At 39.1% G+C, this 102,700-nt stretch overlaps 5 protein-coding genes and 2 non-coding genes across 7 annotated transcripts; 4 read left to right on the top strand and 3 right to left on the bottom strand.

The window, feature by feature from the left end:
- The first annotated feature begins 13,089 nt into the window (after positions 1-13,089).
- LOC141610239 (small nucleolar RNA R71) lies at positions 13,090-13,196 on the top strand. Its single transcript, XR_012528138.1, has one exon. It is a non-coding gene; the product is annotated as a small nucleolar RNA R71 (small nucleolar RNA).
- A 29,119-nt stretch (positions 13,197-42,315) lies between these two features.
- Positions 42,316-48,606, top strand: LOC141606964 (serine carboxypeptidase 1-like). The gene is made up of 8 exons (XM_074426343.1): positions 42,316-42,668; positions 45,707-45,814; positions 45,925-46,199; positions 46,297-46,539; positions 47,112-47,233; positions 47,596-47,691; positions 47,819-47,924; positions 48,463-48,606. Exons 1-8 carry the CDS (start codon positions 42,335-42,337, stop codon positions 48,604-48,606), a joined length of 1,428 nt encoding a protein of 475 aa, XP_074282444.1. The 5' UTR covers positions 42,316-42,334.
- Positions 47,624-55,119, bottom strand: LOC141604726 (uroporphyrinogen-III synthase, chloroplastic). Its single transcript, XM_074423193.1, has 11 exons — positions 54,856-55,119; positions 53,894-53,981; positions 53,135-53,201; positions 52,427-52,542; positions 51,500-51,595; positions 50,602-50,657; positions 50,424-50,509; positions 50,077-50,211; positions 49,400-49,451; positions 49,209-49,311; positions 47,624-47,958 (listed from the first exon to the last, which is right to left on the bottom strand). The coding sequence occupies exons 1-10, from the start codon at positions 55,051-55,053 to the stop codon at positions 49,297-49,299; spliced, it is 909 nt and encodes a 302-aa protein (XP_074279294.1). The 5' UTR covers positions 55,054-55,119; the 3' UTR covers positions 47,624-47,958; positions 49,209-49,296.
- A 690-nt stretch (positions 55,120-55,809) lies between these two features.
- LOC141604727 (putative sugar phosphate/phosphate translocator At1g48230) lies at positions 55,810-61,226 on the bottom strand. Its single transcript, XM_074423194.1, has 10 exons — positions 60,929-61,226; positions 60,233-60,424; positions 59,226-59,333; positions 58,257-58,288; positions 58,113-58,163; positions 57,940-58,001; positions 57,601-57,862; positions 56,545-56,810; positions 56,275-56,366; positions 55,810-56,178 (listed from the first exon to the last, which is right to left on the bottom strand). The coding sequence occupies exons 2-10, from the start codon at positions 60,314-60,316 to the stop codon at positions 56,020-56,022; spliced, it is 1,116 nt and encodes a 371-aa protein (XP_074279295.1). The 5' UTR covers positions 60,317-60,424; positions 60,929-61,226; the 3' UTR covers positions 55,810-56,019.
- Positions 61,227-76,312: 15,086 nt separating this feature from the next.
- Positions 76,313-76,419, top strand: LOC141610306 (small nucleolar RNA R71). The gene has a single exon (XR_012528208.1). It is a non-coding gene; the product is annotated as a small nucleolar RNA R71 (small nucleolar RNA).
- Positions 76,420-82,444: 6,025 nt separating this feature from the next.
- Positions 82,445-87,417, top strand: LOC141604728 (polyadenylate-binding protein RBP47-like). Its single transcript, XM_074423195.1, has 6 exons — positions 82,445-83,197; positions 84,592-85,057; positions 85,881-85,948; positions 86,039-86,169; positions 86,460-86,556; positions 86,966-87,417. Exons 1-6 carry the CDS (start codon positions 82,730-82,732, stop codon positions 87,122-87,124), a joined length of 1,389 nt encoding a protein of 462 aa, XP_074279296.1. The 5' UTR covers positions 82,445-82,729; the 3' UTR covers positions 87,125-87,417.
- Positions 87,418-93,507: 6,090 nt separating this feature from the next.
- On the bottom strand, positions 93,508-93,774 carry LOC141607032 (dolichyl-diphosphooligosaccharide--protein glycosyltransferase subunit 4A). Its single transcript, XM_074426407.1, has one exon. The coding sequence runs from the start codon at positions 93,772-93,774 to the stop codon at positions 93,661-93,663; it is 114 nt and encodes a 37-aa protein (XP_074282508.1). The 3' UTR covers positions 93,508-93,660.
- Positions 93,775-102,700: the final 8,926 nt, after the last annotated feature.

The following is a 102,700-nucleotide window of genomic DNA, read 5'->3' on the forward strand; positions in this document are numbered from 1 at the left end:
CTTTCACATGTAAATGAGCATTAAATCCAACTTCGACCCAATTGTGTGCTAATTACGTGTCAACCGACTTAGTATTAATTCTCACATGTTAGGATTAATCTATGGATGTTGCATTGCATGCATTATAGCCGACGATATATCGAGTACGAATAACTTCCCTAATCATTAGTAGAGGCCGCTATCGAGGCGGGCGGGATTAGGTGTTCGATCAAAAGAGCTTCCTAATACGTACCCTCACCCCTTACTCCAGATCTCCGTGAGCACCCGTGTTCATTGGCATCCACGAGAGTCATTCTAGACATAGAATGCTAAGGGTAACGATTGCTTAGTGTTCATGTCACTACTTTGTGTCTTGACATGACACGAGGTACTCGAACGGTTCCAATTTCCCATAAAAATTGGAGGCGACTCCATACAAAATGCAAACGCTTGTCTCGTTTCTCACCAAGCACCCCCGTGGGCGGCCCGCTGTCCACACGGTACGACCTCCCGAACGTCTCAAATTGAAGTGTATAATACACGGGTTTTCGGGATTCCAGGGACTCGAAACAAAATTCTCCGGATATCACATAGAAAGTTCCTCGGGTCAGATAATGCGGCCATGCAAAATTTGAGTACCAACGGAAGACATTTGGGGGGTGCCGGTATGCCATAAACCAGTATTCGTCGAACCTCGGATAATCGTGAGAAATCTATTAATGCTCGTCATTTGAGGCAGAAATCGAATAGGTTAACTTCTGAAATGAGCTCGGACGCGTGATTGAAAATCAGGGAGAAAAAGAAACAGGTCCGATACGAACTCCCGAACGGCTCAAATTGAAGTGTATAATACACAGTTTTTCCTGATTCAAGGGTCCCGGAACAAAATTCTCCGGAAATCAAATAGAAAGTTCCTTAGGTCAGATAAAGCGGCCACTCAAAATTTGAGTACCAGCGGAAGACATTTGGGGGTGCCATTATGCCATAAACCAGCATTCGTCGAACCTCGGTTAATCGTGAAAAATCTATTAATGCTCGTTATTTGAGGCTGAAAGCCAACAAAGTTGATTCTGAAATGAGCTCGGACGCGTGATTAAAAAACGGGGAGAAAAAGAAACAGGTCCTAATTTACCTCTCGAACGGCTGAAATTGAAGTGTATAATACACGGTTTTTCGGGATTCCGGGGTCCCAGAACAAAATTCTCCGGAAATCACATAGAAAGTTCCTCGAGTAAGATAAAGCGGCCACGCTAAGTTTGAGCACCAACGGAAGACATTTGGGGGTGCCGATGTGCCACAAACCAGCATTCGCCGAAACTCGGATTATCGTGAAAAATGTGTTAAAGCTCGTTATTTGAGGCTGAAATCGAACAGGTTGCTTCCTGAAATGATATCGGACGCGTGATTGAAAAATAGGGAGAAAAAGAAACAGGGTCCGGTACGACCTTCCGAACGGCTGAAATTGAAATGTATAATACACGGTTTTTCGGGATTCCGGGGTCCCGGATCAAAATTCACCGGAAATCACATAGAAAGTTCCTCGGGTCAGATAAAGCGGCCACGCAAAGTTTGAGCACCAACGGAAGACATTTGGGGGTGCCGGTGTGCCACAAACCATCATTCGCCGAAACTCGGATTATCGTGAAAAATGTGTTAAAGCTCGTTATTTGAGGCTGAAATCGAACAGGTTGATTCCTCAAAAGAGCTCGGACGCGTGATTGGAGAACCGGGAGAAAAAGAAACAGGGTCCGGTACGACCTTCCGAACGGCTGAAATTGAAGTGTATAATACACGGTTTTTCGGGATTCCGATGTCCCGGAACAAAATTCTCCGGAAATCACATAGAAAGTTCCTCGGGTCAGATAAAGCGGCCACGCAAAGTTTGAGCACCAACGAAAGACATTTGGGGGTGCCGGTGTGCCACAAACCAGCATTCGCCGAAACTCGGATTATCGTAAATAATGTGTTAAAGCTCGTTATTTGAGGCTGAAATCGAACAGGTTGATTCCTGAAATAAGCTCGGACGCGTGATTGAAAAACAGGGAGAAAAAGATACAGGGTCCGGTACGACCTCCCGAACGGCTGAAATTAAAGTGTATAATACACGGTTTTTCGGGATTCCGGGGTCCCGGAACAAAATTCTCCGGAAATCACATAGAAAGTTCATCGGGTAAGATAAAGCGGCCACGCTAAGTTTGAGCACCAACGTATGATATTTTGGGGTGCCGATGTGCCACAAACCAGCATTCGCCGAAACTCGGATTATCGTGAAAAATGTGTTATAACTCGTTATTTGAGGCTGAAATCGAACATGTTGATTCCTGAAATGAGATCGGACGCGTGATTGAAAAACAGGGAGAGAAAGAAACAGGGTCCGGTACGTCCTTCCGAACGGCTGAAATTGAAATGTATAATACACGGTTTTTCGGGATTCCGGGGTCCCGGAACAAAATTCACCGGAAATCACATAGAAAGATCTTCGGGTCAGATAAAGCGGCCACGCAAAGTTTGAGCACCAACGGAAGACATTTGGGGGTGCCGGTGTGCCACAAACCAGCATTCGCCGTAACTCGGATTATCGTGAAAAATGTGTTAAAGCTCGTTATTTGAGGCTGAAATCGAACAGGTTGATTCCTGAAATGAGCTCGGACGCGTGATTGGAGAACCGGGAGAAAAAGAAACAGGGTCCGGTACGACCTTCCGAACGGCTGAAATTGAAGTGTATAATACACGGTTTTTCGGGATTCCGATGTACCGGAACAAAATTCTCCGGAAATCACATAGAAAGTCCTCGGGTCAGATAAAGCGGCCACGCAAAGTTTGAGCACCAACGGAAGACATTTGGGGGTGCCGGTGTGCCACAAAACCAAAGATTCGCCAAACTCGGATTATCGTGAATAATGTGTTAAAGCTCGTTATTTGAGGCTGAAATCGAACAGGTTGATTCCTGAAATGAGCTCGGACGCGTGATTGAAAAACAGGGAGAAAAAGATACAGGGTCCGGTACGACCTCCCGAACGGCTCAAATTAAGGTGTATAATACACGGTTTTTCGGGATTTCGGGGTCCCGGAACAAAATTCTCCGGAAATCACATAGAAAGTTCCTCGGGTAAGATAAAGCGGCCACGCTAAGTTTGAGCACCAACGGAAGACATTTGGGGGTGCCGATGTGCCACAAACCAGCATTCGCCGAAACTCGGATTATCGTGAAAAATGTGTTAAAGCTCGTTATTTGAGGCTGAAATCGAACAGGCTGATTCCTGAAATGAGATCGGACGCGTGATTGAAAAACAGGGAGAAAAATAAACAGGGTCCGGTACGTCCTTCTGAACGGCTGAAATTGAAGTGTATAATACACGGTTTTTCGGGATTCCGGGGTCCCGGAACAAAATTCACCGGAAATCACATAGAAAGTTCTTCGAGTAAGATAAAGCGGCCACGCAAAGTTTGAGCACCAACGGAAGACATTTGGGGGTGCCGGTGTGCCACAAACCAGCATTCGCCGAAACTCGGATTATCGTGAATAATGTGTTAAAGCACGTTATTTGAGGCTGAAATCGAATATAGGTTGATTCTAGAAATGAGCTTAGACGCGTGATTGAAAAACAGGGAGAAAAAGAAACAGGGTCCGGTACGACCTCCCGAACGGCTGAAATTGAAGTGTATAATACATGGTTTTTCGGGATTCCGAGGTCCTGGAACAAAATTCTCCGGAAATCACATAGAAAGTTCCTCGGGTAAGATAAAGCGGCCACGCTAAGTTTGAGCACCAACGGAAGACATTTGGGGGTGCCGATGTGCCACAAACCAGCATTCGCCGAAACTCGGATTATCGTGAAAAATGTGTTAAAGCTCGTTATTTGAGGCTAAAATCGAACAGGTTGATTCCTGAAATGAGCTCGGACGCGTGATTGGAAAACAGGGAGAAAAAGAAATAGGGTCCGGTACGACCTCCCGAACGGCTCAAATTGAAGTGTATAATACACGGTTTTTCGAGGTTCCAGGGTCCCGGAAAAAAATTCTCCGGAAATCAAATAGAAAGTTCCACAGGTCAGATAAAGCGACCACGCAAAATTTGAGTACAAACGGAAGACATTTGCGGGTGCCGGTATGCCATAAACCAGCATTCGTTGAATCTCGGATAATCGTGAAAAATCTATTAATGCTTGTTATTTGAGGCTGAAATCGAATAAGTTAACTCCTAAAAAGAGCTCGAACGCGTGATTGAAAAATAGGGAGAAAAAGAAATAGGGTCCGATACGACCTCCCGAACGGTTCAAATTGAACTATATAATACACGGTTTTACAGGATTTTAGGGTTCCAGAACAAAATTCTCCGGAAATCACATAGAAAGTTCATAGGGTCAGATAAAGCGGCCACGCAAAATTTGAGTACCAACGGAAAACATTTGGGGGTGCCGGTATGCCATAAACCAGCATTCGTCGAACCTCGGATAATCGTGAAAAATCTATTAATGCTCGTTATTTGAGGATGAAATCGAATAGGTTAACTCCATAAATGAGCTCGGACGCGTGATTGAAAGCAGGGAGAAAAAGAAACAGGGTCCGGTACGACCTTCCGAACGGCTGAAATTGAATTGTATAATACACGGTTTTTCGGGATTCTGGGGTCCCGGAATAAAATTTTTCGGAAATCACATAGAAAGTTCCTCGGGTCAGATAAAGTGGCCACGCAAAGTTTGAGCACCAATGGAAGACATTTGGGGGTGCCGGTGTGCCATAAACGAGCATTCGCCGAAACTCGGATTAACGTGAAAAATGTGTTAAAGCTCGTTATTTGAGGCTGAAATCGAACAGGTTGATTCCTGAAATGAGCTCGGACGCGTGATTGGAAAACAGGGAGAAAAAGAAACAGGGTCCGGTACGACCTTCCAAACGGTTGAAATTGAAGTGTATAATACACGGTTTTTCGGGATTCCGGGGTCCCGGAACAAAATTCTCCGGAAATCAAATAGAAAGTGCCTCGAGTAAGATAAAGCGGCCACGCAAAGTTTGAGCACCAACGGAAGATATTTGGGGGTGCCGGTGTGCCACAAACCAGCATTCGCCGAAACTCGGATTATCATGAAAAATGTGTTAAAGCTCGTTATTTGAGGCTGAAATCGAACTGGTTGATTCCTGAAATGAGCTCGGACGCGTGATTGGAAAACCATGAGAAAAAGAAACAGGGTCCGGTACGACCTTACGAACGGCTGAAATTGAAGTGTATAATACACGGTTTTTCGGGATTCTGATGTCCCGGAACAAAATTCTCCGGAAATCACATAAAAAGTTCCTCGGGTCAGATCAAGCAGCCACTCAAAGTTTGAGCACCAACGGAAGACATTTGGGGGTGCCGGTGTGCCACAAACCAGCATTCGCCGAAACTCGGATTATCGTGAAAAATGTGTTAAAGCTCGTTATTTGAGGCTGAAATCGAACAGGTTGATTTCTGAAATGAGCTCGGACGCGTGATTGGAAAACAGGGTGAAAAAGAAACAGGGTCCGGTACGACCTTCCGAACGGCTGAAATTGAAGTGTATAAATACACGGTTTTTCGAGATTCCGGGGTCCCGGAACAAAATTCTCCGGAAATCACATAGAAAGTTCCTCGGGGAAGATAAAGCGGCCACGAAAAGTTTAAGCACCAAGGGAAGATATTTGGGGGTGCCGGTGTGCCACTAACCAGCATTCGCCGAAACTCGGATTATCGTGAAAAATGTGTTAAAGCTCGTTATTTGAGGCTGAAATCGAACAGGTTGATTCCTGAAATGAGATCGGACGCATGATTGGAGAACCGGGAGAAAAAGAAACAGGGTCCGGTACGACCTTCCGAACGGCTGAAATTGAAGTGTATAATACACGGTTTTTCGGGATTCCGATGTCCCGGAACAAAATTCTCTGGAAATCACATAGAAAGTTCCTCGGGTCAGATAAAGTGGCCACGCAATGTTTGAGCACCAACGAAAGACATTTGGGGGTGCCGGTGTGCCACAAACCAGCATTCGCCGAAACTCGGATTATCGTGAAAAATGTGTTGAAGCTCGTTATTTGAGGCTAAAATCGAATAGGTTGATTCCTGAAATGAGCTCGGACGCGTGATTGGAAAACAGGGAGGAAAAGATACAGGGTCCGGTACGACCTCCAGAACGGCTCAAATTGAAGTCTATAATACACGGTTTTTCGAGGTTCAAGGGTCCTGGAACAAAATTCTCCGGAAATTACATAGAAAGTTCCTCGGGTCAGATAAAGCGACCACGCAAAATTTGAGTACAAACGGAAGATATTTGCGGGTGCCGGTATGCCATAAACCAGCATTCGTTGACTCTCGGATAATCGTGAAAAATCTATTAATGCTTCTTATTTGAGGCTGAAATCGAATAGGTTAACTCGTGAAATGAGCTCGAACGCGTGATTGAAAAATAGGGAGAAAAAGAAATAGGGTCCGAAACGACCTCCCGAACGATTCAACTTGAACTATATAATACACGGTTATTCGGGATTTAAGGGTTCCGGAACAAAATTCTCCGGAAATCACATAGAAAGTTCCTAGGGTCAGATAAACCGGCCACGCAAAATTTGAGTACCAACGGAAGACATTTGGGGGTGCCAGTATGCCATAAACCAGCATTAGTCGAACCTCGGATAATCGTGAAAAATCTATTAATGCTCGTTATTTGAGGCTGAAATCGAATAGTTTAACTCCTGAAATGAGCTCGGACACGTGATTGAAAAACAGGGAGAAAAAGAAACAGGGTCCGGTACGACCTCCCGAACGTCTCAAATTGAAGTGTATAATACACGGGTTTTCGGGATTCCAGGGACTCGAAACAAAATTCTCCGGAAATCACATAGAAAGTTTCTCGGGTCAGATAATGCGGCCATGCAAAATTTGAGTACCAACGGAAGACATTTGGGGGGTGCCGGTATGCCATAAACCAGTATTCGTCGAACTTCGGATAATCGTGAGAAATCTATTAATGCTCGTCATTTGAGGCAGAAATCGAAAAGGTTAACTCCTGAAATGAGCTCGGACGCGTGATTGAAAATCAGGGAGAAAAAGAAACAGGTCCGGTACGAACTCCCGAACGGCTCAAATTGAAGTGTATAATACACAGTTTTTCCTGATTCAAGGGTCCCAGAACAAAATTCTCCGGAAATCAAATAGAAAGTTCCTTAGGTCAGATAAAGCGGCCACTCAAAATTTGAGTACCAGCGGAAGACATTTGGGGGTGCCATTATGCCATAAACCAGCATTCGTCGAACCTCGGTTAATCGTGAAAAATCTATTAATGCTCGTTATTTGAGGCTGAAAGCCAACAGGTTGATTCCTGAAATGAGCTCGGACGCGTGATTAAAAAACAGGGAGAAAAAGAAACAGGGTCCGGTACGACCTCTCGAACGGCTGAAATTGAAGTGTATAATACACGGTTTTTCGGGATTCCGGGGTCCCAGAACAAAATTCTCCGGAAATCACATAGAAAGTTGATAGGCTTATCGCGTACCTATGCAAAGATAAATTCCCTAAACAACAAGTTAATGTAGCAATAGGGGTCGAACACAAGGAAACGGGAATTACTTCGTGAATTGCTATGGGTAGATTTTTATCAAGGTCGATTACGATTTGGTTTGATTTGGTTGTTTGATGTTTAATAAGAATTATGATGTAAATTATATAATAAAAGGGAGTCTAAGGGGTTCGGGTCACGCATGCAAAGGTAAACATATAATCATGATAAACTTGGTACTAATAACATTGTCAATTGCTTAGGCTTAAAGATACCCATCTTACGATATTAGCATCAACCATAGACCGGGTCCTAGAGAAACTCTCGTCCATGACTAGGTCGTCCTACTATACATGCTTAGTCTAATTCAATTCCGTGCCTCTCGACTTATAGAACGAATAAACAAACTTAATCAAATGAATAGGGCCCTAAACAAAGATTAAACATTGTGGCACAAGCATGTGATAGAAGCAATATGAACAATATTATTATTAATCTATTTTGTCATGTTACATATTTGATTATTGCATGGCTCCCCTAACCCTTAGACTAAGGAAATTAGCTACTCATGTTAAGGTGTAAATTGCAAACTAAATAAAGAGAAATGACAAACATGGTTGAGTGATTTATATGAACTAAATGTTTTAACATATAAAAGAAATTAAACTAAAGTAATCTAAATGGAGTGCTTGATTATAAACTAAATAGAAACATAAACTATAAAATGAAATACCTTAAAGAATTGAACTTGTATGGAAGAACAAATAATAACCAAAATGCTTGAATAAGAAATGCTTGAACAATAACTTGAATACAAAGTGTTGAATGATTAAACTAAGGAAAGCTTAACAACTTGTAAACTAAAATGAGTAAACTAATGAGAGAAATATGAAGCTTAATGCTATTGTAAAGTGGAAATGGGACGTAAAGATTGGATGCCTAAGACCTCGGAACACCTCTCCTATTTATAGGAGAGGAGAGCATAACGTAAAAGCCAAGATGACTATGGCCCCGATCGGGGTTGCATGGCCCCGATCGGGGTCGTGTGTCTCCGTGTTATTTCTCTTAATTCCTCTCTTAATTGCAAATGGTATCCAATGTTGGTGATTAATTGTGCGATTAATCACCCGGTTAATGCTAGCATTTGGCATCTTAGGAACTTTTAGAATCCCATGCTTTTCCCATTGACTTGGACTTTGAAGTTGGGCTTGATTTTGGTTGTTGACAACATTTGAATTACACAATTTGATCCACCAATTTCTTCATGCTAACCCATGCCAATACTCCATGCTAGTTCAAAACTTGGTTTCATTTAGCCATAATACTCTAGTAGCTCATCTTGTAGTATTTTAGCTCCAAAAAGCTTAAGTATCCTACAAAATATGTTACGACAAGCAAACACACTAGAATAACAAATATTAGCTCACAACACTATGATAAGTGCTAAATAACAAATAAAATGGAGCTAATATAGGGGATGAAAGTATATAAAATATGCACTTATCAAACTCCCCCAAGCTAAACCCTTGCTTGTCCCCAAGCAAGAAACCAAATCCCATCAAATGCAATATCCCAAACAAGCTAAGCATAATGATTTTGAAACCCGAAACAACATGGGCAAGGAATAAAGCAAAGCATGGTTGAGATTTACATGACGGCGTAGCATAGAAAACTTTGAATGAACCTTTAAGCTCTTGCATGATCCTTTGACTTATGGACTCTCACGGGGCACTCAAACTCTTTTTATGTGAAAGGGCAATTTTTGTGAATAAACACTCAACTATCCTCGACTTATAATAATGTGCCCGCAATCTAATATGGTAAACATGTCAAAAATAGCAAGCCAAAACAATCAAATGCAAGCATGATAAAGAAGCCAAATGGGTAGGAAGAAGGCAATATGTAATGGGTAAGAAGGGGAAACAAATGAATTATGGATTGTGGAGCTAATGTCAAGCTAGTAACAACCAAATTGTTAAGGATGCTCAATCCCAATTCTAACCCAATTTTGCAATTCAAATCATAAGAAAACTCTCCAAAATGTATGAATAATGCTTGAGAATTTCTCACATCTTTTCTTCTTCTCTTTTTTTTCTTTCTTTTCAATTCCTACTTCTCTTCTTTCATGCTTTTTCTCATTCATTCATTTTTTCATCTTTTTTCATCTCATTTTTTCATCATTTTTTTTCTTTTTCACTTTCTTTTTCTTTCATTTTTTTTCCTCGATTCTCATTTCTTTTTCAAGAGCATTAAGACCAAGCTCACATGATATTCAAACTTTTAAACAAATCCCAATTGAGCACCCAAACAAGACCAAACAAGCTACTAGCTCAACAAGGTAGGCAAGTTATAATGTAGCTAGGGAAAATTGTTTGTGAAGGGGTAAAAAAGGCAATTATATTCATGTGAATGGCTCCACAATGCTATAACAAATGAATGCATGCTTACCAAGAGATGACATGAGAACCATACTTGTGCGTTTTGATGTAACACACATCATAAGGAGACCTACACTCACCTAAGAGAGACCAGATATGGATGCGTCGGTCAAAGAGAGGCTCTACCTTATCAATTTTGTAGCTTGCCACAAGTCAAGATCAAGCCTATTTGGTTCATTCTCCATCTCCCACCTACTATGTCAAGACATCCCCATGTAGCTAATATCCCAACATGAAAGAATAAATCATTAGCAACAAGCCATTTTTAGGATAAGCAAAGAGGAAAGTAGGCTACAAGCAAGCATAAAGCAAAAATTTCTCTCAAAAATTTTCAAATTTTCTACACTACATGCAAATGCAATATCTCCCCCCAAGCTAAACATCACATTGTCCTCAATGTGCCAACTATCAAATCACCCAACCAAACCAGAAAAATGGCTCAAAGCACAAAACAAGAAGGACTAGAGGTTATGTTTAATGGGATGCAAGATCTAAACTAAAATGCAAAGCAATTAAAACTTACTCGACTTGCTAATCTCCCCCAAGCTAGCATGAATTCGGGGGGATGTAAATGTTTCGTTGTGACTTTAGTAAAGGAATGTGAAGAAACGAGAGAGAAAGGAGGAAATGAGTACCGTCGGGTATGTGTGAATGATAGAAAGAAATCTACCCCCTTTTTTTTACCCGTATAGAACAAAGGCCAAGAAGTCACATAACCATGACCCCGATCGGGGCCACCCAACCCCGATCGGGGTTGACCTCCTCTTCGCTTTTTGACTCTTTTCCGTGATGATTTAATTTCCTTCTCTTTTTCGAAAACCACGTCCCCGAACGGGGTTCTTGCATGGGGCTGCGTGCCATAGTCTCTTTTAATTCTTCTTCCTTCATTTTCACCTAAAAATCACAAAAAGAAACATTATCAAGTCAAGTATTTTATTACTAATCTACGAAAAACAATAAAATGCAGAAAATTAAAAACAAAAATAAATAAAAGCAATAAAAAGCGTGGGTTGCCTCCCAAGAAGCGCTGGTTTAACGTCCCGCACGACGTAAGAAGCTAATTGATTCAAGTTTTGTCATTGAGCTCGCCACCAACCAAGCTCCATTTCATAGCTATCTTTGCATTTCTCAACCATTTGAAATTCTTCATATAAAATTTCCCTTTCTTCCTTTTTCCACTTTTAGCAATAGCGTCCCTAGCATCATCACCTACAAAACAAACAACACCCATATCGTCCTCCAACGGATCCGTTAGTGAGGATCCAAGCGTAGTAGAGGCATAAGAAGAGTCCACAGTGCTAAGTAAATAACAAGACTCTTGTAACATTGGGCTTCTAATGGTGTTGTTTTTGCTAAAGGAAACCCGGTCATCACTTACTTCCAACGTCAACTTCCCATTTTTCACATCAATTAGCGCACCCGTGGTGCGTAAAAATGGCCTACCCAATATAATTGGGGTTTGTGCATCCTCGGCCATGTCAAGTATGAGGAAGTCAACGGGTATGAAAAACTTGCCAACTTTGACGGGTACGTCTTCTAAGACACCTAAGGGTCACTTCAAAGAACGGTCCGCCATTTGCAATGTTGTACTTGTGCATTTTAAAGCACCCATGTTAAGTTTTTCATAAAGAGAGTAAGGCATGACACTCACACTAGCACCTAGGTCGCAAAGGGCCTTATCAATGGTATATGTGCCTATAGTGCAAGGAATAGAATAGCTAACGGGGTCCTTAAGTTTCGGGGGAGACTTGTTTTGTAAGAGTGCACTACACTCTTCGGTGAAAGCAATGGTCTCAACCTCATTGAAGGATCGCTTCTTTGAGAGAATTTCCTTCATAAACTTTGCATAAGAAGGGACTTGGGTAATCAATTCCATAATCGGGATGGTGACTTGCAAATTCTTACAAACTTCCAAAAATTTAGCAAACTTACCTTCCTCCTTGTGCTTTGCTAGACGATGGGGAAATGGTACTTGAACAACTTCTTTTGGAGGAGCATCCTCCACATCTTTCACTATCTCTTTCTCATTCTCGTTGGAAATACTCACCTTTGTTGGAACGGCATCACTCTCCTTAGCATTAGGAGAGACTTATTCAACAATTACCTCATCACTTTCTTTGGGCATAGGAGACTCAACATTCCTGGCATCAAGCTTGCTCTTCCTCTTTAGCATCAACAACCGGTGAGGAAATGGCACACGATCTTTAACAATAGGCTCTTCACTAGCCTTCCTTTTGTCATTTCCCCTAAGCTTAGCCTTTTTAACAACCACCTCTTCATCCAAAGTCATGGATGGCCCATCATAGCTTGAACCACTTCTCAAGGAAATAGAATTAACGGTTTCATATGGTTGCTCACCTTGGGGAGGTAGTTGACCATTCTTCCTTTGAGAGCTAGAAGCGGCTAATTGAGCCACTTGTTGTTCCAACATCTTGACCGCGGCACTATGAGCTTGATCATTCTTTTGGATTTGAGCAAACAATTCCCTTTGCATTTGGATGATCATGCCCTCGAGCTTACCCACTCCTTGATTGTTTTGTTGGCCATTTTGTGGTGGATTTTGTTGGTAATTGTTTTGTGGGGGCCTTTGTTGATTTTGATAACCCGGTGGAGGGATATACTTTTGTTGTTGAGGAACATAGGCATTTTGTTGTGGTGGGGGTTGAGGGTTGTGCACATTGTTGCTATTGTAAGACAAGTTCGGGTGAAATTTTGTATTTGGGTTATAAGTGTTGGAAAATGTACCCGGTGGATATAAACTTTGTCTTAAAGCTTGAAAAGCATTTACCTCTTCAATGGGGGCTCGGCAATGAGCGGCATAATGACCCGCTCCTCCACAACCATCACAAACAATGATTTGACTTGTTGAAGACACGACATTGAGTTGTTGGATGGAATCTTTAGCATCTCTTTCCGCCAATTGTTGTTGGAGCAAGGCAATTTGAGCTAGCAAAACGGAGTTGTTGGAGGATTCTTCTTTACCTTTAGATGGCACAACTCGGGAATTGACATATTGGGCATCATGGACCGCCATAGATTCGATCGTGGCATGAGCAAGGTCGGTGTCAATTTGATCAAACCGCCCATTGTTGGCGGAATCGAGAATCCTTCGGGACTCGGCACAACATCCATTGTAGAATGTTATTGCTAGAAACCAATCATCTAGCCCATGATGTGGGCATTGTCTTTGAAGCTCTTTGTACCTCTCCCAAGCTTCATATAAGCTCTCAAGAGCTTGTTGACGGAATCCGGTGATTTGGCTCCTCAAAGTTTGAGTTTTCTCCGGTGGAAAAAACTTTTGGTAAAAAGCAAGAGCCAATGTCTCCCAATTGGTGATTCCCATGGCGGTGCGGTCAAGGCTATTGATCCAAAGCTTAGCCTTGTCCTTCAAAGAGAAAGGGAAAAGTATTTCCCTTATTTGGGCTTGGGTGACACCCGTTTGGCGAATCATGGAGCAATAGTCACAAAAGTTTTGAACATGCAAATTGGGATCCTCCAAAGGACTTCCTCCAAATTGCTTCCTCTCCACAAGGCTAATGAAAGCCGGTTTGATCTCGAATTCCGGCGCGGTGATTTGAGTGGTGGTGATTCCGGCCGGAAGCATGGCCGCGGTGGGCTTTGAATGATTGGAAAGTTTCACCATCTTTTTGGTAGTAGATGGTGGAGGTGGTGGTGGTGGATATGATGAACTAGAAACCTCCTCCTCTTCAAGAACTTCTAGATCGTCTAAGTAAGACTTTCTAGCACTTTCAACTTGTATGGGAGAAGTGGCTTCTTTCACTTCCTTCCAAAAACGTCGTCTTCTCCTAAAGGTTTTCTCGGGCTCGGAATCCGGTGAAAGCAATTCTCCACTACGAGAGGACCTGGGCATAAGACAACAATTTCTAGGAAAATGATAAGTAACGGTCTCAAGGAACGAGTGTTCCCCAAGACAAAGGAAAACAAGATAAAAATCGACAATTCAAAAAGCAATAAAACCGTTTCCCCGGCAACGGCGCCAAAATTTGATAGGCTTATCGCGTACTTATGCAAAGATAAATTCCCTAAACAACAAGTTAATGTAGCAATAGGGGTTGAACACAAGGAAACGGGAATTACTTCGTGAATTGCTATGGGTAGATTTTTATCAAGGTCGATTACGATTTGGTTTGATTTGGTTGTTTGATGTTTAATAAGAATTATGATGTAAATTATATAATAAAAGGGAGTCTAAGGGGTTCGGGTCACGCAAGCAAAGGTAAACATATAATCATGATAAACTTGGTACTAATAACATTGTCAATTGCTTAGGCTTAAAGATACCCATCTTACGATATTAGCATCAACCATAGACCGGGTCCTAGAGAAACTCTCGTCCATGACTAGGTCGTCCTACTATACATGCTTAGTCTAATTCAATTCCGTGCCTCTCGACTTATAGAACGAATAAACAAACTTAATCAAATGAATAGGGCCCTAAACAAAGATTAAACATTGTGGCACAAGCATGTGATAGAAGCAATATGAACAATATTATTATTAATCTATTTTGTCATGTTACATATTTGATTATTGCATGGCTCCCCTAACCCTTAGACTAAGGAAATTAGCTACTCATGTTAAGGTGTAAATTGCAAACTAAATAAAGAGAAATGACAAACATGGTTGAGTGATTTATATGAACTAAATGTTTTAACATATAAAAGAAATTAAACTAAAGTAATCTAAATGGAGTGCTTGATTATAAACTAAATAGAAACATAAACTATAAAATGAAATACCTTAAAGAATTGAACTTGTATGGAAGAACAAATAATAACCAAAATGCTTGAATAAGAAATGCTTGAACAATAACTTGAATACAAAGTGTTGAATGATTAAACTAAGGAAAGCTTAACAACTTGTAAACTAAAATGAGTAAACTAATGAGAGAAATATGAAGCTTAATGCTATTGTAAAGTGGAAATGGGACGTAAAGATTGGATGCCTAAGACCTCGGAACACCTCTCCTATTTATAGGAGAGGAGAGCATAACGTAAAAGCCAAGATGACTATGGCCCCGATCGGGGTTGCATGGCCCCGATCGGGGTCGTGTGTCTCCGTGTTATTTCTCTTAATTCCTCTCTTAATTGCAAATGGTATCCAATGTTGGTGATTAATTGTGCGATTAATCACCCGGTTAATGCTAGCATTTGGCATCTTAGGAACTTTTAGAATCCCATGCTTTTCCCATTGACTTGGACTTTGAAGTTGGGCTTGATTTTGGTTGTTGACAACATTTGAATTACACAATTTGATCCACCAATTTCTTCATGCTAACCCATGCCAATACTCCATGCTAGTTCAAAACTTGGTTTCATTTAGCCATAATACTCTAGTAGCTCATCTTGTAGTATTTTAGCTCCAAAAAGCTTAAGTATCCTACAAAATATGTTACGACAAGCAAACACACTAGAATAACAAATATTAGCTCACAACACTATGATAAGTGCTAAATAACAAATAAAATGGAGCTAATATAGGGGATGAAAGTATATAAAATATGCACTTATCAAAAGTTCCTCGAGTAAGATAAAGCGGCCACGCTAAGTTTGAGCACCAACGGAAGACATTTGGGGGTGCCGATGTGCCACAAACCAGCATTCGCCGAAACTCGGATTATCGTGAAAAATGTGTTAAAGCTCGTTATTTGAGGCTGAAATCGAACAGGTTGAATCCTGAACTGATATCGGACGCGTGATTGAAAAATAGGGAGAAAAGGAAACAGGGTCCGGTACGACCTTCCGAACGGCTGAAATTGAAATGTATAATACACGGTTTTTCGGGATTCCGGGGTCCCGGAACAAAATTCACCGGAAATCACATAGAAAGTTCCTCGGGTCAAATAAAGCGGCCACGCAAAGTTTGAGCACCAACGGAAGACATTTGGGGGTGCCGGTGTGCCACAAACCATCATTCGCCGAAACTCGGATTATCGTGAAAAATGTGTTAAAGCTCGTTATTTGAGGCTGAAATCGAACAGGTTGATTCCTCAAAAGAGCTCGGACGCGTGATTGGAGAACCGGGAGAAAAAGAAACAGGGTCCGGTACGACCTTCCGAACGGCTGAAATTGAAGTGTATAATACACGGTTTTTCGGGATTCCGGGGTCCCGGAACAAAATTCTCCGGAAATCACATAGAAAGTTCCTCGGGTCAGATAAAGCGGCCACGCAAAGTTTGAGCACCAACAAAAGACATTTGGGGTGTGCGGTGTGCCTGAAAACCAAAGATTCGCCGAAACTCGGATTATCGTAAATAATGTGTTAAAGCTCGTTATTTGAGGCTTGAAATCGAAACAGTTGATTCTGAAATGAGCTCGGACGCGTGATTGAAAAACGAGGAGAAAAAGATACGGTCCGATTTACCTCCCGAACAGTGAAATTGAAGTGTATAATACACGGTTTTTCGGGATTCCGGGGTCCCGGAACAAAATTCTCCGGAAATCACAAAGAAAGTTCATCGGGTAAGATAAAGCGGCCACGCTAAGTTTGAGCACCAACGTATGATATTTGGGGGTGCCGATGTGCCACAAACCAGCATTCGCCGAAACTCGGATTATCGTGAAAAATGTGTTATAGCTCGTTATTTGAGGCTGAAATCGAACATGTTGATTCCTGAAATGAGATCGGACGCGTGATTGAAAAAGGGAGAGAAAGAAACAGGGTCCGGTACGTCCTTCCGAACGGCTGAAATTGAAGTGTATAATACACGGTTTTTCGGGATTCCGGGTTCCGGAACAAAATTCACCGGAAATCACATAGAAAGTTCCTCGGGTCGGATAAAGCGGCCACACAAAGTTTGAGCACCAACGGAAGACATTTGGGGGTGCTTGGTGTGCCACAAACCAAAGATTCGCCGTAACTCGGATTATCGTGAAAAATGTGTAAAGCTCGTTATTTGAGGTGAAATCGAACAGTTCATTCCTGAAATGAGCTCGGACGCGTGATTGGAGAACCGGGAGAAAAAGAAACAGGGTCCGGTACGACCTTCCGAACGGCTGAAATTGAAGTGTATAATACACGGTTTTTCGGGATTCCGATGTCCCTGAACAAAATTCTCCGGAAATCACATAGAAAGTTCCTCGGGTCGGATAAAGCGGCCACGCAAAGTTTGAGCACCAACGGAAGACATTTGGGGGTGCCGGTGTGCACAAACCAAGATTCGCCGAAACTCGGATTATCGTGAATAATGTGTTAAAGCTCGTTATTTTAGGTTTGAAATCGAACAGGTTGATTCCTGAAATGAGCTCGGACGCGTGATTGAAAAACGGGAAAAAAAAAGATACGGTCCTAAGTCGACCTCCCGAACGGCTGAAATTGAAGTGTATAATACACGGTTTTTCGGGATTCCGGGGTCCGGAACAAAATTCACCGAAATCACATAGAAAGATCTTCGGGTCGATAAAGCGGCCACGCAAAGTTTGAGCACCAACGGAAGACATTTGGGGGTGCTTAGTGTGCCTGAAAACCAAAGATTCGCCGTAACTCGGATTATCTTGAAAAATGTGTTAAAGCTCGTTATTTGAGGTGAAATCGAACGAGTTCATTCCGAAATGAGCTCGGACGCGTGATTGGAGAACCGGAGAAAAAGAAACAGGTTCCGGTCCGACCTTCCGAACGGCTGAAATTGAAGTATATAATACACGGTTTTTCGGGATTCGATGTCCCGAACAAAATTCTCCGGAAATCACATAGAAAGTTCCTCGGGTCGGATAAAGCGGCCACGCAAAGTTTGAGCACCAACGGAAGACATTTGGGGTGCCGGTGTGCCACAAACCAAGATTCGCCGAAACTCGGATTATCGTGAATAATGTGTTAAAGCTCGTTATTTGAGGCTGAAATCGAACAGTTGATTCCTGAAATGAGCTCGGACGCGTGATTGAAAAACGGGGAAAAAGATACGGTCCTAGTCGACCTCCCGAACGGCTGAAATTGAAGTGTATAATACACGGTTTTTAGGGATTCCGGGGTTCCGGAACAAAATTCTCCGGAAATCACATAGAAAGTTCCTCGGGTAAGATAAAGCGGCCACGCTAAGTTTGAGCACCAACGGAAGACATTTGGGGGTGCCGGTGTGCCTGAAACCAACATTCGCCGAAACTCGGATTATCGTGAAAAACTTGTTAAAGCTCGTTATTTGAGGTCGAAATCGAACAGTTGATTCTGAAATGAGATCGGACGCGTGATTGAAAAACGGGAGAAAAATAAACGGTCCGTCGTCCTTCCGAAATCTTTGAAATTGAAGTGTATAATACACGGTTTTTTTCGGGATTCCGGTCCGAACAAAAATTCACCGGAAATCACATAGAAAGTTCTTCGGGTAAGATAAAGCGGCCACGCAAAGTTTGAGCACCAACGGAAAACATTTGGGGGTGCCAGTGTGCCACAAACCAGCATTCGCCGAAACTCGGATTATCGTGAATAATGTGTTAAAGCTCGTTATTTGAGGCTGAAATCGAATATAGGTTGATTCCAGAAATGAGCTTAGACGCGTGATTGAAAAACAGGGAGAAAAAGAATAAGGGTCCAGTACGACCTCCCGAACGGCTGAAATTGAAGTGTATAATACACGGTTTTTCGGGATTCCGGGGTCCCGGAACAAAATTCTCCGGAAATCACATAGAAAGTTCCTCGGGTAAGATAAAGCGGCCACGCTAAGTTTGAGCACCAACGGAAGACATTTGGGGGTGCCGATGTGCCACAAACCAGCATTTGCGAAACTCGGATTATCGTGAAAAATGTGTTAAAGCTCGTTATTTGAGGCTGAAATCAAACAGGTTGATTCCTGAAATGAGATCGGACGCGTGATTGAAAAACAGGGAGAAAAAGAAACAGGGTCCGATACGTACTTCCGCACGGCTGAAATTGAAGTGTATAATACACGGTTTTTCGGGATTCCGGGGTCCCAGAACAAAATTCACCGGAAATCACATAGAAAGTTCTTCGGGTCAGATAAAGCGGCCACGCAAAGTTTAAGCACCAACGGAAGACATTTGGGGGTGCCGGTGTGCCACAAACCAGCATTCGCCGAACCTCGGATTATCGTGAAAAATGTGTTAAAGCTCGTCATTTGAGGCAAAATCGAACAGGTTGATTCCTGAAATGAGGTCGGACGCGTGATTGAAAAACAGGGAGAAAAAGAAACAGGGTCCGGTACGACCTCTCGAACGGCTGAAATTGAAGTGTATAATACACGGTTTTTCGGGATTCTGGGATCCCGGAACAAAATATTCCGGAAATCACATAGAAAGTTCCTCGGGTCAGATAAATTGGCCACGCAATGTTTGAGCACCAACGAAAGACATTTGGGGGTGCCGGTGTGCCACAAACCAGCATTCGCCGAAACTCGGATTATCGTAAATAATGTGTTAAAGCTCGTTATTTGAGGCTGAAATCGAACAGGTTGATTCCTGAGATGAGGTCGGACGCGTGATTGAAAAACAGGGAGAAAAAGATACATGGTCCAGTACGACCTCCCGAACGGCTCAAATTGAAGTGTATAATACATGGTTTTTCGGGATTCCGGGGTCCCGGAACAAAATTCTATGGAAATCACATAGAAAGTTCTTCGGGTCAGATAAAGCGGCCACGCAAAGTTTGAGCACCAACGGAAGACATTTGGGGGTGCCGGTGTGCCACAAACCAGCATTCGCCGAAACTCGGATTATCGTGAAAAATGTGTTAAAGCTCGTTATTTGAGGCTGAAATCGAATATAGGTTGATTCCTGAAATGAGCTCGGACGCGTGATTGAAAAACAGGGAGAAAAAGAAACATGGTCCGGTACGACCTCCCGAACGGCTGAAATTGAAGTGTATAATACACGGTTTTTCGAGATTCCGGGGTCCCGGAACAAAATTCTCCGGAAATCACATAGAAAGTTCATCGGGTAAGATAAAGCGGCCACGCTAAGTTTGAGCACCAACGTAAGACATTTGGGTGTGCCGATGTGCCCCAAACCAGCATTCGCCGAAACTCGGATTATCGTGAAAAATGTGTTAAAGCTCGTTATTTGAGGCTTAAATCGAATAGGTTGATTCCTGAAATGAGCTCGGACGCGTGATTGAAAAACAGGGAGAAAAAGATACAGGGTCCGGTACGAACTCCCGAACGGCTCAAATTGAAGTGTATAATACACGGTTTTTCGGGATTCCGGGGTCCCGGAACAAAATTCTCTGGAAATCACATAGAAAGTTCTTCGGGTCAGATAAAGCGGCCCGCAAAGTTTGAGCACCAACGGAAGACATTTGGGGGTGCTTGGTGTGCCTGAAAACCAAAGATTCGCCGAAACTCGGATTATCGTGAAAAATTTGTTAAAGCTCGTTATTTGAGGTGAAATCGAACAGTTGATTCTGAAATGAGATCGGACGCATGATTGGAGAACCGGGAGAAAAAGAAACACGGTCCGTTACGACCTTCCGAACGGCTGAAATTGAAGCGTATAATACACGGTTTTTCGGGATTCCGATGTCCCGGAACAAAATTCTCCGTAAATCACATAGAAAGTTCCTCGGGTCAGATAAAGCGGCCACGCAAAGTTTGAGCACCAACGGAAGACATTTGGGGGTGCCGGTGTGCCACAAACCAGCATTCTCCGAAACTCGGATTATCGTGAAAAATGTGTTAAAGCTCGTTATTTGAGGCTGAAATCGAACAGGTTGATTCCTGAAAAGAGCTCGGACGCGTGATTGGAAAATAGGGAGAAAAATAAAACAGGGTCCAGTACGACCTTCTGAACGGCTGAAATTGAAGTGTATAATACACGGTTTTTCGGGATTCCGGGGTCCCGGAAAAAAATTCTCCGGAAATCAAATAGAAAGTTCCTCGGGTAAGATAAAGCGGCCACGCAAAGTTTGAGCACCAACAGAAGAGATTTGGGGGTGTCGGTGTGCCACAAACCAGCATTCGCCGAAACTCGGATTATCGTGAATAATGTGTTAAAGCTCGTTATTTGAGGCTGAAATCGAATATAGGTTGATTCCTGAAATGAGCTCGGACGCGTGATTGAAAAACAGGGAGAAAAAGAAACAGGGTCCGGTACGACCTCCCGAACGGCTGAAATTGAAGTGTAGAATACAAGGTTTTTCGGGATTCCGGGGTCCCGGAACAAAATTCTCCGGAAATCACATAGAAAGTTCCTCGGGTCAGATAAAGCGGCCACGCAAAGTTTGAGCACCAACGGAAGACATTTGGGGGTGCCGGTGTGCCTGACAAACCAAAGATTCGCCGAAACTCGATTATCGTGAAAAATGTGTTAAAGCTCGTTATTTGAGGCTGAAATCGAACAGGTTGGTTCTTGAAATGAGCTCGGACGCGTGATTGAAAAACAGGAGAAAAAGATACGAGGTGCAGTCGACCTCCCGAACGGTTCAAATTGAAGTGTATAATACACGGTTTTTCGGGATTCCGGTGTCCCGGAAAAAAATTCTCGGGAAATCACATAGAAAGTTCATCGGGTAAGATAAAGCGGCCACGCTATATTTGAGCACCAATGGAAGACATTTGGGGGTGCCGATGTGCCACAAACCAGCAGTCACCGAAACTCGGATTATCGTGAAAAATGTGTTAAAGCTCGTTATTTGAGGCTGAAATCGAACAGGTTGATTTCTGAAATGAGATCGGACGCGTGATTGAAAAACAGGAAGAAAAAGAAACAGGGTCCGGTACGACCTTCCGAACGGCTGAAATTGAAGCGTATAATACACGGTTTTTCGGGATTCCGATGTCCCGGAACAAAATTCTCCGGAAATCACATAGAAAGTTCCTCGGGTCAGATAAAGCGGCCACGCAAAGTTTGAGCACCAACGGAAGACATTTGGGGGTGCCGGTGTGCCACAAACCAGCATTCGCCGAAACTCGGATTATCGTGAAAAATGTGTTAAAGCTCGTTATTTGAGGCTGAAATTGAACAGGTTGAATCCTGAAAAGAGCTCGGACGCGTGATTGGAAAATAGGGAGAAAAAAAAACAGGGTCCAGTACGACCTTCTGAACGGCTGAAATTGAAGTGTATAATACACGGTTTTTCGGGATTCCGAGGTCCCGGAAAAAAATTCTCCGGAAATCAAATAGAAAGTTCCTCGGGTAAGATAAAGCGGCCACGCAAAGTTTGAGCACCAACAGAAGAGATTTGGGGGTGTCGGTGTGCCAAAAACCAGCATTCGCCGAAACTCGGATTATCGTGAATAATGTGTTAAAGCTCGTTATTTGTGGCTGAAATCGAATATAGGCTGATTCCTGAAATGAGCTCGGACGTGTGATTGAAAAACAGGGAGAAAAAGAAACAGGGTCCGGTACGACCTTCCGAACGGCTGAAATTGAAGTGTACATTAGCAGCGCTTGGGATGATTTTAGGCGCGGCCTATTCCCTTTGGCTATATAATCGTGTGGTTTCTGGAAATTTAAAACCCGACTTCCTCCAAAAATTCTCCGATCCAAATGGCAGAGAAATTTTCATATTTATACCCTTTCTTGTTGGAGGGGCGACCGTCCGTTAAACTACCAAAGAAAAAAGGGTAAACCAATGTAATCATGACATTGTAGGTGCTTGCGATGGGACGGATGCGACTTCCCTCAGTTGGTTTGGGTGGCATAGCCCGTTGCGGAAGTCCCCCCCTTTTTTGATCCTTTAGTCTTTAGGGAGCCAAAGCTTGACTTTTATTTTAAAGTAAGGCTCGCCTTTAAATTAGAACAGGGCGCTCACATTTTTTGGCTGAGCCATACACGGTTTTTCGGGATTCCGGGGTCCCGGAACAAAATTCTCCGGAAATCACATAGAAAGTTCCTCGGGTCAGATAAAGCGGCCACGCAAAGTTTGAGCACCAACGAAAGACATTTGGGGGTGCCGGTGTGCCACAAACCAGCATTCGCCGAAACTCGGATTATCGTGAATAATGTGTTAAAGCTCGTTATTTGAGGCTGAAATCGAACAGGTTGATTAATGAAATGAGCTCGGACGCGTGATTGAAAAACAGGGAGAAAAAGATACAGGGTACGGTACGACCTCCCGAACGGCTCAAATTGAAGTGTATAATACACGGTTTTTCGGGATTCCGGTGTCCCGGAAAAAAATTCTCGGGAAATCACATAGAAAGTTCCTCGGGTAAGATAAAGCGGCCACGCTATATTTGAGCACCAATGGAAGACATTTGGGGGTGCCGATGTGCCACAAACCAGCAGTCACCGAAACTCGGATTATCGTGAAAAATGTGTTAAAGCTCGTTATTTGAGGCTGAAATCGAACAGGTTGATTTCTGAAATGAGATCGGACGCGTGATTGAAAAACAGGAAGAAAAAGAAACAGGGTCCGGTACGACCTTCCGAACGGCTGAAATTGAAGTGTATAATACACGGTTTTTCGGGGTTCCGTGGTCCCGGAAAAAATTTTCCGGAAATCACATAGAAAGATCCTCGGGTAAGATAAAGCGGCCACGCAAAGTTTAAGCACCAACGGAAGACATTTGGGGGTGCCGGTGTGTTACAAACCAGCATTCGCCGAAACTCGGATTAACTTGATAAATGTGTTAAAGCTCGTTATTTGAGGCTGAAATCGAACAGGTTGATTCCTGAAATGAGCTCGGACGCGTGATTGGAAAACAGGGAGAAAAAGAAACAGGGTCCGGTACAACCTTCCGAACGGCTGAAATTGAAGTGTATAATACACGGTTTTTCGGGTTCCGGGGACCCGAAACAAAATTCTCCGGAAATCACATAGAAAGTTCCTCGGGTAAGATAAAGCGGCCACGCAAAGTTTGAGCACCACCGGAAGAGATTTGGGGGTGCCGGTGTGCCACAAACTAGCATTCGCCGAAACTCGGATTATCGTGAATAAGGTGTTAAAGCTCGTTATTTGAGGCTGAAATCGAATATAGGTTGATTCCTGAAATGAGCTCGGACGCGTGATTGAAAAACAAGGAGAAAAAGAAACGGGGTCCCATCGACCTCCCGAATGGCTGAAATTGAAGTGTATAATACACGGTTTTTCGGGATTCCGGGGTCCCGGAACAAAATTCTCCGGAAATCACATAGAAAGTTCCTCGGGTAAGATAAAGCGGCCACGCTAAGTTTGAGCACCAACGGAAGACATTTGGGGGTGCCGATGTGCCACAAACCAGCATTCGCCGAAACTCGGATTATCGTGAAAAATGTGTTAAAGCTCGTTATTGGAGGCTAAAATCGAACAGGTTGATTCCTGAAATGAGATCGGACGCGTGATTGAAAAACAGGGAGAAAAATAAACAGGGTCCGGTACGTCCTTCCGAACGGCTGAAATTGAAGTGTATAATACACGGTTTTTCGGGATTCCGGGGTCCCGGAACAAAATTCACCGGAAATCACATAGAAAGTTCTTCGGGTAAGATAAAGCGGCCACGCAAAGTTTGAGCACCAACGGAAGACATTTGGGGGTGCCGGTGTGCCACAAACCAGCATTCGCCGAAACTCGGATTATCGTGAATAATGTGTTAAAGCTCGTTATTTGAGGCTGAAATCGAATATAGGTTGATTCCTGAAATGAGCTCGGATGCGTGCTTGAAAAACAGGGAGAAAAAGAAACAGGGTCCGGTACGACCTCCCGAACGGCTGAAATTGAAGTGTATAATACACGGTTTTCGGTATTCCGGGGTCCCGGAACAAAATTCTACGGAAATCACATAGAAAGTTCCTCGGGTAAGATAAAGCGGCCACGCTAAGTTTGAGCACCAACGGAAGACATTTGGGGGTGCCGATGTGCCACAAACAAGCATTTGCGAAACTAGGATTATCGTGAAAAATGTGTTAAAGCTCGTTATTTGAGGCTGAAATCGAACAGGTTGATTCCTGAAATGAGATCGGACGCGTGATTGAAAAACAGGGAGAAAAAGAAACAGGGTCCGGTACGTCCTTCCTCACGGCTGAAATTGAAGTGTATATAATACACGGTTTTTCGGGATTCCGGGGTCCCGGAATAAAATTCACCGGAAATCACATAGAAAGTTCTTCGGGTCAGATAAAGCGGCCACGCAAAGTTTGAGCACTAACGGAAGACATTTGGGGGTACCGGTGTGCCACAAACCAGCATTCGCCGAAACTCGGATTATCGTGAAAAATGTGTTAAAGCTCGTTATTTGAGGCTGAAATCGAACAGGTTGATTCCTTAAATGAGCTCGGACGCGTGAATGGAGAACCGGGAGAAAAAGAAACAGGGTCCGGTACGACCTTCCGAACGGCTGAAATTGAAGTGTATAATACACGGTTTTTCGGGATTCCGATGTCCCGGAACAAAATTCTCCGGAAATCACATAGAAAGTTCCTCGGGTCAGATAAAGCGGCCACGCAAAGTTTGAGCACCAACGAAAGACATTTGGGGGTACCGGTGTGCCACAAACCAGCATTCGCCGAAACTCGGATTATCGTGAAAAATGTGTTAAAGCTCGTTATTTGAGGCTGAAATCGAACAGGTTGATTCCTGAAATAAGCTCGGACGCGTGATTGGAAAACAGGGAGAAAAAGAAACAGGGTCCGGTACGACCTCCCGAACGGCTCAAATTGAAGTGTATATACACGGTTTTTCGAGGTTCCAGGGTCCCGGAAAAAAATTCTCCGGAAATCAAATAGAAAGTTCCACGGGTCAGATAAAGCGACCACTCAAATTTAAGTACAAACGGAAGACATTTGTGGGTGCCGGTATGCCATAAACCAGCATTCGTTGAATCTCGGATAATCGTGAAAAATCTATTAATGCTTGTTATTTAAGGCTGAAATCGAATAAGTTAACTCCTGAAAAGAGCTCGAACGCGTGATTGAAAAATAGGGAGAAAAAGAAATAGGGTCCGATACGACCTCCCGAACGGTTCAAATTGAAGTATATAATACACGGTTTTACAGGATTTTAGGGTTCCAGAACAAAATTCTCCGGAAATCACATAGAAAGTTCATAGGGTCAGATAAAGCGGCCACGCAAAATTTGAGTACCAACGGAAAACATTTGGGGGTGCCGGTATGCCATAAACCAGCATTCGTCGAACCTCGGATAATCGTGAAAAATCTATTAATGCTCGTTATTTGAGTATGAAATCGAATATGTTAACTCCATAAATGAGCTCAGACGCGTGATTGAAAGCAGGGAGAAAAAGAAACAGGGTCCGGTACGACCTTCCGAACGGCTGAAATTGAATTGTATATAATACACGGTTTTTCGGGATTCTGGGGTCCCGGAACAAAATTCTCCGGAAATCACATAGAAAGTTCCTCGGGTCAGATAAAGTGGCCACGCAAAGTTTGATCACCAATGGAAGACATTTGGGGGTGCCGGTGTGCCACAAACCAGCATTCGCCGAAACTCGGATTATCGTGAAAAATGTGTTAAAGCTCGTTATTTGAGGCTGAAATCGAACAGGTTGATTCCTGAAATGAGCTCGGACGCGTGATTGGAAAACAGGGAGAAAAAGAAACAGGGTCCGGTACGACCTTCCGAACGGCTGAAATTGAAGTGTATAATACACGGTTTTTCGGGATTCCGGGGTCCCGGAACAAAATTCTCTGGAAATCACATAGAAAGTGCCTCGGGTAAGATAAAGCGGCCACGCAAAGTTTGAGCACCAACGGAAGATATTTGGGGGTGCCGATGTGCCACAAACCAGCATTCGCCGAAACTCGGATTATCGTGAAAAATGTGTTAAAGCTCGTTATTTTAGGCTGAAATCGAACAGGTTGATTTCTGAAATGAGATCGGACGCGTGATTGAAAAACAGGGAGAAAAATAAACAGGGTCCGGTACGTCCTTCCGAACGGCTGAAATTGAAGTGTATAACACACGGTTTTTCGGGATTCCGGGGTCCCGGAACAAAATTCTCCGGAAATCAAATAGAAAGTTCCTCGGGTAAGATAAAGCGGCCACGCAAAGTTTGAGCACCAACAGAAGAGATTTGGGGGTGTCGGTGTGCCTGAAACCAAAGATTCGCCGAAACTCGGATTATCGTGAATAATGTGTTAAAGCTCGTTATTTGAGGTGAAATCGAATATAGGTTGTTTCTGAAAAATGAGCTCGGACGCGTGATAAAAAAACAGGGAGAAAAAGAAACAGGGTCCGTACGACCTCCCGAACGGCTGAAATTGAAGTGTATAATACACGGTTTTTCGGTATTCCGGAACAAAATTCTCCGGAAATCACATAGAAAGTTCCTCGGGTCGGATAAAGCGGCCACGCAAAGTTTGAGCACCAACGGAAGACATTTGGGGTGCCGGTGTGCCTGAAACCAAACCGATTCGCGAAACTCGGATTATCGTGAATAATGTGTTAAAGCTCGTTATTTGAGGTTGAAATCGAACAGGTTGATTCTTGAAATGAGCTCGGATGCGTGATTGAAAAACAGGAAGAAAAAGATACGAGTGCGTACGACCTCCCGAACGGCTCAAATTGAAGTGTATAATACACGGTTTTTCAGGGTTCCGGGGTCCCGGAAAAAAATTCTCGGGAAATCACATAGAAAGTTCCTCGGGTAAGATAAAGCGGCCACGCTATATTTGAGCACCAACGGAAGACATTTGGGGGTGCCGATGTGCCACAAACCAAGATCATCGAAACTCGGATTATCGTGAAAAATGTGTTAAAGCTCGTTATTTGAGGTTGAAATCGAACGGGTTGATTTACGAAATGAGATCGGACGCGTGATTGAAAAACGGGAGAAAAAGAAACAGGGTCCGTTACGACCTTCCGAACGGCTGAAATTGAAGTGTATAATACACGGTTTTTCGGGGTTCCGTGGTCCCGGAACAAAATTTTCCGGAAATCACATAGAAAGTTCCTCGGGTAAGATAAAGCGGCCCCGCAAAGTTTGAGCACCAACAGAAGACATTTGGGGGTGCCGGTGTGCCACAAACCAGCATTCGCCGAAACTCGGATTAACTTGATAAATGTGTTAAAGCTCGTTATTTTGAGGCTGAAATCGAACAGGTTGATTCCTGAAATGAGCTCGGACGCGTGATTGGAAAACAGGGAGAAAAACAAACAGGGTCCGGTACGACCTTCCGAACGGCTGAAATTGAAGTGTATAATACACGGTTTTTCGGGTTCCGGGGTCCCGGAACATAATTCTCCGGAAATCACATAGCAAGTTCCTCGGGTAAGATAAAGCGGCCACGCAAAGTTTGAGCACCAACGGAAGAGATTTGGGGGTGCCGGTGTGCCACAAACTAGCATTCGCCGAAACTCGGATTATCGTGAATAATGTGTTAAAGCTCGTTATTTGAGGCTGAAATCGAATATAGGTTGTTTCCTGAAATGAGCTCGGACGCGTGATTGAAAAACAGGGAGAAAAAGAAACAGGGTCCGGTACGACCTCCCGAATGGCTGAAATTGAAGTGTATAATACACGGTTTTTGGGGATTCCGGGGTCCGGGAACAAAATTCTCCGGAAATCACATAGAAAGTTCCTCGGGTAAGATAAAGCGGCCACGCTAAGTTTGAGCACCAACGGAAGACATTTGGGGGTGCCGATGTGCCACAAACCAGCATTCGCCGAAACTCGGATTATCGTGAAAAATGTGTTAAAGCTCGTTATTTGAGGCTGAAATCGAAGAGGTTGATTCCTGAAATGAGATCGGACGCGTGATTGAAAAACGGGAGAAAAATAAACGAGGTCCGTCGTCCTTCCGAACGGCTGAAATTGAAGTGTATAATACACGGTTTTTCGGGATTCCGGGGTCTCGGAACAAAATTCACCGGAAATCACATAGAAAGTTCTTCGGGTAAGATAAAGCGGCCACGCAAAGTTTGAGCACCAACGGAAGACATTTGGGGGTGCTTGGTGTGCCTGAACCAAAGATTCGCCGAAACTCGGATTATCGTGAATAATGTGTTAAAGCTCGTTATTTGAGGCTGAAATCGAATATAGGTTTATTCCTGAAATGAGCTCGGACGCGTGATTGAAAAACAGGGAGAAAAAGAAACAGGGTCCGGTACGACCTCCCGAACGGCTGAAATTGAAGTGTATAATACACGGTTTTTCGAGATTCCGGGGTCCCGGAACAAAATTCTACGGAAATCACATAGAAAGTTCCTCGGGTAAGATAAAGCGGCCACGCTAAGTTTGAGCACCAACGGAAGACATTTGGGGGTGCCGATGTGCCACAAACCAGCATTTGCGAAACTCGGATTATCGTGAAAAATGTGTTAAAGCTCGTTATTTGAGGCTGAAATCGAACAGGTTGATTCCTGAAATGAGATCGGACGCGTGATTGAAAAACAGGGAGAAAAAGAAACAGGGTCCGGTACGTCCTTCCGCACGGCTGAAATTGAAGTTATATAATACACGGTTTTTCGGGATTCCGGGGTCCCGGAACAAAATTCACCGGAAATCACATAGAAAGTTCTTCGGGTCAGATAAAGCGGCCACGCAAAGTTTGAGCACTAACGGAAGACATTTGGGGTTGCCGGTGTGCCACAAACCAGCATTCGCCGAAACTCGGATTATCGTGAAAAATGTGTTAAAGCTCGTTATTTGAGGCTGAAATCGAACAGGTTGATTCCTGAAATGAGCTCGGACGCGTGAATGGAGAACCGGGAGAAAAGGAAACAGGGTCCGGTACGACCTTCCGAACGGCTGAAATTGAAGTGTATAATACACGGTTTTTCGGGATTCCGAGGTCCCGGAACAAAATTCTCCGGAAATCACATAGAAAGTTCCTCGGGTCAGATAAAGCGGCCACGCAAAGTTTGAGCACCAACGAAAGACATTTGGGGGTGCCGGTGTGCCACAAACCAGCATTCGCCGAAACTCGGATTATCGTGAAAAATGTGTTAAAGCTCGTTATTTGAGGCTGAAATCGAACAGGTTGATTCCTGAAATGAGCTCCGACGCGTGATTGGAAAACAGGGAGAAAAAGAAACAGGATCCGGTACGACCTCCCGAACGGCTCAAATTGAAGTGTATTATACACGGTTTTTCGAGGTTCTAGGGTCCCGGAAAAAAATTCTCCGGAAATCAAATAGAAAGTTCCACGGGTCAGATAAAGCGACCACGCAAAATTTGAGTACAAACGGAAGACATTTGCGGGTGCCGGTATGCCATAAACCAGCATTCGTCGAAGCTCGGATAATCGTGAAAATTCTATTAATGCTCGTTATTTGAGGCTGAAATCGAATATGATAACTCCTGAAATGAGCTCAGACGCGTGATTGAAAAACAAGGAGAAAAAGAAACAGGGTCCGGGACGACCTCCCGACTGGCTCAAATTGAAGTGTAATACACGGTTTTTCGGGATTCCAGGGTCCCGGAACAAAATTCTCCGGAAATCACATAGAAAGTTCCTCGGGTCAGATAAAGCAGCCACTTAAAATTTGAGTACCAACAGAAGATATTTGGGGGTGCCGGTATGCCATAAAGCAGGATTCGTCGAACCTCGGATAATCGTGAAAATCTATTAATGCTCGTTATTTGAGGCTGAAATCGAATCGGTTAACTTCTGAAATGAGCTCGGACGCGTGATTGAAAAACAGGGAGAAAAAGAAACAGGGGCCGGTACGACCTCCCGAACGGCTCAAATTGAAGTCTATAATACACGGTTTTTCGGGATTTCAGGGTTCCGGAACAAAATTCTGCGGAAATTACATAGAAAGTTCCTAGGGTCAGATAAAAGCGGCCACGCAAAATTTGAGTACCAACAAAAGACATTTAGGGGTGTCGGTATGCCATAAACCAGCATTCGTGGAACCTCGGATAATCGTGAAAAATCTATTAATGCTCGTTCTTTGAGGCTTAAATCGTATAGATTAACTCCTGAAATGAGCTCGGACGCGTGATTGAAAAACAGGGAGAAAAAGAAATAGGGTCCGGTACGACCTCCCGAACGGTTCTAATTGAAGTCTATAATACACGATTTTTCGGGATTTCAGGGTTCCGGAACAAAATTCTCCGGAAATCACATAGAAAGTTCCTAGGGTCAGATAAAGCGGCCACGCAAAATTTGAGTACCAACGGAAGACATTTGGGGGTGTCGTTATGCCATAAACCAGCATTCGTTGAACCTCGGATAATCGTGAAAAATCTATTAATGCTTGTTATTTGAGGCTGAAATCGAATAAGTTAACTCCTGAAAAGAGCTCGAACGCGTGATTGAAAAATAGGGAGAAAAAGAAATAGGGTCCGATACGACCTCCCAAACGGTTCAAATTGAAGTATATAATACACGGTTTCTGATTTTAGGGTTCCAACAAAATTCTCCTAAGTCACATAGAAAGTTCATAGGGTCAGATAAAGCGGCCACGCAAAATTTGAGTACCAACGGAAAACATTTGGGGGTGCCGGTATGCCATAAACCAGCATTCGTCGAACCTCGGATAATCGTGAAAAATCTATTAATGCTCGTTATTTGAGGATGAAATCGAATAGGTTAACTCCATAAATGAGCTCGGACGCGTGATTGAAAGCAGGGAGAAAAAGAAACAGGGTCCTGTACGACCTTCCGAACGGCTGAAATTGAATTGTATAATACACGGTTTTTCGGGATTCTGGGGTCCCGGAACAAAATTCTCCGAAAATGACATAGAAAGTTTCTCGGGTCAGATAAATTGGCCACGCAAAGTTTGAGCACCAATGGAAGTCATTGGGGGTGCCGGTGTGCCATAAACGAGCATTCGCCGAAACTCGGATTAACGTGAAAAATGTGTTAAAGCTCGTTATTTGAGCCTGAAATCGAACAGGTTGATTCCTGAAATGAGCTCGGACGCGTGATTCGAAAACAGGGAGAAAAAGAAACAGGTCCGACGACCTTCCGAGCAGTGAAATTGAAGTGTATAATACACGGTTTTTCGGGATTCCGGGGTCCCGGAACAAAATTCTCTGGAAATCACATAGAAAGTGCCTCGGGTAAGATAAAGCGGCCACGCAAAGTTTGAGCACCAACGGAAGATATTTGGGGTGCTTGGTGTGCCAAACCAAAGATTCGCCGAAACGTGGATTATCCTGAAAAATGTGTTAAAGCTCGTTATTTGAGGCTGAAATCGAACTGGTTGATTCCTGAAATGAGCTCGGACGCGTGATTGGAAAACCGGGAGAAAAAGAAACAGGGTCCGGTACGACCCTACGAACGGCTGAAATTGAAGTGTATAATACACGGTTTTTCGAGATTCTGATGTCCCGGAACAAAATTCTCCGGAAATCACATAAAAAGTTCCTCGGGTCAGATCAAGCGGCCACGCAAAGTTTGAGCACCAACGGAAGACATTTGGGGATGCCGGTGTGCCACAAACCAGCATTCACCGAAACTCGGATTATCGTGAAAAATGTGTTAAAGCTCGTTATTTGAGGCTGAAATCGAACAGGTTGATTTCTGAAATGAGCTCGGACGCATGATTGGAAAACAGGGTGAAAAAGAAACAGGGTCCGTTTACCTTCCGAACGGCCGAAATTGAAGTGTATAATACACGGTTTTTCGAGATTCCGGTCCGGAACAAAATTCTCCGAAATCACATAGAAAGTTCCCAGGGAAGATAAAGCGGCCACGAAAAGTTTGAGCACCAACGGAAGATATTTGGGGGTGCCGGTGTGCCACTAACCAAAGATTCGCAAAACTCGGATTATCGTGAAAAATGTGTTAAAGCTCGTTATTTAGGCTGAAATCGAACAGTTGATTCCTGAAATGAGCTCGGACGCGTGATTGGAAAACGGGAGAAAAAAACGGGGTCCGGTCCGACCTTCCGAACGGCTGAAATTGAAGTGTATAATACACGGTTTTTCGGGATTCCGGGTCCCGAACAAAATTCTCCTAAATCACTTAGAAAGTTCTTCAGTCGATAAAGCGGCCACGCAAAGTTTGAGCACCAACGGAAGACATTTGGGGGTGCGTTATGCCATAAACCAGCATTCGTCGAACCTCGGATAATCGTGAAAAATCTATTAATGCTCGTTATTTGAGGCTGAAATCGAACAGGTTGATTCCAAAAATGAGCTCGGACGCGTGATTAAAAAACAGAGAGAAAAAGAAACAGCGTACAGTACGACCTCTCGAACGGCTGAAATTGAAGTGTATAATACAGGATTTTCCAAATTCCGCGGTCCCGGAAAAAAACTTCTACGAAAATCACATAAAAAGTTCCTCGGGTCAGATAAAGCGGCCACGCAAAGTTTGAACACCAACGGAAAACATTTGGGGGTGCCGGTGTGCCACAAACCAGCATTCGCCGAAACTCGGATTATCGTGAAAAATGTGTTAAAGCTCGTTATTTGAGGCTGAAATCGAACAGGTTGATTTCTGAAATGAGCTCGGACGCATGATTGGAAAACAGGGTGAAAAAGAAACAGGGTCCGGTACGACCTTCCGAACGGCTGAAATTGAAGTGTATAATACACGGTTTTTCGAGATTCCGGGGTCCCGGAACAAAATTCTCCGGAAATCACATAGAAAGTTCCCCGGGGAAGATAAAGCGGCCACGAAAAGTTTGAGCACCAACGGAAGATATTTGGGAGTGCCGGTGTGCCACTAACCAGCATTCGCCGAAACTCGGATTATCGTGAAAAATGTGTTAAAGCTCGTTATTTGAGGCTGAAATCGAACATGTTGATTCCTGAAATGAGCTCGGACGCGTGATTGGAAAACAGGGAGAAAAAAAACAGGGTCCGGTACGACCTTCCGAACGGCTGAAATTGAAGTGTATAATACACGGTTTTTCGGGATTCCGGGGTCCCGGAACAAAATTCTCCGGAAATCACATAGAAAGTTCCTCGGGTACGATAAAGCGGTCACGCAAAGTTTGAGCACCAACGGAAGATATTTGGGGGTGCCGGTGTGCCACAAACCAGCATTCGCCGAAACTCGGATTATCGTGAAAAATGTGTTAAAACTCGTTATTTGAGGCTGAAATCGAACAGGTTGATTCCTGAAATGAGCTCGGACGCGTGATTGGAAAACCGGGAGAAAAAGAAGTAGGGTCCGATACGACCTCCCGAACGGTTCAAATTGAAGTGTATAATACACAGTTTTACGGGATTTTAGGGTTCCGGAACAAAATTCTCCGGAAATCACATAGAAAGTTCATAGGGTCAGATAAAGCGAACACGCAAAATTTGAGTACCAACGAAAGACATTTGGGGTGCCGGTATGCCATAAACCAGCATTCGTCGAACCTCGGATAATCGAGAAAAATCTATTAATGCTCGTTATTTGAGGCTGAAATCGAATAGGTTAAATCCTGAAATGAGCTCGGACGCGTGATTGAAAAACAGAGAGAAAAAGAAACAGGGTCCGGTTCGACCTTCCGAACGGCTGAAATTGAAGTGTATAATACACGATTTTTCGGGATTTCGGGGTCCCGGAACAAAATTCTCCGAAAATCACATAGAAAGTTCCTCAAGTCAAATATTGCGGCCACGCAAAGTTTGAGCACCAACGGAAGACATTTGGGGTGCCGGTGTGCCACAAACTAGCATTTGCCGAAACTCGGATTATCATGAAAAATGTGTTAAAGCTCGTTTTTTGAGGCCGAAATCAAACAGGTTGATTCCTGAAATGAGCTCGGACGCGTGATTGAAAAACAAGGAGAAAAATAAACATGGTCCGATACGACCTTCCGAACGGCTGAAATTGAAGTGTATAATACACGGTTTTTCGGGATTCCGGGGTCGCGGAACAAAATTTCTTCGGAAATCACATAGAAAGTTCTTCAGGTCAGATAAAGCGGCCACGCAAAGTTTGAGCACCAACGGAAGACATTTGGGGGTGCGTTATGCCATAAACCAGCATTCGTCGAACCTCGGATAATCGTGAAAAATCTATTAATGCTCGTTATTTGAGGCTGAAATCGAACAGGTTGATTCCAAAAATGAGCTCGGACGCGTGATTAAAAAACAGAGAGAAAAAGAAACAGCGTACAGTACGACCTCTCGAACGGCTGAAATTGAAGTGTATAATACAGGATTTTCGAAATTCCGCGGTCCCGGAAAAAAACTTCTACGAAAATCACATAGAAAGTTCCTCGGGTCAGATAAAGCGGCCACGCAAAGTTTGAACACCAACGGAAAACATTTGGGGGTGCCGGTGTGCCACAAACCAGCATTCGCCGAAACTCGGATTATCGTGAAAAATGTGTTAAAGCTCGTTATTTGAGGCTGAAATCGAACAGGTTGATTCCTGAAATGAGCTCGGACGCGTGATTGGAAAACAGGGAGAAAAAGAAACAGGGTCCGGTACGACCTTCCGAATGGCTGAAATTGAAGTGTATAATACACGGTTTTTCGAGATTCCGGGGTCCCGGAACAAAATTCTCCGTAAATCACATTGAAAGTTCCTTAGGTCAGATAAAGCGGCCACGCAAAGTTTGAGCACCAACGGAAGACATTTGGGGGTGACGGTGTGCCACAAACCAGCATTCGCCGAAACTCGGATTATCGTGAAAAATTGTTAAAGCTCGTTATTTGAGGCTGAAATCGAACAGGTTGATTTCTGAAATGAGCTCGGACGCGTGATTGAAAAACAGGGAGAAAAAGAAACAGGGTCCGGTACGACCTTCCGAACGGCTGAAATTGAAGTGTATAATACACGGTTTTTCGGGATTCCGGGGTCCCGGAACAAAATTCTCCGGAAATCACATAGAAAGTTCCTCGGGTAAGATTAAGCGGCCACGCAAAGTTTGAGCACCAACGGAAGACATTTGGAGGTGTCGGTGTGCCATTAACTAGCATTCGCTGAAACTCGGATTATCGTGAAAAATGTGTTAAAGCTCGTTATTTTAGGCTGAAATCGAACAGGTTGATTCCTGAAATGAACTCGGACGCGTGATTGAAAAACAGGGAGAAAAAGAAACAGGGTCCAGTACGACTTTCCGAACGGCTGAAATTGAAGTGTATAATACACGGTTTTTCGGGATTCCGGGGTCCCGGAACAAAATTCTCCGGAAATAACATAGAAAGTTCCTCTGGTCAGATAAAGCGGCCACGCAATGTTTGAGCACCAACGGAAGAAATTTGGGGGTGCCGTTGTGCCACAAACCAGCATTCGCCGAAGCTCGGATAATCATGAAAATTCTATTAATGCTCGTTATTTGAGGCTGAAATCGAATAGGTTAACTCCTGAAATGAGCTCGGACGCGTGATTCAAAAACAAGGAGAAAAAGAAACAGGGTCCGGTACGACCTCCTGAACGGCTCAAATTGAAGTGTATAATACACTGTTTTTCGGGATTTCAGTCTCCCGGAACAAAATTATCTGGAAATCACGTAGAAAGTTCCTCGGGTCAGATAAAGTGGTCACGCAAAATTTGAGTACCAACGGAAGACATTTGGGGGTACCCGTATGCCATAAACCAACATTCGTCGAACCTCGGATAATCGTGAAAAATCAATTAATGCTATTTATTTGAGGCTGAATTCGAATAGGATAACTCCTGAAATGAGCTCGGACGCGTGATTGAAAAACAGGGAGAAAAAGAAACAGGGTCCGGTACGACCTCCCGACGGCTCAAATTGAAGTGTATAATACACGGTTTTTCGGGATTCCAGGGTCCCGAAACAAAATTCTCCGGAAATCACATAGAAAGTTCCTCGGGTCAGATAAAGCGGCCACGTAAATTTGAGTACCAACAGAAGACATTTGGGGGTGTCGGTATGCCATAAACCAGCATTCGTCGAACCTCGGATAATCGTGAAAAATCGATTAATGCTCGTTATTTGAGGCTGAAATCGAATAGGTTAACTCCTGAAATGAACTCGGACGCGTGATTGAAAAACAGGGAGAAAAAGAAACAGGGTCCGATACGACCTCCCGAACGGCTCAAATTGAAGTGTATAATACACGGTTTTTCGGGATTCCAGGGTCCCGGAACAAAATTCTTCGGAAATCACATAGAAAGTTCTTAGGGTCAGATAAAGCGGCCACGCAAAATTTGAGTACCAACGTAAGACATTTGGGGGTGCTGGTATGCCATAAACCAGCATTCGTCGAAGCTCGGATAATCGTGAAAAATCTATTAATGCTCGTTATTTGAGGCTGAAATCGAATAGGTTAACTCCTGAAATGAGCTCGGACGCGTGATAGAAAAACAGGGAGAAAAAGAAACAGGGTCCGGTACAACCTCCCGAACAGCTCAAATTGAAGTCTATAATACACGGTTTTTCGGGATTTCAGGGTTCCGGAACAAAATTCTCCGTAAATCACATAGAAAGTTCCTAGGGTCAGATAAAGCGGCCACGCAAAATTTGAGTACCAACGGAAGACATTTGGGGGTGCCGGTGTGCCATAAACCAGCATTCGTCGAAGCTCGGATAATCGTGAAAATTCTATTAATGCTCATTATTTGAGGCTGAAATCGAATAGGATAACTCCTTAAATGAGCTCAGACGCGTGATTGAAAAACAAGGAGAAAAAGAAACAGGGTCCGGGACGACCTCCCGAACGGCTCAAATTGAAGTGTAATACACGGTTTTTCGGGATTCCAGGGTCCGGAACAAAATTCTCCGGAAATCACATAGAAAGTTCCTCGGGTCAGATAAAGCAGCCACTTAAAATTTGAGTACCAACAGAAGATATTTGGGGGTGCCGGTATGCCATAAAGCAGGATTCGTCGAACCTCGGATAATCGTGAAAATCTATTAATGCTCGTTATTTGAGGCTGAAATCGAATCGGTTAACTTCTGAAATGAGCTCGGACGCTTGATTGAAAAACAGGGAGAAAAAGAAACAGGGGCGTACGACCTCCCGAACGCTCAAATTGAAGTCTATAATACACGGTTTTCGGGATTTCGGGGTTCCGAACAAAATTAACGGAAATTACATAGAAAGTTCCTAGGGTCAGATAAAAGCGGCCACGCAAAATTTGAGTACCAACAAAAGACATTTAGGGGTGTCGGTATGCCATAAACCAGCATTCGTGGAACCTCGGATAATCGTGAAAAATCTATTAATGCTCGTTCTTTGAGGCTTAAATCGTATTGATTAACTCCTGAAATGAGCTCGGACGCGTGATTGAAAAACAGGGAGAAAAAGAAATAGGGTCCGGTACGACCTCCCGAACGGTTCTAATTGAAGTCTATAATACACGATTTTTCGGGATTTCAGGGTTCCGGAACAAAATTCTCCGGAAATCACATAGAAAGTTCCTAGGGTCAGATAAAGCGGCCACGCAAAATTTGAGTACCAACGGAAGACATTTGGGGGTGTCGTTATGCCATAAACCAGCATTCGTTGAACCTCGGATAATCGTGAAAAATCTATTAATGCTCGTTATTTGAGGCTGAAATCGAATAGCTTAACTCCTGAAATGAGCTCGGACGCGTGATTGTAAAACAGGGAGAAAAAGAAACAGGGTCCGGTACGACCGCCCGAACGGCTCAAATTGAAGTCTATAATACACGGTTTTGAGACGTTCGGTACGTAGTACCGGACCATGTTTATTTTTCTCTCGGCTTTCCAACCACGTGTTTGAGGTCATTTCAGGAGTTAACCTATTCGATTTTGGCCTAAAATGACGAGTATTAATCCATTTTTCATGATTATCCAAGGTTCGACGAATGCTGGTTTATCGCATACCGGCACTCTCAAATGTCCTCCTTCGATTCTCAAATTTTGTGTGGCCGCGTTATTTGTCATGGGAAACTTTTTGTGTTATTTCCAGAGAATTTTCTTCCGGGACCCTGGAATCTCGAAAACCGTGTATTATACACTTCATTTTGTGCCGTTCAGGAGGTCGCACCGGGCCACGTTTCTTTGTCTCCCGGTTTTTCAGCCACGTGTCCCGGGTTATTGCATGAGTATTACTCCCAAATGTCTTATGTTCTTCTCAAATTTTGTGTGGCTGCTTTACCTGATCCGAGGAACTTTCTATGTGATTTTAAGAGAATTTTGTTTCGGGACCCTGAAATCTCGAAAACCGTGTATCACGCTTCATTTTAAGTTGTTCGGATGGTCGTACCGGACCACGTTTCTTTTTCTCCCGATTTTTCTGCCACGTGTCTGAGGTTCGACAAATGCTTGTTTATCGCATATCGGGACCACCAAATGTCCGTTGTTGCTCTTCAAATTTTGTGTGGCCGCTTTCCCTTGTCCAGGGAACCTTCAAGAGTATAATTATATCTCATAGGTTTACAAACTCTGGAATCTCATTTGTTCACGTTACTGAACGTGGAGATTACTAATAAGACCTAAACACGATATCACGTAACAAGTTTGAATGTCACAGTACCACGAACTGATTCAAGGAGAGTTTAGCTTTTGAAAATTGAGTGAAGACTTTTAAAACATAAACTTGAAAACACTTAAGAAAAACAAAGCATTGAATGCTCAATGATTTGCAAATTTTTTTTCTCGCTAAATGCTCTTAAAAGTCTTACTAATAAATGTGAAGGATGCAAGCTATTTATAAAGAGTTCATCTATAGGTGGCCTGCTTAAATTACTTCATCCTTTAAGTAATCCGAATTTAATCCCTCATATCCCCCCTTCCTTCCCAGAACAAACTTGCTTGTTTTTTTTACCTACTATAACAGGTGAAAAATGACGCGACCACTAATATTTCATAGAAATAATCCATCCTATGGATGACCTGCTTAAATTACTCCATCCTTTAATCCCTCCTATCACCATCATGCATTTTTTACCACCCAATCACCATCACGTTCGGCGGTTGAGGCGACGGTGGCGGAAAAGAGTGCTTGTGATGAGAATTGAGTTGATGGGAATGTTGGGAATAGGAATAGGGAGAATAATGGGTCTCCGGAGAAGGTGGCTAGAGGGTTGTTGTTGTCGTCTTGGTTTGGTGGTGGCGGTGTGATGGGGTCTTTGAAGGTGGAGAATTGTTGCTGTGCATTATGACATTTTGGTTTTGATTCGAGTTTTGATTGTTCTAGATTGATTTTAGACCTTTAGTTTGTTATGCAGGTTATGATGATTTAGTTGCAAGGTTGGGTTGCCCATTGATAAGGTTGGAATTGAAAGAAGAAGAGAAAAGAAGACATGAGAATGGAGAATGGAGGGAGTCGGCGCCGGTGGAGTGACCGCAAGAGGAGTGTTAATAGTTCGGGATTATTATGAGATTAAATATAGTTGAGAGTATTATAAGAAGGTCACTCATAATTTGGATTATTCTTGAAAAACATAAGGTAACCTATTCTTTAGGTTGTCGGTCACTCTAGTGTGTTCTGGGAAGGAATGAGGGATAGAAGGGATTAAATTCGGATTATTTAAAGGATGGAGTAATTTAAATATGTCACTCATATAGTAGATTATTCTTATGAAATAACCCATTTATAAATAAGGTAGTGTGTAAAGGAAGGTATCCAACACACTCCCTCATCATAAAGGAATCTTCAAATGGATATTTCAGTTTTGCAAGGCTCAAGAGAGCTATCCTTTCTCAAAAGATTGATTTCCCATAAGGTTTATGATAACTAAATATTTTTCTATAATAAATAGAAAAGTAAGTAACCCATTTTAAGAAATAGCATCTTTAAAGAGAGAAACATTTAAATTCAATTGTAGCAAGTAACAAAAGGATTTTTGATTTGAAAAATAAAGCACAACTGTAAACAAGAAAGCTTGAACAAGTTTTAACACATGTTATATTTTTCAGAAATTTCTCCTCTAAGTTGAACCATAAACCACAATGGCATGCACTATGGTTTTGCAAATACTATGACAAGTAAAATGAGTTCCATAATCAAGCTACAACATTTGACTAAACCTAGACCATATTGATTCTTGATCATCATTCTTGAGCATTTGGCATCTCAATTTGAAGGATCTAAACCCGCAATTAGAAACTAAGAGGACGCATAATTAAATGACCAAGGATTTGGCATCATCAACCAAGCATAGTCTAACAGTATAATATACGGTTTTCGGGATTTCACAGTGTGTCGTGTCGTGTCTAAGCAAATCCTTCGCTCGAGTCTTAATTAATTCTTTGTATTTTGGACGTGCCCAATTGGGTCGTGTTTTGTCTGGGCTAGGCACGATCTTCTTTCTCAAACTCCGGCGGAAGCACGACACACCATGGGTCGCGTTGGGCCCATGCCAATCTCGTATCGTGCTGTAATGGGCCGTGGTCGTCTTGTTGGGTCGTGGCAGCCCAGCTGCGCGGTCCACTTCCTTCTCTACGACTAAGGAATTCTTCTTCCGATTCATATGATTATTTATGTACGTACTCCGTATTCAATACTTACAAAATGGTATCGCAAATTCGCCACCCCTTTTGAGATCCACAAAGCCCAAGTGATTTTTAGAATTATACCCATTTCCTAGCCATGTCGTATGAACCGACTTGTCGTATTGCTTAAGAGTTGAGACGAATAGTGTTATTTTAAATGAGAATTTGTGTTCTTCTTCTAGTAGTATCCGTCGTCTATTAATTAACACCGTTTCTTCAAAATGTGTGGAGCAAAAACATAATTCTCTGGTGAATATCGTCACGGATTTCATGTAACGTAGCTCGTTAGTATCCGATCAAATACATATGTGAAAATTAATGAGCTGGTCCTCCCGTATATACTACGCATGTTCAATTAATGCTCATCATATTTCTCTTTACCGTTATACTCTTTCCGTCTTAATCAATAGTTTATTGATTGCTGTTTGCATAAAAATTAAGGAAATATGCGAGAAAGCTTTTGGACCACACAAATCACTTATTTTCCACTTGCACATGAAAAAACCCTCAAAAATATGCCAAAAATAAAAATAGAAAACTATTGACCGGGATGGGAGAGTACTTCACTACAACAAATAAAGGCTTATTCATATCTCAAAAAAAGAGAAGGCTTAATGGCTTTTTCATAACATTAGTATGTAAAACCAAGGGTGCACTCCAACCATCAACTTAAATTAATAAGCCGATGGTTTTGATGGAACGGAAAACTCGACTCGTTAAATTAATCTATAATTGAAAAAGAGACACTCTTGACTAGTGGTGGAAAATTTTGGAACTTTTGTTAAATTCTTGGAACTTTTGTTAAAATCTTGAGTGTTTTTCAATTTTACTAACGCCCTTTAAAAGTTTTCGCCATCTAACAACAAATCCTAATTCCGTAGTGCCTCTCAACTTTTATAAAGTTGTTTAATGTAAATCAACAGAAGTGCACAACAATATTTTATCCCCGTTGACTTTAAATAAGCATTACTCAAAATCTTCTAGATATATTATACAACCTCCAAATTACAAATGATATCTTTTATAACGTTGACCATATGATTTAGTCAAAATGGTAAGCAACCATAACATGCATGCATATACACATGCCAAAAATAAAAGTCAAAATTGTCGCATAAAAAAAAGTCAAAACAATTATTGTTAAAGTATTAAAGTCATGCGTATAACTACTTTTTTAAGTAATAATAGTCACATATTTCATTAATAACCTTATATAAACGAACTATATTGGACCAACCTAAGCAAAAACTCCATAAATTTCCCTAAATATATAACTAGCTCGAAAAATGGAGAAAATCAAATGTCAATTAATGTCTACTTGTATTTCATTTCTATGTCTAGTCGCGAGTGTACAATGTCGTGGTATATCAGGAGGTCATGAAGGAAAGACGGGTGTTTCAAAATGTTTGAACAATAAGGTGTCTATAATCGAACAAAATTGTGGAAAATCGACGGACAGAATATATAAGTTGCCGGGACAATATTTTGAGATCGATTTTGAGCAATATGGAGGTTATATTACGGTTGATGCGAAAGCCGGAAGGGCGTTGTATTATTACTTTACGGAGGCGTCTAATGAACGGTATAATAAGAAGCCACTCGTTCTTTGGCTTAATGGAGGTAAGACCTTGTATATTATATGGAACTATTTTATGCATACTTCGTTGTGTTTGATACGAAGTATCCCCTCTTTTCAAGTCATTTCATACGTTAAATTTGTTTAAATTATTGTATGAAATGAATTTTGAACAACTATATGAAAATGATTTGAGAAAAGTAAGGAAGTCGTGTATAGATTAAAATGTGAGGTAAAAGGGTCCACCACCGTAATCTGAATACGTCAAAAACTCCAAATATAATGATCTAAATTCTAAGGTAATGCTAGTAGTCAAGATGCTTATTGAGATATTATATAGAGATTAGGTTTGGTGCCCGACTTCGCCCGGGCTATCTTTATTTACCGTTAAATTTTATTTTCAATGATATAAACTATGTTGGAGTTGTCTAACTCGCACGTTTACTATTTGTAATATATTTTTTCTATGGCATATCTTGTAATTATAATGAAATGTAAAATTTATTTTCAAATTATGGGACACGTTCACTACCCGCTATTAATATTATTACTTTCATGACATTCTTTGTTAATGTCATTACGTTCACTACTCCAGTGATTACTATTGTTTCTTTTACTAATTCCTTTATTTTTTTCTGTTAAATTCATTATTCCCGTTAATTTTATCCAGCCTATATTTAAATAAATAAAGTATTTCCTTGAGTCGATTGGTTATTTAATTGTTCATACTTTTTCGCATTGTTATCACGGTTACTTTCACTACATTCGTTGTTACTTTCACTACTCCCACTGTCATTATTATAACTGTCACTACTCCCACATTAATACCGTTAATTTTATTAATCTCGTTGCTGCTACTATTACTTTTACTACATTTAATTTAATGTATAATTCTATGATGATACTAATAATTCCATAAGTGTGGCATGTTAATTTTAAGGAAAATCACTATATTCTTATGTTTTCTAAATTTAATTACTTTAATTTAATGTAATTTTCATCAATATTTTTCACCAAGGCATCTTTATATTATACTTTTAACCAAAACTATATAATATTTACATTGAGGTCTACATTGAGGTCCCTTATCAGGTCCATCACACGGTGCTATCGATTTAAAACTATATAGTATAATTAATTTGTATAGATTTTTTTAATTACATTGAAGTCTCTTGATTTCTGTAATTAATATATAGTATTGATAAGGATAACTTTAAAAGTTACTCCATCTCAACAAAATTTATAGGATCGCATCTTATTCAACAAATTTTAAAATGTTAAGCTACTCTGTAGTCCGTACTATTTACAGTCTTTGTTAAACACTTTCTATAAAGTTGCTATATTGGGAAAAAAAGATGAACTGTCTATATAATCCATGCATTCAAAAGCAAAGTATGCCAACTAAAGAAACATGTCCTTTGTCATAAAACACTTAATTATTGATCATATCATAAATATCTTGAGATGATTTATAAAGCATGAATGTTACAAGTGGATGTTGAAGGGCGATTCTGGTGACACATTATACTCGAAATAATAAAAATAGTGATAATTTATAATATTAGAATGATTAATTATAGTTATAAGGAGAAGTAATGAAACACTAGGATACATAATGGGATAGAGGTTTTGCATTATTGCTTAAGGGCGAAATACTTGAGTATAGATGATATGATTTCATATTTAGTTAATTGAGCTTACGTATGAAATATCGAGGTATATAAATCGAACCTAAGACTTATTGTTAACAATATCTCTTTCTTAACTATTAGGCGAAAAGCTTTTCACTAAGTTAATTCAAACTTTATACACTTGTAAATTGTAAATGAAGTAGCAAATTAGTTTGTGGTCATTTGACAAAAATATAACGCCCATTCAACCTTTCTAATTTTAACTTTGTTCAGTTCAACTTATTTGAACTTTATTCATCTCCATAAACCTCTATTGGGTTCAACTAATTTCAAGTTATTGAGCTCAATTTAACCCAAAATAACAAAGCATATTCACGTGAGAAGAGTGTCACATCCAATATAATTGGGATCCCATGAGAATCTGACATCTGACATAGCTTTAAAGTATAAATTAGTTAAAGATAATTAAGATAGTAGCATGGTGGAAACAAAAGGGATTGGTCAAACACAATTATTGATCAACATGTTCATATAGTGGTGGTATGTAGGGCCTTTTTCAAGCTTCACCACCAAGTCATGCTATTTTAGCACACTAAAGATTTAATTAATCAATTTAACACCGACATATTCATCTTAAATTAAATAACGGATTAAATAAATAGATGAGATAAAAAGCAAAATGTTTAAAAAATGGTAAACTCTTGTCCCATATCAAGGATAACATTTAACCCGTTTTACACTTATGACATACATGACAGTCTTAATTGTAGACCTGACAAATGGTGAATTAGATCGAGTTCGGGCTGGGTTAATTCAAGTTCGGGTTATTCGGATTTGCTATAATTAGGGCGGATCGAGTCAGGTCATTTTGGATAAACTTTAATCAGGTTATTTATGGATATTATTCAGTTTGCAATAATAAACATTTGGGTCGGGTTACACTGGCTCGGGTTAATTTAGCTTTGGGTCTTGTGTTCGGGTGTCGGATTAGGTTATTCGAGTCGGGTCATTTTTACCACGTCTAGGCTTAAGGAACACCAATTGTTTTACTTTTAAGTCATTTTTACATTTAAAGACATTCATTTCATTACTTAATATTTTTCAAAATACATATATATATAAATAGTATTATCAGATGTATATTCTTACTCTTAAAAAATGTTTATATTGTAAACCAAGGGAGTATATATCAATTTTTCAAAGAGGCGTCAAAGAAAATTGAGAAGAAACAAATTCTACTAATAATTGTATAAAAAAGGCTAATCGTATTATTTTACTATTAGCCTTTAAATTTTCGATCAATGAAACTTTTGAAAGTGTTACAGTAACAAAATCATAGAAATGTAAATGTGAAATAATTTGTAATTTTATATGATAATGTAAGGGTGCAAGTGATTAGATGACACCGAGTCTCGATAATAATAATTCTAATACGCGGAACCTTATCACAGGGCCTGGATGTTCCTCCCTCGGAGAGGGACTATTTGAACAAAATGGGCCATTCAAGGTCAACAAAGATGGTAAAACTCTCTACAAAAACCAGTTTGCATGGAACAAAGGTATAAAATCGCACAAAATCAATGCAGTTCTTGACGCAATTTTCATTATTTAGTTATTCCGTTTGCCCACGATAACTGACTAATGTTTTTTTCTTTCCTGTCTTCGGAAGACGCCAGCATCCTGTACCTAGAATCACCAGCCGGAACTGGATTTTCGTACTCAAATACAACATCGGACTACAATGCTAGTGGAGACGATAAAACAGCTGAAGACGCGTATATCTTTCTTCTAAACTGGTTGGAGAAATATCCCGAGTACAAGTCGAGGGATTTCTATATAGCAGGGGAGAGCTATGCTGGTCATTTTGTAACTCAGCTTGCTCAAACTATTCTCCGAAACAACGCTTGCGGCAACCACGCTAACATCAATCTTCGTCGAGTAGCGGTATGTTGCTTTATCTACTCCTTATGGCGATGAACGATTTTACGACTAGGGCATTGTTGTAGACGATATATGTAATATATGTCACTGTGTAATGCAGATCGGAAATGGATATATAGATACGGAAACATACGAATGGGGAAGGATAGAGTATCTATGGAGCCATGCTCTAATCTCAGACGAAATGAGAAGTGAACTTCAGTTGCATTGCAATTTCTCATCAACGGAATCGATCTCCGATGTATGCAACAACCTCCTTGCTGCAACTCTGAATGCCGTTGGCAACATAACTCTCGACGAGATCTATGCACCGCTGTGTAATTACGATTCACAATCCATCCAGGTATCTTTTCATATGTAGTACAAGATTTGCATAAAATCACATGGAATATACATTTATCTATTTCATATCATACTCAGTACAAATATTTGCACAAAAACAACTTACATTGACTGTACCACGCTATAATGAAAAATCAAATTTACTATTTCTATCTGTACTAATAACCTTTCTAATACCGTTAATATCACTTAATAAGTCAACCATTTTAACATGCAAATGTCCGCTAACTTAGCTGATAAAGTCGGGTGGACGGTGGTGCTCATAAGTCATAACCTAGGTTTGTATTCCGCAAGTATCATATTTGTCCTTATGGCTCCCATTACACCGAAAGAAAGTCCCCATATTAACATCAGCACACAACAGTGTTCATTTTAGTCTGTAACATCGTCTACACGATTTCCATGATGCTAAACTAATAGAGAGTACTCCGTACTATACAGCATCATAACCAATATATTGAATCCAAAATTATTGACCTTTACATTTTCATACCACCGAAAATTTACCATTCGTCGCTTTATAATTCTGCAAAAGATAGCTCACTATTTTTTTTAAAATGATGGTATTCACAGGATGATACGTCGTATGATCCTTGCACTGACAACTATGTAACAACCTACCTAAATCGGCCTGAAGTTCAGGCAGCACTTCATGCAAATGTTACCAAGATCCCCTATGCATGGGAAATATGCAGGTATTGTCAGTTATTTGTTTTGGGAATATCATATCAGTTGGTCTCTCTTGAAAGACATATCCGTCAAGAATAAAACGGGTCAAATAGCGCCCCAGTTGGATAGATGTGTCAAGCATTTTGTTAGTCCATAGGTATTTTACTTTTGCTTATCTATCCTATTTGACCCGTTTTAAGACGGATATGCCCTTCTTAAACAAGAATTGATCATCGAATACTCCATTTTACCTTTGCTAGTTGCTACTCCTATTTCATTAAATAGACATAAAATTCTTTCAATAATTAAAGGTTAAAACAACTGTGCAAAATTTACATTTCCGTAGTAATTTTTTTTTCTCTTTTTTTTTGTTAATATGTGAATGCAGTGCCAAATTAAAAGACCTGTGGAAAGATAGTGCAACAAGTGTACTGCCTATAATACAAGAACTAATGCATAAGGGAGTTGCAGTGTGGTTATACAGGTAAGACATTTTACAACAAAGATCATGGGTGAAATGAATTGGTAACATTCTATCAAGTGATGAAGTAAATAGTTATAAAACACGAAGATTGATGAGTAATATGTGAATGTGAAACATAAAAATGCAGTGGAGATGTTGATTCGCTCATACCGGTGACGGCAACTAGGATGGCAATTAACAAACTGAAGCTTCCTGTACAAACGCCTTGGTACGCCTGGTACAATGCTGGAGAGGTGAGTAACTAATTTTCCCTCTCCTGGTTATTACCTATGAGAAAAGACGAATATAAATAAGAATAGCATTTTGCTATGTATATTAGAAAAAACAACCACTAAAACTTGAGACAAACAGAAAATGTCACCACCATCCTTCAATGGAGAATGATCAAGCCATCGAGGTATAGAAAATACAAAAAGACTGTAGTTTTCAATGATCCAGATGAAAACCAGTAAAATTATACTCCGTTATTAAATAAAATAAATAAATATATATATCAAAACTGCCATATATGAAATCCGAGATCAACACAAAAAGATATCATAATCCTTTCATGAAGATGGTTTGAGGACATCTCCACATAGCAGCCCTAGGCTAATGAATCCATTGAAATATGTACTGAACGCGACATGACTGTGATATCCGTGTACAAGATTAGTTTATACTGTATTAAAAGAAGAAAAAAAGAACATAAACATACATGTAATTTAACATCGTGATTTTCTCCAATTAGATACTCTTAATATACTTTGATACCCATTTACTGATTCGTAGGTTGGAGGCTACGTGACTGGTTATGAGAATCTAACATTTGTAACTGTAAGAGGAGCAGGACATGAGGTGGCTAGCTATCAACCAGCCAGGGCATTGTCAGTCTTCACATCTTTCATGTCGGGGGTTTTGCCCCCTTCTCACTAGATAGAGATCCAAGATTGGATGGCTCTCATGATCATTGATCTTGAAATTCATTTTTTATATACCATGTATCATTGTAGCATTAAGTCATATGCAACATGTATAGTGATTGGTTTTTACTTTTCACTATTTATCCCTATTCATAGAGAAAAGGTAATTGAAAGTGTTGATTTCGATTGATTAAATTGTTAAGCAATGAAAAATGAAAATCAGGATTAAGGTATAGTCTAAACTCTAACAGGAGGCTGTATTAGATTCTTAAAAAATGGCCTCCATATTTTGGTAGCCCGAATTCTTTGTGAGCTTTTGTATTTAGCGTTTCTGTGTGTATGAAATTCAAGTATTTCATCATGACATATTGTCAAAAATTGCCACAGATTTCGTTAAAGATAGGGTTTGAATGTTCTACCAATTTTTGTCGACTATTCAGAAATCATTTGAAGGCCTAATATTTAACTTTTACAAAGACGTACCACCATCAAATCAAATATTATGCAATTGTTATAGGAAGGAGAATGGGGATTTAGAAGTAGGGTAATCGCTAACACGGAAACCACTCTATTGCCCAAAATACATGGGGGAACATTGCATAAGAAACGACTTACCTCAGGTACAGGTAAACTACTGGGGACAAAACTGTAAAACCAGATATCAAGGACGATCCAGTCCAACGGCGTACAATGTCCCTGGTTACTATCTAGTCTCTTCCTGAAAAATATATGCAATAAAAATCAGAAAACTAGAGCATTGAAAACAAACTTGTCAGCAAGAAATTGCAGTAGAACCATTTCAGGACCTCTTGGAGAGTATTATGCACCTTCAGGGCATCAAGTATAGTACCAACCCATCTGCAAGTGGATTAATTGTGGAAATTAGAATTTGAGTTTCTGAGAGAGATGCTCTTAATCAGCATTCAACAACAAAAAAGAAATATTAGCTAATTTCAGCGACCTGTTTTTAACTCGAGATTTCCAGAAAGGGAAAAAACATCTGTAGATTGCTCTTGCAGTTACATTGTGTGCATACTTATGAGTTAAGACTTTACATGTAGAAGAGAATAATTCTACTCTCTTAAAAGAAGTGGCATATGACTGATGCACTGGTAAGGCCCATATGTCTATAGTTGGACTTCGCTACTCTGACAGATTCCTAATGCTTTGGCTTGAAATGAAATGTCAAAGTGTCCTAGCCAAGTCTGAGTGTCAAATACTCGAATGGATGACACGTGTACACAAGGTGGTCAAGGTCACATGAAGAGCCCAAGTAAATATAGGTAAAAACTAACAATTAGATCTCTCCGGCACTAACAAATGTGAAGCAAATAGGATAAGAAACACGACGTTAATGGAATTTCAATTCAAAGACTCAAATTTGTAACAAAAGCTATAGTATGCAATGTGCATGTTGGGGATGGATATGAGAAAAATACACTATTGAAAGTACTAGAAACTAGATTTGAGAGACAGAAAATACCCTTCTAATCCCGGATTTGATGGGTAATAAACATTTTGCAGGCCCCATTTTTTTGCAGCTCGACCAGTTGTCTCACCAATACAGGCAACAGCATTGTTCCATTGCTCTGTTGACCGGATAAGTTCAACCCAAGCACTTCATTTAGCAACAAAAAGTCAGAGATGCACAGCAGGATCAACTAGACAGACAAACATGACAGAAGGTAGGTTCAAAATTGATACAAGTGCTTCTCTGATACTTAAAAAGAGTACAAGTGGTCAAGCTAAATAGTAATACTGGACTAGCTGGAAGACTGTGATTATAGCCAGTATAAATTTCATTAGAATACTTAAGATACGAGTATATACCGAATAGCAGAAGGCGATGCAACTGCAAGGACAGGAGCAGCAACTGCTTCTTCTAATAGCGAGTGATCAATATGTTGAACGCAAGCCTAAATGAAAGTTCAGAAGTTCAACCCAAGTTGATGAGATATGGTTCATAAATTAGAGAACTGAAATAATTAGAATACATGAAGTAGTTTACCGTCGTATAGGTATTAAGCCTTTTTACATCAAATCCCCGAGATGAAAGGCCCTCTTCTGAAAAAAATAACGAAAAAGATGGTTTACATATCACATGTCCATCTTGGACGTAAACAAGATTAGATTAATACAAGAAATATTGGCTTCCTCTTGTTAAGCGAATGAATGAATGAAAATGCTAATAGCCTAAAGACATCAATTTTTTTTATTTACAATATGCAAGTAAGAGGCAAATATTTTTTCAGGTTTACATCTGTTAAAACAATTTAGCGAACATATCACAACAGATATTGTACTAGGCTACCACCTATGCTTGTCGACGTTGATATGAATAATGCATTATGTCAATACGGATGCACAAATAGATTTTTAAATGACATGATATGAATAAGTGTGACTGATTCACAATTTGATTGGACTTGAGAGAGTTTCATACCAAACCTCCACCCATACAAGAAAAGCGCTATATATTACTCCATCCATCCAAAAAAGATTGATAACATTGAACTTGTGAAATTGAACTACCATTTAAGCCTTAATACCGATCATCAGTCATCACCCAAAGTAAAGTCTAACTCTCAATAAACCCTTTCCTGATTTCTTCCTCAAATAGAGGCTAATTGGTGGCATAACAATGCTAGTAATCAATCACAACAATGAAAGAATACAAAATCAATAGATAAAGTACGAGTATCATGAAAAGTAAAAGCTGACAAAGCGTCTATAGATTGTTAACTTTAGTACTCCGTACTATATATCAATTTTGAATTAGGGAGAAAAATGAGGTTGAATCCAAGAAATCCAGTTTTGAGAGATGTACAATGTGACAACTGACAAAGTGTCCTTCATTACCAGTCAGAAGTACATACAGACTATACAGTAAAGAGAAGACAACTTACCAATGTCATTGCTAGCTTTTGCTGATGCCGGATATAGGACAGTGCATCTTTCAATTCCAAGTTTTGGAAGCTCGGAAGCCAGAACTTTACCGGTCGCTGAATTTGACAATAAAAAAATCATGTTATGTCGTACATAAAAACCTTTAAATGTTTTACCTCCCTCACCCCAAAACTCAAGCATCTATACATTTATACTCCATAAATCAATGTTATTCGTTTTGATTTACGTTTAAATGCAGTGGCAAATAAGCCAACAAGTTAATAAAGTAGTCATCAAATATCCTCCATTAAAACCCCCTTCATAGGAAAAGTAATGTATTTTCCCTAGATGATTAACCTAGCGCAAAAAATTAAGAACCAAAGGTTTTTTTTATTTCCCACCTCCCCATCACATCAAATATATCGTCGCTTCTTCTACCAATCCTCTTCCTCCTTATTGACACTTGTAAATTTGACTCAAGGATCTTCTCCAACTTGTTCTCAGGTGTTCCAAAATACTACACATGTGTGTACGTGTCAGCTTCGTGTCAGACACATGTACGGTTGCATTAGCAGACATATCATGTCAACACAAGACACCCATGAAATGTAATGGGAAAGTAAGATTTCAGTTCTTATGACTTATGAGAAGTCACCAAGATAATGCACGACAGTGATTATTTATCCTAAATGTAAGTACTTTTTGAAACAGGGCAACGCATCAAAGGCAAGCCAAAGTTGGAGAATTGGAGGCGCGCTTAGGAGTTAATAAGCCTCAGAGTAGGACTACACAAGATACATTATATACAGCCTCTGATAACAACATACACTATACTGAAACTCAGACAATAATAGTCTCAGAAATTGGAATCTTTGATCTCAAGACTGATAGGAACAAATAAATAATTCAACCACCTGCTTTGATTTCGTGCATGCAAGTAAGAATACCTTTTGATGGTGTAAAGGCAATTTCAAGAGAATTTGATAGCTGCATGACATCTTTGAATACACTGCCTGTACCAGCTCCAACAACAGATACTCTAACATTTGGTGAACCAGCAGCCCTAAGTAAAAAATAATTGCAAAATTTAGGGGAAAGCAGCAATCAATTATCTTTTTTTTTTTTTTTTTTTTTTTTTTTTTTTTGCAAATCAAAATCAAGATGAGTCCTATACATCAAATAAAATAAAATGGCCTCTGAAAATTAAATTAAAGTCATCACATATTCACAAATCAAAAATAGTAAATTTAAACCAGTGTGTACTACAGAGCACGAGTAGTCTATTTCTCAATTTTCACCACCTCCCACAGTAGGTTGTGTCTTGCGAATCAAAAGTCTTCAAAATCTATTTTATTGCTCCAAGTAAAAGAAATATTCATAGTTTTACAGAAATGGACCACTGGCTGTTAAAATCATGGAGAACCCAAATTTCATATCAAGACGTTCTAGAGATGAATAGAAGTAAAAAGTTGTGAGCTGAGATCTCAGTCAAGTAAAAAGTTACAACCTACAGAAAATAACAACAAATGATGGATTCCTAATTATCGATCACTTATAAGTGTGACTATAACCTGAAACATCGACCAGGAATCCAATATTGTGATGCCTTAACTGAAGAAAATATAAATCCTTTACAATAAGTTGTCATCTCTCACCTCCATGCATCCAGAAACACCAACCCTGCCTCCGGAGAAGTGATAATGATCCAGTCGAATTTCATTTCTGCGCTAGTAAAAAGAACACTCTCATAGTCTCATACGAGTTGATCCACAAAAGACTTTAACTAATCGTTATTTTTTCAATAACAAATAACAATAGTTCCAATGTCAGGTCATTGCCTAGAATCTTAGGTAGGTAAGTGGGTGTGGTTTTCCGTATCAGAGTGTGTGAACTGTGTGTCCTTGTGATCTTCATGCTTACAGTTAAGACTGTTTGTGAGGGTCATCTAGCACTCATGCCTTTCTATGGAAACCATATCTTAGACATGAAAACATTTGGTACCTTTGATTCTTAGAAATCAGGAAAGGGGGTCAAAAAGGCAAGACTTCGCATGGATGTGTAGAGAAGTAGCGCGTGTATCTTTCAATACAAAACTTAAGCATATTTAGTCTTCTACCCTTCACAATGCAACTGCTAGTTTCTGTAATTCACTACAGAGGATTCATTCAAACAACGATGCTTTCCTGATTTTAATAGATTATTTTAACCAGAGACAGAGATAAGTGACTGGCGACAGTTTAAGTCTTACTGAAACAAAAATTTCGTGGATAGAAACTGAGTAGTGATTGGTTTGTCCCTTACCCAGTCTTTCGGGACCCTAGATTGATATCAATCAGTTAATTTTTCTAGATTTGAAAGACCGCCATCATCTTAATGTGCAATAGGCTAAGGGTAATGCTCATCTGAACTCTTACCAATTAATGTCGACTGAAGCTTTTCTAAGTCAGGTCCTGGTGCATGCTCAATAAGAGGAAACTCCAAGCATTGGATACCATGTTTAGCCTGTAATAACAACTAAAGGATTAAACGGAGAACCCACAAGAAATACAACCTAATTCCCTTAAAAACAACAATGCAATCAACAAAGTTAACAATTTATGGATAACAGACACTTAGCAACTGAGCTAAACCATTTCTCATAGCAAAAGGTCATGAACTTGTGAAGTTACCACGAAAGAACAGGCAATTCTAAGAGCTTATCGAATAATTTATTTTACTACCCGAATCTATCGTCAACAATGCACGACTAAATTTGCAAGTTTGAATAGCAAGTTACTAAAAATTTGAACTTTTCGCTGATTGAGAAGCTGTAATAATGTCAATGTGGATTGAGGCATCAAACATCAATATACTGTATCGACTTGTAGCCGGCAATAATATCTATCTCCTAATGTTTTACCCAGTGCGCACCAAGCGGCTGCGGGTTCCCTCGTCACCAAAAAAAATAAAAAATAAAATCCATATCCACTAATATTGATTATGCAAGGCAAACAAAGGGTACATTCAATGGCAAAACCAGGATTTGCAGTTACGGGGCGAAAAATTACAGGGAGCGAACAATTATTGCACTAAGCTAAACCACAAAAATCGAAAATTTTAACTAAAAATATCAAATTTCATCAACAATTTCACACGGTTATTGCATAAACATACAGACAATCATTCTGCAGTACTAATTATTACAAACAATGAAATCAATCACACTAAAACCCTAAAATTGGTTGATGAATTTCATACAGTTATTGCATAAACATAGAGATAATCATAATCATTCTGCAAAACTAAATACTAATTACTACAAAGAATGCAATAAATCAATCACACTAAAACCCTAAAATTGTTCAATTATCTACAATTAAAGATGAAAGAGGAATACCAATGCATTGATAAGCTTGACATTCTTCCCACGTTCTCTGGTAACAACGACCTTGGGATTCGTGTGAGACGATGAGGAAGATGCGCGAATTTTGATGCAATGATGTTGAATTTTGCGGGAATAGTTCGCTGTTGAAGATGATGAAGAAGAAGATAACAATGGAGGAGAGAGAAATTTTAGAAGTGTTAGTGACGCCATTGTTACAGTATCTTGAGCTAACGAAAAGCATTGATAAGTATTGACGTGATACTTGTTCTCGTGTTTCGCAAACCGCTTATATAAAACCGTCTTATAATAGAACTAACACAAAATCTCATTGAAGACGGGCGATATCCGTCACAAGCTTGTGACGGATACCGTTTCCTCTCACAAAATGCCCATTGAGAGGTGAGTGGGAAGCACATGGGGGTGCCCCACCTTGTCCCCTCTCACTTTTTGTGAGAGGTCACAAGCTTGTGACGGGATTAGCTCGTCACAAGCAAGACTAGTTGTAGAACTAAACCCGTCTTATAATGAGACGTACCAATATTTATTCGTAGTACCCTTTCATACACACGTTTTACCCGATCATACCCAATTTTTGAAGATATAGTCCGCTTGCTATAAGACTGTCCTATAAAGAGACGGAACCAAAATTTATGTCAATACCGTAGATGACACCGTTTGCGTTTGGGACATGTGAACGGGACTCGTTTATTAGGATTATCGACCTATTTCCGTCATCATTATAGTCACATGTTCATAATGACAACTAATAAAACCATCTTCTATGGATAGACTTATTCTCCGAAACAGTAAGAATTTTGAAAGACGATTTTCAAAATAGGAGTCGACGGTAATAACCAGAAACGTGATTAACATAACCATATACCGAGCTTGAAATGGAAAAAAAATGTGGTGCAGAAGAACGAAGATTGCCTCGAATAGCGTGTCGATTTCCCAAATGTACCAAGATTAAACACATAATCGATATTTGTTTCTTCCTTGTGATTTCATATGAAAGGGTTTTTCGTTCATAGTTTCTACAAATGAATTGGCCCTAAGCCTAATCGCAATGTTAGGAAATAATACTCGTAAGCAACAAAAAGATGCATCCTCGATATAGGAGAAAGCACATCCAGAAAACCTAATTCTATTTTTCGTAGAGACAAATTAAACGATTGGTCAGAGATTTGTTTGATTGTTGACCTGCGTGCGTCCTATATGAGATAGTCGCGAGGATGGCATTAGTGGAGCCTCTTCATCCCCTTTCATTTCTAAACCTGTATTACTTCCGTCACTGGGTACGTATATATCTGAAGACTTCTTTTCAAGTTTCCAGTCCTGCAAGATACACCATTTTCGAAATCCTCAATGTTATCTTTCACAGGGATAATAGCAGACGAAAAACACTGCGCAAAAAGAAAAATGACTGCACACCTTCGAAACAGAGAGTCTCTCAGGTGAAGCGGGTTGAGTTGCACGAACATCTTTCACCTTCAAGTAATTGTACATGACAACACCACAAAGTGCTGCAAAACACGAAGACAGGCTAAGAGTCAAATGACGACAACTTTGACCTCTAAATTTTCAGATACATGTCGCTAAATGTAACGAGAGTAAAAAAAAAGGCAACTATTTTCATATTCTCATTTTTAAAAAGTTGTATTCGTTGTGAAAGTTAACATTCTTTGACATATAAGGTCTTACCGATTGCATAGCCAATGATATTGAGTCCTGTGATAGCTGACTCGGGAAATATTACTGTTGAAAGGGCGATAAGAATCCAGTCTTTTAATACACCAGCAACACGGATAGTAACTGCTCCAGTTCTACCAATTACGAGGAAGATTGAGAAGTTCAAGGCCAGTGCACACACGGCATTTGAGAAGAAGATCCAAAAATTAAACTGAATTCGAGAAGGATCCATATGAGGTTGCTCCAGCATATACCAAGGTATGAACAGAAACACAAAACTGCAAGCGGCAAAACATTGACGAGTTATACTAATCAGTGTTTCTTGAAGAAAATGTCTCAAGTATACGAGAAATAGAGTTGTTAAACATTCATAAACGTATAACTTTCAGCTTTAGAAGCAACCTTTTATTATGAAAAGACATCCCTTTGCCTAATGAAGTGGTCTGACAGGTAAACAAAAGATCGCGACTGTCTAACATAAGACAAACACTACCCTTCTTTAAAGGTTAACGAAGAGAGACACACATATTATTACATGACATGTTGATGTAAACGAATAAGAAACAGTGAAGGAATACCTTCAGAACTAAAGATCAGAAGAAGATGATGGTGAGTTTTTTCAGCTATCTCAAAAATCAACTATCAACCAATAGCAAATTTCAATTTAATACCATCTCTTTGAAAACGTTTATAATTGAAGAAAGCAAAATGACTACAGAAAGTGGCTACTCTTCTTTTTATTATAAAAAATAGCATGAAATTCATGACGCAATTTTCATTACGGGTCAACCAGAATAAACATCTCGATGTAGTTGACACATGGTTTTAGGCTGTGTACATCTTACCCTAATTCCCCGACATATGTGGCACCCCTTGAAGCACTAAGGAAATGTTGTTGTACACTTGTACACCATCTCTTTCAGATAGAATCGATGTCAATAATTGTACCAAACACTAATACATGCAAACGGAAGAAGAGTGACAAACTTCACGAACGTGAATGAATATTAATTTTAAAGCATAATCAATGGCTGTACTAACTAACTTGCTCGGTCCGTGAGTTCATACCTGCATGGGGCTATGTAATACAAGCTGGTGATAGGATTTAGCGTCAAGCCCTTCTTCTGGAGAAGCACTTGAGTTAGCACCAGTCTAAGTGCTTCGGCAAATATCCCAGTGACTTGGTATAGTGTGCCTATGATGTTAAAATGGATTTCCCCATATGAGGAAACTACAACTCCGACACTGACCAAAAGCATGTTCAGGAACACATCGCACCTTAGCTTGTCAGTTCCACACACAACAGCCATGACAAATGTTGCCACAGGCACTGCAATAAGCACACAATTAAAGGAAGCCATGTTGTATACACAATCAGAAAAGCTTTTAAGTTTAAATTGCACATACTTAGAGCTTTAAGCATTTGGATGAACGCTACAGAAATGTGCAAGTAGGCCGTATTTCCGAACCTGCAATGACAGTATATGCAGCAGATATAATTATCGGGGATGGACAGTGGATCCAGCAAAGAGCAACCTTAGAAATATACCATCTAAATATTTTGATATGAGAAAACTCACCATAGACTTGAGGCAAAGAAGGCACTTATGGGTATTACACATGTAGCATAGCTGCCAATAAGACACGAGATAAACAAGTCTAAAGTGAGAACAGACAAACTATTAGAGAGAATAAAATACAGAGATTCACATGATGACACTCACATTTCGAATGTCATTTTAACAGGTGTTACAACCTGCATCATAAGATACCAAATTAAATAAGGTCATTAAAAGTCAGCACACTGTTACATACCGCATTCATTTGAAACCACAACATAATCTTTATCACGTCATTCGAACCAACTCACTACATAAGTCCACATTTCCTATTTGGGACAAATTTTGGATGGAAAGACAAATACACCTTCTGAAAGTATGTGGTTTCCGTGTCCATTTCCAGTTACTTACCCTCTTCATTCACTTGATACAAGTACTCTTCTCACTTGCCAGATGTTCCGTGGTAGTGGTAATTGGTAACGTAGTAAGATGTCTTTTGAACATGAAATACAGCCTTTTGGCCTCTTATACCACGACACGATCACTCATGTTAGCTGACTGTAAATCATTTTTATACTAATGCATATTTTTGTTGCTGGTGGAGTTTAGTTGTAGAGAAAACATAACATAGAGAGACAGGATTTCTAATTTTAATCCTCAAACTCTGTGAATTTTGAGAAAGCGTAGTAAGGCGTTTTCCTAAACCTAGATGTTTATTAAGAATTTGCACTTCTGGCAATCTCATCTCTCTGTCGAGGGGGAATTTTATCTGATGCAGCTAGTAAGCCTCAAAGACCTCAAAGTTCCCTTTAAACTATACTGTTCTATTATTTCATTCACCTAAGTACAAATATGAAAAAAGGATGATAGGTCCGACTCGAACGAGCGAAGTACTTAAAACAATTGTATCAGTTGACAATGAAACCTAGGATAGCTTTGGCAGTACAATGACAATTTTTCATGACGGAGTGGAAGCTCATAAATCTTCTTGGTAAGTAGTGGAATACTAGATAGTGACTGTCAATACATGCACTTCAGTTTAGTAACATAACAAGCATACACCCAACGACAGTCAAAATGAGCAAATAGTGATAATAAACAACATAATCTGGAAAAACATTACTAAAACCATACCTTAAAAACACGAACAAGAAAGAATGCCACTACTCCAGAAAACCCCATATGAACCATAGTTAGTGTTATAGGAAATGGAAAATTGAAGTACTTCGGAGAAAGAACCCACTGCAATGATTCAGAGACAGAATTAGAGTAAATTTCGAGGAGAATGGAGTACCTTATAATCGCGCTTGACAAATCACAACTACACCCTATATACTACCTAGTACCTACCTACCCCTAAAATCAAGCATTTAGTGAACTCCAAAGATAAGAGAAGGAAATACTAAAACTACTTGTAAAGAGATAGGGACAGTATGGAACTAGTAGATTACTTTTGTGTCCTGTTTGACAGCATTTTATTTCGGGACTATCAAAACAGAAAAAAAAATGTCCATCAATACATGCTTGAACCACCATGTAATCGAAGCAGAAATTGCAACTACAAATTTGTATGGCTTCTCCTAGTGCGAAGAGCGCCAGGAGTTGAAATTCCAGTAGCCCTGCATTTCAAAAGTGGGCTCACACCTCACAAAGTATAATGTACAGGGCCTTTCACCTTCACGGCCACGACAATACATTGAATTGTGTTTATAAGCGCCTGAGTCGATCAACAAACTCTTCTTTACTTCTTAACTTATGATCCTATAACATAACTAAACTAATAAAGTGCCTATTCAACCATGCAACCAAAAAATTAAAACCAAGCAACATACTCGATAATCAGTACTAAGGCAAGAACCTCTAAAGGCCTTGTAGTGAGACTGTCTCAACCAAGACTTATCGGGACAAAACCACTCTTTTTCAACTATATGATCTAATTGTGAAACGGTCTCACACAAGATCTGTTCTCAAGACATAAAGTAACTGGCAACTGCCCTAAAAAGGAATTCCAGTCAAACCCATTTTCAAAGCAAGGTATAAACTAGGAAGACCAAGTGACAAATCCATCAATGTAACAATTAAAATAAGTAATTAATAGAGATTATCTAGCTAACGAAGTCGTGACGATAAAGATTACTAACCTTATTATACAGTATAACTCCAGATGACAGCAATATGTAAATCAGTAAGTATAGATAAGTCAGTGCATGTGATTTGTTGATCATCTTTGCTCTTCACACTGTACTATTCTTCTTCACACTACCTTTACAATCCAAACATAAAATCAAGATCACAACTTTATGCAAACAACTATTCTGAGTCCTCGAAAAAACCTGAAATTTGATTCAAAAAAACACAAAATTAACCCAAATTAACCCTAAGCAAGAAACGTGAATTAATACAATCAAGTAAAAATCAACATCACAACTTTATGCAAACATATACTCCTAATAAACCCGAAAAAAACGCAAATTTAACCCAAATTAAAGCAAAACAAGAAGTTGGTATAAATCAAAATCACAACTCCATGCAAACAACTGAAATTTAACCCAGAAAAACACAATTTAACCCAAACTAAAGCTAAACAAGAAATGGGTATGAATCAAAATCACAACTTCATGCAAACAACTACTCCTAATCATCAAAAACACAGAAATTAACCAACAAAAACCCTAGATTAAAGCTGGGCGAGAAATGGGCATTACAATCAAGTAAAAAACAAGAAAATGAGAGCAATAAACTGGATCAAAACAAGTTGGATCTGAAATGGGTACAGCATTAAAAGACTAATTAAAGCTAAAGAAAATTTGGGTAAGTGGTAAAACAGCATTTAATACCTTCGATTTCTGGGGTTATTAATAAGGTGATTTAAGTATTGCGGAGAGATCAAAGAAGAACCCTAATTTTTTTGAAAGAGATGATTTGGGGATTGATTAAAAAGGAGGGTTTCTTGAATTGGTTATGAATTTATGAATGATTTACAAGAAAGATTGTTTGAAAATTTATTTAGTTGAGAAAAATGTTTTGAGTTAAGAGATGATGAACTAGATTTGTAAGTGTAGAGACTAGAGAGGGAGTGTGTGAGAGATTTGGAAAGAGTAAACTATGTGGTGGGGTCACTAGTTGTGAAATTTTGGAAAATCTAGCTTTTTTGGTGCTTTATAAATGCACACATTTTCCATGAGAAATTTTTATGTGAGGAGCTTTTTTTCAATAATAACACCTCAATTATAGTTTATAGATATAAATAAATATAATGTCCTTATTTATGTATGGGGTGATATTTCAAGTTGAGATGTTATTGAACATAAATGAGGGGAAAAAAAAAACAAAAACAAAAAAACAAGACGATGTTTTAGCCATTATTTTGTCGGTTTCATGCATAAATATAAAATAAAAACAAAATGAAATGTGAAGTTGAACTGTGATTAGCTACCACGTCGATCTAGTATAGACATTGCTTTTTTTACGTGGTTGTAATTGTAATAAACCAGGTTACTTGTGAGAAAATGTCGGCGTAGTTGATTGGGTGAATGATTACAAGATTGATATACAACTAATATCATTATAAGCCCAATTTTTCGGAAGTCTTTATGTCTCATGTCAAGAATTACGTAAAATAAGTGTGTTTGTTGGAAAGCAGTGTAACACCCCATACATCAAGTTGCCTTATCAAGACCACCTAATTAACATATGTAGATGTTACAATCTCGGTTGCCCGAGGTACACTATATCAAAAGTGACCATAAAGAAACATACTTTAAAGTTCAACTATTTAAAGTGCGTACAACTTAAAAACCAAAACCAAACGTATGATACAATCTGTCTCAAACCAAACCAACTAGAAAAGAAACTGTCATAAGACTACAACGGAAGACTAAACTCAAGACTAGTGATGACTCCATCTCAGCCAGATCCCGCGAGCTATCCATATGGTTACCTGCTAAACAACTGTTCATCATCCCCGAATGGATCACCACAGTTTTCATAACATTTAACCGGGATCAGTTACTAAATAACCAAGATAAGAAAAACAACAATAAGCATCCAAATGAACCATTAACATTCCTCCAACCTCCAATTCATCACCAATCACTCACTACATACTAAAATGTGTAGCCCTGTCAGATTACCCATCGCAACAGGTAATCCACACCGCCAGTGGGGACCGCAGCCTTACCACCTAAGCCTCGCTCAACACCAAGAGCGAATAACCCATGTCCATTAATGTGCACATCCCCCATGTGACGGAAACCACAAGAGGCGAATCAAGGGCGTGAAGCCATTCCTGATGATGACTCCACTCAACCGAGGGCGCACCTCGCAAACCACATATGTAACACCCGCGAATTTCCCATTTTGACATTTAAAATTTATTAAACCGTTTGGTTACTTTATTTTATAATTTTGGAATTATTCTATTTAATTAATTTTATGTCAAACACGATTTTTAGAAACGTATTATATAAAAGCTCATTTTTATAAAAATACGTATTATTAAATTATATTTTTGAGGCGTAAATTATATAAGAATATATGTATACATATTTTTGGTCGGACAATAATAGTGACAATAATGATGACTGTAATAATATTAATTTCCGTCTTAACTTCTGTCTAGCTATAGACCGTCACGTTTGACTTTCGGACCTAAATTAATTCGGACCAATTCGATTTTGACAACACACAACCGTCTTACCCTTATACTAAAATTCTTATTTGTTGTTGACCACTCATTCTCCCACACCTCACCATCCCCAACCCACTTATCCCTTTCCTTTTTCAGGGTTATGATAAATACAACCCAGTGGGTTGTATTTAAGCAACTAAAAGAGGAAATAAATAGTTAATATATGCATTAATTGCATTGATTTATGTGTAACTTACTCTCTAATTTCTAAATTAATGCCAAATATAGAAGGATATTAAATGCTTAAATACAACCCAGTGGGTTGTATTTATCATTTCCCAAAAAATAAACACCTGATAAACACAAGCAGCACAGCACTGCAGTAACAACGAAACAACACAAACGAGTAAACTTCATTTTTAGCCGATTTCAAACCCAGATTTCGATTAAATTCTTCAACCGTTTCTCCTAATTTTTGTACCATTTTCTTCCCCTTTCCTTCCTCCTCCTTTCAAGGTAAGAAAGTGTTGTTTTTGTGGTGATTTCAAATTGACCCGTCTCATGAAAGTTCTGATTTTTAGCTCCCCTATCTCGTTTTCTTTCCTCTAGTTGAAGAAATTGAAGACCCGGTGGGAGGCTCGTACTCTATAGGCGTTTTCCTCGGAGTTTTGAAGGGCAAAAAGGTAACGGTGATAGGTTACTCGACAAATGTCGAAATTTCCGTCTCTTGTGTCATTTTTATGCTTTTGTTTGATAAAGTTTAAACCTTTATGGTCTTTTCTCTTTTGTATGTACATTTATGGCCTCGAATTGATGCTGAGCTGGAGTGTTTAGACTCTGTTTTTGGCACGGTTCCTTGGATTCATAGGAGTTGGAATTAGCTTGTTTAAAGTCAGAAATCGGGACGTTCTTTGGGGACCGTTATAGTGTGTCGAATAGGTTTTGTTTAGGACTGCTTGGAGTCGCTTTGTGCAGGTCACTCATGGACTGTATAATGATATTTTGGGACTGTTGTTGAGTCTGTTATGAGACAATCTTGAGGATGGACGTATACTACATCTTAGGACTATTTCTGTGTGTCTTTTACATGTCAAAATCACCCTCTAGTACTCGTTTGATTGGGAAAGTTTCGTCTTGTTTCTACTTGAAAATATCGTGTCAAAAAGGTCTCGGTGTAGTCTGTGTTGCGGGTCTAGTAGCCTGCTCGTGCTCTGTTTTGGGCAGGAAATGGTGGGGTGGTTTCACGGCTGTTTGGCAGCTGTGGGTGGTGTTTTTGGGCTGTGGTGGCTGATTGTTTGGTGGCGGGTGTAGGACCGTTCAATGACTCCTTTTAGTTTTGGGTTGAGGTTGCTTTGGCGCCATTGAGGATTGCTTGAAATATTTGAATTTCCGTCTCATTCTTATACAAATACATGTACATTCACTTATTGGGTTGTTTGAATGGGTTGTTGTCGTTGGGTTGTTGGCCTAGCAACGGCCTGGCCGTGGCCTGCTGTTGGCCTGGCCGTGGCCTGCAGTGGCCTAGTTGTGGCCTGTTGTAGCCTAGCAGCAGCTAGCTGAGGCCTAGCTGTGGCCTGGCAGTGGCCTAGCTATAGCTTGGCAGTGGCCTAGCTGAGGCCTGGCAGTGGCCTGGCCGTGGCCTAGGCCATGGCCTATCTAGTTATGGGCTGAGGCCGCGTGTGGTTTGTTGTGAGGTCGAGTTGAGGTTGACATAATAGTCCGTGAGTCATGGTTATAAATTGTTTTGACGCTAATTTGGTTTATTTAAAATAAATATGATTAAATAACCGTCTCACATGTTAAATAACGTAATTAGTTAATATCGTTCATTTACTTAATTGCTCTGTTGGGCTTGTCATAGGATTTATTTATTGGGCTTATCCTAGTCCATTCATTGGATTTCACATGATTTATTTATTGGGCTCATAAATGGGTCACTTGGACTTGGTCACATTTTATCCCGTATATCTCATATAACGTAAATTATTCATTATCACTTGTTATATTTCATTTAACCGGCATGTTAAATTATAAAATGGAACATTCATTAATATAATACGAGTATGAGATATTCATTATAAGTACTTGTAAGAGTCACATTCTTGATAATGCCTTGTATTGTTCTGTTGTGAGAGTCTTGGTCCTATCGGATACTAGGGGTGAGCTATAAGCCCTCTAGTTGCGATATGATCGTCGGGATTGATGTTCCCATCCGTACTCATGGTGAGATGCAAGCCATGAGTATGAATGTGACACTAAAGATCCTGTGTCATATGATGTTTGCATGATCATTCTTACCCCTTTTGTGACTCAAGTGTGACATTTTACATTGTGTGACTACTTGACATTCCTTTTTACCCCTTTTGGACCTTTGGTTACAAGTGTGTGCCATGTTTCCGGATTGGGTTATCTTTCCTCTTTCGGACCTTTGGTTACAAGTGTGTGCCATGTTTCCGGATTGGGTTATCTTTCCTCTTTCGGACCTTTGGTTACAAGTGTGTGCCATGTTTCCGGATTGGGTTATCTTTCCTCTTTCGGACCTTTGGTTACGAGTGTGTGCCATGTTTCCGAATTAGGATATCCTTCCGCCTTTCTTCGGACCTTTGGTTACGGGTGTGTGCCATGTTTCCGATTAGAGGTTACTCGACCTTTGGTTACGAGTGTGTGCCATGTTTCGAGTCTTGGATACGATTGGTATATCGTTTGTCGAATCGGGTGACGTCCATCCCGAGAGTCTGGATCCAGGTTTAGACTATGACCGTATTATGATCTTCGTCCTACCAAGAGGTTGGAGTCTAGATGGTTTGTCTTGTGAGTTCATACTAAGTATATGTCCTACACTTGTCGAGTCGTGTCAACATGAGTGGGTTGACTTGGTGATTCTATTTCCTTGATTGCTTATTCATCCTTATATACCATGCCTATTCTACTAAGAAAGTGTTATGCCCGTTTCACCATGATTGTTCATCCTATCTCGTTATTCTTCATTGTTCACATAAGTTGCATGATTAATATGTTTGATTAAGTGTTGTTTGTTACCTGCATTTCGACATATTGTGGCTGGGAGAACCTTGAGTTACTCCCCACTGACTGTGGCGTTCATGTTTACATGAATGACAGGTGGTGAAGATGCTTACGTGGGGGAAGACGTGTGGGCTAGCGAGAACTAAATCCTCGGACCTTAGTTTCTAGTTTAGAAAACCCTTATATGTTTATTCGTGGGATACACTACAAGAAAATCTGAAACAGACGACCGAAATTTGACGACTGAAATAAGTAGTCGCCAAATTGGCGACTGATTTTTAAATTGGCGACTGAAATTAGTCGCCAATATGGCGACTGACTTTTTCAAAAAAGGAATCAAACTTGGCGACTGAAACTTTCAATTTGGCGACTGAATTAGATATAGTCGCCAATTTGGCGACTGAAACTCAGTCGCCAAATTGACAATCAGTCGCTAAAATTTTTAGTACAAACCAGGCTGTCATTTTAAAAAGGGAATCTTTTTTGGCGACTGAAATTAGGGTAGTCGCCAAATTTGGCGACTGATTTTCAGTCGCCAAATTCAAAAAGTCAGTCGCCAAATTTTTAATTACTTTCAGCCCCCTCTCTCCTACTTTACTCTTTGCGAAACAAAAAAAAAAAAAAAGAGTCGAGCAGCGATTTGGCGAACGACGGACGACACCAACCAACAACACCACACAACCACCCTTCCACCGCCATTTCCACCGCCATTTCCACCGCCACATCCACCCTCTTTAATTAGGTTTGTTGTTTTTGTTTAATTTCAGTTTATTTAGTTTAATTTATTAGATTAATTTATAGTTAGTTTGATTAATTTGTAGTTAGTTTGATTAATTTGTGGTTAGTTTGTTAGATTTATTTGTAGTTAGTATGTTAGATTAATTTGTAGTTAGATTTAGTTTAATTTGTGTTTGAATTAAAAGGGAATGATTAAGGGGGTTTGTGTTTAGGTTTAGGGTTATGGGCGGGGGTTTGGTCGGCCGTGGGTGGTGGCGGTGGGGGAAGGGTGGCCGTGGGCCACGGTGGTGGCGGTGGGGGAAGGGTGGCCGTGGGTGGTGGCGGTGGGGGAAGGGAATTATTGTTATTATTATTAGTATTAGTATTATTATTAGTATTAGTATTATTATTATTATTATTGTTATTATTATTATTATTATTATTATTATTATTATTATTATTATTATTATTATTATTATTATTATTATTATTATTATTATTATTATTATTATTATTATTATTATTATTATTATTATTATTATTATTATTATTATTATTATTATTATTATTATTATTATTATTATTATTATTATTATTATTATTATTATTACTAATTAAACCGCCTTATTATTATTAATGTTAAGCTAAGTGAAACCGTCCTTTGCATTAATGGAATTAGCTAAGTGGAACCGTCTTTTGGATTAAGAGAAATTATCTATTAGCTAAGTAGAACATTTTTTGTTGATTTTCTAACATGTATGTTTTTTTTTTCATTCAGAGGGGAAAGAAGAAGTCACAGCCGATTGCGTCGGTACCAGAACTGTTTCTGGACACGCATTCCAGGGTTGACCACAAAGGGGTTAGAATTTGGACTAAGCCAAAAGACAAGCAATTATATGTAAGTTTCCGTAACACTTAATTTTTGTTAATTTACTCTCTTTTAAAATGTCGTATATAAGGTGGTTACCATATTAACTTACAACCATTTGTTTAATATTGTAGGAAGCATTTGAACAAGAAAAAGCCGCCAATCCGAAACTCCTGGATAATGACATATGGTATAAGTTGGTGGATGGCTTCAAAAAGGAATGTGTATGGTACCTAAAGTTCAACACCGGCTTTCTATGAGAAAACGCGTAGGAGATCGACTTCAACAATTCCCGAAGAACACGTATCAACCGGGAATTATTAGTCAACTTCAAAGTCAAATAAGAGAGCGTGATGAACGTGATGCCAAACGTGATGAAGAACTTGCCAAACGTGATGAAGAATTCCGGAAAATGAAGGAAAGAATGGAAATGTTTGAGAATTGGTGGCAAGGTTGTAACCCCGGACCTAGATCCAACTACGATCCAAATGATCCGCATGGTCCACATGGGGGGAGTGGAGCCGGTGTTGGCTTCCAAGTAAGATGATTTTAGCATGTAAGCTTGTAAGACTTGAACATTTAGACTTGAACATTTAGAATAGTTTAGCTTGTAAAACTTTCATTTTCAATATATGAAATGAAGTTTGAGAAATTGGGAGGTGTTGGGTTGAAATGTATGGTGTTGTGTGTGTTGAAATGGGATGTATGGTGTTGTGGAACATCGGTTTGTATGCAGGTTGTAAATTTTTGGCTAGCAATGAAAACGAAAAAATCCACCAAAACTTACAGTAGCTTTGGCGACTGATTACTGATTTGGCGACTGCAAGTCAGTCGCCAATTTGGCGACTGATATTAAGGTAGTCGCCAATTTGGCGACTGATTTGTAGTCGCCAAATCTGTAATCAGTCGCCAAATTGCCTCAGTCAAATTGGCTACGTCACCCAAAAATGGCGACTGAATTTGCATTTGGCGACTGCATTTCAGTCGCCATTTTGGCGACTACCTTGGCATCAGTCGCCAAATTGGCGACTACCCTTTCAGTCGCCATTTTTGGTATTTGGCGACTGATTTGTCAGTCGCTAAATTTGGCGACCGACTTTAGTCGCCAAAGCTAAAAAAGGCGACTAAGGTCCGCGACTGACGTTTGGCGACTGATTTCAGTCGCCAAATTGATTTTGGCGACTGATTTCAGTCGCCAAAATCAGTCGCCTGTTTTAATTCTTTTTGTAGTGATATCTTTTCCCCGCTTTCTAGACTTGGGTTGTAATAACCTATATTTGTCTATTTCAGCATTTGTTTCATTTAGTTTTTGGCACCCGCGTATTAATCTTTATCTTATAACAAAAAGTTTTTAAAAATTTCACAAATTCCGCTTTAATTTATTAGTTATATTTTCCGCTTATTCGCGGGGTGTCACAACATACACATCAACAACCAAAATAGCAATACTGATATAACAAGCCAATTCCAAATTAAACAATCTCAACAATCCAATAATCATGTCAGTACATCAAACAACACCGTCTTAAACTTAATTACACAGTTAACTGAGTAGGGAAACTCTACCTTTACGCAATCCGTTATAACTGCAGCCAATCATACAATTATACTAGAGTACCACATCGTCACTTACAATAATAATCAACAACTATACATCATAATCTAATTTCTATTCAAAACCCCCAAATCACCCAAATTAAGGTTTAAACAAACATAGCAAATCAATAAAAGAACAACATAGAGATCTTACCCAAAATCCGAGAATCGCAAGGATGTAAAAATCCCCAAAAGCTATGATCACCCTAACCTTATATTTGATTGTAAAAGATGGAGAGGAGTGAATGTCGTTTGAAGTTTATGAAAGTCCTTTTAAGAATAGAAGAAAAATGAAAAGAACTGATGAAATAACTAATAAATACCTCCTCCACTTTTACGATCAAACTGTGTCAAAATTCCGTAAATAACCCAGACACTCGATCGAGTACACCCTACTCGATCGAGTTGCCTCTACTCGATCGAGTACACTCAGATCAAAACGTACTCCAGAACTCACATACAACTTACTCGATAAAGTACCCCCTACTCGATAGAGTACCTTAAGATCAGAATATCTGAGGTATTACTTTATAAATTAGTAGGATGGGTAATTCTACTTCTGTCAATTATTGCCTTAGATGAAACTTTCATTGTCATAGCAATGTGGAGACTTGTTTCCATGTTGTTCGGGATTGTGGGTGGGGGGATGGTATATGGGAGGCTATGTGGATAGTGGTGCATAGGAACAATGGGATTGTGCGGGTGAAGGAGTGGGTGGAAGACTTGTTGAGGGAGATGGGGGTGAGGGAGATGGTGGGATTTATGACGATTTGTTGGGTGTTATGAGATAAGCGAAATAAGATGGTGTTCGATGGCGCGACATGGGACATGGCTGGTATCTTTAGGAGGATTAGGGAGCTTATATGGGAGATGAAGGCTTTGCAACCGTATGACGTGAGGATTGAGGGGTTGCTGATGCGTGGTAGGGGGTTGGGTAAAATTGGGTAATGAGGAGTGGAAGGTCAAAATTGACGCGAGTGATTTAGACGGAGTGGGGGTGAGTTTGGGGGTCGTGTGTCGTGATGATGAGGAGGGAGTAAAATGAGTAGTGGTGGTACAAGAGGTTGGAGTGGAGTCGAGATGTTATCATTGCGGAAGCTGAAGCGGTCTTGCTCGGGCTAAAGAAAGCGTGGAGGATGGGCTTGCGTAGAGTGACGATTAAAAGCGAATGCCTAGGGGTGGTCGATTAATCTAATTACTCTTTAGTTTATTCAATGTCCACAATTCTCATTAGTTTAGATCTAGATTAGTGGGTTGCAATTTGAAGGAAGGAGAGATTCATCCTCCTTATTTCAACCAAAGTTTCCACCTTTAATTAATGTTGGTATAATTTTTCTCTTTATTTCTCTTCCACTCAATTGTTTACATCTTTATTGTTGCTTAATTACTTGTCTTTACATTATGCTTGTTCTTCCTATTTACATGATAAAGTTCTCATCTTTTGTTCTCAATTTCATTACCATGTTTGAGTAGTGTACTGCTAGGGTGATGGGGGATCTTATGTAGGTTATTTGTGGTTTGATTGTTGGTTTTGATACAAGGAGGTGTCTTTGATTAAAAGCTTTGTTTTTGTGCACACCAAGTGTTTGTTGGGAGGCTAGAATGAGAATTTGAGTTCCTTCATCTTCTTTTGCATGCTTAGGTGAGAACTTAGGCTTGTGTCGAGTTTGTGTATGATAGTAGTATGTTAGGGAGGGTTAGAGCGAGAGTTTGACCCGACCTAGACTAGAGGACCGTCTTGCACCGAGAGGTGGAGACCTTTCTTGACCTTACTCTTAGGCTACCCTAGTTATAACCATAAGTCAACCATCTCCTTCTACATAAGTGAACCCGAACCCCTAGTTTCCTAATTATCATCTTAAATCGCTTTAGCAATCATTAGTCTATTTACTTGTTTGTAGTTGTAGTTTTGGTAATTAGTTTATAAATCATTTAATACTTGCTAGAACTAAACTAGGAAGTAGACAATTAATCTAAGAGCCAAACACCGTCTTTGTGGATCGACCTCCTTACCCTACTACATTCATTAGTTTGGTATTGAATTTTACAAATATTGTTTCCATATCGAGGAGTACGACAAACCTCGGTATCAGAAAGTGATAGGCTTTATCGCGTACCTATGCAAAGATAATTTCCCTAGACACAATTAAATGTAGTAATAGGGGTCGAACACAAGGAAACGGGAATTGCGTCTTGAATTGCTGTGATTAGATTTTTATCGAGGTTGATTACGATTTTGGTTTTGTTTGTTTGTTTGATGATTAATGAAAATGCAATGTAAATAAAATATGATTAAAGGTAGTCTAAAGGGGTCGGGTTACCCATGCAAAGGTAAACATAATAACATGATAAACTTGTTAGTAATAATCTTGTCAATTGCTTAGGCTTAAAGACACCCACCTTACGGCATTAGTGTCAACCATAGACCGGGTCCTAGAGAAACTCTCGTCCATGACTAGGTCGTCCTACCACCCATGCTTAGTCTAATTCAATTCCGTGCCTCTCGACTTTAGAACGAATGAACAAACTTAATCAATGACTATGGCCGATAATCAAAGATTAAACATAACAAAACAAGCATGTGGTGGAAACAATTGATCAATATTATTATGAACTTTATTTAGTCATATTATATGTTTGATTTTGCATGGCTCCCCTAGCCTTTAGACTAGAGAATTTAGCTACTCATACTAAGATGTAAAATGCAAACTAATTTGTAAAGAATATTAAACATGGTTATATGAATTATATTAGTTAAGTGATATAACATATGTAAAGAACAAAGCTAAAGCAAATATGAAAAACTTGATTATAATGACTATGTGATAACTAAAGTAATGGTGTAAATTGTAAACTTGTAATGAGAAATACCTTAATAAGGAAGACTTGTATGGAAGAACAAGTAACTAATAACCAAACGATTGAATGACAAATGCTTGAAAATCTCTTGAAATACAAACTATTGAAAGATTAACTAAGGAATGCTTAAACAACTTATAACTTAAATGAAAACTAAAGAGAGAAAACTTATAATGCTTGAGGCTTATTGTAGTAGAATTAGTCGTAAAATGAGATGCTTAGAACCTAGGAATACCTCTCCTATTTATAGGAGAGGAGGAGGAACAAAAAACAACCGAGAACCATGTGGCCCCGATCGGGGTTGGGCGGCCCCGATCGGGGTGGTGTGCCTCTTCGTCATTCCACTACGCCCGTGCTTGATTGCGTGAGGGATCTCTATGCTTCTTTCGGTAGTGCTCAATTCCTAGCATCCTAAGCTCTTCTTGGCATCCAAAGCTTTCATGGCATCCAATGCTTGACCTTAGTAAGGACATTGAAGTTGGGCTTGACTTTGATTGTTGGCAACATTTGTAATTCTTATTTCAATCCAACAAATCTTCATGCAAACATCAATCCAATGCTCCATGCTTAGTCCAATGTTTGGCCTTATTTAGCTTAGTGAACTTTGGTGTACAAAATCATAGGAAAAAGCCTCTAAATGCTTAGATTCCTACAAAACCGTAACAAACACAACAATACACCTAGAACACAAAATTAGCTCAAAAGTATACTAATTAAAGTATGATAATCAATAGAAACCGAGCTAAAATGAGGGGTAAAAGTATATATAAAATGAACATATCAAACTCCCCCAAGCTAAACCCTTGCTTGTCCTCAAGCAAGAAACCAAATCCATCAAATGCTATATCCTAAACAAGCTAAGCATAACGATTTTAAAAACCCGAAACAACATGGGCAAGGAATAAAGCAAAGCATGGTTGAGATTTACATGACGGCGTAGCACAGAAAACTTTGAATGAATCTTTGAGCTCTTGCATGATCTTTTGACTTTTGGACTCTCACGGGGCACTCAACTCTTTTTATGTGAAAGGATAATTTGTGAATAAACACTCGACTATCCTCGACCTATAATAATGTGCCCGCAATCTAATATGGTAAACATGTCAAAACTAGTAAGCAAGGATAATCATATGTAAGCATGATAAAGAAGCCAAATGGGTAGGAAGAAGGCAATAATGTAATGGGTAAGAAGGGGGAACAAATGAATTATGGTAATGTGGAGCTAAGTCAAGCTAGCAACTACCAAATTGTAAAGGTGCTCAATCCTATTTCTAACCCAAATTTTGCAATGCAAACCATGAGAAAATCCTCCAAAATATATGAATAATGCATGAGATTTTCTCACATCAACTTCTTCTTTTTTATTTTCTTCTTTTTTTTTTTTCTCTTTTTTTTTTCTTTTTCAATTTATTCATCTCTTTTTTTCATTTTCTTTCATGCTTATTCATTCCTTTTTCTTCTTGATTTTTTCCAATTCAATTCATCATCATTTTTTCTTTCTTTTCTTTCTTGAGCATTAAGACCAAGCTCACATGATTGTCCAAACTTTGAAATAAATCCCAATTGAGCACCCGAACAAGGACAAACAAAGCTACTAGCTCAACAAGGGTAGGCAATTTATAATGTAGCTAGGGAGAATTGTTTGTGAAAGGAAAATTCTCCAAAATGCTATAACAAGGGAAAATTGTTTGTGAAGGGAAAATTCTCCAAAATGCTATAACAAGGGAAAATTGAATGCTTACCAAGAGATGACATGAGAACCATACTTGTGCGTTTTGATGTAACACATCTTATAAGGAGACACCTACACTCACCTAAGAGAGACCGGATATGGATGCGTCGGTCAAAAGAGGTTCTACCTTACCATTTTGTAGCCTGCCAAAAGTCAAGACCAAGCCCATTCGATTCATTCTTTATCTCCCGCCTACTATGTCAAGACATCCCCATGTAGCTAATATCCCATCATTATAGAATAAATCATTAGCAACAAGCTATTAATAGGATAAGCAAAGAGGAAAGTAGGCTATAAGCAAGCATAAAGCAAAAATTTCTCTCAAAATTTTCAAATTTTCTACACTACATGCAACTACACTATATGCAAAAGCATGCAATCTATACTATATGCAAATGCAATCCCCCCCAAGCTAAACATCACATTGTCCTCAATGTGCCAACTATTCAAATTACCCAATCAAACCAAAAAAAAAATGGCTCAAAGCACAAAACAGGAAGGACTAGAGGTTATGTTTAATGGGTTGTGAGATTTAAACTATTATGCAAAGCAATTAAAAACTTACTCAATTTGCTAATCGAGTATTTTATTTCTAATCTACGAAAAACAGTAAATTGCAGCAAAATGAGAAAAATAAAAGCAATAAAAAGCTTGGGTTGCCTCCCAAGAAGCGCTGGTTTAACGTCCCGCACGACGTAAGAAGCTATTTGATTCAAGTTTTGTCATTGAGCTTGCCACCGACCAAGCTCCATTTCATAGCTATCTTTGCATTTCTCAACCATTTGAAATTGTTCAAATAAAATTTCCTCTTCCTCTTGGCACTCCTAGCATTAGTGCCCTTAGCATCGTCACCTACAAAGCAAACAACACCCATATTGTCCTCTAACGGATCCGTTAGTGAGGACCCAAGCATAGTAGAGGCATAAGAAGAGTCCATAGTGCTAAATAAATAACAAGACTCTTGTAACATTGGACTTCTAATGGTGTTGTTTTTGCTAAAGGAAACCCGGTCATCACCCACTTCCAACGTCAACCTCCCATTTTTCACATCAATTAACGCACCCGCGGTGTGTAAAAATGGCCTACCCAATATAATTGGGGTTTGTGGGTCCTCGGCCATATCAAGTATGAGGAAGTCAACGGGTATGAAAAACTTGCCAACTTTGACGGGAACATCTTCTAAGACACCTAGAGGTCGCTTTAAAGAACGGTCCGCCATTTGCAATGTAATACTAGTGCATTTTAAAGCACTCATGTTAAGTTTTTCATAAAGGGAATAGGGCATGACGCTTACACTAGCACCTAGGTCACAAAGGGCCTTATCAATGGTATATTTGCCTATAGTGCAAGGAATAGAATAGCTACCGGGGTCCTTAAGTTTCGGGGGAGACTTGTTTTGTAAGAGTGCACTACACTCTTCGGTGAAAGCAATGGTCTCAACCACATTGAGGGATCTCTTCTTTGAGAGGATTTCCTTCATAAACTTTGCGTAAGAAGGGACTTGGGTAATCAATTCCATAAACGGGATGGTGACTTGCAAATTCTTACAAACTTCCAAAAATTTAGCAAACTTACCTTCCTCCTTGTGCTTTGCTAGACGGTGGGGAAATGGCATTTGAACAACTTCTTTTGGAGGAGCATCCTCCACATCATTTACTATCTCTTTGGGAGCACTCACCTTGTTTGAAACGACATCACTCTCCTTAGAATTAGGAGAGATTTCTTCAATAACCACCTCATCACTTTCTTTTTGCATAGGAGACCCAACATCTTTGGTATCAAGCTTGATCTTCCTCTTTAGCATCAACAATCGATGAGGAAATGGCACACGATTTTTAACAATAGGCTCTTCACTAGCCTTCCCTTTGTCATTTCCCCCAAGCTTAGCCTTTTTAACAACCACCTCATCATCCAAAGTCATGGATGGCCCATCATAGCTTGAACCACTTCTCAAGGAAATAGAATTAGCGGTTTCATGTGGTTGCTCACCTTGGGGAGGTAGTTGACCGTTCTTCCTTTGAGAGCTAGAAGCGGCTAATTGAGCCACTTGTTGTTCCAACATCTTGACCGCGGCACTATGAGCTTGATCATTCTTTTGAATTTGAGCCAACAACTCCCTTTGCATTTGGATTATCATGCCCTCAAGCTTACCACCTCCTTGATTGTTTTGTTGGCTATTTTGTGGTGGATTTTGTTGGTAATTATTTTGTGGGGGCCTTTGTTGATTTTGATAACCCGGTGGAGGGGTATACTTTTGTTGTTGAGGAACATAGGCATTTTGTTGTTGTGGGGGTTGAGGGTTTAGCACATTATTGCTAGTGTAAGACAAGTTCGGATGGAATTTTGAATTCGGGTTGTAAGTGTTGGAAAATGTACCCGATGGATATGAACTTTGTCTAAAAACTTGAAAAGCATTTACCTCTTCAATGGGGGCTCGGCATTGAGCGGCATAATGACCCGCACCTCCACATCCATCACAAACGATGATTTGGCTTGTTGAAGACACAACATTGAGTTGTTGGATGGAATCTTTAGCATCTCTCTCCGCCAATTGTTGTTGGAGCAAGGCAATTTGAGCTAGCAAGACGGAGTTGTTGGAGGATTCTTCTTTACCTTTAGATGGCACAACTCGGGAATTGACATATTGGGCATCATGAATTGCCATAGATTCTATCGTGGAATGAGCAAGATTGGTGTCAATTTGATCAAACCGCCCATTGTTGGCGGAATCGAGAATCCTTCGGGACTCGGCACAACATCCATTGTAGAATGTTATTGCCAGAAACCAATCATCTAGCCCATGGTGTGGGCATTGCCTTTGAAGCTCTTTGTACCTCTCCCAAGCTTCATATAAGCTCTCAAGAGCTTGTTGACGGAATCCGGTGATTTGGCTCCTCAAAGTTTGAGTTTTCTCTGGTGGAAAAAACTTTTGATAAAAAGCGAGAGCCAAGGTCTCCCAATTGGTGATTTTCAAGGTGGTGCGGTCAAGGCTATTGATCCAAAGCTTGGCCTTGTCCTTTAAAGAGAAAGGGAAAAGTATTTCCCTTATTTGCTCTTGGGTGACGCCCGTTTGACGGATCATGGAGCAATAGTCACAAAAGTTTTGTACATGCAAATTGGGATCCTCCAAAGGACTTCCCCCAAATTGTCTTCTCTCCACAAGGCTGATAAAAGCCGGTTTGATCTCGAAGTCTGGTGCGGTGATTTGAGTGGTTGTGATTCCAGCCGGAAGCATGGCCGCTGTGGGCTTTGAGTGATCAGAAAGTCTCACCATCTTTTTGGCAGTAGATGGTGGTGGTGGTGGAGTTGATGAACAAGAAACTACCTCCCCTTCCAGAACCTCTAGATCGTCTAAATAAGACTTTCTAGCACTTTCAATTTGTATGGGAGAAGCGGCTTCTTTTACTTCCTTCCAAAAACGTCGTCTTCTCCTAAATGTTTTCTCGGGATCGGAATCCGGTGAAAGCAATTCTCCACTTCGAGAGGACCTGGGCATAAGACGACAATCTCTAGAAAAGTGATAAGTAACGGTCTCAAGGAACAAGTGTTCCTTAAGACAAAGAAAAAACAAGATAAAAATCGACAATTCAATAGTCAATAAAACCGTTTCCCCGGCAACGGCGCCAAAATTTGATAGGCTTTATCGCGTACCTATGCAAAGATAATTTCCCTAGACACAATTAAATGTAGTAATAGGGGTCGAACACAAGGAAACGGGAATTGCGTCTTGAATTGCTGTGATTAGATTTTTATCGAGGTTGATTACGATTTTGGTTTTGTTTGTTTGTTTGATGATTAATGAAAATGCAATGTAAATAAAATATGATTAAAGGTAGTCTAAAGGGGTCGGGTTACCCATGCAAAGGTAAACATAATAACATGATAAACTTGTTAGTAATAATCTTGTCAATTGCTTAGGCTTAAAGACACCCACCTTACGGCATTAGTGTCAACCATAGACCGGGTCCTAGAGAAACTCTCGTCCATGACTAGGTCGTCCTACCACCCATGCTTAGTCTAATTCAATTCCGTGCCTCTCGACTTTAGAACGAATGAACAAACTTAATCAATGACTATGGCCGATAATCAAAGATTAAACATAACAAAACAAGCATGTGGTGGAAACAATTGATCAATATTATTATGAACTTTATTTAGTCATATTATATGTTTGATTTTGCATGGCTCCCCTAGCCTTTAGACTAGAGAATTTAGCTACTCATACTAAGATGTAAAATGCAAACTAATTTGTAAAGAATATTAAACATGGTTATATGAATTATATTAGTTAAGTGATATAACATATGTAAAGAACAAAGCTAAAGCAAATATGAAAAACTTGATTATAATGACTATGTGATAACTAAAGTAATGGTGTAAATTGTAAACTTGTAATGAGAAATACCTTAATAAGGAAGACTTGTATGGAAGAACAAGTAACTAATAACCAAACGATTGAATGACAAATGCTTGAAAATCTCTTGAAATACAAACTATTGAAAGATTAACTAAGGAATGCTTAAACAACTTATAACTTAAATGAAAACTAAAGAGAGAAAACTTATAATGCTTGAGGCTTATTGTAGTAGAATTAGTCGTAAAATGAGATGCTTAGAACCTAGGAATACCTCTCCTATTTATAGGAGAGGAGGAGGAACAAAAAACAACCGAGAACCATGTGGCCCCGATCGGGGTTGGGCGGCCCCGATCGGGGTGGTGTGCCTCTTCGTCATTCCACTACGCCCGTGCTTGATTGCGTGAGGGATCTCTATGCTTCTTTCGGTAGTGCTCAATTCCTAGCATCATAAGCTCTTCTTGGCATCCAAAGCTTTCATGGCATCCAATGCTTGACCTTAGTAAGGACATTGAAGTTGGGCTTGACTTTGATTGTTGGCAACATTTGTAATTCTTATTTCAATCCAACAAATCTTCATGCAAACATCAATCCAATGCTCCATGCTTAGTCCAATGTTTGGCCTTATTTAGCTTAGTGAACTTTGGTGTACAAAATCATAGGAAAAAGCCTCTAAATGCTTAGATTCCTACAAAACCGTAACAAACACAACAATACACCTAGAACACAAAATTAGCTCAAAAGTATACTAATTAAAGTATGATAATCAATAGAAACCGAGCTAAAATGAGGGGTAAAAGTATATATAAAATGAACATATCAGAAAGAGAGCCCTGGATATAGGAATGGTTGTAGGTGTTGAGGTTATAAGCGGTTATCGTTGACATGCGGTGGTGATGAAGATAATGAGAAGAAATAGCTAAGGATCTAGCATTAGTGGGTGACGAGGACGTAACATTTATCTTAAGCGGAGAAGGATGCGACAAAGAGAGTTTGATGGTCGTACATGTTGCAGTATATTTGGAAGTTTGAGTCTTGGTGTAGAATAAAGGATGGATTTGTGTTGTGGTTGATATTATTAAAGGTCATGGCAGTGCTTGTAGTAGTATGATGTTTATGAGTGTGAGTAAACTTCGAGGACGAAGTTTATTTTAAGGGTGGTAGAATGTAACATTCCGTTTTGGTGGTTGATTTTGTTTGGTGGATTGTCTTGATATTGGATTTGCTAGTGGATAATATGTTAGTGAGAAGGAGTTAACGGCATTTGTGGAAGTAGTACTATGTAGTTAGTGTTGAGAGGCTATGCTATAGTTGATACAATATCGTGAGCCGCGTTGTGGAGGTAGGCATAGTTGGTGGAGATAGTATTAGGTGTACATGTTTTATAGGTTGGGTTTGAACTTCCGGGATGAAGTTCATTTTTAAAGAGGGAAGACTAGTACTCCCTCCTATTCTATATATTCTTCCCTATTTCCTAAAACGGATTATTCAGGTTTTCTTCTCCTTTCTTATTTTGGAAACTTTTACTCTTATTTTATTCATTTCTCTCTCCTATCACCAAACCCCACCCAACTCTTTTCCTCATATTTTATTACTTTCCTCAATGTTTTGGCCCCACCATTTCTTATTTAACTCATAATTATTCATCCCTCTCTCCAATTACCAAACCCCACCCAACTTTTTACTCTTATTTTATTCTTCTCCTTAATTTTCGTGCCCACAAACAAAGGGAAGAATACATAGAATTGGAGGGAGTATAATTTTTCTTCTCCAAGTAATGTGGGACATTTTTATGTGAGTTATATTTCAACATAACTAAATATAAGTGATATATGATCAAAACTAAATATAGATAACAAAAGAAAAAAAATATGAAAGGATAAATGCACTAGATCAATTACTAATAAAACTAGTGTAGATTCCGTGTTAAAGCACGAAATTTTTGTGATATATGACGACATAGTGTAAAATACATTGGTAGAATATATTTTTGTACAAATATTCACAAATAAGAATTATATAAGGTAGGCCAACAATTTTTTTTTTTGGCAGCTTAGGCCAACATTTATATAGACTATAGAATGAGCAAAAATGTTAAGCCCAATACTTAAGAATAACTACCAAAATTCTTTCAAAAAAAAGAATAACTACCAAACATGTTAAGGCCTAATATATAGCTGAAAAAAATTGAGTGGAAAAATTTCTAAATTCGCCTATCCTTTTAGTAAATAAAGGATTATAGTGATGACCCGCTGATAATAAAATTATAATGAATAAAAAATCATTTTGTTGACAAATGAGTGAATTCTTAATATTGACTTATCAGTAAATTGGGTTCTCAGTATTATAAGTGAAATTTGAGCTTATATAACATATGAAAAGTGGAATACTATCAAAGCAAAATTACGCTAAGCACCCTCCACACATATGTGTGGATTTTAATGCGTATCGATTAGGAAAAAAAAAGGGTTCAGTGTGAATATGTGATGGTTTCTCATCTTATCCCTTAATCATGATGAAATGGGGGTTCAATCTCTCCTCATAGGAATGAAACAAACTTCTTGACTAACTCTCTACCCCTTTGTAAGAATACTGATGGGGCATATTCTGCACCCGCTGACCAGTCAACATATTGAGCAAGGTCAAAGATATCCACAGCAAGTCAACGGCTTAGACAGCCTAACCGACGCCACCTGTCGGCCTGTCTCTTGTGCCTCGGCGGGGACAACTAGCCAGCCGAGGCAAACATCCGCGAACTCATATCCAAGACCCCTCGGCGGGGAGTCAACAGGGCCCGCCGGCCTGCCATGGGTCCCTCGGCCGAGGGGTAGATCAGTCTTTCCACCTGTTAGCCACTTGGCCACTTGGCCACTACGTGACAAAAGGTGAAAGTCTATAAATACTCCTCAACTCTCATTGAAGAAGGGATCCACAATTTAACCTAAGAATCACTATTCATCTGGTAATATCTTCCTTATCTCTCTACAATATATACTTCACCAAGTAACAACAACTTATCTCTCTAAGTTTACTGACTTGAGCGTCGGAGTGAGTTCGCTCGGTCCAAAGCCGAGCCCTCAGTTTGTTCATCGTTTCAGGAGACCGCAAGAAGGATCCAATTAAAGACGTCATTCTACAAGCACGGGTGGTAACGTATAACTGCTCTGGAATTATACCCGGAACAAATACTTATGGTGACTACTCGCGGTTGTCGACGGTGAACACCCTACTTTGCACACAAAAATTAATATAAAAAAGAATATTGACAAATCACCCCACTCTACACTTCCCTCGAGCACCTTTACCAACCACACCAAGCCACTGAGAAGCATAAACAAGGTAAGGGGTGATGTAGATACAGGCCATAGGCTACAATGGATGTGGTTGATAGGAACAAAGACGCCGATGGTCCGGAAGGACAAATCGGAGGTCGTGAATTGTCTTGAAAATGAGATTTATAGCTGCGATGGTCGAAATGTTGAAGCTTAACTTTATCAATTAAGTGTACTTATAATGTTAATACTTCGTAGAAAATAATGTTACTATGAAATACTTTTGGAGTTGAATAGAGGGACTCATATTTAAAATCACACAATATGATAAAACACAAATTCTCATTTGAAACGGATATATTCATCTTAATCTTAAAACGGGTCAAGTATTACATGATAAAAACAAAATGCATTAAAATTAGCAAAAAATGTCTCATCTAAACAATTAAGATGTTATGTAACCCGTTTTATTCTAAAACCATCTTAAAAAAACCTATTTTTGATAATAAAAAGTTATAAATAAAACTATTCATTTAAGTACCATTAACCAAATGGATACCAATATTGGATACAAGTCCATACTAGATTACACAAGCATACACAATACCTAGACAACCAAATCTATAGCCGTCTAGTGTCTACATCATTAACAATTTCCATAAAATCAATCAATCATCAAATCTACCACTCTCTTCACATTTCACACTTCCTTCAACTCAATCTAACCTAAACATAGTAACTCCCCAATCATCTAACCTAGTACACCCATACACACCCACATAGTAAAAAAATCCGTCTCATACCGTAAAACGATCCCTTTCCATAAAACAACCTCTCATCCATTTATAAGCAATCTATTTACACAAATAAACTGCCTCACAATATAAAACCGTCTTACTCAAAAAAAAAAAGTTTTTTCCCAAAAAAATAAAAATAAAATTGTTTTTAACTTTTTTTTTTCCACACACTAAAAAAACCCGTCTCATACGGTAAAACGATCCTTTTCCGCAAAACAACCACTCATTTATTTATATCTATTTTTACAAATAGACCGTCTCACAGTATAAAACCGTCTCACTCAAAAAAAAAAAATTAAACCCCTCAACTTTTTTTTTTTCCCAAAAAAAATAAAAATAATTTTTTTTTTCCCATACCACCCACACACTAAAAAAAAACCCGTCTCATACGTAAAACGATCCCTTTCCGCAAAACAACCTCTCACTTATTTATATCTGTTTCTACAAATAGACCGTCTCACAGTATAAAACCGTCTCACTCCAAAAAAAAAAAAAAAAAAAAAAAAAAAAAAAAAAAATTAAAATCCCACAACTCATCCACAATCTCATCAAACCAAGGGTCAAGATTAACCAAACAAAATCCAACGGTAAAAAAACAAACACAAACAAGATTTTAAGCCCAAAAAAAAACCTCAAAAATTAAATCTCCACATCTCTATCTCTTCAACTAAACCCTTCTTCTTTGCCCTTCTTTCCCCTCTTCCTTCCATACCCACAGCCACCTTTTTTATTTTTTTCATTATCGACTTTAAATCCTGGTTCCGCCACTGCCCGTCAAAAAAAAAAAACATGAGTTCGTCAGCCACAACAACGGATCAACCCAAGACAGGGCCAACCAATCCGGCGGCGCCGGTGGCGCCGACGGCGGCGACACCGGTGGGTGCGCCACCGGCAGGGGCGGTATGGATGCAATACCCGGCTGCGGCGATGGTAATGCAGCATCAGATGATGGCTGCGGCACCACCGCCGCAACATTATCCACCGCCGCCACATTATATGGCGGCGGCTGGGTATCATCCACATCATCCTTATTTACAACATCCACCACCACCGTCACCGCACCGTCACCCGAGGAATAATAATCATCACCATAATAATAATAATAATGGTAGCGGAAATAGTAATAGTAATAGTAACAGTAATAATAATAGTAATAGTAGTAACAACGAGAGCGAAAATAAGACTATTTGGGTTGGTGATTTACATCATTGGATGGATGAGATTTATCTTAGTACTTGTTTTGCTTCTGCTGGTGAGGTCTGACTTTTTTTAATTATTTTTATTTAATTTAATTAATTTATTTAATGTTTTTATGTTTATGTTTATTTCCATTTTTGGTAGATGACATGATAGTTTTGATTTTGATTGATATGTTTTTATGTTTTGGGTTTTTGATTTGATATTTTTTTTATTTATGAAAACACAAATTCTAGAATGAGACGATCTCAAACAGTTAGATTTATGAGTTGTTAGTTAATTAATTAATTAATTAATGATTTTGATGATTAGTAATTAGTTAATTAAGATTGTTGTTAAATTTAATTGGGTAGTTTTTAATTAATGCTATGAATGTTTGTATGTTTTTATGTGCATTAATCAATTTATTTATCAGTGAATTAAATTTTAGATCTTGGTGTATTTTGTTGGTAATTTGTTAGTTTGTGTTTAAGGAAAGGTAGTTACTTGTTTAAAGTTTAGTAAATCCATGTATTTTACCTTGATTTATGATGTTTTTAGTATGACATTATGAATTTCACTTTTGTTTTACCATGATGTAATATATTGAACAAACCGTTTAAGTTAAGACGGTTGTAAACAAGAATTGATGTATATTGAATGAAAGACATGTTTTTTGGGAGTGTGTTGGTTTGTTAAGTTAAAGTATGTGATGTAAAAGTATTGATGTAACTTGCATTACCATTTTGTTTGGAGTGTGTTGGGTTGTTAAGTTAAATCATTGTCATAACTTGCTAAATATAACAATCATTAGTTTATATTGTTGGAATATGTCCGATTTGACGATTTCTAATTACGGTTTTTTGAAGTAGTAGAATCCTTCAAATTTGGGTAGGGTAGTTAAGGTTGTTTGTGGAAAATGTGAGTGAATGTGTGTGTGTGTGTCATTGGGTATTTGGAAAAGGAAAAGGAAGTTATTGCTTTTAAGGTTGTTTGTTCCTTTGAAGAAAACATGTATGTCATGAATTTGTTTCCCATTTCAAGTAAGGAGTAAGGAACTTGTTGTTTGCTGATCTGTACTCAGCTGTATGTAGTATGTACCTGTATGCCTGTGTTTACAGTCATCAATTATTTAACCGAATTGTGTCGATTAACCGAATTATAACAACAGCGTCCACGTATCTTAAAAGGTCCCCGCAAAAGGCGAGCTAAGAACAAAGAAGGGGTTAGAATACATAGCCTTACCTCACAGTATCCTGATTTACGAGTTACAGAGTACAACATTGTATAAAAGTCGATATATGTTTACTTCCGTTTAAAAGTCAGTTTGGGTTGAAAGGTCTTGAACTGTTTCTGTTTGATTCTGCCTTGATTAACTGTTTCATTTTTGTAAGTCATACTAAACACGAGGTCTTGGGTGTGTCTCGTATATGACACAATCTCACTCACTAAAACGAAAAAAATTATGGTTGCAGATAGCATCTGTGAAGGTTATCCGAAACAAGCAAACAGGTGCATCAGAAGGATATGGATTTGTTGAATTTAACACCCACGCAGTTGCGGAGAAGGTTCTACAGTCTTATGGAGGCATGATGATGCCTAATGCAGAGCAGCCATTCCGCCTGAACTGGGCAACATTCAGCATGGGAGAGAAGCGTACAGATAACGGTTCTGATCTTTCAATTTTTGTCGGAGATTTAGCTGCTGATGTTACTGATACAATGTTGAATGAATTATTTGCTACTAAGTATCCTTCTGTTAAGGCTGCTAAAGTTGTCATTGACGCCAATACTGGTCGTTCTAAAGGCTATGGTTTTGTAAGATTTGGTGATGACAGTGAGAGGACTCAAGCTATGGCTGAAATGAATGGTGTTTATTGTTCAACCAGGCCTATGCGTATTGGTCCCGCTACTCCCCGCAAATCTCTAGGATATCAACAAGGTAATCCATAGCATCATTTGTATCCTGCCTTGAATCTTGCTAGCACGAGTAATTCATCTATTTCTTCACGCATAAGTATTTGTGCCAGTCTTTATGTAAGACCAACCCGCCACACCCATACAATTAATTAGATGGGGATTACACAAGTAATTGGGTTGGTTTCACATAAGAGACCGTCCTATACAAAGACTCGCTGATTTCTAAGACATAAATCTAATATCTGCCCTGCTTTTTGAAATATAATTTTTTTTCTTTTCATCATCTTGCTGCTGTAATGCTGTTAGGAATCAGCTGACAGTTTTTCAAAGCTATTTAATTGTTTTTGGTGATTTGTTTTACTTTTGATATGACAACAATGATAAATGATCGTACTTGTAAAACTTTGTTCACCACGTTATTTGATAAAATTTTACTGAACTGTGAAGCACTTGCTTGTAGATTTACAATGGAGTCTGTCATTGCGTAATTAATATAGTCATTTTGCTAGTACAGTACATTTGTGAATAGTGATGTAGAATTGTTTTCCCAGTTATCAATGAATGGGATTATTTCTGTCATTGAAACCATGAATCGGAGTAATTGCAGTGACCTTGTAGTTGTCACAGTAGGGTCTTTGTTCCCACCATTAAATTCTTTTCTTTGGTGTAAAGTGTAAACTATTAAGTTGTCTTGAGATACTTATACTCCGAATCACTTATCAAGATTGGATATAACAGGAGAGTGTAGTCTGTTTCTTGAATTAAGATCATCATTATGGTCTCTACTTCCTCAATGGAACACGAGTCTTGTATAGAATATCTACTTACATGCTTGATTTTACTAGGTGGGTATGGGTCCAATGGCAATTCTGGCCACGGGTCACAATCTGATGGAGATTCTTCAAACACAACTGTGAGCTTTCGTTTTTTCTCGTGAATAATGTGATTGCAGACCTGGCAACATTAACGTGACTGTGAAATTGATTGTTATTTTCTGCTGCAGATCTTTGTTGGCGGGCTAGACCCAAGTGTTACTGATGAGGAGCTAAGACAACCTTTCTCCCAGTACGGTGAAATCGTCTCTGTCAAAATTCCAGTAGGAAAAGGATGTGGATTTGTGCAATTCGCCAACAGGTAAACCATATGCATTATTCACTTTGAAGATACGTAGTATTCCTTCCGTATTATTTTGTCAGAATTTTCTTAGCATTCTACGTGCCCTAGCCCAACATTGGTCACTCGGATATTGGTATGTCCGACTCCTGGACACTTGTAATCGAAACAAGAGGATTTATTCGAAAACTTGGACATGAACAAACCCCTGATGGTTACTTATTTTTCTAGAGACCCGCTATCAAACATCATAAGCTCAATTTGACTCGTTCATTTATCATGCTGTCTTTTATGAAATGTACTCTCTGCAGAACTAATGCTGAAGAGGCTCTGAACAAGGTAAATGGAACTGTAATGGGCAAGCAAACTGTCCGTCTCTCTTGGGGCCGCAACTTGGCTAATAAACAGGTATGTACCGTACCGTCTTCCCTTCTACTGGCAATTCTACTGTCAATCATTCTGCTATGAATCACTTTTGACCTTTTTCCCTGTTTCTGAATATACATTGATCCGAAAGCTGATTCAATCTTTAATATAGCACCTATGTTTACATCTATGTTATTCCGACACTTCACTTAGCTGCCGTGTCCCGTGTCCCGTATCCGACACCTACTTGTCCGATACCAACACGACACTTCGACACTTAATTTTAGACCAAAAAATTGAAAAATTCGCACAAAATTGCCATATCCACTCGACACGTGTCCGACACGACACCCATGTCGGAGAGTCGGGGTAACACAGGTTTACATTTCAATTTCAAACATGAAACTAAATCATGATATAAACTGATAACTGTTTTGTTCGGTTTTTTCAGTCGAGAGGTGATTACGGAAACCAGTGGAACAATGGAGGGTACTATGGAGGACCAATATATGAAGGCGGCTTTGGATACATGCCACACCCTCATGATCCAACAATGTGGGCTGCGTACGGAGGCTACCCAGTCTACGGAAACCAGCAACAAGTTAGCTGAAGAACCAAGACGACAATGCCACAGGTTTATCGATTAGCGATACAAACCCGCACTACCTAGGCTTATTGGTTTAATTTATTCATAGTAGTGCCTACTGTTATGTAGAAGAAGTTTTATGAACCGCTGAACCTCGAACCCCGAACCCCCCAACCTCTCCTAATGTGGAGTGGAACTGAATTTTGATAACTCCCACACTAGTTTTCTTGCTAAGATGTTCTTTTTTTTTTTTAATTAGACATTCATTAAGGATAATCCGAAAAATGGAATGAGGAACATGCTCCTTTTAAAATACATTTTTCGAGTTTTAATATCTTTAACTGCATTATATTATTACTGTTGTATGTTATGATATCTATACTCCCTAAACTGCTGAAATCTTACATCAGTTCCTCTGAATTCTGATGAAGAACTAACTGTGAATCGACGACCATGGGAGTATAGATGTCTATTTTTAGATGCAGTTCCGACCATGATACTAAATCTTGGTCGCGGTACTGAATTATATAAGATGATGCATGCAAATTATACTACTTGCCTACAACAAGTGTAGTCGAAAGGGATGCTTATACTCCCAACACCCAAGAGTTAATTTTTCATCGGTTTTTTCTTGTAAGAAAACGTGTTTTTACCTGTCACATGAGCGAGTTTAAAACTTTACGTTGTAAACGGTTTAAAAATAGATCGAAGGCCATAGTAATCGCACTTGAGATGTTGACGGTTTTTATGAGTAGTTTCTGTGATTAGGCTACAACGATTACTCATGGATAAATTCCGATAATATAATATAATCAGTTTATTTAAATCAAGTATTCAAACTAGTGACACGATATATTTCTGAGTGACGTTACGACCAACCTGAAGGAATTTGCCACTTCGGGAAATGCCTGCAATAAGAAGACCAAAATCTAGCAACTTTTAAAAAATGCCATTTGGATCAAAGTGTATTTAGTCAAAAATATACAATCAGTTTTTCTAATTAAGTATCAAAACGAAGTGATACGGTATATTTCTGAGTGATATTACAACCAGCGTAAACGAATCTGCTAATTGAGGAAATGTCCAAATTAAGACAACAAAATCTAGCAACTTTTAAGGAATGCTATGACTACTCATCAATTTATCATAGAATTTACCACAACAAGTAATGAATGAACTAAAGATCCTAAAAGAATGTGATATTATAGGATGAAATGAAAAGCATAGCTTAAAATGGAAAACTAACCAAACACTGAAAATTCTGCTTTTTATAACAAAGATATGATGACATAATCATCATAAAATCATCATGAATTCAGTGAAGTTAGTTTTCAAACAGTAAATGTAATGTGACACTCCCAACTCTCGTCCACAGTTAATACGAAGTATATGATTGACACGTGGTAAATAAATTACGTAGTAGCATTGTCTAGGTTCTGTATTTTCTGTAAAATTTTACAGCTAAGCATAGGCTGCCTTCTCATTGTATTTTGGTAGGTACAGAGTATCTGTCTTGTCTTTGTGGGTTTACTTTTACAGACTCAAAGGCTGCTTATTTTGTCTCATTTAAGTCAAATATTTCATCACAAATTCTCATTATAGATACGTATATACGGATATCACTTTCCCTCACAAAATACCCATTTGTCATAAAATGGGAAGCACATGGGGGGTGCCCCACCTTGTTCCCCCTACCCATTTTATTAGAGGTCTTTAGCCGTCTATTCGCCACACTCATCTATACCAAGACCTATTGATATTTCATCGACCTCTTTTATTTATTTATTTATTTATTTATTTTTATTTTTATTTTTGAGAATTGAGATGTTGATATAGAGGTGATAACGTGCCGAGTCGAGTCTAAACTTGGCCTAGTTCGGCTTGTTCAAGAATCAAAACTCGAGCTCGAACCAATTTCGAGTTTATCCGAACTTGAAAAAAGTGTGTGGTTGGATGAGTTTTGACCGAGACGATCTCGAGTTGCTCACGAGCTGTTTCGTCTCATTATCAGTTATCACCCCTATGTTAATACATTATACTTCAGAGATGAGGTGGCTGTTTGGACGGGTCAACACGGCTTGGTTGTCTGCTTGCCATTACCGCAACCTCAGTGACACTTCCAAAAAAGAGATGGCTAAATTAAAAAAAATTGTGCTTGCCGATCTGGCTCGATCCACCTACAAGCCGGTTAAAATGAAGTATGTGATATGTCATATTGCCCGCCCGCCCCCGCCCCATGGGCTAGTTTAGGGTAAAATAAGCCCAGTAGGCAAGTCGCTCGTGGATAGAGCTGGCCAACGCTCGGCCTTGCCCGACCGGCCACAGTGGGTCGAAAAATGGCAACCCATCAACCAACGTGTTTAGCCCACCCCACGCATGCACTTGGGCCGGGCTCAGACCAGATTTTTCCAACCCTGCTCGACCAGACATGTAAAATAAAATTAAAGAGATTAATATCTATAGTTATATACTTATATGCCAAACTCGGATCGCGTTTGAGTCTGACCAGCCCTAGCCCCGGCCTGTCTCTTCTCCCTAGTGTTGGACTGTCGGTCAAGGGCCAGGGTCACCCAACCCAGCTCGGCCCGACCCAATGGCACTTCTATTGGTATTCACTCTCTCTTAAAACTAATTACATAGTCGACTCATCGCAAAAATTTTGCCCAATTCGCTCATTTTTCTCGAAGCATAATACGTTAAAAGTGGTCACGCCGATGAGATGAGAAAGTCATCATAGCACGAGAAGGAGTGGAGGACAAGGTGGTGAATAGGTGGTTATAGGGACTGGCGGAGCCACATTGTAGGCTTTGAGAACAGAAACCCCATTGGTTTTCAGCAAATTATTTTTTGTACACTTCGAAACAAGATATGTTGTGGTCTTGATTGCAAGGAGCAAGTATTTTACTCCAATGACCTGAGTTAAGCCTTGTGTGGTAGGCATTTGGTTTTGGTTTGAAACACTCTGACCCCACTTCATTCTAAGCCTCGCTCCGCCACTAGTTATGGCTGTGGGTGGTGCGTAAGTGGTGGTCACAACTCACATGTGAGTGGGTAAGTCATGAACTCACAACGGTGGTGGATGAGTGGTTCACAGGTGGTGATGGGTGGCACAAAAATGATGGTAAAGAGGATGACGCCGAGAGATGACGGAAGTGTAAATAGGGGTAATTTACCTTATGAAACAAATTGATAGGCCACCTGGTTTTGCTTCAAAATATTTATGCAAAATACACGACCAAAAAGGGCGGAAAAAGTATTTCTAAATCTATTCTATAAAATTGTCCCTTTTTCAGGTTTTAGCTTGCTAATGAAGTTGCCTACGCTTTAAATTTAATTGTCTCTATTATAGTATTATTCTCACAATTTCATACACCGTTTGTTCCAACCGATTCTTAAAAATACTACTTACTCGGTCTTAACTGATTCTAGTGGTCTCGGCCTAGTGCTTAAGATGCAGGCATAGTGGACAACATGTATTAGGTTTGAATCCCCAACTCCGGTATTGTACTGCCCTTATGGTTCATTTGAAAAAAAAATAGTGCAACAGATCTGATAGGTTAATCCCATGAGTCCATAATACTGAATCATAGACTTCACTCGGAAAAAGCCCATGATAAAGAGTTAGACTATGAGGCCAAAGCCCAACAACTTCAGTGGTGGACAGTAGGCCGGACCCCCTAAACAAATCCCGGTCATAACTCCCCAGCAACCGCCACAATACCAAGCGCACGAGGACGAGAAAGTACGAAAGACATGCTTGTTAGTTGTAACACAAACAATGTAAAGAGGCAATTCTAGCACCCTTTGTAATTCAAACACTTAGGTTCCTTCTAATTCACCACAGAATACCAGAAGTCCAGAACCATCTTATTATCTAGTAAAAAAAATAATCAAAAAATCGATCATAAACATCTACTCTGAAGTATAAACTTCGTATGGCTTTGTTTTATAAGGGACAAGTTGGCTTTATTTTGCACCTAATTACCAAAATGACGAAACAAACTTCATACCTGTAGGAATCTTGATGCCATCAAACCGGTTGTTGCTCAACATTTGGACTTTTAGCATGAAACTCAAGTAACTTTGGTCCTCAGAGAAAATGTAGCTAGTTTTATTAATGGTACGTTGGCCAACTAAGCCGCTCCAAACTAGACACATGACAACTTCAGATAATTCAATAGGCCAATCAAAGCAGAACACGTAATATATAAGCACAATAACTAACGGCTATCAACATTACAAGCATGAAGCTCAAGAAAACAACATCAACGCCTTACGCCACCCAGCAAACACCAATCTGGAAGGCTGAAACAAATTACCGATGACTCCATGAGGGATTCTATAACAATCTCAACTATGAGAAAGGGATAAGATGACCAAGCACAGACGATGAAGAACAAAGAGAGATGCTCACAGGGGACAAGTGGACAACAAGTGATACAGCCGCTAGTAGGCGCCGATCTCTGACTAAAAAGTGGCGGTTTCATGCAACTCTGAAATAGGAAAAAGAAAAAAATGGGAGGGAAAGTGAACTAAGATTTCATTATGTAGGGTTATCCTTCATGGCAGCTAAACTCCTGATACGATGAAAAAATCCAACATCGCGTACTATGGCAGATTCTTAGATATGAGATTAAACTTGTGTGTTTTAAAATCGCCAAATCAGGTGTCAACTAGCCAAGTCAAGAAGACAAAAAACAACTAACTTGAATAAGACCACTCGGGAATCAGAAACTTATTAGCATAGCATGAAATCTCATTTCACCCCATGCATCCCTATATCACCTAGCTTCCTCGTAAAAAAATCAACGGTCTACATTTTCGTCCAATGCAACTCAAAACCTTGTCCCATTTTGAATTCTTAATTAAATCATTGTCTCAATGATTTTCCCCATTGTGGTATTCCACACTAATTGTCTATTTTTTTACAAGAAATGCACGACTCTTGCAATCATTCATCTTCATCGCTGAAAGAAAATAGAAGGCTTGTACACATGTTCCATTGTAACAGAAATTATAGGATATTACCATATAGCACATCTAGACACACCTAAATTCTTAGTGCTACAAATTATGTGACTACTCTTCAAATGACCGTATCTAATAATAAGATAAACTGAAATCCACATAGATTAGACAGCAGGAATGCTGAAAGAAAGGACACCAGCTCCTAACCGTAAAGAAGAACACTCGAGAAGGATACTCCTAATACCAACTTGAAAAGCACGTGTGAAACTTAGGGCTTGCTTGACAGCTTAAAACTGAATTCCTAACGTCCTTTTGAGTATTTATACCGACACCTACCAACTGTAAGTGGGTAAGTTCCTAAGGTTCAAGGACATAAAGAAAGTCATAAAGATCTGAAATGGCTAATAAGAAACAGGGCCTTCCACAAAAATATTTTAAACCGACATCACCATGTTACCAAATGTGTAAACCATGGTAGAAGTATAGCCAAGGCAAATGGTACTATAGAAGCCTCCACACAGTCACCCACCCAGAGACATAACAAAGTATTAAAAGCCAGAAATTCTCAAAGCTTTGCTCATATTTCTATTGTAGAAAAGTAAACAATTCAAGGTTAACTCTGCAATGAAATTTGTTCTCAAATTCGCATAGTTAAATACATCAAGAGCTTCACAAAAGAACCACAAATTCCATTGTTTTAGTGAATCTCAACAATGAACTAATCCATAAATCATCTAGATTAGATAGAAGGAATGCTGAAATTAAGGACACGAGCTCCTAACCGAAAAGAAGAATAACACTCTATTAGAATACACTCCTAATAGGCTAATACCAACTTGTAAAGCAAGTGTGAGACCTAGGGTTTGCGTGACAGCTTAAAACTAAGACCCTCAGGTTCTTTGATCATTCAAATTGATGCCTACTAATTGTAGATGGGTAAGTTCCTAATGCTCTGGCACCTATAGAAAGTTGTAAGGATTGGAAAAAGCTGATAAGAAACTAAGCTTTTCACAGAATGATTCTAAACCGACATCACCATGTAACCAGATGAGTAAGCCATGGTCGAAGTATAGCAAAGGCAAATGGTACTAGAGAAACCTCTACACACCTAGAGACATAACTAACTATTACGATCTAGAAATGCTCAAAGCATTACTCATATTCTATCGTACAAAAAAAAGACGACCCAAGATTGCTCCGCAATGAATTTCCTTCTCAAATCATAACCACAAATTCTATTGCTTTGGAGGATCTCAACAATGAACTAATCCACAAACACTAGCTTACCAGCAAAATCAAATCACGTGTCATTTCCGATTCAACAAACACAGATGTTCGGAAAAAAACATACTTCCTCAGTTCCATTTGATTGTATACGCATATTTCAAAAAATGTATACAATCAAACGGAACGGCGTTAGTAACAATTCAATCACCAGATTAATAAAGTCATTCATCATAAATTACTACCAAAAATCTCCATGATCTTATCCAATATTCAACGATTAAAATTAAAAACAACACATAGACTATTAACTACATATAATCTCACTAAACATAAGGTAAATTGTAAATTATGAAGGCATAATTGACTTAATTTCCTTCGTATTTGGGATCTGCCATCACAAAATGGTAAGCGATTACCAGCACAAAGATGAAAACACCGAGAAAATTGGCGATGAATCCGAGATCTTGATCGTCAATCATCTGCAAATCAAACAAACAAATAAACTCAATGTATCAAAATTGATGATAATTACCTCAATTTAGCGAATTGCATTGTCGAAAATTGAGAAGAGGGAGAAATTTACCTTGACTTGATGCGGATCGATTGATCAGATGTTGAAGGAGAGATAAATTGGGGATTTAGGGTTCTTGAACACTCGACTGAAGTACGGACTAGTAGTTGTTTTGTGATCTACTTGTAATAAGTTGTAACGTTCGATTAACGTTGGGAAATCTGGACGCGGTAGGTGGCCACGACTCGAGTCGGTTTGAGTTGGATTCGGGTTTGCGTTTGTTGGACCAACTCTAACCCAACTCAAGTGAATTGGTTGAATTAAGAGTTAGGACCGGAGACGAGATCGGACAATGCGATTGGTAAAGATTAGATTGTACCTTAATACGAAGTATGTATCTAATGTGAAATACATACAAGCTCAATTAGATATTTTTAAAATAAATATTAGAAAATTGTAGATTTAGTTAATTAGTTGGTATTTACTAATTTCTGGAAGTCAATTGTGCTGGTGAAGCTGAAGCTGGTTCACTCGCTTGTTGCCAATTTCCCGTTGTTTCTCATACTGCTTTAGTTTCTTTACTTTGTCTTACTGGTGCTGTATTATTTTTAAATAACGGATGTATCATGGGCTCAGAGAGCCTAAACATTATGTAATACATCTTTTCATCATTGTCAAAAAAAAAAAAACTAATTTAAACGAACTATTTTTGTTATTATTTTGGAATAACAAATTATAATACCACGTAACTTATTATTTATTCCACACATTTTTATAAAAACCCTAAATTTGGCCCATTTGGTTGGGTCCAGCTCGATCTAATCATATCTTCAGTCTGGTACTGGCTGAACCAATGTAGTTAAGATCTGGTATTCAGTCCACGTTTTCCATAGTTTAGTTTTAGGTCCACCTAGTTCGAAGTGGTGAACACCCTTGTGATTTTAGGACTACAGTAGGTTGGGCTAAGTCATTTACCATACAGTGTGAGTGAGCCAAATATGTTAAACACCTTGCAATATATGCTTAACATTTTACAATATGCCGTAATGTTGTTTACCAAACATGGTCTTAAGATCTAATGGTCCATAACAAAATTGATCTCTATATGTCAATGTTGTTTACCTTAAAATGAAATAAATTTTTATGCGGGAACGCTTGATCAATCTTATATACCCCCTCCATCTCAGTAATTTGTTTATTTTTACTTGTGACACCGACAGGAAAGATGAGGAATCATTTGTTGTTATTATTATTAGATGACAAGTGGAAAATAATGGAGCTAAAAGTTTAAGTCACCCACTAGAAGCATTCTTTATATAAAAAAGTAAACAAATACAGAGTAAACAAGATAATAAAAAATAAAATAAATAAACAAATGATGGAGGGAAGGAGTAATTAATACGGAGTATACCATACGCACATACTAGTAGATCAATTAACCCAATCCACCACATATTGTATTTTCTACACATTAACATATACTGAAAATAAGCCAACCTAAAGATGTGTCCCTTTTAATAAAAATAAAGAACATATTTGTAATACTCTATCGACGTGCTCAGACCTATGTGCGAATTTAATAGACTGTTTGATCTCACCCTAAATCGTTACTATTATGAAAAATTTTCGAATTTTAACATGACCCTAAACGTTAATTACTTTCATGCTCTATTTTTAACACGACCGAAAATGAAAATAATTAGAAAATGTTCTAACAATAATTGTATGAATGACACGGGCCAGTCCACGATTACGCTCCCTCATATCTATCTTTAAAAAATTGGTATTTATGACCTAAATTCGAGACTGTCTGCATCAACATCGCCCTCATGATGATTCCCTTTTTACCAAAATAAAATATCTCTCTTTAAAAAGTTACTAATGGAGTTTTTATTGAGCTAGGTAGGTTTCATAAGTCATGAATTCATGCCATGTATCATTTGTGAAAATATCATAGAATTAGGGGAAAGGTGAAATCATAAGTTTGGTTGTTAAAATCCAAACAAACATCCTACTTCTGTCTTGAGTGAATTTCCTAACTTTGTCGTATGAGAAATCGTATGGGAGATGTTCAAAAAAGTACTTGATTATATTCATTGACAATTCATAAAGTTCAAAAAACAAGTTGGTCCTCTTACACAAATAGCATATGCATGTCCCTTTTGTGAAGATCTTAAGTAATATAGTCATGTGAAGATTTAAGATTTGAAGTTTCGCAAATGCTTCTGTAATGTGGTTTTACAATAATTATCGTAAAACAAGATCTTTTAACAAATGCTTCTGTAATGTGGTTTTACAATAATAATTCATAAATCCGTCTTACATAAGACTAACTCAGTTTCACTCTTAACACGAGTCATAATAGAAATGTACTTTGCTGGTATATGTACTACTACTATCAATCCGTTTTATTAGGGTGCAAATATATAAACTTCTGCTACCTTAACTTATAAGATCCTTATAACTGCGGGGTATTACAGGATTATCGTATCTCCTCTTTAGATACATGCCTATTTGCTCTACTTAATATATATAGTTACTGATCGAATAGAAGAATCAGTTTAATCAGATTGTGACGTTATCAGAATCTCAAACGACAATCAATGACGGAATTAGGATTTACAGTCAGGAGGCGAACGAGTAATGTCATAATATAAAATCGAATTTTTTTCAAAATTTAACCAAAGCTTTTAAAATTTTCATTTTCCGGCGAACACCCCTACTAGCCCCACCACTAGCGACAATCCACGGACAATAAGCAAGCATGACTAGAATGAACTTTTTTTTTTTTTTTTTTTTTGGCAACCGTAAAAGAAGAGATTACAATCTCATGGCCCTAGAAGCAAGGCCATGTGCTATAGCATTAAGGTTCCTTGCAATATATGAAAAACTTAAACAATGAAAAGAATGACTAGAATGAACTTGTTGTAGCATTGTCATTGGCTTAACTAATGATCTCACGTATAAAACCGTCTCGTATAAAATTTCCTGAAATCGATTACATGGACCACAAAATCTCATTATAGACGGACACTATCCGTTTATACGTATAGACAGATACCATTTTCCCTCACAAAATACCCATTTGACATAAAGTGGGAAGCATATGGGGGTGCCCCACCTTATCCCCCCTACCCATTTTATTAGAGGTCTTTACCCGTCTGTTCGCCTCACCCGTCTATACCAAGACCTATTGTACATGGACTAAAAGTGTTGAAAATAAGGTAGAAACAAAGCAAAAGTGGGACAAGTGGCTAGCAAAAACCAAGACCATTCGAATTTCAATTCCAAATGGTTGCTGATGGTTTAGGTTTGTTACCAAGAAAATTGACAATCAACACAAATGGTAAATATCTGGTGTAAGCTGCCAACAAATTAATTAAAACAATCTTGATTGTTTACGTGAGCTGATTAGTGTCTATTTTTGTGTCTGCCAACTACAAATCTTAGCCTTATTTTTCATCAATAACAATAATGATGTTTTATGTCTTCATAGTTTGAACGTATAACATGACTTTGGCAATTCTTAAAAGCTTAATTAATTAATTAATTAGGTAATCCTATATGTCACACTTTCATGTGAAAAAATATCTTTTGTGCTACAATGATCAAATTAATTATCAGACGGATATTTAAATGAGAATGTGTGATTAATTATTATCTCAAGTTCGATATTTTTTTTTTTTTTTTTTTTTTTTTGACGAGGAGGTTGGATCCTCCCTGGATACAGGACCCCACCCTTTAGGCCATGTACTACGTGAGTTCTTTCCCCATGATTATTCCTCTCTCTCCGGCGTCAGTCCCCTGAAAAAGTGTTCATCTAGGGAATCGAACCCAGGACCTTATTTAACTATGATAAATTTGAGAAATATTTTGTACTCTTATATGTGGAGTATTATTTAGTCAAATAAATTGTTTTTATTTACAATCTTGTATACTTGAATTGCTTGTCTTAAAAGAAAACTAGGAATCGGAAACATACAAATTGTAATTAAGCAAGTTAGAGAGTGATATAATGATTGTTCACCTTTTTTTTAATCATGAGGTTAGACGTTTGTGACTTTGTTCTATGCCCATGTGTACAAAACAACTTATTAACTGTTCTCGAAAGTGGTCACCCTGATTTATAGGCCATGGGCCTTAGTACCTCACTAATCCGACCCTAATCCACTAACTGGCTTCCACATGTCTATAACAAAAAAAATTAATGTAACTCGGTTCATATTCAGCTCAAACTTGCATTTAATCATCTCTAAGAGCATCCACATTGAAGAGGATGAACCATCCTCTTAATACTCTCTTTCATCTAAGAGGATGTCATCTTCAATGTGGGTATATCCTCTTAGCATCCTCTTTGAAGAGGAATAGGAAGACTTCCTCTATTTATAGAGGATGTTCTTACCTTGGCCCTTGTGCCAAATAAGAGATAAAAATTGTAGTGGGTTTACTTTAAAGGTAAAAGAGGAGAGAAAGTTTGCATCCTCTTTGATGTGGACAAAATTAGAGGAAGAGGAAGAAGATAGTGGAAAGTGGGGTAGATGAAAGAGGGTATGATATGTCAAAAATATAGAATGAAAGAGAGAAAATAAGAGGATCAAACTATCCTCTTCAATGTACATGCTCTAACGGTTAATGGGCAATCTAATGTAGACAATGGAAAAGTTAATTAATTAGGTAATCCGTGAAAAAATATCTTTTGTGCTACAATGATCAATTAATTATCAGACAGATATTTAAATGAGAATTTGTGATTAATTATCTCAAGTTCGATATTTAAGTATGTTTGATAAATTTGAGAGAAATATTTTGTACTCATATATGTATTAGTTGGTCAAATAAATTGTTTTACAATCTTGTATTATTGGGTGGCTTGTCTTAAAAGAAAACTAGGAATCAGAAACATACAAATTGTAATTAAGCAATTACAATGATCAAATTAATTCCATATTCAAGTATGTACTATCACATACAATAATCAAATTGTAATTAAGCAAGAGAGTGATATAATGATTGTTCACCTTATTTCTTGACCATGAGGTTAGATATTTGTGACTTTGTTCTATGTCCATGTGAACAAAACAGACTACTTAACTGTTGTCGAAAGTGATCACCTTGATTTATGGGCCTCGGTTCCTCACTAATCCGTCCCTAATCCACTAATTGACTTCCGCATGTCTATAACCAAAAAAATTAATGTAAACTCGATTCATATCCAGCTCAAACCTACATTTAACCACCTCAACAATTAATTATTGGGCAATCTAATGTAGACAATGGAAAAGTTTATTAGTTTCTTACCTTTGACACTACCCAAATTCTCATTTGTGACGGGCATAGCTTTCGCAAACTTGCGTCGGGTCATGTACTATTTATATTGATAGATAAGACAAAAGCAGAGTGTATAATCAGCGCAGAGAGCATAGGAAATAACAATCTGTTTTGTCTTATTTATCCACATAGATAGTATTTAATCCGTCGTAAATTTATGAAGGATATACCTGTCACAACTAACAAGGGAGACTTGTTCTTAACAGTAATCTTTCAATCTAGTGATGTTTTGTTTTTGGTACAGACAATCTAGTAATGGTTGAAAGTGGTAAATAGTAAATTCTGGTTTAAAGTACTTTTAACTAAATTGACTATTGTAGCAACTTTGTATTAAGTGGCCATTTTTGATGGACCGTATTACTTGTGATTTTTGACTTTGGCCAAACTACATACACTTCCAAGCAATGAGGAAAAAGGAATATATGAACTTAGAATTGTGCAAGTACTACTAAATTTTCCTTCTTATTAAGGTGGCTCAAGATTCCTTCAAAGTATGAGAATATTCTAAAAAGTGCTTTAATTTTTTCAACTCTTGAATCTGGCCCTAAAAACATCGGCAAGTCTTGCATGTGACGGTGATAAATTTGTGACCTTTCATAACTTTTTTCTTTTTTAATAATATTATTTTATTTAAATTGAGTGTAAAAGCTTGCAACGATTACAGGTAAGAATACTTGTAAGCAGATAGAGGTATCTCAATTTGCTTTCACCAAGTTATATGTGAAATTTGAACTAGATAGTGCGTGTTTTTCTTATATGCATTGCCATTTAAAAGCTTATTCACCACTATTTATATTTTCCTCCCTCGGTTCTGATTATTTGTTAACAAGCAACAATGCCAAAATATTATTTCATCACTTATAAAGCCGTCAATATAATATCAGTGAGGAATTGAAATTTAAACCACCGATTTTAAGAGATGAAAATCTGTTATCATTTATACCAACCAACTTTGGTAATAAAATCTAAGAATTTCCGATATTATTGACGATTTAAAGTATATAAGAATCATCATACAAATATCCAACTTTACAAGAATCATTTCAGATACAGATTATTTCATATATCGTACATACATTCCGCGAGATCTAAACTGATACTTACATATTTATATAAAAAAAAATGCCTTGTGGAGCACCCCCCCACTCAAGTCTATAAATATCCCTCAAAGATATATAGGCAAGCCAACACAATATAATAGAGTACAAAGTTCACTACACACTTTCAAGCTTCTCTACTCCTTACCATCTCATTTTCTCAATTAGCATTTCATAATTTAACATTTTAATATATGCATTGTTTACATTAATCATGGGAAAAACATTATACAATTTAATTTTTTCATTAATAATAATAATATTATTGTCAAACCATATCATTATTCTCACTCAAGCAAGACCTATAAAATCCATGAAACATGAAACCATTGTTGATCATGTAAACTCTAGCAAGGTGATACCAAGCAATGGAACAACAATGAAGCACGATGGTGTCGATAATAATGGACCGCCTTTTATAGTCGAAGAGGAAGATTTCCGGCCGACCAATCCAGGGATTAGTCCAGGGGCAGGCCATGCTCTTGGCCCTTTATTTGAAAAACACAATTAAATTTATGATAATATTATCGATGCATCGAGTAAATAACGTACTACGATAATTAGTCAATTTATTTTCGAGTCGTGTGATTTTTATTTTGTTTCATGTAAATTAAGTTTGTTAATTATTTGTATGTATTTTGCCTTAAATCATTATGCTTGGATAGGTTTATCTTTGTTCACAAATCAAGATATGAGAATGGTGATCACATTAAATGGTGGTCCTCTACATGCACGTACTATGTTTATAACATTGATTCTTTTTTTTTTTAAACGGTAAAAAAAAGAGTGATTATAGAACCTTAAAAGTTACCGAAAAAGATAACTAGTGCAACGAAGTCAAACTTAAACATTAAATAAATATTTATTAAATATTCATTGAAACCTTCCGTTTATATAAGAAATACTCATTATATTCTATGATTTCCACCATATATAATCATCAATAACCCTAAAGTTATATTCTATGACTATTTTAAACTGTAGGACGATACGTTAAGAAACACTCATTTATTTTCTTACACAAGAAGATAGTTTTACACTTTTACTTGTGAGACCGTGTTATAGAATGTTCCATTTACCATATGATTTTTAAATTATAAACTCATAACTACCATACTTAGAGAATCAATGATTTATTTATTTCCTTAAATAGATCCATAGAAAAACCCTAACATAATGGGCACATGATATAAAAACCCTAACAATTGTCTCCATACAGTACTCATTATTCACTCCATAATAATCATTGTCTCCATATAAATACATTATATAATTCAATTTCAAGCAATAAAACCCTATAAGCATGGCAGAAAACGGTGAAGACGGTGCTCCTGGTGGTCCCTACGGTGGTGGTAGGGGAGGTCGTGGGGGTAGAGGTGGTTTGGGTGGTCGTGCTGGTGAAGACGGTGGTCACGGTGAAAACGGTGAAGACGGCGCTCCTGGTGGTCCCTACGGTGGTGGTAGGGGAGGTCGTGGGGGTAGAGGTGGTTTAGGTGGTCGTGGCGGTGCTGGCGGTGTTGATGGTGGTCGTGGCGGTGACGGCGGTGGTGGCGGTGGTGGTGGCGGTGGCGGTGGTGGCGGTGGTGGTGGCCGTGGTGGCAAAGGTGGCCGTGGTGGCAAAGGTGGTCGTGGTGGCAGAGGAGGTAGTGGTGGTAAGGGTGGTAGTGGTGGCGATGGTGGTCCAGGAGGCAGCGGAGGCGATGGTGGTCGTGGTGGAGACGGTGGTCCTGGAGGAAGCGGAGGCAATGGTGGTAAGGGTGGTGCTGGTGGCTATGGTTGTAAGGGTGGTCGTGGTGGTGCTGGTGGTGATGTAGGTAGTGATGGTAGTGGTGACAATGGTGGTCGCGGTGGTGATGGAGGCAGCGGCTTTAATTTACGAAAAAGAAAACCGTCTCAAGGGTCTTGTTCTACTCAGTTCAAGTCCTCCCGAAAATAACGCTAGTATAGCTTTGTTTCGATAATTATCATTTTACTTGCTTGGTTTTCGTTATCGAATTTACAAATTGTTTAAACAATAGATTAATCGATGAGATTGTTGCTTAGTTTTCATCATCGTTACTTAATTTAATTACATTATTTCAAATATTCAAAACACGTATTTATTTACATATTTAATTATTATTGGAATCACTTAAATTACAGAGTAGTTTAAGTGGCAAGTATGAATTATGTGATTTATTACCATAATTATTCCGATCGCATACCATAATTATTCCGACTTTCCAAGAACCCAAATAATAAACGATTCATCTGCCATATATTTATATTTCAGTTGTGCTAATGAATTTCTGGTCCGGTTCGACCGTTATGAGAAGGTCCGTTTCACCGGTGCGGGTGTAATCTTGAATAGCCCTAGAGAAAATATGTTTCTTACACAAAATTATACTCCGTACTTATTCTTGAACATAAGGTTTTTGTCGGCGCAGGAAACATATTCGCCGACAAATTCTCGAGATGAAAAGTTGAAAA

This window comes from Silene latifolia, chromosome 10 (assembly GCF_048544455.1).
Source record: "Silene latifolia isolate original U9 population chromosome 10, ASM4854445v1, whole genome shotgun sequence".
Lineage (NCBI taxonomy): Eukaryota > Viridiplantae > Streptophyta > Magnoliopsida > Caryophyllales > Caryophyllaceae > Silene > Silene latifolia.

Excerpts from the sequence above, each read along its gene's own strand:
- LOC141606964 (XM_074426343.1), top strand. The coding sequence starts at position 42,335 with ATGGAGAAAATCAAATGTCAATTAATGTCTACTTGTATTTCATTTCTA. Across the intron at positions 45,815-45,924 it reads CCAGTTTGCATGGAACAAAG|ACGCCAGCATCCTGTACCTA; the intron begins GTATAAAATCGC and ends TGTCTTCGGAAG. Across the intron at positions 47,692-47,818 it reads GTTGCAGTGTGGTTATACAG|TGGAGATGTTGATTCGCTCA; the intron begins GTAAGACATTTT and ends ATAAAAATGCAG.
- LOC141604726 (XM_074423193.1), bottom strand. The coding sequence starts at position 55,053 with ATGGCGTCACTAACACTTCTAAAATTTCTCTCTCCTCCATTGTTATCT. Across the intron at positions 50,510-50,601 it reads GGCTTAATACCTATACGACG|GCTTGCGTTCAACATATTGA; the intron begins GTAAACTACTTC and ends ACTTTCATTTAG. Across the intron at positions 49,452-50,076 it reads TCAAATCCGGGATTAGAAGG|ATGGGTTGGTACTATACTTG; the intron begins GTATTTTCTGTC and ends ATCCACTTGCAG.
- LOC141604727 (XM_074423194.1), bottom strand. The coding sequence starts at position 60,316 with ATGATCAACAAATCACATGCACTGACTTATCTATACTTACTGATTTAC. Across the intron at positions 58,289-59,225 it reads TTCTTGTTCGTGTTTTTAAG|GTTGTAACACCTGTTAAAAT; the intron begins GTATGGTTTTAG and ends CTTATGATGCAG. Across the intron at positions 58,164-58,256 it reads GTTAAAATGACATTCGAAAT|CTATGCTACATGTGTAATAC; the intron begins GTGAGTGTCATC and ends TCTTATTGGCAG.
- LOC141604728 (XM_074423195.1), top strand. The coding sequence starts at position 82,730 with ATGAGTTCGTCAGCCACAACAACGGATCAACCCAAGACAGGGCCAACC. Across the intron at positions 85,058-85,880 it reads ATCTCTAGGATATCAACAAG|GTGGGTATGGGTCCAATGGC; the intron begins GTAATCCATAGC and ends TGATTTTACTAG. Across the intron at positions 85,949-86,038 it reads GAGATTCTTCAAACACAACT|ATCTTTGTTGGCGGGCTAGA; the intron begins GTGAGCTTTCGT and ends TTTCTGCTGCAG.
- LOC141607032 (XM_074426407.1), bottom strand. The coding sequence starts at position 93,774 with ATGATTGACGATCAAGATCTCGGATTCATCGCCAATTTTCTCGGTGTT.